Raw genomic sequence first — 123252 nt, 5'->3', positions numbered from 1 at the left:
GGAAAAGCATATTCAGTAATAAACTCCTCAACATAAAATGCTTCACTGAGAGCCTCAGGAAATAATTTCTTTCAACGGCCATTAGATTGTACAACCAATCACTCCGGGCACGTATGCAGTATTGCCTCTTTCCATAAATTTATTTCCAAATAATTTTATTACCATATTCATGAATTTACTTATTTGTTTTTATATAAACATTGCCATATTTGGTTTACTATGGAGTCGGTGACTACAAACAGTTCCCTCTTGGTTAATGAAAGTATTCTGATCATGTTTTTGATTCTCGTTATGTACAGGCTACTGCATCTCAAACCGAGTCTTTCTTTTTAGAAAATGTGTTTATTCTTAAAAGTAATTAAATTTGATCTGTAAGCTGAGTAGTGATTTTAAACATTTGTATCTGTTGTCAGAATATACACTTTTATTTAGAAATTTGTTCGTTGAATATAAAACAAATATAGAAAATGTGTATTACAGTAATGTTTAACAAGCCGAGCAAACAATCCTTTGCCCTGAATGATCAAGGTTCACCTCAAAGAAAGGAGAATAGTGCCACATGGTGGTCATTCAAATTATTGCATGTGCTGTGCTTAAAGAGATGGAACGAACAATCTGGTGTCAATGCTGTATTTTAAGAGTCACTTGTAAACTTGTTAAATTGTAAAAAAATGTAACACATATCTATTTCAAACAATGCATCATTTTTCAACTAATCATCCGGACTGCATGTTAGTTAGTGTATTTCTATTGGAATAGAAAATGTACCTTATTTCTCTATATTTTGAAAACTACACATTTCTCCATGCATCTATGAATATATCAGAAATTAGTTTCTTGGCTATTTGCAATTTACTTTGTTAGTGATACTCAACCAAGATTTAATGATTATAAGAATTACTGGTTTTCAAAAGCAAGAGTTGTACAAGCCCATCACATTCATTTTGAAGTCAAATTAGCACTTGTTGTTAATTCACAACACTGCATGAATTACTCTTAAGCAACAGCGTTAATGCAATATTCAAACAATATTTTCTTATCTGAGAGAATTAAATGAACATTTTCTTACATATTTAGGATCGATAATGCTATTATTACATATGGCGTTATTTTCCCCACTTTCAATAGTAGTGTCTGCTAAATGTAAATGTAGTAATTCCAGATATAAAAGAGCAAATTAATTTTTTAGAATTATTTTAATGTAGGTTGCATGTCTGTCCATGTTGTACCACAAGCTAAAAATGTTTAGGTTCCTAAGCCTACTTTGCTACTCATGAATCACACTATGAAATTCAGTGTGAGTAGCCCCACAATGTAAGTGCTAGACCAACAGTATGGGGATGGAATTCAGTGTGTTTGCTGTACAGACACTCCTCTACTTACGAACTTTCAACTTATGAACTTTCAGACATACGAACAAAGAGGACTTTAAGTCCAAATTGTGTTCATTGGGCTCCTGTTTCCTGTCCGCCACATCTTTTTTATTCTGGGCACCAATTCCGCCTAGTATAACTTCTAGCCGCTACTCCCGCCGCACAGCAGCGTAGTATGCATACTCCCAACAGCCTAGTTCTTTGTACTTGCGTTTACCCTTAAAATGATGTTCAATAACGACTTATGAATATTTCAAGTTAGGAATGGCCGTTCGGAACGTATCTTGTTTGTAAGTAGAGGAGCGTGTATTACCAATTAAAACGGTATAGCAGAGATACTGTATTTAGGAGCTAAGATGTACCCATTAATATTTTATGGCACCTGCTAATCAACTTTTGCTGTTACTGTACAATGCAGTCAAGCAACCAACTGCCATTCATAATACACCCAGGTGAAGGCCCCACAGCAATTAAAAATAGTTCATTTAAATTGGAAAAAAAATCTACAAAAGTCTAAGTCACATATTGAAGAGCTCATTTTTAAATTTAATGCTAGCATTTCATTATATTATGTTATGTTCTATACTTTATCCTTACATTTTAATCTTGCGGAAAGGTACTTGATGCAACTAGAAATAGTTTGTCCATTAATTGTCAGAGATAATGAGCAGGAATTGTTTGCAGATATCTCTGGATTAGGAAATGCAAGAGCTTTTTCCTTTATCTGCAATATGCTACGAGCTGAACACTTGGAAATTCAACATAAAAAAAATGCATGACCAAAATCCTGCAAGTTTCTTTTGGTGAGAAAGCATTTGTTTTGTTACTTGAAAAAAGGTGCATTGATTAATAGTCGTGTATTTGTTGTGTTCTGCATATCATCTCTGCATACCCTCCTTAAAAATGCAGAAAAAACGTTTTATGAGTTAACCGAGAACTGAGACAACTGACCATTAATTTAGGAAAAGAAATGACAGTGTATGCTATGAATGAATGATTTGTACAGTGCGATTTGTCAGTTCAATAATTATTTGTATTATATAAAATATATCAAAATAAAACTTTCTGTTCTTCAAAATTTATACTTTATTTATATGGGAAAAGGTACATGCTTTTTGAAATATAATGCACAAATCTCTTTCATCTTACAAAAAAATAATACTCTCTCAAAATAAATGAAACGCATATTAAAATACTTTACATTGGACATTAATTCTTATCTAACAAGGGAAAAGACGGATTGACAGGATAACCTGACCTGGTTATGGCCATGATAACCGATAACAGATAACTCTGTATAAATTATTTGCCCGTTTTGTTTGTTTAAAGCTTTTTTTAAGTCATACACTGCAAGTTCATTATCCAAGCAAAAGTCATTGTGACATCGAAATGTGATCTGGTACATTTAATCAAATACATGATTTATAATGGGTGTGGCAACAAAAAATCCCTTTAAAAGGGTCTCTTGCATGCCCTACCAGTCACACCACAGCAGCCATGAGAGGACTCATTTTAGCCCTCGCAGTAGCCCTTGTGGGTGAGTACTTTACTCGTTGTCATTATGGGGACATTTGCAACCAAAAGATTCTATATTGAATTATTTCTTTCAGCGACTATATATATATATATATATTTATATGCATTTCAATATTTTACATAACATTCCTAATGTTTGTGTCCTCTTAAAGTTTTTTTTATCCAAATTTCATCAAAAAGCACATTTTTATACAAAGATATTGCATTTTTTTCTGTCAGTATTTATCAATTCAGACTTTGTAATCTTTTTTTACCTTTCAGCAAGTCAACAGATAAGTGAGTATGACCTGACAATCTCTTAGTATTTCATTGAATAATTATGATTTTTAACATTGACTATTTGAAATATCTAAACGATTGCATGTCTGCCATGAAAATTGAATTGTTCTTTTACCAGCACCAGATTTTAGTACAAGTAAGACCTACGTGTACAAGTATGAAGCACTGCTCCTCGGCGGACTCCCTAATGAGGGCTTGGCCAGAGCCGGAATGAAGATTGTCAGCAAGGTTCTCATCAGCGGAATTGCCCAGAACACCTACCTGCTTCAAGTAAGCCGTCATCAGAGCGTCGGAAGTGTCCTTAGCACCTTCTGCGGAATAACATCTAGGACTAAAATACATAATGTTGAATAAACTCCTTCATTGACTTTCTGTTCATTTTCTAATATTCCAGATCGGTTTATCCATTAAACCTGTTTCTGTGCACTTCTAGCTCTCGAACCCTGAGATCTTGGAATACAGCGGCAACTGGCCGAAAGATCAGTTCACCCCGGCCCAGAAGCTCACCGAGGCCCTGTCTGCCCAGCTGCGCACCCCCATTAAGTTCGAGTATACCAATGGTGTGGTGGGTAAGGTGTTTGCCCCTGCGGGAGTGTCTGCTACTGTTCTCAACATCCACAGAGGAATCCTCAACATCATCCAGCTCAACATCAAGAAAACACAGAAAGTCTATGAATTACAGGAGGTGAGGCATTCCACTCATTCCACTCATTTAACTACTTGACATTACCCAGTGTTCTATCTTGCCACAGATAATAATAATAATAATAATAATAATAATAATAATAATGATAATCTTCATTTATATAGCACTTTTCATACTTGAATTGCAGCTCAAACTGCTTCACATAAGGGATTAATATAGGGGACAAAGACAAAGAAAATGTATAAAATATACAAGGTATAACTCAAAGAAAGTGTAGGAAGAAGGAATGGGAATTTTAAACAGACTGAATTAAGTAAATAAGAATACAATGCTTTAAGTAAGAATAAAGCAGAATAAAATTGCCATGTCTTCTCTTCCCCAGGCTGGAACTCAGGGAGTATGTAAGACTGACTATGTGATAGATGAGGATACAAAGGGTGAGCACATTTACGTGATTAAGTCCAAGGATCTGGATAACTGCCACGAGCGGATCGTTACCGATGTGGGAATGGAATACATAGAATCATGTGACCGATGCCAGCAGGTAAAGAGGACTTCAACTTTTTCTCCTGGTCAGTTCTCCTTGGTCATGGTAAAGGTCTCAAGAAGCTGTTTCTCCTGATCAGAGAGTAAAGAACCTGAGAGGAGCTGCATCATACAACTATGTGATGAAACCAAGTGGTGCTGGGAGTCTGATCACTGAGGCGACTGTTCAGGAGGTACACCAGTTCACACCATTCCACGAAATGACTGGAGCTGGCCAGATGGAAGCAAGGTAGTGCGCGTCTGTATATCAAAACTAAAAGGTTGTACCCAAATAGAATTCACATTTCCTATACCAATTAATCCTTTTTGTTTCCTAGACAAGTCCTGCGGTTTTCTGAGATGCAGAATGTCCCAGTACAGCCCATACAAGCAGACTATATCGCCCGTGGATCCCTGCAATATGAATTTGATACTGAACTTGACCAGACCCCTATTCAACTCATTAAAGTCAATAATGCACAGACCCAGGTACTACTTCTTACTATCTATCTTTTATGCTCACTTATCCAGTAGAGGGTACCAGTCATGGGACACCCTGGGTAGGCTGCCAGTTTATCACAGTATATGCATACATTCACAAACTATAAGTAATTTAGAGATGCTCGCCTTGTTTGTGGGAGTGCAGAAGTCAGAGATTACAGTTTCCCTATACTCTTGTTTCACTACCATTGATGTTATAATTTTGGTTGTTTTATACAAAAAGAGCTTGGTAGATGCCATCTTCCCATAGTCATACTCTTCTTCTCTATGTTCACAGATTGTGGAAACCTTGACTCATCTGGCCACAAACAATGTGGCCCAGGTTCATGAAGATGCTCCATTAAAGTTTATTCAGCTGGTCCAGCTAATGCGTGATGCAGAAATGGAGACTGTTGAGACCATCTGGACTCAGTTCAAGGCTAAACCAACTTACAGGTACATATCTATATTTAAAATTTTATTTTTAATGTTATAGTGAAGCTGACATGTTGCAGAAAGGCATGGTTACAATTCTGCACACTGAGGCTGTGGCTTCACAAGGAAAAATTGTTCTGCTTTAGACGTTGGATCGTGGATGCTGTTCCTGCAATTGGAGATGCAAGCGCTATGAAGTTCATCAAGGAAAAGTTCCTGGCTGGTGATCTAACAACACCTGAATTCATCCAGGCTCTGTTGAGTACTGTGCACCTGGTGGACGCTGATCAGGAGACCATGAACATAGCAAAGGTATGTAGCACGTAGTATTCCTCATTGCATTCAACAATATAATTTCATTCTCGTTGGGTAAATAGTAAAGTGTTACATCTCTCCCATCTCCAGGCTCTGGCATTTCATCCCAGAGTTCAGCAGCACAACATTGTCAGAGACACAGCCATGCTTGTGTACGGTTCCATGGCATTTAAGTTTTGTGCTGAAACCCCGAACTGTCCTGCAGATATTATAAAGGTAAATGCAAAGAGTTTTTTTTCATTTGTTTCATATTTTTGATTTTAACTATAAATTTCCTATATCGTTCATTTGATAATTTTTTTTTACCATACTATACCTTTTTTCCCCTCTACAGCCAGTCCATGACTTTGCTGCAGATGCCATTGCTAAGGGAGATGTTGCAGATATTGCCCTAGCCGTTAAAGTCATCGGCAATGCTGGTCACCCTGCCAGCATGAAGCCAATCCTGAAGGTGCTGCCTGGGTTTGGTTCTGCAGCCGCTTCGCTCACAGTCAAAGCCCAGGTTGATGCTGTCATGGCCCTGAGGAACATTGCCAAAAGGGAACGCAGAGCGGTGTGTTTACCATTAAGCCCAAATTTATTAAGAGTAGCAGTGATTATCCAGTGATTTACTATATGACCTTCCACTGACATCTGTGCCTGTTGCTTTGGTTCAGGTTCAGGAAATTGCCCTTCAGTTGTTTATGGACAGAGACAATCACCCAGAAGTACGGATGGTTGCCTGTGTTGTGCTCTTTGAGACCAAACCCACCATGGGTGTGGTAGCTATAGTTACTCAAACTCTGCAGAAGGAGACCAGCTTGCAAGTGGCTAGCTTCACCTACTCTCATATGAAGGCCCTGACCAGGAGTACAGCCCCCGATCTTGCTCCAGTGTAAGACAGTAATCTCCTTGTAGCACATTATTCTCTCTTGGTTGCTGATTTTCCATTTTGAGTCAAATTATCTTCTTTCTATTTAGTGCTGCTGCATGCAATGTTGCTGTGAAGATCCTCAGCCCCAAACTGGACAGACTAAGCTATCGTTTCAGTAAAGCCATCCGTGTGGACTACTTCAAAAGTAAGAGCATTTTTGTATTTCTGTTGTTTTGTCCTCGTGTTAGATGTCTGGACCAACTATAGTCAGACAACCCCCACCTAACTTACTGTATATTTTGTTTACTTTAATAATTTTGCTCATTTGTTTTGATAGATGACCTGATGGCTGGTGCTGCTGCTAGCGCTTTCATCATCAATGATGCTGCCACCATTTTGCCCAGAGCACTTGTGACCAAAGTCCGTGCCTACATGGTTGGGGCGGCTGCTGATGTTGTGGAGGTGCGAAGTGGTCTTCATAAGATAAGAGTATAATTCTTATGATAAGTGAGGATTCCTATCAGGTTGATTAAGCCACTCTTTCTCGCAGCTTGGGGTAAGAACAGAAGGACTTCAGGAGGCCCTTTTGAAAGCACCAGCTGCTCCTGCCAATGCTGACAGAATCACAAGGATAAAGCGTATTCTCAATACTGTGAGTCACCGCATTTGGGTGCATAATTTTATTGTGAGCAAACTAATAGAAATATATCTGGATATTTTGGCTCTTGTGTTTATATGATATAAGCCCTTCATTTTCATTCTGTTTCCCATAAAGCTATCAAACTGGAAGGCATTACCCACAGACCAACCGTTGGCTTCCATGTACCTGAAACTCTTCGGTCAAGAGATTGCCTTTGCCAACATTGATAGGGACCTCATTGAACAAGCAGTACAGGTACTCCTAAATGTGTAATTTTGTTGTTTATTTGAAATGGATTTTTAAAGAAAATCAGTCGATGTCGTTAGCATTGTATTGATGTTCAGTCTTACTCATTCTCTTGTTCTTTTGAAGCTGGCCACAGGACCTGCAGCACAGCACGCAATTGTGAGGAATGTGCTCAGTGCACTGCAGTCTAACCTTGCGATCCAGTGGGCAAAATCCCTGCTGGCCACTGAGGTGCGTCGCATCTTACCCACTTGTGTGGGTGTCCCCATGGAGCTGAGTCTGTACACTGCTGCAGTGGCTGTTGCCAAAATTAATGGTCAGTACTCCGCACTCAGAAACAGAGAATTCATATAGTACCTGTCTTCGCCAATAAAGTATTATGTATTGTGCAGTTTTATTTTTTAATTCACACATGCCTGTACCCACAGCTCAGGCCACCCTGACTCCTCCACCTGCTGAGAACTTCCATATTGCTCAACTCAGGAACACTGACATTCAACTGCAAGCCCATATTGAACCAAGGTAAATCTACAGATGAGCTTTTAAAAATGTCATATGTTGAAACATAGAGCTACTAAATCCAGTATTTACTTTTTTTTTTTGCAGTGTTGCAATGCACACATTTGCAGTGATGGGAGTAAACACAGCTTTCATTCAGGCTGCAGTTGTGCTGAAAGCCAAGGTGCACCACAATCTTCCGATGAAAGTCAACGCAAGAATTAATGTTGCTGAAGGACACTTCAAGATTGAGACTCAACCTATTCAAGATCTGGATAATGTTTTGGATTTGGAGTGAGCAGATTTTTTTTAGTTACACAACACTCAGTTTTACACAGTATTTGCAATATTCTCAAGTTTGAAAAAGTAGGAAAAGTATAAAAGCAGGAAACTATTGTTTTGATACACTGAAAGCATACTAACGGTTCGCAGTAAGAGTGACTCCTTCAATGAATCATTTTCATCAACAGTGCTGAAGCCTTTGCTGTGGCAAGAAACGTGGAAAATCTTTCAGCTGCTAGGAAAACTCCAATCGTACCTGAAGCTTTAGCAGCCCGGATATCCAAGGAGAAATTTACATCTGCAGAATCTTCTGACAGTGACTTGGTAAACCACCAATCTGCTTTGTTTTTGCTAATTTTGTACAGTGCATTTATGATATGGTATAATGCATTTCTGACTCCTCATGCCTGTCTCAATCTTTCTTTTATTTGTAGTCAAGCTCATCGGAAATTATGTCTTCTGGTGCGATCGATACAAACCAGCCAATGGAAACTCGCGTTTCAGCCAGAATTGACCGGAAACTGTGTATCACGATGCAAAGACTTGGTGTAAAGGCTTGTGTTAAGATAGCTTCCCAGAATGCTGGCTTCATGAGAAATTCCCCTCTTTATAAGCTTATTGGAGATCATAACATAACCATTGCTATGAAACCTGGTACGTTATCTGAACGAGAAACAAGCAAACATGATCTGTTAAGTCAAACTCATAATTCTCTAGTGCTCCTTAGCCAAACATAAACCAATCTGAGAATTTTTTTTAATTTCTTATAGTTTCGGATGAAGGCATCGAGAAAATACAGGTTGAGATACAGGTTGGACCAAAGGCTGCATCGAAGCTCATAAAAACAGTCACCCTGCCGGAAGAAAAGGAAAGGCCTGTGGTATCAAAACTGAAGAAAATCCTGCAGACTGACATGGTGCATCATTTTATTTACGATGGTTCCCCAACCTTCACATAAAATAATATTTCAAACAATATCAATGAACTGGGAAGCATAAGTCTATGAACTGACCTGTACCTACACCCTCCTCTTCCTGTAGAGACAGCGACTGAAGAATTCCACCAGTTCCAGCTCGAGCAGTTCCTCCAGTTCCTCTTCCAGCTCTTCTTCAAGTTCTTCATCCAGCTCTTCTTCCAGCTCCTCTTCCAGCTCTTCTTCCAGCTCCTCTTCCAGCTCATCTTCCAGCTCCTCTTCCAGCTCCTCTTCCAGCTCCTCTTCTTCTCCCTCAAATCGGCGAAGAAAGGACGAGGACAAAGGCGCTAAAAACAAGGATAACAAGAGGCGCAGTAGCAGCAGCAGCAGTAGCAGCAGAAGCAGTAAATCCTCCAGCAACTCTGACAGCAGCAGCTCTTCCAGTTCAAGTAGCTCTGAGGTGAGGCCCTCTCACTCTCCCACCAGCTCTTTTGGGAGGTTTTCATCACATTATAGTTTAAGCCATAAAATTTCAATCTAGACATATTTGTGAATGTACGTTTTTATTTTCCTGTACAGGAAGAAGTTTATAAGTACAAATTCATCAAATACAACCAAAAGGAGGTAATAGGATTTGGCTATATTTATGTTAAGGTATATAAGTTTCAAAACTATGCAGGCTTTAAACAAAATTTCTTACACTTCCTTACAGCAAACCAAATCCAAAGCTGATGACCGAAGACGGTCCTCCTCAAGTTCTGAAAGCAGCAGCAGTAGCAGCAGCAGCAGCAGCAGCAGCAGCAGCAGCAGCGACTCCAGCTTCGAAAATATTTACCGGAAGGTAAAAACAATGATGCGCGTGACTGTAAGCCACGTTATACTGTCATAACCGAATTAAGCATTTTCTGAGCTTTCTACCTCTGTCTCTTTGTGGTACAGTCAAGATTGCTTGGAGATTCCATCCCTCCAGAATTCGCCATCATCATCCGTGCGGTGAGGCCTGACGGTAAAATGCAGGGATACCAGGCTGCCGCTTACCTGGACAGGGACACAAGCAGGCTGCAGGTCATCATGGCCGCTCTAGCCGAGAATGACAACTGGAAGATGTGTGCTGATGGTATCCTGCTAAGCATGCACAAAGTCCAGGTGAGATTCAGCACTTCAATTTGCGAGTGTGTCACAAAACGCTCTACCGGAGCAACAGAGTAACTCTACCATTTAGAAGCAGCAATTTAAGGGGCTAAAGAATAAGGGGTAAATACCAAAAAGATCGCTGAATATAAATAAAGGTTTTGTGTTGTCTTTTGCTTCTCTTCTTTTCAAAAGCCAATTTCAAGCTCAGTGTGAATTAACATTACATCCTTTCTTTCAAAATAGGCAAAGGTTGGCTGGGGAGAACATTGCCAGCAATATGGAGTAGATATCGCAGCAGAAACTGGTCTTATGGGTACAAACCCTGCTGCCCGCTTGAAGCTGAAATGGGACAAGATTCCTCGTGCATTGAAGAAGTCTGCAGATATGTAAGTCTCCCCTCCCATCATTAACAATGACCCTTTTAAAATTCCATTATCTGAAATACCGGTTGGAATCTGTCTTTTTGTTGTCTTTTTTCCACAAAGGATCGCTGAGTACATCCCAGGTGCTGCTTTCATGTCTGGACTAAGAGGTGGAAGGGACGAAAACACAAAGAGGCAGATTAAACTGATTGTAACTGTTGCTGCACCCCGGCTACTGAATGTTATCATTAAAACCCCAAGGGTGAATAAATAACACGTCGCCTTCTCTGAATGAATGAATGAAGTGCCCCATAATGAGATAACTCCATTGATAATTATATTCACTGTTTCTGCATACAATGTTTTATATGACTCCCTATAAGTTGGCTGCAGACATTCCCATTGACTTGCTCCATGTGTTTTCTTAGATGACTTTCTACAAGCTGGCTGTATATAATCCCTTTGCCCTGCCTATTGGAGATGCAGCTTCTCAAATACGGCAGGACCAGAGCTTGTCTGACAGAATCCTCTACATGTTTAATGAAGCCAATGCAGGTAAGAAGAACAAGAAAGTTTCTACAGCATTCACCATGTAACAAGCATGATAAATCTTGGGAGTTGGCTACCTAAAACCTAGTACCATTATCTTCCTTCCTGTCAGTGTAGTCTGTACTACTAATTTAAATAAAACAAACCACAGGAATGAAATATTTACTGAATTCTTGTCATTTAAAATAGGTTCCTTGTATCCCACATTGTAATGGTATAAGTGAGTTGCAAATAAATACAATATAAGGTGAAATGTGGACGACACCGTGCTCTAAATTCCAAACATCATTTAAAAATGTTCTTCCTTCATCCATCCAGCCCGCTGCAGTATGGAAAACGACATGCTGACAACTTTCAACAGAAGAAAAATCAGAAGCGTAATGCCTGAATCATGCTACCAAGTTCTGGCTCAGGACTGCACCCCTGAGCTCAAGTTTATGGTTTTGTTAAAAAACAGCAGCTCATCTGATGCACATGCCATTGTCAAGATTTCTAATGTGTGAGTACACGCTACACTAACTTCTCTTTAATTTTTCAGGTTTCCTAAAATTTTGCTCACTGCTACTTTTTACTCTTGCTTTCCCTTCAGAGATATTGACCTGATCATTGAAGAGGACAAAATTCGGGTGAATGTCAATGGAATGCGTATCCCCAGTAGCAGCCTCCCATATGAACATCCTTCAGGTGCCTCCTCAGCTCCAAGTCGGGTTAAAAACAATATCCCAAATATGCCTGCCACACATTTAGCACACATTTCTTTATATTTATACATCTGTGAGGTCAAGTGCACCTATTTCTTCTCACCTTGTTTCATCATATTTTAAGGGTCAGTCCGAATCGTACGCAAAGCCGATGGTGTGTCACTATCTGCTCCTGGCCATGGTCTCCATGAAGTCTACTTTGACGAGAACACATGGGAGGTGAGAAGCTGCTTTTAAATGAATGTGTTTTTAAGATTTATTTCCCCCATTGCACACGATTAACTCTTTGCTGAATTTTGTTCAGATTGTGGTAGATGATTGGATGAAGGGCAAGACCTGTGGAATCTGTGGAAAGGCCGACGGGGAAATAAGAGAGGAATTCCGCACCCCCAATGGACGCCTGGCCAGTAGCGCCATCAGCTTTTCCCACTCCTGGGTTCTTCCTGGAAAAAGCTGCCGGGATGCTGACCGTAAGTGTTTTTGTTTGAACTGTTTTACAAAAGCTATACCCAAAGGGCTTTTTCTAATCCTGAGAAATTCTTCTCCGATGCAGAGTGCTTCATGAAGACAGAGTCCGTTCAGCTGGAGAAGCAAATTAATCTGGGCGGCCAGAATTCTAAATGCTACTCCGTTGAGCCTGTGCTGCGGTGTTTCCCTGGCTGCAACCCACTGAAAACAACCCCTGTGACTGTTGGCTTCCACTGCCTCCCCATCGGTATGTTGTTCACCAATTCCATAGGCAACAGAAAGGCCCATTTTCTGAGCAGCAATAGAATACCGTTGTGCACTTTCATAGTTACTGGAAGACATTTAAGCTTTTGCATTTGCAATGTCTGACATACTGTTTTATTTTCCCTTTTGCAGATTCTAATGTGAACCATCTTAGCAGTTTTTGGGAGAAGAGTGTGGACCTCAAAGAGATCACTGATGCTCACGTTGCCTGCCACTGTACCCACCAATGTGCTTAATGACTGTGAATGTCTGCAGTTCTTTAAGTGAAGCTGCATATCTAAATAATGTATAATCTGTATTTAATTTTGCAGTTAATTAGTTTTAAATAGGATTTGAAGGAATCTTTGTTGCAGAATTTTATCATTGCCAAATTGCTAATCATTTATTGATTATGTAAGTTTTACAATGTGACCCAGAGGACATGCTCTTTTGTAATTCAGCCCCAAACTAAAATGTGTACTTTTATTTCAAATCACATTTAGAATCCATAATTTCCAAAAATTTCCATTATTTGACCATGTAACAATCTACATTAAGAATTGTTGACAATTCAAGAGATAGGGCTGAAGAACTTTCGTAAGATCTTAATATCTGAATATCACAAATGGCTGTCATAGGTATAAATGAATAAGCAAATAGGCAATAGAATGAATTTATGAATAAACAGATGAATGCATATATGTGTCTGTGTGATTGTATATACTATACACACATAATATACAAACCAATGGGGAGGTTGTTTGATACATTTGCTTGCTAATACAAACAGTCTACAAAGAAAGAATACATACAGCATGGAAAATCAGTCAAGAGGTTCACTTCTTGTTCAACTAAGCATTACAACAGCTAATATACTTGATGCACACTATTTTCAAAGTGCTGTGATCTTTTTTGTCATACTTGGTGAATCTTTCTCAGAAACAGCCACTTTCTTGGTATTTTCACATAATGCAGTGCCTGTTGTTCACAGAGAATTTTATCATGAACAAAAACATCCATTCTGTGACTAAAACACCCTGTTCATGAAACACCAGAGTAGGATAGCCAGTCTGATTAAACGGATGGCGAGGAAATTCAAAATTACATCTTGGTGCAACAGTGGTGTACAACAAGTAAATCAGCTTCTTTCAGCGCACACCTCATCTTCATGGAGCAGGAATTTGGACTTACAAACTCTTCCACATAAAGTGGCTACTCAATAACATATACACACACATGGGTTCTTTGGTTCTGCTATCAGTCAGGGTTAAACATAAAGTACTATAAAAATCACATAAACACAGAGGCTAATTGCTGACGGGTACAGGCATATCACAGGGCTGATTGTTACTCTCCTTCAAATGAGACTGTCCTTTCTTGGCTTCCAACCACCAAGTTTTCATTTCACCTTTACCCTGTAAAACAGAGGAAGCTGCTTGTGTCAGTCGTCCATCCTACAAACAGGTTTGATTTAAATGTAAGACCATGCTATGTGTCTCACAGGAAATACAGAAATCAAACATAAAAGGAATTGGGGAGGTTAAATCTCTTGCTCGTACTAATTCCTGGTCTATATTTATTCAAAGGTTCAGTTGCAGATCAAGTAAATGAAACTTAATTTACTGAAAGCAAAATTAGTTGCGTGTATCTATACAAAGTTTATTGGTCTCAGAGGATAAGATGGGGCTATGATGTAGATAGGATTTAATATTGAATGTTCCAAAAGAAACTTAGACTTTTGCAAATATGTTTAGCATTGGGCTGCTGGCAATAAATATTATTTATTATTTATTATTTATAATGATCAATAGTTGTGCTCTGTAAAATAAGTTAGCGTATGTATTACAGGAGCAGCATGGTGGTGCAGTTGCAGCATTGCCTCACACCTCTGGGACTCGGGTTCGAGCCTCCGCCTGGGTCACATGTGTGCGGAGTTTGCATGTTCTCCCCATGTCGTCGTGGGGTTTCCTCCAGGTACTCCGGTTTCCCCCCACAGTCCAAAAACATGCTGAGGCTAATTGGAGTTACTAAATTGCCCGTACAGTAGGTGTGCGTGTAAGAGTGAATGGTGTGCGAGTGTGCCCTGCGATGGGCTGGCCCCCCATCCTGGGTTGTTCCCTGCCTCGTGCCCATTGGTTCCGGGATACGCTCTGGACCCAGTAGGATAAGCGGTTTGGAAAATGGATGGATGGATGTATTACAGGATGCACATCGGCAATAAATATCTACCATTTGTCATCTCATAATTGCTTTATATGTATGACATAACTGCAAGTTGGCTGTTACCTTGACAATGAGTGAGCCCCGGCAGGTGAGAATGAACCCCCCCAATCTGTGGAGCATATCAGCAGTGCTGCCACTGCACTGGATCTTCAAAGCTGTTGATGCATATGAATGTATAGTAGATTATGAACCAGAAAAATCATTTTCATTTGGAAATAACAGAAATTAGAAGCTAGTTTTACAGCCATCAAAAGTAAAACAAGAAGCATTTTGAATGTGTAACATGGTATATATTCAATCTCACTATAGACTAAATCTATTTAAATTTACTTTTAAAAAGGCAAGATGAAGACTTCAATGTATGCCCATTAAATTCTTTACTAATTTTTTGTCTTAATCAGCTTTTCATTCCTTGAATGACAAATTAATGCATTATCGCCAAGTTGAATAAAAGTATTCAAGGTTTCAGAAGTAGCTCCCAGCAGAATTTTAAAATAATCAACATACCTAATATTCACCGAGCAACACTTTTTTCTACCTTCTGTACAATGAAATCAGGTCATTCAGAATGTATTTTGGCAGGTACCAGGATTTTTAAAGAATACCCACCCTGCATCCCTCCTCAATGATAACATGGATACATGCTAATGTTAGATGCCCTTCGCGCATCAGAGACTATCAACATAATCCTTAAGTCCTTGGCTCTCCCTACCTTCACTCGTTGATTCCATTCGCGAGGCCGTATTCACCGTATCGCCAAACAGACAATACCGCGGCATCTTCGTACCCACGACACCAGCAACCACAGGTCCTGTGCGAATAGGCAGAAATTAAAGTGAAAGTTTACTTTCCCTGAAATATAGTATTCTTTTATAAAAAACAATAAAGTATGGTTAGGTAGTGGAAAAATTATATTTTGAAATCTTGGCGATAAATTTGATCATGGATCCCACTCCCCTAATTTCCAAGATTTCAAAATATCAGCGTACTACTGCTTTGACAAGAACAGTTAATATACCGAATACCATGGTGCAATGTCTAGAAACTATGATGGTCTAAAAAAAATACATTCCATGAAGTCCATTATACTCAATGATTATATTGCTGACAGAAAATTATACCTGAGTGGATCCCAGCCCGTATCTTCAACTGCGTTGTGGGTTTGTGAGGTATTTGAAAAGTCTGGCACACACTGACCAGGTCAAGAGCCATGCTGGCAATCTCCCCAGCATGATTGATGCCATTTTCACTCGGAACACCTGAAACAACCATATCTGACAAAGAAAAGAAAATGTTTCTGGACAAATTTAAACATCTTCTGTCTTAAGAGCTGAATTATCCATATAACACCTAAATCAGTACAATACACAGCCTGCCCAGACCTATAACCTCCTCATGTCATCGAAATTGCAATAAGATGTTTAAAAAGGTCTTTTTTGGTATTTGTCTTCCAAAGTAAATACATAAAACATACTTCAATTCAGAATAAAGTTTATGGGGAACTGTAAATTATATGTTGGTGAGTGTGGAGTGTGCGGTAAGCCTTAATGTACTCCCAGTTGAAACTCAAAGGTTTACTTACATGCATCTCCTATAGTCTCTACTTTGTACACATCGTGATTGTCGATGATCTCATCAAAGATAGTGTAGAGCTTGTTCAGGAAGTCCACCACTTGGTGAGGTGTACTTGATCCGGAGAGCTGGGTAAAGCCTACAATATCACTGCCACATCAGAAACAAACGGTGGTCACTAACCTCTGTTTTTTTGTTGTTGTCGTTGTTTTTAACAGTAAAGAAAGCCAAGTAAACACTTGACTAAAAACAAAGTGGGACTTTTCTGAATTCCACAACACAGCACAAGGAATTAGTTGACACATCGCACATTTATACAATCGTTAAAACCTGCCTGAAATACACTGTAGCATTGCAGTAGCTTTGAGCTTCTGCTGTTCGGCCTTGGCGGAGATCATCAGCTACTGGCTTTGGTAGCATACCTAATAAAATGGATATTTCTTCTCATGTAAAAGCAAGTCTTATTTTTGTAGACGTATTGTGCAGAATTTGACAGTCATACTCACAACTCACATCTGAGTCATTTTATTTGTACACATTACAATGTATTTATATGGTCCTGCAGTTAAATGAAAAGTATGAATAGTATTCTAATTATAAAAATGAAATATATATATTTGCAGAACATAATGTCTTATGAAGTTCATAGTGACGCAGACTATTATGATTAGACTGCAAATAATAAATACTTGGTTACTCATATTGTTCATATTTCATCATATCCAGGTTGTACCCAAGCATTGTGGCCTATGATCCATGTTACCACCCCACCCCCCCACCCCCCCCCCCCCCAAAACCACTACCAACATAAGTGTTTGGAAGATGGCAGACAGCATGATACATTGCTGAAATTTAATCAATTCGCATTTATTATTAAATTAGTAACTAACCTAAGAAGAGTAAAAATGCAGCCAGCAGTAGATGAGTATCTTACTGTAAAGCAAACGATCTGTCTTCTGCTTCTCTTGAAGAAGATCCTGGGTTCTCTCTGCCACAACAGCTTCCAAATGTTTACTGTATTTTTCCATCTGGAATTGATGTGAAAAATATTTATATACGGCAGTTGGCAAAAATAATACTGGATTTTAAACTTCAAAGGTTGGTGATGTCACGAGTTATTCCAGCCCCCATATTTGGGTTTTGAATGTTTACTTAAAGGCTTTACTTGAGAACATCTCATTGAAGAATTTTCTAGTGTAAAACTACAACATTTAGTCTACATTCAGAAAATCTTTAATAGTTCCATGAAACTACAGGCATACCATAGACACGTTCTTACCCAATATTAAAACAGTAGTTTTTGTCCCGCCCAATATTTTCCAGGATTTTGCTTTTAAAAATATCAATACATTTATCAGGAGAATTTGGCTCTCCTCTAATCTACTGACTGAGAGGAAAAAACGTGTAGCTTGTATACACATGAATGAATGTATATTGTCAAAGCTGAAATGTACAGCCAGCCTATACATAGGTACCATATACAAGGTCATACAGGATAATGTGAGAGGACTGATTTGGCTCAGTCACTTAATGGATCTGTCCCTGCCCCCCCTCAATACTGAAAACACAGTGATGCCCTGGTGTGAGTTGTATGTGTGCTCATGCTGGTTGTTGAGAGTACTGTACCAGGTTCATCATCATGTCCACTGGGCTGACTTTGTGTGGATTCATCTTCTCCAACATCTTCTTCACCTGCCCGAATGTTGGCCTCATTGTCGCATTATGGGACCAGCATTTCTTTATCAGCTGGATAAAGTTTAACCGTAGTTTAGAGAGTATCACTTACCCCATGTGGTTTAAGATCACAGTGTAACAAAATTGATACTCCATTTTGTATAAACAGAAATAATTTCTTGTGAATTGATATGTATTTAGAGTATCAGCATATATTACAGTAAGATTCATTTTTAGCAGCAATTCAAAAGTTGTTTGTATCTTTAAACAGAAAAAAAATAGTTTTTGAACAAAATATAAATGTGCTAGAAAGATAATAAAAAACAGAATCAATGGATGGGGATTTCCATCTCAAATGAGATTAATGAAATTTGTATTTAATCTATTTATAGACCATATTAATTAATGAATTACGAGAAACGAAAGTAATCACAGTTGACAGACCTCACAGTAATCTGCCTCATTTGGACAGTCATTGTCTGATTTCCCAGCCTTCAGTTCAGGAAGAGGAGGACGCCACACGACATCCAGCTTAACAACCTCCATTTGACACTGCTGAAGAAAAATCATGAACAGCCCTGAGTGGCGACACCCAATCTGTGCATATAAAGGGGGCATCATCGAAGGAGTAAAGCAGAATACTCACAGAAATAAGGTCACAGCGAGTAGCAATCTCAACCAAGATAATAGAGTAACTAAAAGAGAAATAAAAAAGCAATCCAAAGAAATCCAAGCATAAATAAAAGGCATCATCCCACAAACAGGATTCTATTTGTAAATGAGATGTACAGTATAGTACTCATTTAAAAAGCTTAACAAAATCACACATTTGCTAAGCAGGCATTAAAACTACTAGAACCCAACATGACAGCAGGGTTATATTTAAAACTATGACACAAGGCCCAAAGAATCCAGTGCTCCAATCACCACTGTCCTAAGAACCAGTGTGTTGCCATTATCTTTACCTGTAGACGTCAGCAGCTGCAGTGAAAAAACCAGAGGTTCCAAGGAGGACCTCTGGAGCACAGTAGATACGGTAGAAATTACGAGACCGGTAACTATTACTCACTACCTCAGCGTCTGCTTTTCTATAAGCTGCGAGTCCATAGTCTAGAATGCAAAACAAAATATCTTCAGAAAATTTGTCGGCAGATCATTTATAACGTTTACAAAATCGAACTCTACAACACAAGTGTCTGAATACTTTTTGTAAGGTACTATATCTGTGTTATCTTACAGAATAAAAATATAAAATTTCACAATAAACACTATATATATATATATATATATATAAAAATCTCTTATTATATAAATTATATAATATTATATAAAACTCTTTAAAACTCATTGTTGCAGGTGCATGATGTCTCATTACTTAAACCAACATCTGTTCATTTTGTTTTTACGGTGATTTTATCACAATTATACCTGAAATCTTACAGACCCAACGATCATCAATTATGCAATTCCGAGAATGAAGCCGTCCATGAAACATCTTGTGCTGGTGGAGGTAAGACATCCCACGAGCTAAATCACTGGCAAACGACAGCCTGGGTGACAGAATCAGGGGTTTAGCCAGTCGTCTACTTCAATTTTCGCAAAGAATACAACAAAAATTATTTCACAGTGAGCCGTGGAACATAATAATATAAAACTATAAATATACTTACCGAAATCCCCAGTTAATCGGTATATCGTCATTTAAAAGAACATCAGCTAAGCTTCCTTTTGGGCAATACTCTGTAATAATGCTTATGTAAGGAACTTCAATAGATCCACCAATAAATTTGCACAGGTTAGGGTGGTCCAGTGTCCTGTCGGGTAATAATATTGTCCAATTAAAAACTTTGATTATTCACTTATGATTGGATGATATTGAAGTAGTCAGTCTATAATTCTTACCTTACTTCTTTCACCTCCTTTCTGATTGTTTTTGAAAGCGTGAAATGTTTCTTCTGTATAAGTTTTACTGCCACTGTTCGTCCATCACTGTAAAAAAAAAAAAACATGAATCCAGAGACATACTTACGAAATCCAGTCACTGTCTACATCATGTGCTGGAATCAATGATCCAGCCAAGCATAACCACTAATGTAGTCAGTGTTGCAGCCTTCTGTGAGATTTTCAGTGTTTTAGCAAGACCAACAAAGGAATCCATCCAAACATGGAAAAAATCTGAACATTCTTCATACCTCTGCATGTAATGACTACATGATTATATTAAGCTTTAAACTAAAAAAATCTTTAATTTAAATCAAAGCCACTAAACATAATGCCCGTAGAGATGATGACAACATGGCAGGTAATAAAAATCATACCAGGAATTACAAATAAATACTAGCACCCCACCAGGGTGTAGTCCTGCCTTGTGTTCTCGTGGCCTCCCTGTGACCCGGCTCCGCATAAACAGCTGGAAGATGGGTGGGTGGATGGACAGCAGATCTTTAAATCGGTTTTGAATGGAAATGAACATTCAAACATCGGATGTAAGGGTAGTGACCGAAACAGTGAGACTGCAGATACAAGTTTAGCGGTCTTTATAGGAAACTGTATGCGGGGAGTGATACAGGATGCAGGATGGGGTGGCAAACAAAACGGCAAATGGCAATTTTTTTGTTTTAAAGTGGGTGTCAATGATGGTGGTACCATATGCGCGCATGCATGGGTGTGTGTGAGTTCCCGTAACAGGTGTGTCCAATGCTATTGATGAGCTGTGGGATATGGTCCCCACAATGTAATGCAAACTTAACCCGCACACACAGACATTTCAGAATACCTTCCTCCAAATAATTTCTGATTATTTGCATCACAGTTAGAGGAACGGTGATAAATATTACAGTATGTGTAGTTTATTTTACATTTCAGGTGAATGAGGTCCACTTACTAAATTCCTGGCTGAATGGAGCCCTCCCTGTAGACAGTGTTGACCACAGTGCACAACGTCACATCAGTTATGGTGCTGACACTAGAGTTTCTTTTCCCCGGCTGTAGGCTGGCAGTACTGGAGAAACCCGCACAGTATGTTTTAACTGCAAAACAATTTCAATCATTACTGTCTGGAACTCGAGTCATTACTGCACTTATAGAATTTAAGTAACTACCTCTCACCGAACATGATATCTTTATAACTGATGATCCAGCTTTCATCCCAAAACATCTTCTGCTTCTGATACTGAAGCCACTAAAATGAGATAATATTTTGGCCAATGGCATATTACCACTAACGGACAGACTGTAAGATTTCTGTGGCTCTGTAAATTGAATTATACTTTGTTTTTGTCTTACCGCTACAATTAAGATGAAGCCAGTGCAGAACAGGGCCACTGGGAGGCCAGTGGACACCTTGATGGTCATGGACATGGGACAGACCCCACAGTCCGCTGGGCAAGTGAGGCAGCTCTCCCCGTGTTCACAGATGTCATCCCCGCACACTGAGAAATTGGGTAACAGAGGCAAGAAAATAATCTGAATTACAAACTACTTCCAGACAGAGACACTACACTCCCCTCCCCCCACCCCACCTCCAGTTCTGTCACTGTTACTCATCAAATTTAGTTTTCCTAAAAGCTTCAGTTTGACCTACTTCCTTTACTGCTTTCACCATGCCCTCAGTAATGTCACAATGTTTTTATGTTTTGGGATCGCCGTTCATAATGGCAGCTTTGTCTCCATGTTTCTGTAATGTTCACATATGAAACAGATAAGACAAGTTAAGAGCGGTTCCTTATCTTTCATTATGAATCTGTGCGTTACTGAAGCCAATTCACTGCACATGAACAGTGCGAGTATTACTCAAGGGTCTCAGTGCGGTTGTTTTGGTCCGCACCAGAGTGAGATCACTGTGTCCACACTGGCCAAGTGAATCGCACCATGCAAGAAATCAAACCAGAGTTAATTTTAATCAGAATAAAATGTATTGGTGTGAAAACGCAATAAGAAACGTATATCTAATGAAGACTGTAATCCTATATCGGTCAAAAACATTTTATCATGTGAATCCAGTGGCGTCACGCGCATTGAAACTGAGGTAGTACATGCACGTTCTGGCTAGTTAGCTGGTCATGACTTGTAACAGCATCTTGACAGTTACCACTTTTTGTCACCACTATCACAAGTTATACTTAGCAAAACGCTGAATTCCATTTATCTCCAGGTTAAGATGAAGGGGAAAAAAATTCAGCATCGTTTCAAAAAAAGACGGACAGTCCCAGTCCTGTCAAGTTTCAGAAAAAGGGGGGAAGACACCCCTACTCTAATTGTGCCCGCTCAGAATTTTGGCTTGCATGATGCCCCTGTATGGATTAGTATTTTATTCATGAAACTGCACCCTAAACAGTGTTACTCTTATTTTAAATGATGAAACCTTTGATATCTTAGATTTTCATAATATCATACTGTTGGGGAAAGCGCCCGGCGTTTCCACCCCAACTCCACATTTACGAGACACACACTTTATAGTTTTACTTGCAAGGGTACCCACACTCTCTGCAATGCAAACTACAGCAGAATGTGTTACAAAGGGTGGTTCCCCTTGACTCCTTTATTTATAGTCAGTGGGAGGCGCAAGAGTCATGCAGAATAGGGAGGTGAGAGAAAGTTCTGGTTTTGCTAAGGTGGGAATGCTATTATTAATATAATCTAAAGTATGAGGCTAGGGGAAAACAAAATAATGTATATACATATTTACATTCATTGCTGATCATACAGGAGTGATAACAAAATGATTAATAACAGTTTCTTCAACCTAACACATACTAAATATGTATCATGATATCTTTCTTGCTTTCATAATGTGACTGTTCCATTCGTGGCCATTGAAATTTCATGATACACATCAAACCCCCCCCCCCCCCCCCCCACTAAGAAGGCAAATACAGTCCTGCCCAATGTCAAATTGCAGCTGATGCCTTTGCCTTAAAGTAAAAGATGTAATACATATATTTGGATTAAGATACTGTTTATCAATCTGTCATAACCATACTACTCAAAACTGTACATGAGTGATTATAACAGATTGCATCATTTGCATTTATCATGGAGACATATGCCACTTCTGTTATTTATGCTCAAAAGGTACAACAAGAACACAAAATGCATGGAGTATTTTGACAAGGACTTGCTGACCTTGAGCACTGACGACCAGGACCTTGGTCTCTAAGGCTGCATGCATCTGTCCGACTTTAACGTGAGCAATGACTGAGGTCACACCTACATGGATCAGCACCACCTAGAAAGCGACAATCATAAGACAGTTCTCCAGGTGAAAAGGTGAAAAGTGTCATTTACGCAGCACATGGGCCCAACAGACTTTTTTAGTCATTCAGGCTAAAATTCACCTTTGATGTCCAGTTCTGCTGGCTCATCCGTCCAGCTTTGGACGCCGTATGTGTCACAATCTTGCCATCATCAGGGATCCAAGGTCCACAAATTCCACCTTGCCTCTATAAGAACCATTGACTTTTAAAAGACCAACTGAGTGCAATTGTTTATAGTAATCAATTTGATTTTTGTATGACAGATCTTAGAGTCAAGGTCAAATTTTGTGTTCATGACATGCAGATAATTCAAGAGGAAATGGGCCTTAATAGCTGCCTATTAAAGTAGGCAGTTCTGCCATTTATTGGTCATATTTGAGTATGTCCTCATACCCTAATCAACTTTGATTGTGTTGGTCAGATAATTGCAGTTCCGCTTTTCTCTTTGTCCTTGTAATTACTCTGATGAAAGATGCAATTAGCTGATGTAACTGCCCAATTATATTCTACATTATACCTACAGACAAAGAATGTAGCTCTGAAATATTGTTTTCTGTATGCCTTTGATGAAGCTCAGCAGTGACTAACCAAGCGAGAGAATCCAGGACACCCACCATCAGAGCAAGGGGACAGGAGTGGATGTTGGCGTGGTACACACAGCAGTTGTGCTCACTGGCACTGTTCCAGTTTGATGGACATTCATGCTCATGACAGAACTTCTTGGCCTCTGATCCGTCCCTGTTAAAATGAAACACGACTCTTGTAATAAGATACCATGTATTCCTAGAATGTATCACAACCCACATGTTATGGGACATTCGGAAGTACAGTACAAATACTCTGTTAACGATTCAGCTCAGGGTTTCTTGAAAATGTCAAAGAAGAAATTCTTATAGTCTTTTGGAATTACCTAAAACTGAATATCTTGTTCTTGACTGCATACTCATAGAACGAATCCGACGCTGTCACCGAGTAAGTCACATTAAACTCTTCGCCATTGGTGACTTTTTCCGGAGGTCGCTGCACCCACGCCATCTCAAGCCCTGCTCAGCCACAGCAATGACCACATATTATATATATATCTATATATATATATATATATATATATATATATATATATATATATATAGCACTGAATTTCACAGAATCGTTCTTTAATATAGTATCTACCTACAGTATATTGTTATAGGTTTTAAGCAGAGGTAGAGATTTCAGGTCCAGAGAGTACAAATCCTGACCACAAATCCTGAGACTTTGTTTCAACCAACCAGTTGAGTGACTGTGACTCTTTATATGCAACGTGTTGGTTGAAACAAAATCTTGGTCTGGATTTGTACTCTCTGGACCTAAACTCTCCACCTCTGGTTTTACGTGGGGAGCAGACACCTGCATTCAATGCACATCATCATTTATGAGGTCAAAGGTTGGAAGAGACAGGATCAACAAAATTGACCTCAATGTCCATACTAACCCATAGAGAGGAGAATAAAGCTTAAGAGCAACAGCTATAATTCTTGTCTTAAAAGAAATCTTTTCTTTACCTCCACAGTCGATCATATTGTAATCATTAGGTTGTGATATAGGCCAGCAGTCAAACTCTGTATTGTCCAGGTCATGCCAACAATTTACAACCTATGGAATAACATAGTATAATGTCAGAGTATAATTAAAGTCAAGAATTTACAAAACCGAAAACCTGTAGCATATGTTAGTCTTCAGTCCGTTTGCGTTATTTTTCATGTTTACTACCGATAAAGAAAATATTTGGTTTCACCCTCAATTAGCATCACTGTTACACGTCTGCAAATATATCATAAATGTGATAGTCTGAAATTCTATATTATTATATATACACTTTACAATCCATAATATGGGCTATGCATAACACAATACGTGTCAATCTAAACCCACAAACAAGAACACAAGAACTTAGAATCTTAAGGAGTGCAACAAAAGAAAAGCCACAGTTATTCCAGCATTCCTAAAACACAAAGTGCACTAATGCCAAATGTAGATGCTGCATGTCAGATGTCCCAAGTGCAAGAAAGACACTGCAAGAAAGTGTGAACTTGTTCATGGAATTTTCCTTAAACTCACTCTGCGATCTTAAAATTAATAAAAAATAATCCCAGAATAAATTTTTTTAAATGTCATCTTAAGTGAAAATTAGGATTCCTGACCCAGTTTGGAGTTAAGCAATACACCAATATACACCAATTTGCATTTTACGCTTACCAGAATGAGGGCCAAGCTAACAGCAATCCCCAGTGCCATGCGATCAGCGGTGAGCTTCTCTTCTCCAGCTGCCTGAACGCTTCTGTCGCCCCAGCTATAGAGGCCCTTACTAATAGAATCGATGAAGAGTCATCTAACCAGAAACCTGTTTTTCACTCACAGCTGTGCTCCAGCGGAAATTGTCTGACCTTGACCCAAAAGCCCATCAAGTGTAACAACAGCACTCGGTTACAGAAATCATCTGATTGTTTATTAATTTATTTTGTAGAATAGAGGGAGAGACGCAGGAGAGACGACCGAAAAAAAATGTACGAGCAAAATTGTCTGGCTATATATAATCTAAGTTTAACTGATATAAATATTGAGTGATATTTACTGTTTTTGCCAAACTTTTGGAATCCAGTTTGAAAGCAAGATAGTACACTATATGAGGGTTAGTTAATCCTGATCCTGGAGTGTCGGTATCCAGCAGGTTTTCTATCGTACCTGGTCTCTGATGACCCACACCTGATCTCAGGCAGATAGTAAGTCATCAGGTAGGATAGAAAACCTGCTGGATACCGGCCCTCCAGGATCAGGGTCACCTTCCTCTGTACTATATGAATAATATGAGAGACTGGGAGATAACCACAGACCATTCTGACCTATGTGCCTCCATTGCAGCATTATAATGCAAAAACAATGGCAAAATACATATAGCAAATAGTAGTCTAGTGAATTAATTGTGCACCATACTAGGCTTGAATGCCAGTGTTACATCTCTCTTGTGAGAGATGGGAAAGCAGAAAGGAGTGTTCAAATTAATAATACATTAATAATTTGTTTCAACCAACCAGTTGAGTGATGACAAAATACAAGGATTAAAAATAATTAGTGGCAATGAGAAAAGTCATGTTAAGGTATTATATGGCTTTATGGTTTTGTAACCAGAAGAGACAGCCTGCACTAATTGAACCATGCAGAGTTGTTGCAGGTTAGTCCCAAGAACACCTGTGATTTCCTCCACAGATAGTTTTCCAAGAATAATTGTTACTGCTGGTTCTTTTGTAACTCACTTCTGCTTTTGTCAGGTGATTCTAAATGCTTTCCTTGTGTAGATGATCTGAGATTGACAGGTGTAAATCATACGGAAAATGGGAGTTTCTGCTTTTAACACAGGATTGATTGTTCATCAGAATGCACTGTTTTCTGTCAGCTAATTGTGTTTGGTCAAGGTTTATGCATGGAAAAGCTGCAAAGTGCTAACATTAGCAACGTTGCTGCGATGTGGCAGTCTATTAAAAGGAAATAATATGTTCTGAAATAAGTAACCGTGGACATGAGAGAAGGTATGGTGACAGGCAAGACACTCATACAGTGTGAAGAATATTTAAATGTGGCATTAAAAAAGCCTGTAACCGTGACGTTGTTTTGATATTACTGAAGTGCAACTGGTTGATATGAAATCTTGGACAAAAATCTGGCAAGTTCCCTGTTTGCTTTCTTTCTACAAGTATTTCATGTTGCAGTGAACTGTGTAGCGTGCCGGCAGGCTAACAGGAACACGCCTAAATAAGCCACATTTCCCAGAACATACTGTATATCCAGTAAATGTGACTACTCTTTGCTTTTTGTTACACGCTGCTGCCTTTTTAGTTTTAATTGAAGAAATATATATGTTGTGCGAAAGAATATGAAAAACAATAAAAATCAGGCAATGATAAAAGTTTGCAGTGCAAAGGTATGTATCACAGTTGTTCTTGTGGATCAGCAACGTTATTATTATTATTATTATTATTATTATTATTATTACCATAATGCCAGCTTTTATCATCCCCTAATTACTGGGTAGCTTTATTTGTCACATGCACAGGTCAGGTATACTGGTAAAACTCACAGTATAGTTGATCTAGTTAATAACTAAGAAAATAATTTGTATAAGAATCAACAAAGTTGTATTGGCTCAGCCCCATGTGATCATTAGGTTGCTTTATGTCTGTGGACCCTTGAGCACGGTCCTAATGCCCCAGCTCCAGGGGAGCTGCACACTGCCCGACCCTGCACTGCAACCCCCATGTCAGTACTGCAACCTCCATGTCAGTTCTGCAACCTCCATGCCTGCACTGCGACCCCCATGTCAGTACTGCAACCTCCATGCCTGCACTGCGACCCCCATGTCAGTACTGCAACCTCCATGCCTGCATTGCGACCCCCATGTCAGCACTGCAACCCCCATGCCTGCACTGCGACCCCCATGCCTGCATTGCGACCCCCATGCCTGCACTGAGACCCCCATGTCAGCACAGCAACCCCCATGCCTGCATTGCGACCCCCCATGTCAGCACAGCAACCCCCATGTCAGCACAGCAACCCCCATGCCTGCATTGCGACCCCCATGCCTGCACTGCGACCCCCATGTCAGCACAGCAACCCCCATGCCTGCACTGCGACCCCCATGCTTGCTCTTACCTGTATGTGTGTCTCACGGGGAACAAGATGCAGTAGGTGAAAAGAAAATTTCCTCTCAGGCATTAATAAAGTATCATTATTCTATTCTGTTCTATTCTATTCTATTGTAACATGGTATCAAAAAGCACCAGTACCAAATGTTTATCCATCCATCCACCCATCCATCCATCCTTCCATCCATCCATTTCCCATAGCCATATATCCAATGCAGGGTTAGAGTGAACCATAGGGAGAATCCAGTTGCATAGTAAATCAGAGAAACACAAATCTGCCAAAACCAAACGTCATGGGACTGTGGGAGAAAACCAGTCTATCCAGGGAAAACCCAAACGAACAGGCAAGAACCTGCGCATTTCATACGCAAAGAAATAAATTCACCAGTGCTAGAGGTGAAGGGCACTAATGCTATTGACTGAGCCTTCATGTCCCCTCAAACAAAGCTTCTTGATTGGCTTATAATTATGTTTAACTGAGATGGAATTGTCAAAAAAAATAAAGATGGAATCTCTGTTGCGATTGGAAAATCATAATGACTATACACATGAAAACAGACCACATGAAAATATTATTATTATGACAATATTATCCACTGAGACATTATTCACTGGCATTGAAATTTCATAATTACATAGTTTTAGCCAAGGGAAATACAGCCATTAAATTTCTGTCATTAACAGTAATATTTCCAGCAGAACCACTGTTATTCTGGAGGGCAGAATCATACATTTCACAGCCTTAGTTGTAGAAAAAGCTCAGTAAGAATCAGAAACTGCAAAGTCTTGCAAAGATAAATATCACAATTACACATAAGATCCAACCTCATATATTTGTAACATCTTGTCAAGCACATGCGCTTACAGTGACAAACGCACATGCCTTCGCTAAACCATGACAACAGGTCCACTTTATTATGTATATATTTACCTTTACGTGTTTCAAATTTATATAACCAAACAATTATATTAGGAATATTCACAAATATATATACCTATCAACTTTGGCTTCCCATCCTTGCAGTGTAGTAGGTAATTGATGTCTACAGTATCTGCATGATGTCATAACATACAATTACGGAATGCTGATAAATTAAGAAAAATACAATAATATAGTGAAAAGTAATATGGAATTTAGACTGAAGAAATAAAAGCCCCCCGACTTCTATTTTTCTTCTCTGAGACTCTGCAGCTCGCTATCCTCTGCCATCCACTTCTTTTCACAGCAGGTAATGCCGGATTCAATACAAGACGTAGAATTCGCTCAGCATCGCAGTGCTATAGCCAGCAGAGAGAAGTGTGATAAAATCCCACCCCCCCCCCCTCACCAAAAGGGATCCAGAAGCACTTAGGAACACGCCCTGGACCTGCTCACCAGCTGCGAAATCGGCGCTAATCGGATCACCCGTTGTCTCTGCACCTTTATCAAAATGACCAGATTAATCTTAGGTGGTACTTCTTATTGCTATCCTTCCATTAGTTATTAGTTATTAGTTATTAGTTAGCCTTAAAGGCTACAATGAAGAAGACACTGAAAAACTGCTGCAGGAAGAGGAGGGTAAAATAAGAAAATTCTCCGTATGTATTTAAGTTGCAGTCAGGGCATAGTCTTCCCATGTTCTCCTTACCCATGAATCATACATGAGGGACCTCTTGTGACACTTTAGTGAGAATCTAATGCAGCACTGGGTGGCTCCACTCTTGACTGTTGACAGTATTGTTAAAGTTATTGTTTGTGTATTCAATAACCTAGCCTTCTGAAACATGTCAGTCCATACAAATGACCATGGCAGTCATTTGGATAACAGTGTCATCTAGCAATTATTTATCTATTTACAGTAAAAAGTGCATTCTGATATCAAAAGATTAAAAAAGCATTAATGTAATAATATAACTGAATGAAATGTTCAATTTTTGATACAGAGTATTCCATGGTGCTAAATGAACTCGGATTTTGCTTCTGCACTAAAAGTTATCAAATTTAGTGATACAGATTCATTGGCACCTAACAGTAGTTTACGTTTCTTCTAAAGAATACATTAACAAAAATACATTAAAACAATTGAAATAAAAAATGAATTAATCAATCTAAGAACAAAATCTACTGTTGCAAAAAAATGCAATAAGAAAGGTAAAATTCAGTACAAAATTTTGATATCAAAATAGAATTTATATAACTGGTTTATTCATTTAAACTGAAAACCGAGAACAACACATATTGAATTAGACACTTACATCTGATTTGTAAGGTTTAAATATTACAGTGAACACCTGCAGAACTGTGAACCTCTTTGTCCGCACTAACAATCTGCATGTCACATTCTCTTCTTATTCCCAGTAAACCAGTTGCGGGGTGAACTCACGCCTGGAGAATTTCCTTACTGGAAACCTTGTCATCAGAGGTGCAGGGAGTGCTGCCCGGATCCTCCTTGGAGCTCAGGGCCCGGGAGTTAACCCGAGAGGACCTTTGCCTCCGGGTCCCATTGCATACGCAACGCAAGAAATTCTTGAAAGTCATCCACATTTCCTCATCCTTGTAGGAGTAGATGATGGGATTCATGACGGAATTGAGCACAGCCAAGAGGAGTAACCACCTTTTGAAGACCAGCACCATACACTTTTCGCAGTTCAGACCGTCCATCAGAAGTAACACCAGCCCTGGGGTCCAGCACACCACAAACGCTCCTAGAAGACAGAACCACATGTTGACATGCTGATAGAGAAATACTCAGAGATAGGATGATAGAAACAATTTTCAGTGCAGGGTTTAAGGATTATATTATATGGTATTATATTATACGGTAATTATTACGGTACTGGCACTAATGATTCGAAACTTCAGATTGTAAAAAGTAGTAAATATTGCATGTCCCTACGCATCCACCAGTCAGAAAACTCAGTGGAAGTAAAAAAAAAAGTATCAATAAGGAAGAAAATAATGTTTACAATATACAATGACCTGCATTAACTTGCATTCAGTTTCATTTGTCACAATGTACTGTATTAGTTCCATTCATTTTTCAAACATGCTGCTTATGGCCCCAGCCAAACCAGCAACGACAGAAACCCGCCTACAGATGATAAATGCTTTGACTCAAGCAACACATGTAGGAGCTTGTCTGCTTGGCTGTCTGCTGTGCACAATTTGCACAGAGAGAAAACAAGACTGATCTCTGAAAGTCAAAAACACACCCTCCCTTACAGCACCGACACCTACGTTTATATCGACACCGAAAAGATTTTTTTTTTATGCTGAAATTCAAGTACACTTGGAGACAACTTTGCCAGTGACGAGGTCTCTCTCTATTCATTAGCTCCCCTGTGGCACATAGTATGTCCCCAAAATGTGGACACACTGATTCATTTAATCCTTGTTAAAATGGGTCTTGGTCAAAGGCACAAAGAGTTTCATTCAAGATGTACAGTATTACAGCATCAAATGGTATGCAATAAAAATAACATCATACGGTGACAAATCATCCATGTCATATTCATTTAAGCTTTAATTAAACGTCTCCCATGAACACATCCCACATTTTAACCTCCTATGATGCAACTGAAAGAACACCATATGGGTGCCTAGCTGAAATCATATTATGCGTGCAATGGTTTCTTTCATTAAAATTTATCATTTACTTAATTCAGAATAATTCCTCTACTATCATTATAAACTATGTAATACTGACTTAAAAGCAAACTTGTCTCTAAAATGTCAAAAGGATTGTGGTATTACACACCTGACTGAAACTGTATCACGTGCACAAATGTGAATTAAAGCACAACACATCTAAATAATAAAGTGTGGATAAGCGGTAAACAATCTGATCCTCAATTCTGCCATTGAGCTTCACCCACAATTTTAAAAGATGAAAAAAAAGACAAAATTTTTCATACATCACAAAAATTGTGCCAGGACTGGTTTAGTAAATGAAGGCTATTCAGTTACAAAAATTGCACTGAAAAAGGTATCCCATCTTGTGACATATCAAATGTAGTTTTCGGAAAGCTCAAATGACAACCTATACCGTCTATTCCCAAGACAAGAAATCACACAAATATACACCTACTATTTTCTGTTTGCCAGCTTGTCTTTGTAAATACCGCCCTTGTGTTAGAAAATTACACTGCAGGTTCAGATGAATAATGCAGCAGAGGAGATGTGGCAGCTCCTTAACGTTTCTCTTATCTTGTGGGTGACAGAGCAGAGAGATGCCACAACCACAGAATGCAAGACATCTGAGCTGACCCTTAAACACTAAACTAAAAAAACACAATGAATGGCGCTCTTAAAGGTACATTCTAAACTCTTTACAGTAATACTTATAAGAACTTAAGAAGGACAGCGAATATCATCAAATCAGACTCGTCAAACCTGTACAGATTAGCTATGATGAGGGCGTGACTAATACTCATATTGTTGTTCCACTCATGTTGGGCTAATCTACCCTGTGCACCCAACTAAAACTTAACTATGAGGAAAAAAATTACTACTTGAAAGACATGTGGAAAAAAACTCTTATTCACAAAAGTCACTCAGCCTGTTTTTCACGCATTTTCAGGTTTGTTTCTCACTGCATTTTACATCTTATGCAACAAGGGATTAAACAGAACTCATCCCATAATTCGCAATTAACAGGTGTTTCGGGTTAATAGGATCCTTATATGGTACATGTTTACTTTTCATCCTTAGGACGTGATCCCATGAACTATTATTAAAAATCCAGGACTCCACAAAAAAACTCCCTAAAAATAATATGTAAGAGTTCTCACAGTACATTTCAGGACACTGTATACCATGGGCACATGTGTTCATGTATTTTTTTCATGTTTTTCTTCTTTTATGGAAAAATTTGTACTATACAATGACTGCACTTCCAGGTTTCACAGAAGGTTCTAATGATGCAAACAAGACCCTCTATAGGGATGTGAAGCCTTTTCTCTGCAAATCACACAGCTACCCCAGTAGCCTGTACTACGAAGCAGAGTTACTGGTTTATCGGGGTAATGTGTCGGACATAAGGCAGTCTGGGCAAAATGTAAGTGAAAGAATATGTAGTCCATTTAAACTGTGGTACCTTAAATCCGACAAGTTACCCTGATAAGCCAGTAACCTCGCTTCGTAGTACCGGCCCCAGGACATCTTTAACTGAGAGTACAACTGAATCTATACTGACCACCTATAACACTGGTCGATTAACTTTAAATCATAACTTATATGACTTATCTCATATCTTCTTGAGCAATGGATTTGTTCAGTGCCAAAGAAAGAAAATGGAGATGGTAGTTTCATTTCATGGATAAGAAAACTGTTAAAAAAACTGTAAACACATCTGTCCTAATATTCATTCAGACCCTGATCTCCCCTCAATAACATCGACACAGTGCTTTCAAATTCATCCTGTCCTCAAATCCAGAAGAACAAATCAGTGAAGTACACTGTCTGAGATCAGAATTTATTTTGCTTCCTTGCACCATAGAATTATTTCTGTTTAGTTGACACATGTGGTGTTGCTAAATGCAAGGAGCTCTCTTCTCATTGTCATGTGTGCAATACTATAATAGCTACTTGCAAACCAGCTAGCTGCCAGCACCAAACTCAAAAACAATTGGGTCTAACTGACCCCAACCCAGCTTCTCCATACTTGATTTTTGTTAATCAGCCACGTATGCTGAGAGCAGTGGATTACAAATATTCTTTTAAAACTTACAGCTACATCTGGGTACATTTCGAACAGGAGAAGTAACACTACGACTCACCTAGCACCAGCATTACAGTCTTTATGAGCTTGATAGGCGTCCTCTTGCGGTTTAGAGACCCCTTTGTGTGTTTGGACAGAACCGCCGTTTTTCTCTTGACATAAATGTATATCCTCAGGTAGATTGCTACCATAATTAGAAACAGCAACAGATTAGACAGAGACCAGAATACCAGGTAACTCCTGCTGTATATCGGGGCGAGTGTGGAGCATGTGTCCAGATTACAGATACAATTCCAGCCAAGGCTGGGCACGGCACCCATAAATATAGAGAGCGCCCAGACCAGCACGATAAGTAGAGTGACTCGCCGCTTCGTAAGGTTACTGTGCACCTTCCAATTCAGGACAGATATGTAGCGCTCCAGTGCAATAACCAGTAGGTTAGCTAGGGAAGCTGAGAGGCTCGTATCCAGCAAGGCTTGGCGAACGAAATACATGGGAATAGTGAGCTTTCTAGAGACTCCACCTGTGTTGAACATGAGGTAGACATAAGCTATACCAGCAAGAAAGTCTGAGGCAGCAAGGCTGGCAAGCAGGTAGTAAAATGGATAATGAAACCTCTTGTTAGTAATCACAGCAGCAATGACCATGGCGTTAGACAGAAGGATAAAACAGCAAAAGACTGATCCAACGATCTGGACAAAGACAATTTGTGAAGAATCCCAGTCTCCTGTCTGGTTTCTGTTTTCGTAGAAAAAGTCCATATGCTGGTCAAAGTGGCATTCATTCTGGTTGCTCATCTTGCATCAGCTTCTACAGAAGATGACTGAGAAATACAGAAAATATTATATGAAGAAAGCGTAATTATCTATATTGTAATATTTAATTGCAAATGAATTCTTACTGTGATATGCATACTGCAAAACTGAATGCGCCGATTTCACACATTGCCATACGAGGTTGAATGGCATATACGAATACATAAAATAAGATGAATTATATTACTTTAATATATTTAAGGTGATTTGATACAGATCGTAAATGGCTATTGATAATATAATTTAGTTGCATGTTGTTTGCCTTGAAAACGTCTATCTGACTGTGGGAAATAAAACGTCAGACTGGGTGCCAAGTACAAAGTTCACAGGGATGTAAAAATGATCTCTGTAAACTGTGTAATGTGGACCGCCGCTACTTCGCTGTATGTTTCACACTTTACATCGAAAAGGTAAAAGAAAGAAACAAGCGCAAACAAAGCATTGCTTCTTCGGCAATCTGATTACACCACCAGGGTTACGCATGTAAAATTCGTATACAGTCGAATATAATCACGAATAGATATATATCGCTTTCGAAAACACGACTAAATAGGCTATATGACAGTAAATCAGAGAACCTACCTGATTAATTATATTTAGTTGGCATATAAATATTTTTTTCCGGTATTGAGAGTTCCAGTCTTTCAGGTTCTGTTTGGGACTGGCTACGTCTCCATTGCCTTAGACGGAACTCCGGAGTGCGTGACTGACAGAGAGAAGCGCACCCAGCGGAGTGTGCCGTTCCTGCTGCTCTGCGCATGTTTTACTCTCATTTATGACCAATACCATGTTCTCGCTGTTATTTACATTTAAAGTCGATGCCCAGTTTTGGTCCCAGGATAAAAAAACACAGTTTCCATCACAGGATGCCTGTTTCTGTAAAACAGTAGGTTTACAAATAGGAACTACCACAGAGAGCTTGGGGAAATACGGAAATAGACAATGAATGTTAATGATTCTTGCTTAATGTTAACTTCATATACAAACAAATATGGGAACTCACCTGAATGGGGGACATAAAGTTGTTTCCACCTGTTTGTTTGCTTTTGAAAAACTCTTATATAATGTCAATCCATCCGTGTCCTGTAACTTAAGGTGGGGTGCCAACCTATACCCCCCCCCCCCCCCCCCCCGATATAACATTTCAATTAAGAAGAAAAAGCACATAGTTTGAGCTGTTCTTAATGAAGTTTTATCGATTTGCATTAAATTGGTTGTAGTTCATCATTGCATTCATACAGTAATGGTTCTCCAAAAGTTATGCTGGCACAAGCCTGTGTAATATTGATCTTATGTTAATTCAACATTAATGAATCATGATTAAACAGATTTTATCTCAATCAGTTACTATATACTGTATCTGTTAATTATTTAAATCTTTTATGACCTACTGAAGGAACAAGTCATGAATAACACAAGTGAAATACTGATCTCAGATTTGTTCATCATTAATGAATTGACACATCTTTTATCGCAAGAAGCAACTGTATGCCCAGTTGCCCATGATTGCTTAAGTTTTTTGTACTTCAGTAGTAACTGACTTATTACTAAGAATTTGTGTTCTGTCAAGTAAAGTGTTAGCAATTATTTTGATTAAGTAATCTGCTGATTATTGCAGGACACGTGATAGTTTTTTTTACCAAATGCACAAGACAAACACTTTTGGGAAATCTTCGCCTTCCTGTGTGTCTTAGATTCCTGTAAGGATATGCAGTGTAATGTCACCGTAACTTAATAAATACAAATAGAAGCAAGACACCTCAAATGATATCTGTTTCAAGGGCTTTTGTTTAAGTTTCATTGAAAAGACTGATCCAACGATCTGGACAAAGACAATTTGTGAAGAATCCCAGTCTCCTGTCTGGTTTCTGTTTATGTGTTATACTTAAGAAAATACAAAAATTCAGGTCGGATGCCAATGGTGTTTGAAATAATGAAATGCTTGGTGCCAAAATATTAACATGATTTGTGTTTATCTTATCTACTTGAACGATGGGGTTTATTTCATAATAAAGTTTACATGTAACATTTTTGTGTGATTAATTAGATGGTGGTTCTTTGCCACTAGAAATCAAGGTGTTTTAGAATTCTCAGCTTAATGAGAATTGTTACAGTCATGATCTTCTCACTGGTTAATGCAAGGGAACTGCTTAATGCATGGGACAGTTACCTGGGTTTCAGGTTAGCTATCGGCAAATTTGCACAAAGACAGTTTTAGTTTGGCCCTCGCCATGGCAGTTGCACTGGTCATACAGGATGATTCCTTAGCCAATTCTTGTGTCTCAGGGATCATATTTCTAAGCATGAATTGATAGAATTTCCCTCTTCATTTATTTCAGTCTGATTTATGTGTAATAGGAATGAAGCTATTTAATTTTCATATATACTACTGTAATATTAGTGGTCACACAGAAGATTTAAAAACATTAAGTTTATTACTCTATTTTTGGCATAAAGTGGACAGCTCTGTTATAGTATCTTTTGTGGAATATAGAATTGTGAGAGTACTTTAGCAAACGCTGCCTTAGCATTTGGATTTCTCTGTTTCAAAATTTGTCAGTCACACAAAATGTTGGTATTCACACTGTCTCTTTAAGTAAATAGTAAATGATTTTCTCAGGCTGCTGATCATATATGAATACAAAATATGAACAATAGTCAGTAGGGAGAAATAAAACAATGTATCATCTAACTATTTTCAGTACCTGCTTGTCCTATTGAGAGTTGCAGGGGTTTGGATGCAATGGCTGCAAAGGAAGAAATAACCCAGGATGGGACACCATTTTATGGCAGGGCACACAAACACACACACACGCACATACATATACAAGGCACACACACAAACACACACACGCACATACATATACCATGCACACACACACACACACACACACACATACATATACCATGCACACACACACACACACACACACACACGCGCATACATATACCATGCACACACACACACGCACATACATATACCATGCACACACACACACACACACACACACACACACATACATATACCATGCACACACACACACACACACACACACACATGCACATACATATACCATGCACACACACACACACACGCACATACATATACCATGCAGACACACACACATTAGTCACATCTATGGACAATTTGGTAACTCCAATTCATCTTAGCATGTCTTTGGACTGTGTAAATGTGTGTGTGTGAATGTGTGTGTGTGGGGGGGGGTTCTGGGACTACCCAGAAAACACCACACGGAGAGAACATGCAAACTCCATGCACAGAACACTGGTCCCAGAGACACCAGGCGACAGTGCTAACTACTGCACCTCGACAATGAATCATAAACATGAATGAGATTTATTAAAGGAAAATTGATATTTTCCTGGAAGTGAAATTATGTGTTGCTTCACAAAACAATGCACAAACAAGCATTTTATTCGAGGATTACTTGTTATTAAACAGCATAAATCAAAAGCAGAAATCTTCTGGAGTATTTTGTAATGTACTAAAAACATACCTGCTACGGAGTAATTCCACAAAAATGTCTTTTAAAATGCATTTTATCTTGATCAAAGATCTTGGGAAAAGCAACACATGCATTTTATTTGTACAAGTGACTTTGAAACCCGTTCAGCACTAAAGAGTTGACTACATTCCATGTAGTGTGAACGGCTCACTGCATGTGTGTACATTCCAATAACCCTCAACCGGATTTGTGACGTTACATTCCAAGTTTTTATTTGCACCATCAACAAAGATCACTTTTTTAGATGTGCAGTTGTAAGTCTACAAAAAATAGGAGAAAGATAAGCACGGGAGGTTCTAGCTATTGGAAAGACCGGGGGCTAAGTCACGTTTACCTGGGGCTTTACTTTGTTTAGTTTTTTTTTTTGAAGGAAGATTGACTTTGGGGCTACAGCCCCAAGTGATCAGACTAAACGGCGCCCATGAGCACATGCATATCTAGTAGTAAAGAATCAAAAGTATTAAACTGATAGCATCTAATCGGCTCTAATTCATGAGGAAAATATGGCAACTTGTTGAGTTGGGAATGTTATTGAGATTGATATTTTTTTAAGTGTTGGGTGTTTCATTAGGTCTTACTTTCAGTTACCTTAAAGGGGAGCAACATAGTACCATCAAAGAGTATACCCTGTCCTTTATGATTAACTACAATTTGTTAAATCTTTATGAAAAATGCAACAAGGTTAATGTTAATAATATTGCACATATAAAGATTCCAAAAGTTGTCATTGGGTCTGCGTGATAAACATTTTAAAGAAATTTACCAATCGTGCCATTGTACTATTGTCACTGGAAAGGGGTGTGTGGCATTCTCAATATGGCGCTCCCATTATCTTTGAAAGAGGACAGCAGTCCAATAAGACTCCCTGTCTTGCTGTATGGCTGCAAAACATGGATGCTATCCAGTGATCTGAGACAAAGACTGAACTCCTTCAATACTGTGTCTCTTCAGAGAATCCTTGGCTACTGCTGGTTTGACTTGTGTAGAATGAGTGGTTGCTAGCGAAGTCTCAAATGAGGGACATTGCCTGCATTGTGAGGGAGCGTCAGTTACGGCACTACGGCCATGTGGCGCGTTTCCCTGAGGGTGATCCGGCTCACAGGATCCTCATTGCTGAGGACACAAGTGGCTGGACCAGGCCACGTAACACCTGGCTGCGGCAGATAGATGGAAATTTCCGGAAGGTGGGGCAGGACTGCACGTCAACCTGAGGGATCACCAGCTGGGATCCTGAGGTTTTTCATCGTGTATTGGGTATAGCAACACACTGTACTCCCCAACCTGCTCCCTAACCTTCCCATTGTATCTAAATTTATAATTATTATTCATTTTAGTTTATTTAACTGTCAGTGATAACAGTTTCATCTGAAAAGTCCTATAGTTTATCTATGAAATACAGTTTGTCATGAAGCAGAACTTGTGTTAGTATGGAATATCAAGAGTTCTAAGTTAAATGTAACTCTGTTTGTCACAGTATAGTAATAGTCTTATCTCACTGAAAGCTGTTTTTCTATGAGGAATATAAAATCAAAACAACAAATGAAAAACATACTTGCATGGTTCACACAAATGTTGCTGCAGTATTTCAGCCTTTATGGGTACCTACTCATTCATGTGAGGCCATGACATACAAGGAGAAACATTTTCCCATAGCGACCCTGCCTTTCCCTGTAATCAGCACATCACATGGTGTGTCATTTCCATGACCACTAATTTCATTGCTTCTGCCACAGTGGGTTAGCCTCAGTGAGAAGGAAACAATCACATGAAGACAGATGAATTGTGTACCTTCTCCAGGACAACACAAAAAGACTCCCTCTGGTATTGTTTTCTTTAAAACTGGGGAACAGTCACTGTTATCTTTCACGGACATCTACAACTATGAAAACATAAATAAGATCAAAATATTTAGCAGTGGAATAAAAATGTATAATATCAATACGAAAGCAATCTTGATATCATATTGAAAATCTACAGCAGTAATAGTACAAAGTAGATACCTTCATACATTTGGGAGAGTAGGGTCTGTCAGGGGCGAAATCACTTTTCCAGACATGGGATTTGAATTTGTGACCTGTGTTTCATGAGCAGAGAGGTCTAACTCATAGAGTCACTCACCACCCCCACAATAACTGTTATCTTTGCAAAATTCCACAACCTAGCATCACAAAAATTTCAAGGACAGTTTCTAAGTCATAATAAGTTTGTATGGAGTTTGTAGTAGCTTTCAGAAGCTGACATCTGTGATTCATTTTGAAGAGCACTCTTGGGCAGATGAAGAATACCTAAATTATATCCCTGTATTCTCGGCTCTTATGTGCCGCGTCCCTTGTTTTCAGCTGCATGTTTTGTGTACGGTAAAGATTTGGCTCGCAGTGATGTAACTCCACCAATTACACTGTACAGCTAGCCAAATTGCCCCGACTTGGCTGAACCTGCTCCTTCACTGACCATTTACTTGGTGAACAAAAGCATGCAATTTTCTGTGATCCGCGTTTTCAAGAGGAATAAAGGCAGGGAGTAATTCCTCAGCCAAATTTTTAATAAAAATCATCCTATAACTTTCTGTCCCCTTCAGATTTTGATCAATGGCTGTTGTAATTGTGTGGTCCAAAGAAAAATTAGATTTCAATAAATAACAATAAATCATCAGTGATGAGCCAATGGCAAACAAGCTTCCAGTACAAAAAAAATGTGCTTTACTTAGGTTTTATTATTGTTCTTTTACATAGTAGGATTTGACATCAAAATATGGTTAATATTTGAAAGTATTTTACCACATCAAGACCTGCAAGATAACCAAATAAGCGGTTTATTCCTTGTTTGAACAGAAAAAAAGATTCTTGTAAAGTTCAATTTATAATTCATATTTACAAGATTTGATGTAAATAGCAAGATCAAATGCCTCTTGCACAACTGGATCAAACAATGCAGCTTCTTACGTAAAACTTTCAAGTTGGAAACTTTTAGGCAATTTTCATAGGACATTAATTCCCTATATCATAGTTGAAATACTTGGGTGCCTCGAAAAAAAATTGAATTACAAGAGGATATGAAAACCTTTGTACAATATTGCAACTCACAATACAGAACATTTATCTGAATAACTTTTCCCCCACAAAAATTTTACATATTACAATAAACTTTGGTTTATTGAAAATGGACTGCAGACTGGCATTAAATGTACACACCATTTAAAATGGCTTGAGTTTCACTAACATGCTGATGTCTTAACTGAGAGCGAAGATACAGTATATACTGTGATGAACAAAAGAGTCATAAAAGTTGTTTGTAAATTTAGGGTTATTAGGGTTATGGATTTATGCAATTAAAATCCAGATTTACACAGCTTACCGAGGACAACAGGAAAGGCATGGAGATGGTACATTCTCTTGCTTGAACATTCCTGAATCAGGCAGGTCTTTACAATCTGCCAAGAAGGCATGCAATTCTGATTCAGGGACACCACTTTGCTGGCGTTTCTATAGGGGGGAAAGTTTGGAATGTAGATATTATACTTACATTTATTTACTTGCTAAATGCTTTTGTACAAAGTGATGCACACGTGAGGCAGAATACAAAGGTCAAGGAGCTTATTTAATCTCCTGTGCTGCTAAGCTCAGCCTCCAATGGGCATTGGAGGAAAAGGTATATAAAACATAGTTAGAACATAAAAGCAAGGCAAAATACCATGAAACTTTGGATCCTACTGGACCAGATAAGTTCAAATTCCAAGAAAGAACATCAATTATTGTCAACTGAGATCATAACAATGGAACAGACAAGTGAAGACAGCAGCAGTTAGTCAAAGTATTCATGGACTAAAGGTTTTGAAACATTTTTTGACCATATTGAGGAACTCTGATGACCAAGTTTGGATGGATAGCTAGTAGATATCACATGACTCTGAACAACATCAGCAACAGATGAAAACTTATGAAAAGTTACCTTGATAGTCTCATATGTGTCAGTGATGACAGTGATGAACAGGCTGAGCACTGTGTAGATGAAGATGGACACAAAGGAGTAGAGGTATAGCCGGCTGAATAGCCACACAAGGGAGCTCCTCTGTTGCATGTTCTTGAACGTCGTGAACATGTCGTCTCCATTGATGAGGGAGAACAGGCACTCTGACACGGTGTTGATGGTCCGGAACTGGAAAAGCAGTGTTTTGTCATGATTTGGTGTGGAGGCACATTTCTGCTTTTGCAGTGTATAGAAGGCTTACTTTCTCATGATAAGGTCCCAACACGATCCAACCACAGAAGCAGTAACCAAGGTAGATCATGGAGGCACAGCAGCAGAAACGGACCACGTTTGGAAAAGCCGCTCTCAGCGTTAGGATAAGAATCTGGAGAACAGTTCCAAAATTAAGTAAAAAAGAAAACATATTAAATTAGCCTTTATTGTAATGGATTTATTGACTGCATAATGCAAAGTAATGTTTCAAACTTGAGTCTATAATATGTAAGATCCAAGTGGCTGCATCCCAAATGCTAATCCATAGAATTAAGAAATCCATCAAGGTTACAATGACTGAATGCAGTATAAAAACCTGTAATGATGTTTCATTTTTAATGTCAGTCATCTTGCATTTCATGGTGAAGATATTTTCCTGAGCACCAAGCAGTACAGTACTCATCTAGGATTAGGGATTTCAAAGACTGGTCACTTTACAAAATGTGGGACACTTACGTTATATTTCCTAAAGTAGCCTAAGTAACGAATGACTCCAACCCAGGTAAACAGTGTAGCAGTCCCCAGCAGAAAACTACAGACATCATAGCTTGTTAAATTCTAAAATGAAAGACAGAAATAAGTTCCCAATTTGTGGAGTACACTGATTTTATAATTTTATTTATAATAAAATATTATTTTATGTCAAATTAAAGACTAATGAATCTCATTATACAACCATATGAAGCTGAAAAATAGTTCAATTTAAGATCAGCAAGTACTGAAATACAACATTTCAGCAAATGGAAAACAAGATTATATAGCAGTATAATGATCAATCCCTGTAGAAAAATGACCATGCACCAAGGCTCTATAATAACAAATAAAATAATAAAAAACACCATATATGATTAAATGATTAAAAATTAAATCAAACTGAATTCTAAATAAAACCAGTTTTCAATATTTTTCTAAAAACTAGAACGACAGATCCTTCTGAAATAGAAATATTGTAAGATGCGGTAATACTGTACTTCATCTTTGGCCGCACCTTGGTCTGAATTGCTATTTTCAGAATAGTCCCAACAATGGTTAGAGTATCACTGACAGTGATCAGTATATACCATCCATTTACAAACTCCATCCGATCGGACCAGGGCACATTCTTTCCAAGAAAATTCCAGAAAAAATGCATGCACTCCTGGCATAAAATGAAAATAAACGTCATTCACTCTCAATATAATGTGATGATATATGATTTCCAAAAAATCTTTAATTAGCTATGATTTAGTGGGACATGTTTATGCAAATGTATCGTGTCGTTATTAAGCTTGTCCCATGCATACATATGACATTCTGTATACTTACAAACTGCAGCTGAATGCCACTGATAATTGAACGGCTACACAGAATCAGGGAGGCCAAACAGACTACAGTTGTTATGCAGTCAAAGAATAATGTGTATTGGATGTTTCTCCCTGCTAAATAAAACATATACATATATATGAATACACTGTGCCAAACCCTAATGTTTAAGCACATTTTTTACATTTAAAGCAGAGCGAAGTGGGAACTCCTGATTAATAATATAATATATACAATTTCTTGCCAAAAAACATGTACAGTAGAATAACTTAATGCAATGTAATGAAGTGGGCAGTGAGGCCAAAGTCCGCTACCCACACCATACGCTAATCAGTGGCTGACTGAATGACTGAGTCACCAGATCCTTGGACATGTGACAGCAAAAAAAATTGCTTAACTTTCAAAAGGGGAAGGAAACAGTTCTGTGAGGGATGTGGCAGGTTGTACAGATAACCAGAATATTCTGGCTTGGGTGTTTGGCATAGTACTTGGTGTAGCTAACAGTAGCAGTCAGAAGTTTAGAGACACCTACCCACAGAAAGGTCGATTTGTACTATTATCTATACTTTATAATATTTATAAAGACATCAAAACTATAAAATAACATATATGGAATTATGTACTGGCCAAAAAAGTAGAACAAAATTATAATTTGTTTGGGGGAGCCAGCTCTGTGGGTTGGGACTCAGAAGGTGGGAGGTTCAAATCCTATGGTCGACAGAGTGATCCCACCCTCAGGCCTTTGAGAAAGGCCCTTAACCCCAACTGCTCCAGGGATTGGCTGACCCCACAGTCTCCTCTACACCTGGGATGCTCTTCCAGCTGTCCTGAAGCGGGTCCCACATATATGCTTAGCACTCATTATCCGCTTTTCCTTCACTCTCTGGTCAAACTCCTCCCAAGCCATTTCTACTATGTTTAGGTCAGGTTGCCAGGTCATGTGATGCAACACTATATCACTCTGCTTGGTAGGCCGCTTGCTGTGTCCAAACTTTTGAATGGTACTGCATGTCTGAACTTTATTATTGTTGGATGCATCTGTTATTTATGACATGGGCTGGATTCTCCCACTTGAAATTCTTTACGCTCTTTAAATCCCTGAATTCAATGTTAGAACAAAAACCCAACCTTGAATAATAAGCCAGATACAAAAAAATTCACTGTAAGTCATGTATAAAATCAAGGGTGGAGCAGTTAGTATTGCAGCAATACAAATTGACTCACAAAAAGGATAAGGTATTAGTGGAAGTATTCTAGACAAAGATATATCAGTAGCTTATGATTTTCATCATGTTTTAATATCCACCCATCCATCCATCTATCCAGTGCAGGGTTACAATGAGTCAGGAACTTAATCCCAGAAGAATCTGGCACAAGGTGGGGGACACCCTGGCTTGGGTGCCTGTCCACAGTGCAGACACTAACACACAATCACACACTATGGGAAATTACACATCTTCATATAAACATATGTTCATATAGCTTGGTGTAGTTTAAAATGAAGAAGAAAAATACTCACACATTCCTATTACATTCCAGTCTCTGCACTGATACATATCAACATCATTCTTAAGATTAAGTTTTATTTGTCCGCTGTGAGCTCTGTTGTCGAAAGTAATCTGTTAGAATTAACCAAGAGACAAGAGTTTTCTATAGAGGGGATTTATGTACAATTTCCAGTGCAGGATAATACAGTTTTCAGGCCAAAGGAAAAGTAATCATCACTGTATTTGAAGCTAAATGAAGCCTCACTTTTTTCCTTCTTTAATGATGTTTACATTACATCACTACTTGTAAATCACAAGGTGTATTCAGGTAACATGACCTACCATGACAATAAAGTTATAGCAGTCAGGAAGCTCGTGATGCTCGACGGTCCGAAGATTTATGGCCTTAAGAGTAAAGTTAATATTGACAGACAGAAGCCTGGAATTCAAGAGCGTTACTGTCAAAATAATGCAGGTCTGATGGATGAATCTATTTTTTTTATAGTTTAACTGCTAAGTTTTGACAACTTGTCAAATATTTATGCATTCATTTATGCAACAGTTACATGAAGCAAACGATTACATATAAGCCTGCTTACAATATATTTGATCTGAACTGAAATGGCATTCCCAGAGCTTTCAGTTCAATATTAAAAAAATGCACCTTTTAAAATTCAAAGTTAGATTCTTCAGGAATTCTTCCAGTCTGTCTTCTGCTGGAGGCTGTCCTGGATAAACTTTAGCACATTCTGTTGAAAACAAAGCATACAAACACTTTCAAACTGTGCATTTACTTCAAAACTGAAACAGCAACCTGTCTGTGAAGGTCGCATGACAAAGCGCTTATTTACAGTCGACTCTTTTGCATTGTGAATTCCTCATGGCGGTTATGATATATCGGGTCGGCATAAGAAATTAATTGGGATTTTTTTTTTTTTTTGGTAATTTTGTGCAGGCCAGCAGATGACACACATAACATTAAGTGACTCATACATGCACACAATATACGTGCGATGCTGGGTTGCAGGACACCAAGCGTGTTTATAACAGCACCTCTCATGTGATATCTTGCAGTGATCTTTGTTCCTCGCGTTTCTCATATGTTTCTCATATCTCGTGCTCTGAAAATCCTACGTAGTTTTTCTAGTGCCAGGGGCTGCGCCCCCAACCCCCGTGATGTGGAAGGTTCGATTTTAAAAGTTGCTGATGCGTCAGCGTTCACATGCAAAAAAAACAGCACATATATTTGTCTAACCTGATTCATAAGCACCTTTTTTCTTACCTGGTCCTTTTTATTGCATATAATTTATATTTTTTTACCTGTTTCAATTTTCGTATCGATGTCAAACGTTTCATTTTCAGAAGAAATGTTAGCATTTCTATAAAAATCCTGACAAACGGAGAGTGGTGCATAGATTCCTTCATTTTTATCATAAGCGTGGTTTCCAACTGTGATGTTAGGCAAGTTCATGTACTGTAAAGAGGATACAATGACATGTGTTTATTGTATCAATGAATAATATCAATATCAATAATATTTTAAATAATTACATTAGAATAAGAGTCAACCAGTAATGTTCTATGTTCCTGGCAGTTATCTGTATTTGAGAAGCATTGTTAGTAGCTGGCTGGAGGGTGAGGCAAACCTTCCACCCGCGACCCACTAAAACTCATTTTAAAAAGAGTATAATATGCACTTATATGCATAGAATCTACATGCCTATGTAATTATGCGAATATTTCATTATGTTAGCCAGACATTCCCATATTCAGCTTTATTGATTGTAAGTTTATAACATAGATTTCAATGGAAAAGTCATGGAGCAGAGAAAAAACTTCCCGTTATAAATGACTAATTTATTCTGCTCGGTTTTAATACGATCATTACGTTTAATTTCCTCAGTGCACATTCTGCACAATACAGAGCTGAGAAAGTAATACAAGTCTTTCATATTGGCATATGACTGAATAATACTTAATATCAAAGTAAGTGTATTACCCAAAATAACACATGACAACGAATTGTGTGAGTGTGTGTGTGTGTGTGTGTGTGTGTGTGTGTGTGTGTGTGTGTGTGTGTGTGTGTGTGTGTGAGAGAGAGAGAGAGAGAGAGAGAGAGAGAATATTTTACTTGGTTATTTATGGTTATGGTTAGGGCTGGCTAGGGGTTAAGGTTTTCACAGTTAGCGTTAGCATTTTTCCCATAGAAGTGAATGAGCGGTCACCATAAGGATATGTTTACCTGACACACACACACACACACACACACAGTCATGTAACCATATCTTTTGAGGGACCACTCATCCATTTCTATGGAAAAAATGCTAACTATTACAACCTTAACCCCCACCCAGCCCTAACCATAACCATAAGTAACCAAACAAAATACAAGAGTTTTTGCATTTTTAGGAAACTGGTCCCCATAAGGAAAAAAAAATTAAATGGGTATTCATCATGTTGTGGGGACATTTGGTCCCCACAAGGCAAAGGAATTCCTGTCTGTGTGTGTGCTAGTGTGCCCTTTGTTTGCATGTGTTCTCTACATACCTGATCTGCTATGAATAAGATGTGGTCGTAGACATCGTCCTTTGAATACACTGTGTGAGTGTCAGTGATTCGGTCAGAATATCCTTTAAGGAAAATATGCTTGAACGACACCAAATTCTCCTCTTTGAAGGTGACCACCATCTCATTACTGAGTCCAAATGAGACCAACTGGATAAAAAATATATATATATGTATATTTATACATAAATCTTCTAACCACTTATCCAGACAGGGTTGTGGGGAGGCTTGGAGCCTATCCCAGACATTAAAACGCACTAGGCAGGGGTACATACACTCTGGAAAACATCCAACCCATCGCAGGGCGTACACTCATACACTCACACTTAACATTAAGCCATCATATTCTATATAAGCAACAACCAACTGTGCCTTCTATACCAGCTTAAACAATACATAACACCCAAGTCTAATACATAGAGTTCCCACCTGAATTGTAGTGATGGCGATTTTAAGAATCTGCAGTGCGAGTTTCCAAGGTTTTCGTCCTCGGACTCTGTATTTCTCACAAGGGTTCATGAAAAAGTATTTCAGTTTCCACCTAAAACCTTCAACTGCAGCTTGGTCCCAGTTCAGACAGTGGCCGTCCATGGTGTTTACTGACGCATAGGCTACAGTGCGTCCTGCCTCGTCCATCTCTTACAGCGAAAATGACACCTATTTCCAAGCTACCCACAGACTCTTTAGTTGCTCAAAGTCCATCTTATTTATAGGGTTGGCCTGCTGTAGTTTATGAAACCCTCAAAAATATTAAAGTTTAACTTTAAAGACCTTGAATGTACAGTAAAAAAGAGTTGTTAGTATGACTATCGTTAAGGCTCATATTCTTACACAAAGTAATGCTTTAGAGTCTCATCATCACCCACCCACCTTCTAACTAATTTTGGAATTACAGGGGCCCCAGAGCAGACCGTAGGCAGAATAGGGCACAAAGCTGGGATGCACCCTGTAAGGGCTACCAGCGCATCACAAAACACACGCGCAAATTAGACAGATATCCTGCGACCTGTCTGCTTTGTAGCTTTGTTCGAAAGCAGCAGCGGACCAATCGTTGCGATTCCTAGCCGTAATCTTCGTGCTGATAGGCTATCTTAACTGTCCATCCACCCAAATCTTTGTAACTACTAGCAACATTGTTGACGCCAGGAAGTAGTAAAAAAGAAACGAAGTTCGAGGATCTGACCACGTTTGAAGAGGTTAGTTCTTGGCATCCTGGGTATAACTATGGTATACATGCCTTAATATAACTTTGTTTCAGCTTATTATAAAGTGATAGCTTACTTACAATGATTACAGTGATAGTTACCTAGCTTACAATGGTAGTTTGAAAAAAAAGTCACTGCAACCCATATGCATAGTTATATGTAGTTTAATTAATAATGTATTTGTAAAAAGTATATAGTACGTCATTTATCAGATCGCAGTTAAACAACAAGTGGGAATCTGTATTGTTACTCTAAATGATAGTAACATTACGATACACAAGGTGTCGCTGTATGTCAAAGTATCTCGCGAAATTAGAAAAGTACCGTACGCCTACAGTATGTACGCCTATACATATTGGGTTAATCTATCTGTGTATTTGTGTATCAAACTTATGGTGCCGTTGGTCTAAAGTTTAATTCTTTAAATGGTCTTAAATGGTTTCAGCCGCTGAAATATTCCTTTGATTCACTGATGGCTTCTAAAGAACCCAAGAGTACTGGAGGTAAAGTCAGCGGTAGAGTGACGGATCCAGGCGGCATGAACTGCTTTTTTTATTATTTCCCACAAGATACATAAATAATGTATGTCATATATTCACGTATAAACCTACTTGAAAAACTATTATTACATTTTGTTACAGTGTTCATGCAATATTTGTTTTAAAGTACCTTTTTTTCTGAATATGTTTTAGATAAAAAGAACAATTCTGCCGATTCAATTGGGAGCTCAGCGGAGCTTGGTAAGATTAAAAATATAGTGTATTTTTAAGTCGTCAGTAAGACTTATGCATAGAAAACCCAACAAAGAACCAACATATCTAATTTATGCAATGGGTGGGATTTTAGGTTTCTATACAATATGCAATATACATCATGTAATTTGGTTCGCTGTTTCTTTAAATTCTGATATCGGATGTGGTAAGCACGCTGTAAAACGATTTGAATCTGGTTTAAAATGGTTTAACATGCAGCAGCGCTGTGAGAAGGATTACACACCAACAAATAAATTGCTAAATATTAATGAAATATATATATATATATAAAAAAACATATAGCAGGCGTATTGGCTCACTATTTTGCCTTTATTGTTATATTGAAAGCAATGACATGCTCGGTTTTTCAAAAAGCACTCAAATTTGCCAAGCAATGTTCATTGTTTTGTTACGTAAAAAGCTTTATCCTGAGTTGTTGGCATTAGTGCCAAATAATAATCTTTGTTCATTCATTGTCTGACTGGCGGTATTCCACCAGGTCTGCCTGATGACATCTTCCCTTTGGTTCTGACCTCGGGGACGCAGGAGCTGTTTGAGTGTCGTATTGATAAGGATGTCACACGGGAAAGCCCTTACAAAATCCTCAGGAAAGAGGAGATTCTCAAAGATATAAAGACGAGAGCTGCCGTGTCTGACTTCCATCCCATAAAGCAGACTGTGCTTGTGAGGAGTTTCATCAAAATTTCAATGTGCTTCTAGCAAACTATGTTTTTAGGATCTATGTTTGTTCCTTTTTTGATATGGAGAAAAGACGTAGCACCACAGCACTCTTCTTTAGTCTTGTGTTTCCCCTTAAATTTGTCAAATGATGGTATGTTCAGTCTTGTTCGGTGTGTTTGGTAGATGCAAATTGTGGGTCTGTGTTGCACTGAAATGTTATTTGAAATTTTTCATCCATTTTCCAACTGCTTATTGAGCAAAGGACATGAGGCTGGGGACACACCCAGTCTGCTACATGAGTCTGATTTTGTTTAACGTGTCATATTCTCTGTGAATGTAATTATTTCCTTTGAGTTTTCTTCTTGTAAAAATGTCTCCAGAGCTATCCTGGGGAAGATCTTCTTCTAGTCTTTGACAGCGATTTCACATATGGACAGAACTTCTATCTTGTTTTGAGTGAAGAATCTAAAACAAGAATGACTGAGGTAAGTCAATAAGACATTATTTCAACACTGTTCACCCTCCACTGTTTTTTATGTTAATGGTAAAACGTTAACGGTATTCTAAGGGTCAAATGTTCATCTTCGAAGATGGTGCAGAATGGCTTCCTGTGTGTCTGGTGTTTGTTTTGAAGGCCAACCCAGATTTATTGTTCAGCATATTTGGAATAATTTTTAATAAAATATCAAAATAAATGCAAGCTATTCTACTTAATAAGTAAAACGATTTAGAACCATAAACAGCTGTACATTTATTTACCGTGGGAGACATTATTATGCTGTATTATTTTATTTAGAGTTGCATGTCTCCATGTATCCTGCAGCCCCCTGTGTCTGCAAGAGAAGACACAGCAGAGGGGACATCATTGGATTCGTCTCCATGCAAAACACCTGAGACTCAGCCATGGGTGTCCTTAGGAAGTGAGCGGGAGATTGAGGAAGAGTCTGTGAGGGACTCAAGACCAAGAGTAAGATTCCAGACTCCCTGTTCCTCTGTGAATGGCTGGCTAGATGAAAGGTTACATTTAAGGGTCATAATAGCTATATTGTTCTTTTGATATACAATACGTCAGGATTCCGGCTTCTTTTTACGTGCCATGTCCAAAGCACAAGTTTTTGTGAAAAACTTTTGTCTTTTTTATCACCTGTCCTATGGTTGCCTGCAGTTTTTCATAACTACAGAAAATGTGATATAATTTATTATGAATAACAATGAAAATTTAGAAAATTATATTTTGTGAACAAAATGGAGTGGCTTGTTGGAGACATTTTTACACTAGATAGACAAATAAAATATGAAAGATGTGAACACTGAAAATTCATATATTTTATAGGATTAAAATGGTACCAGGTCTTAACGTATGCACAGTCTATGAATGGAATTATATTATGTTTGATTGCTGAAATTGCTTAGAAAATGCCAGAAGCTATTAAGGATTAAAGATAAGTAAACATTTTGATACAGTACAGTAGTAATAAAATCTAAGTACTTTCATTTTTGAGCAAATGCACTGATACTTTGCAGCAGGTTAAATAAAATAATATAATAAATCCCAAAAAAATCTAGAGAAAATTATGTACATAGAAGGCTTGAAAAATCCAGATGCATCTCTCTTTGAATTAAGAAGCCCTGTCTGAGAGAGATTTCCACCTGAAAGATCTACAGTATATTCCTTCCTTCTCAGCTGAAGTACAGGATCTCACGGGTGCGACGGAAATTTGGAGCTGCAGTGACATTCACTCACTGTAATGCCCTGGAATCAAAGGATAAGTGCACAGAATGTACCTCCTACCATGACAAAAAGTTTAGCACGGAACGGATGGAAATAACGACGGGGGTACAAGCTGTTCCCACCTTGAGGAGTATTAGTACACAAACACGATGGTATGTGCTCATGTCTCATGAAGAGTTATCCTCAAACGTGTTAATAAATCTTATAAAAATGTAGTGTTCTTAAAATGTATATTTAAGTGACTTTATGGAAAAAAAATTAAAACAACAATATATTCAGACATAATAAGCATTGCATTCTTGATGACGTTTTTTGAGATTTTGAAAATCTAGTCATGTTGGACTGATATACGAAATGCGTTCTTCTAGGTCATACCCAAGAAATATGTGTTCACAGTACGAGTTCAGAGAATTTACAGAAGAAGAAAAAGAAAACATTTCGAACTCTGAGAACGTTAGGAATTTTATTAATTCTGTTGTTTCGAGGTAATCATTTTATTACTCATTGCTGATTGGTTTGGCTTTACATCTACCTATACTCTTCTTGTTTCATGGGGAATATCTAAATTGTTAAAAACATATCATTGTCATTGTATGGGGCTCCTTGTTTGAATGTCTCCATACCTGACCCTCTTTGATAGCTATTTGTCAGTGTTTTTGTCTTCTTCCTCACAGATTTGAGGTTGCTGCTCAGCAAAACATGATTTTGGATGTGTTTTTCAATGACTGGCAAGCACTTAACGAGGAGGATGGCGTCTTTGGTGGGAAAGCTGAAACGCACCTGAAGGAATACCAATCCTTCACAGACCTACACTTCACCAAAGAGAAGACAATCAGTGATATCAACTGGCACCCTACTATTAATGGTGAGACCACACCCCATTTCACTCATAGTTGTCATTCAGCAGTGGGAGGTTGTGCATCTCGCGAATCCATAACTGAAAGAAAGAGTGAATAGCAGTGAAACACTCGACATGACAAAGATGTTTCTCTAGTTACCAAGGCACCTGAGGGAAAACATCTTTAAAAAAAAACCATCCGGTGAATTGCAATTCGCCATGAGTAAGATATTAAATATAATAAAAGTAGAATTAAGCTAGCAATGATGTGTGAATGTGTTCAAGATTTATTTATAATGTTAAGAAGATGACTTTGTAACATGAAAACCACAAAAAGCTATATGCCCTCGTCTCTGTCTTGCTTTCTGTGATGTGACTCTGATAGGGCTGATTGCAGTCTCTGTAATGGAGAAGCTATCCTCTGAAGGAAAGATCAATGGGTCCGCTAAGCTGCTTCAAAACCCTCCACTCATTTTCTTCTGGAGCTTCTCTGATCCCATTAACCCCCAGGTGTGTTTTAATCCTCTTTCATTGCATCCCAATATATAAACCCACTTTGAGAGGTTTAACCTTTGGGAGCATTCAAGTACTGTTTTCATCTTTATTGATTATTATAAAATCAATTGACATGCTTCTGAGCTATATGCTACAGTGCTTTTACATGCAATGTTTTCTCGTGGGTGATGTTAGACCAAGGATACCACTTAGGGTTTATAATTAAATTAAATTTCAAATAATAGGTGAATTGTATAAAATATACATTTTAAGTATTTGTTTTACTTGACATTTTACAAACGGATATCTCAGTAAGAGTGCATTGTTAATATTTGATTCATTGTTGGTGTTGAAAATGTATATTCTGCTGTTGTTTAAGAGTACAGACAACTATATAGCATAGTTCTGTGATGGCAATGAAAAATGAATAGAAGTTGGTAGACCAAGCAAACGAGCTTTGTAAAGTTAGCTGTAAGAAAGTCTGTCCACTTATTTTCCTAATCCGAATGTTTTGGTTATATAATAAGATATGAGTTGGTCTTTGGAGTCGACACTCAAAATGTTATCATTTATGCAGGAAGACATCATTGGATGTGCGTCATCATTGGAAACAGATGACTGTTCATCAGGGATATACAGTCCTGCACAAATGTCTTAGGCAGGGAATGTTTAAAACTATATATCTGGGTAATTAATGTGTATTTGCTCCAGATCAAAAATCACAATTTAACCTTAAATCATATGTAAATTCACAGTAACAATAAAAGACTAACCAGAGTCTCTTCTGTTCTTCAAAAAGTTACTGATATCTTGTTGGATGGCTAGATGAACACCGCTTCAGTTCCCAAACCTCTCCTCAGGGGCACCCCAGCTATTCCATGTCTTTGTTCAGTTTCGCCACCAGCTCAGTTATTTAATTAATTGAATTAGTTTGAAAAAGTCAATGGTGTATTGATTAACCATAGGAGGTTTAATCGTGGCCAAGACAAAAAAACATATGGGAGTATTGGATGGGTGCTGCAAACACTGGGATGATTTTAGGAGAGGTTTTGAAGTGGCTAAGTTGACACACTTCAACAGATGTTATGTCATAGTTCTACATCAACAAGAAGGTCATTTAAATACTTTAAATGTCTTTTTTTTTTTGACTGCCTAAGACTTTTGCACAGTACCAAGCACAGTTCCTCGGTATTCATCAGACTGACTGGTGGTGATGAAACATTGAATTGACGGTTTCTTTCAGAATGAGGCCTACAGTCTGTGCAAGGCCTGGAATGGAACATTTGTGTGTCGTGGACATAGGGCTGATACTTAATGCTGCACGCAGTGATGATTGACAGGAAAACAGCAGTCATCCGTAAACCTAGCTCCGGGGAGTTCTTGTCGGGAGGCCCAGATTGTGGCGTCTTTAGCAGAGGTCACGGAAAAATGCTACTAAGGATTATTCAGTTTTTCGCATTACCATTTATTTGAAGTGACTACTGTTTTTAACCTTTATTCTATGTCAATGGCCGATGGCCATTTCTGTTGCAGCTGTTGTTGGAGTGCCCAGATGACGTACTCTCCTTTCAGTTTTGTCCTTCGAATCCCAACATAATTGTTGGCGGTTGCATGAATGGCCAGGTAATAGCTTGATTTATGTTTTAAACTCATACCCGAGTTTTACGTAGTTTTTTTTTTTTTTAAGTGTTTATTTTTATTGGATTTCCTACAAAAATTAAGAGGAGTTATTCACTGTCCCAGGTTGTGTTATGGGATGTCTCTGCTTATGCAGACAGACTGCAAGGCACTCGATCTGCAGTGGGGAAGGCTACCTCAGCAAATGAATGTGCTTTGGTGAGTATCCTGTGTCAAAGGCCACGCTTCTCTGCTATTTGTGGGAGACGTATGTGGCTCATTTAAAATAAACTGGGTATCACAACCTTGTGATATTTCATCATGGTATAAAACTTCACTGTCACAAACCATTTTCTAATTGTTATTGCTGTTCAAAATTCTCTGATGGCAAATACAGGAGGGTCAGGAATCCCCCTAAACTTGCTACTTTATACAAAATGTATTATATTTTGGTTGGCTGCATGAAAACTATCATGCATGCAAATGTACATATGCTTGTTAGGATATATTCAATATCCTGGTATATACAATGTATTACAAAATATATCATGAAAATGTAATGATGTACATAATTGTTGATTTTCAAAGTGTATTGATTTCCATCAGTCTTATATCTGCTTATCCTTGTCAGGGTCACAGCGGTTATTGATTTAATATATTATAAATGAAAAATTGCTGCTGTATTTGAACATGCCCTGTTTGTAACACACGGTAGTATGAATGTAATTCTATCCAGTAATTCTGTCCTTTCTCACACATCCTTGTGAATGAAATGCGGAGGACTGTCCTTTCGTGATATTCCCTCTTTGTTTGGCCTCGCAGCCGCCCTTCCAGGATAAGAGAGAGCTCAACACTCCTGTTGTGCGCTACTGCGCTGTCTCAGGCATGGAGAATGGGCACAAGGCACGAATCACCGACGTACAGTGGTTACCGGAGAACTTTGAGGTGTGAGGCTCCCAAAACGGACGTGTTACACATAAATGCACCAGTCTGGTATACGATTCATTTCACATAATGCACACATAATTCAAAAAAATTTCCTACCCAGTTTTTCTTAACGGACTTTTTCTATAAAAGCACACGATATGGATTGAATAGCTGATCAAAATAGCTAGTCCTGATTTTCATACTAAGAACATGAACATGTTACTCCTTTACATATCTCTTGTTCTACACATAGATCTCCAAAACAGGGGTTCCTGTGGAAAACAAGGCTCGTATCTGTGTCCAGGTCGTCACCTGTGCCCCTGATTGGTACTACATTCCCCACCCACTCCCGTTTTAGCATTATTTAACTTCTTAAGTTTTTCGCTTTAGTTTGATTACAAACATATGTGACTTTACACCCGTCATCCTTTTGTTTGTCTACATGTTGACATGCTTGACCAGTTGTGTGATGTTCTGGGACATTCGCGTGCCACGGGCTGCAACGCATTCTCTGACGGAGAGAAAGTCCAAAGTGACTGAGCCCCCTCGCGTGAACCAAAGTGACGTTCCCAATACGTTTAAACACCTAGACCTATCTTGGAAGCCTTTCATCAAGGTACATTATCTAGTCTTCGCCGTATGCATGAAATAATTACTTTATGAATCATTTGGGAACATATCATTAACATGGTTGAAAGTTCATTATTTCCCTCCAATTTCTCTTAGGTGGCACTTCCAAAAAAAGGCACCGCTGGTGAATATAGTCCTTTGAAATTCAGCCTGAGGGACAATATGAATGACAAGCAGACAGGCGGCAGCACTGGTGAGCGATATGCCTCTCTTCATTTCACTGCGTCGTTGGATAAATGCCTGGTGGGACTACAGAGTGTTGGAAGAAGGATAACTTCTGAGAATCCAGTCTGTGACTTAGTCTTTCTGGTCTTTGGTGTTTCTGCTAATCAGAAAGGTTACGCTTAACATTTGACTTTTAAGTCCATTTACTCCATGTCATTAGACAGGGCTGGAATGGCGATTTGGCCTACTGCGTATTGTATGTTGACCGTATAGCTTAGGCAAAAGTTATTATGGGGCTCCCATTCACACAAACACAGACACACACACACTTTGCTAAATTTATTGTGGGGCTATCCAAGTCCCCACAGTCCAGGGGAGCTGATTGCTCAATCAGAGTGTGTCTCTGAGCTATAGAAATAACACAAAATATCCACCCGAAGTAATTATGCTGTATAATTTCATGGTTAAATTTGATATAGTTAGTAAATGTCAAATTTAACCTCTAATGAATGTTTTGCAGAGTAATTTGATCATTCATACATGTGTGTGGAGTTTGCATGTTCTCCCCATGTCGTCGTGGGGTTTCCTCCGGGTACTCCAGTTTCCCCCCACAGTCCAAAGACATGCTGAGGCTAATTGGAGTTACTAAATTGCCCATAGGTGTGCATGTGTGAGTGCATGGTGTGTGAATGTGCCCTGCGATGGGCTGGCCCCCCATCCTGGGTTGTTCCCTGCCTCGTGCCCATTGCTTCTAGGATAGGCTCCGGACTCCCCACGACCCAGTAGGATAAGCGGTTTGGAAAATGGATGGATGGATTTGATCATTCAGTTGATCAGTGTTTGTTTTTGTTTTTTTTTTTTGTCTTTTGAATTGCCCTTGATTAGAAACCTCTCAGCAGAACCTGGAGAAATCTGAAGGAGGAACTGAATATGCTCTCCTCAGAGCTTCTTCAGCCAAACAACTTAAACCACTAGAGGACATCAGCACCAGGTTCTACGTTGGAACAGAGGTAGGCTTTGCCATTTGATATGAAATTAATCTAGAGTTAAGTTCCAGTCTAACCCAGACGCTTAGGAAATCTTTTATCCATCCATCCATTTTCCAAACCGCCTATCCTTCTGGGTCGTGGGGAGTCCGGAGCCTAAGCAGGGTGGGGGGCCAGAACATGCAAACTCCACACACATGTAACCCAGGCGGAGACTCGAACCCGGGTCCCAGAGGTGTGAGGCAACAGTGCTAACCACTGCACCACCATGCTAACCACTGCACCACCATGCTAACCACTGCACCACCATGCCGCCCGGAAATCTTTTAATAATGAACTAAAAATTTTTCGGCTGAAATTTAGGACGGTGAAGTTGTGTACACAGATTGGAAGATGGAAAAGGATAATGACTCTGGGAGACTGCTTAGTAAGTAATGCTTAAAGTTTCTACAAGGATGTTTTCTTTCCCTTCAGTCTGTTTTAGTTGTAATAATGTTTGAGTTCCCACTATTGCTGCGAAGTGGTCATTTTTTAACTTAACGAAGTATAAGGAAAGAATAAAAAAGTTCTATTTGCATTTATTTCCACAATAAACAAAGGAACCCACAAAAAGTTGCCAAATTTGCAAATAACGGTTGGCCTTTAAGCTGTTGCCACAGAAATATCAGATAATAGTTTCTAGTTTTTTTTATGAACACCATAACAATAGTTATTCTCTTTCACAAACCTAACATCAGCTTTTCTCACATTACTCAGGATTGAGGTTAACCGCAATTGCAACGATCTCTGTAAACAAAGCTTAAATAAAGGAATAATTTAGTTCAAATGTTTAATCATAATAACAATCAGCTATTTAAGGAAATGAATGTTTGTAATTATATGAGAGATCTTGGGCACCATTAATTATAGTAAAGAATTTGATTACTGTGCTGAAAATTGTGAAACTTCTTGGTTGCATACAAAATATTTATTGACAAAATATCTCAGCAGCTTTTCATGCAGGGTGCTAAATTAATTTAATCCCTATTATTTTTCCCTCTGCATTACGACTGTTCTCAGGTACCAAGCCCTCTCATCGTTTTCTCATACACGATGGGTTCGTCAACAGTGTGAGGAGGTCCCCCTTTTTCAAAGACATCATCCTGACCGTGGGAGGCTGGACCTTTGCCATCTGGAAGGAGGGTGTCATGGTAAATTAGCCTGTAAATTACTGCAACAAGATGTGTCAGACTCACAATCAGGCACTTTTTTTCCCTGACAGGTCCGCTTCCTCAGACAATGGCTAAAAAAGGATTTAAAACAGGAAGGCTTTGGTGTTTAAAAGGGCTTAACATAATTATGATGCAGCATATCCTGCTACCATCAGTATCAGTTCAATCATGCAAATTTATAAGCAGCACATACAAAATGTTCTCGATATCAATCTTAGCTCAAAAATCTTATATTTGTATTAGCAGAAGGAAACAGTTTATAATTATCATCTGTATATAAAAAGTAATTGTTATTACAAGAAAAAAATAGGAACTGCCTATATATGTCTGTATATGTCTGCACTTCAGAAATGACCACTGCAATTTCGCTGTACAGGTAGCATCTGTGCTCCAGTACGACAATAAAAGGCTTTCTGTTTCTATGATTTTAAGTAACATTTGCTTGTTGATATAATTATCTCGTGTTCCTGCTCCCTATAGCAGCTACCCCGAACACTATCACATACAGGGTTTTTTTTTTGTTTTAAGTACAATAGTTAATATTACTCCTTTCTGTAAATGCAGGACTTGTCTTAATATTTAAATGGAATAGTTTAATATGTTTTTTGTCTCTCTTCAAACTGTCTTGGATCACAGTTTAGAGACACTCTGTATGCAGAGTTCGCGAGAGAGAGCCATTGTTACATGCTCCCTGAGCTTTGCGATTGTGTTTCAGAATGGGCCTATCATCCATTCGTCCTGCTCTCCAAAGAAATGCACGGTAGGTTACTGGTCTCCGTCAAGACCAGGAGTGTTCTTCATTGGAAAAGAGGACGGGAACGTCGAGGTGTGGGACTTGCTGGAAAAGACCCATGAAGCATCCCAAACCCAAAATCTCAGCACTACGCAGATTACCTGCATAAAGCCCTGGATCGTACCCCGTGAGTCACATTTCCTGAAACACATACAAATGGAACAGACTGTGATATATGGACATTCTCTGAAGATGATCTGTGTTTCGTTTTTTTTTAAGCAAAGCAGCACCTTTTAGCTGTGTCTGATCACTCTGGCACTCTCCACATTCTGGAGGTTCCCTGGTCTCTATGCAGTCCGTCATACAATGAGGTTTGTAGCCTTGCATACCAGCAATTACTTAGTCATACACTTATTCCATAAAAGTGTATTTTCTGAACATTTGACATTGTAAAACAGTTTATTCAGAATGTATAGTTATACCTGAAGGGGGTGAAATATTTTTTATTTTTCTTTAACGGTCTAAGGTAAAAGAATATTACCTAGCTAGCTAGAATGCTAATGTTTTTCTGCAATTCGTATCCCGTACATTGCTGGCATCCTATGTAAAAGCAGACACATGGCCTCCCAAAATTAATAGGGGGATCTCAGTAAAATCTGTTTTCTGTGGATACAGCTTCTTAAAGGCCACATTGTAAAATAGCATTTATTGAGTCTTTTTTAACATTATACTATTTAAACAGTGTAAGTATCGTGTTGTCCTCAGAAATCCAATATGGCCAAGTATTTTGAGAAAGAAGTGGACCGTTTAATCTTTTTGAATAAACGGATGGAGATGAGAGCGAAGGAGAAGAAAGACAAGGAAGCAGAGGAGCAACAGAAAAAAATGGTAAAACGTGGGTTAAGGCCTTAATCTGTTTGATTATGCATAACTATGTTTCCAGCATCCTTTACAATGACCCTTATACTGTATGTCATTTTCATTTAATGACTAAATAACATTAAAGCTTTTAACACCTAAATAATAGTAGCCTAGCGTCATGCGTCAATGGTAAGAAAATGTTAACTTGATTTAATACTTCTGTGTAGCTATATTTTTGTCTCTGTAAAGCAGTTACATTTAAATTGTCATTCTCCTTCCTGCCATCATTCTCCAGTAAACCCGCATCACATGGTGTAACAATACTAAGCCACTTCAAGAATGTGAAACCATTATGACTAATTACTGTTTACAAAGATGCGTCCCTCAGCTTTCTGTAATCGTAGGTCAAAAATCACCATGAGTGGACAGAACAGGCGTCCAGTTTTAAATATTGCGTAAGGTTTGATAAAGCAAGTCTTCTTGTGGGAGAACTGAATATATGGCTCTGTGATTTTTGTAACCCCAGTGGTATCTTTCCCCCCATGAACAGGAACCAAAAATGCCTGAGAAGCTGGAGGAGCAGATTGAAGAGGAGAACCTAGCGCACTATATGACGTACCTAGCTATGGAGAAGGTGATCCTGAAGAACATGGGTCTTCTGTCAGATGAGGAACCAGCCCTTAATTGATATATGACACATACTTAAATAATGCTCCTATTTTATGTTAAGTCAGAGGAACTAATACATTGTTTCTGTGTTGTTTTTTCAGTAACATTTTCTATGAATGATATGTCTGAAAAAATACGTTCAAAACACATTATAGCGCTTTCATAAAGCATTATAAACATGGTTATAAATATTTACAAAAAAGGCGTAACACATTATAGCTATGTTTATTATGCATTATGAAGCTCTTATCTATAATGCACTACAAATACCTGCATAATGCAGTACAAAATATCCTTAATTATTTTTCTGATCATTATAATGAATTACAAAGGTATCTATAGTGCATTATCGATGAGAGCTTCATTGGAGCTATGAAGTATTATAATCAGCACAGTGATGTCTTATGTAATGCTTTATTAATTCTTATACTGAGCATCTATAATGCAGTAAAATGCAACCATTTTTCCATTCAGTTGTAATAAATTACAGTATGTAATGTCCATTATTTTTTATGCTACATTGTTTTACAAAAGCAGTACAGTTTTCATGTACATATATAACTTAGCTGGCATCTCGTCCAGCATGCACCCAGCTTTGTGCCTTGTGCTGTCTGGAATAGGCTCCATGTAACTGTGACCTGGATAAGCAGTCACCATATAGATGGATGGCATGAGAAAGTTGTATAAATTGACATATTTGTTCTTTTTGGCAAGTATATGTTTTTGAGAAGCAGTGTTATGATGACTGTGGCCAAAACATGGGCAAAATTTTAAACAATTTGACATTTTAAATGTAACAAAAGAAATACATTTTTAGATTTCCCAATAGATTTCATTGTTTTATTCATTTTCGTTATTTTATTTAGATACCTGCATAAATCTTCAAATTTGTTTATTTAAATCCAGTACATATTACTTTGAGTACTTTTAATAATTGGAAGTATGGGGTATTGGTCTTGTTTTTGCGGTATATTCCATGTAAACAGGTAGTAAATAGTGCTTCATTAGCCACTGGTAGCAGGTGGTTGACATTATCAAAGGGAGGAAACCCTCATTACACAGCTGCCTGTTGCTAAGTATCCCTCCCTGATATACGTGTCATATAAGCCATTGAATGATCTGGAACGGAAATTAAGTGTAGGAAAATTAAACAAAATAAAGGTGACTTCACTCTTTCTGTGACTAAGACAAGAATACAGACGTCCATTTGGCACCAGCCATGACAGTGAGGTATGATCTGTAGAAAATAACTGCCCTGCATGGATCTGGTCAGTGTCCGATCTGACATGTTTGAGTGCTGAGATTTGTTTTAAGCTGCTGGTTGCACTTTTTACTATGACAAATCCATAAAAATAGACTCTTCAGTAATTGTCTTTGTGTGGGACAAAACGTGGACGTTGTTGATGTCTTCATATAAGTCCAAATGATTTTTACAAAAGAAAAAAGGATCTCTCTGTTCACTGAGAAAATCCTTGGGCAGCTGCTGTATAAATGGCAAGGGCCTAGTGTGTGCAGTTGGATCCCAGTTTATTCAGGACGGCATGTAGACCTGCACTATTTGATGATACTTTTGTAAAGCAGGACAAAGAAGTTCAAGCAAAAATTATACAGCAGATGAGGATATTTTTGTCACAAATTAGCATTTTTTTCTGCTAATTTTCCAGATGGATTTGTCATCGTAAGAAGCTGAGAAATTGTTTGCTCCTCCACCCTAAACATGACGTCTGGCAGACAACTTTCCTTCTCAGGCTCACCCAGATTATTTTTAGAATCCTCCCAGTGCCCTGACCTCCGCTTTTGGCTGCCGTTTGGAAGGTGCCGACATGATTCCCTAGTTTGGCACATAGGTGATCTTGCTTATGAGGAAGCACTTCCAGGAAGCAGAAGAGCCATACTCACTTCTGTGTTTCACACCTCGAGATCACTGAATGGAAATCATGATAAACTCAATGTTACTATCATATTAAAATGGTATAGCATACCTATAATAGTTGTATACTATTATTGTACACCTATAATAGTAAAAAGTGCTTAACAAGTATAAATATACAATTTTGTTCCTAAAATTAATTGATTTCATAACTAATAACTCACAAGTAATGAAGTTTCAGTGTCTTGCTTATATATATATATATATATATAAAACAACAGTAGTCGACATTAAAAAGTAGGCATTCATGTAAATTCAAATGTTTCTAAAATGTACAAAAATGGAGACTGCAGTAAAAGCTACTATACTCTATAATATAAAGCAAGCAGAGATTTTATCCTTGTAAAGAATTACAGTCCTGAGATATAGTGAAATACCATTGTAGGTTGTAGCTTGCAGGCCACTCAGAAATTACCATGGGTGGCACCATGTGCGCCTAAATATTATATCAGGAAGCACTGTTCTATTTTCATATTCTGTCAACGGGAATGTCTGTCAGCGTTTAGTAACAGATCAGCTTCGCGAGGTTTCAGAAGAGCTGCCAAGTACAGCCCAGGACCCAGCGACGCGAAGGGTGGGGAAAACATCAAAAGCCTTTGGGGTTGTTTCATGCATTATTAGCAGACCTGCTACTGAAGGATATCAGAGGCACTGGAATGTCTTCTGAGAAAGTCTTTCCGTTCCCAGATATTAAACAGAGCCTTTTTTCCATTAACAGTCATAAATTCATTCACTGCACCAACTTAAATTTAGGTGATAATTATGAAAAGATGATGGATGTTTCAGAATATATTCAAGTACATAAACAATATTTTCTTCTAGCTGCAAATGACAGGTAGTGTTTGCAGGTGCCAGGTGGCCATAGTTTTGGTTTATCAGTAGTAATCCAGAGAGCTGCATCCCTTTAGCCTTACGCTGCTAACTGCTGCTTAAAAAAAATCATCTTTCTGAGAAATAGGGAGCTCTGAAGGATATTTTATGGTACTAAACTGCAAGAACAAAAGTTCCTCTGGGTTCAGTGGAACGCAACAGATTGCCAGATATCAAATAAAAGCCATTTATTTTATGAGTCTAACTTCCAACATTAAACATTAACATTGCCTGAGTTGATTCCCACTGCCTGAAAACGTCAAATAATCTCAGTCAAATCATAATTTATTCCAAGTTCATGCATAGAGTTTTGATTATCTGTTACAGTTTTTCCCAATCCAGTCCTCTGGGAGCTGAGAGGGTGCAGAAATGTGGACTGCCTGGTGGTCCTTGAGGACCAGGTTGGGAAACACTGGTCTATCAAACCAGATCTTTAGGCATTGCTTCAGTGTTGTTGCAATGGTGTGTTAGGGCATTTGGTGTATTGTCTAGGGCACTGATCAAAGAAAAAGAAATTGCAATGTCTTTTTTTTTTTTAAGCCTTCCCCCTCCCCCACTCAGGCACCCCCTCGTCAGATTTTGCCGATAGAGGTTGATCTGATTGTCACAATCATACGTATTCCGTCCTCCTCCAGTTTATCGTGGCAAAAGAACTGATGAATTCAGTTGTTACAATCAGGGCTGCATAATATATCATTCTAGCGTTGTCATCATGATGCGCGCATGCACAATAATCGCATTGCCTTTGTCGGCACTGCTTTGCGTCTGTTCACAGAACATGCCGCAACACCACCAACTTATTTGACACACTCTTTTGGTAGATAAGTTCTATTTGGCTATTTATTTTTGGTCATTTAATTTTGTTTTATAAATAACACAATATCACTCGTGGATATTTCACATATCGCAAAGCGACATCGTACATTCCTAGAAGAAAGGAGTATCGAAGATGATAATACCATAGAGAATCAATGTATGTACAAAAAATAACTTTGCAGAACGCATATATGTCCCCATTTTAATTTACGTTTCTCTCCAAAGAAATGTCTCAATTTGTCCTAGTTGACTTCATAAATTTAGGTGTCTTTTGAAATCTTAAAAACATGAAACAATTTTGGAACAGTACATGCATGAATAGACGCATGCTATTTAAAAACATAAAAATGCAAAAGCTGTTAGGTTTTCACAATTAGTTGCTAAGGGTCTTGTGTAAGAAGTGGAACCGGCTCACGTTTTAGACAGTGTAGAGAGGGAAATGCACTCAGACGCTCGCTTCATTCGTTCATGACATTAACAGCTGTTAAACCGTCGTGTCTGAAATATGAATCCATACGCTGATGTAAATTTTTTTCCCACATTTGTGGGAAGCTGCTGAGGTAATTCAAATAACACATCTAAACACACACTGGGCAGCAGAGGATGAAAATGATCCATTTTGGATGAAAGGTTTTTGATCATGAAATATTATTATAATACACAAATTCCCACTTCGTATCAACAGTGATTAAAATATATAAACATATAAAACATGATAAAAATAGTAACATCTGTATGCATCCATATGTAATTATGTTTTGCAACTAGAAATGTTTCTTTAGTATCAATATATAACTTCAAAACATATTACATCTTTATACAAAGCAATATATTATAAGAAAGACTATTACTTATAGTGATACTACAAGGTAATTAATAAGCTTTAAATACACATACATTGAAATTGTCAAAGAAACAGCAACATACTGCAAAGACATACACATACATACACATTTTTATGGAATGTACTTTTAACTTCAATTACCAAAATTTTAGCCATTTGACACAGTTTGTATGCTTATCCAAAATGGGAGTACAGCAATCCATAGTCTATCACGGAGAAGCATAAATTGAAGGCAGGATACATGCCAGATGCACTCATGCACTGTCAAAATTCCATTTAAGAAATACATGTAAATTCTGAAAAGAAAAAAAAAACTCAACGTTACCAAAATTACCCGTCAATAGGATAACGAATTTGAAATGATATAATGTCTTTTTAAAAATCCATACATGAATAAGGTTTAACGTCTAATCTCACTGCTGACTCAATTAGAGTTTTTGAGTCTTGCAAGAGTAACATGATATGTGCGTGGTTGAATGCATGATGACCTTTACTCATACATTTATTCAAATGTCTGGTAATATAGATTTACTGGGAAACTTTCCATCTACACAATGCAGAGTCTGAGCTGGAACCCACAATAGAGTGACGGTGCTTCTCTTACTGAAGTTAAGTTACAGGTCAGTTGCTCTTAATCATGGGCTATGGCTAGGAGTAGCTTCATGACCCATGGCTTTGAATGTCTTGCGGCTTGCTTGCTACAGATGGGCACATTGCAGATGGAAGTGCTCCTTGTAAACTCCTCTGAACCAGAAGAACCAAACAGCACTTATACATCAGGACTATTTCCAGAGGACACAGCACAGGAATGCCAGTAGTCGTAGTATAAATATCCATGACTTTTATGACTTTTTGTCCAGTACAGGGTCAGAGCTTGGTTTCTGATGGGATGCAATCCATAAAAGGGCACACGCAGTACAGGCGATTTAGAGACACCGAGTCACCTAACGGCATGTCTTTGTACTGTGCGATAAAAAGCAGAATACCTGGAGTAAACCTGCAAAAGCCCAGCCGTACCGGTGTGAGCGCACCATACCCCACCGCAAATATGCAGAACGTATATTTAATCAGGGTGTATTGGAAATGTGCTCTTACACGTTCTATAAGATGAGCTGGAAGGTATTGTGAATATATAATAAAAAAAGCTGCCAATTATTTTACATGAATATACGTAATACACATCTATTTCAAAGTTATTCCAGAACACACATGTGACATGATGCGAAACTCTCTGATTTGCCTCAATTTATACAAACACGATGTCCCTTCACGATATATTTTTTTATACACATAAAATAACCCTCATTACTGTTCAGGATAATGTTAGACTGTACAAATTTCTATTTTTGATGTAGTAAAATAAAGGGGCGTATTTTTTATTAAGCAATATATATATAAACATTCCAATGATAGAAATTATATTATGGTAATAACGTTAAATAATGTACATCCCAGATGTATGCATGTCTCTTTATGAACAATACTGATAACTCTTTATCCCTGGATAACTTTCATTCATTAGGTACCAAGCTTACTATTATAATTCTTATAAATGAGGTCTTTATCAAAATAATTTTTTCTACGAAATGTGAACTTATTTTTTAGAAACAGTAATTTGGTCTGATATTTTATGATATATCAAAAATATACAGTTAGAAAATAGTACAAAACTATATTTTGTACAGTAATATAAAGAAAAATTTAGTTGTAGAATATGTATCGTTAGCTTTTAAAACAGAATAGTATGTATGAGCACCTAGTGGACACTTACTAATTTATGAGTACCCTGGTATTTGTCATTTGCCGAGCTCCAAAACCTAGTACTGAAGGTTCATTATCCTGTACAATATTTCAAGATCACTACATCTAAACATGCTCTCCCAAAGACTGCTTTTTAAGTGCATCAGTTTACGTTAAACTGTACATCTTTCGAAAAAAAAAATGTCTCAGCCTGTACAACCTTTAACAATGAAGGCACCTTTAATATCCCTTAGGGTTAATGAATTCTTCTAATAAGAAGAAGATGAAGAGGAGTGATCGCAATGTTAAAAAGAAAGCACTGCAGGGTGCCGGTAACAGAAGACGAAAACCACAAAGGATGAATGTTCTACAAAAGAAGGGAACTTCCAGATACACCCTTGCTCTGAAGTTTAGAACACTGTCATGGCCAGCCCTGAGCCATTAACTTGCAATTTCAATGCATTTGTTTGCTGGTTAGCAACGTTGCTAGCCGACACTTATTCTGTTTTTGTTCAGTTCCCTCTCCAAGTTGCCGATAAGGGTGTCAATGCTCTCCTGCAGGTCCTTGAGGTTGACCCTGTTACTTAGAACTGGGGTAAAGTTCTGGATCTTCACAAACGCCTGGTACCTGTGTTCTTTGACTAGGTGCTGCTGGGTTGTAAAAACGGGACCGGTAGGAACATCTGCTTGGACATCCACTGAGCTGCTATCCTTGCCCTGTTCTTCAGCCTGACGTCTGCCTTTCTCCTCTTCTGCTGGAGGTGCCTGTTCTGGCTTCTCTTGCTGATCCCCTGTGTCCTCCACATCCTCCGACGGCACGTCGTCATAGTCGACCTCCTCGCTGACCGGTTCTTTCAGCGGCTGCAGGTAGCTCTCTCCACAGCGGCTCCAGTCGCCCGCATAGCGGTTGCTGGGACTGTCCAAGCGGCCAGGTTTCGGCCGGAGCACGCCCGCAATCTCTTCTTCGCTCACATTTAGCACCTGTGGACGCTCCCTGCGCCTGCGCAAGTACTGGGGGGCGACAGCCACCTCGACTGAGGGCTCCTTCACCGGAGAGGCCGCTGTGCTTTGGGAGTCCATGACTGAGGAACAGAACAAGGAAGGAACAGAATCAGTGTCTCTTCACACACTTTAGATGTGAGACACAGTTAAGAAAAAACATGTAATGCTATAGAATGTCAGGTATTAAAGCCATTGCCTGTATGGTTGATTTTGGATAATGTTTAATAAACTAACCGATTTGGTGCACAATCACTTTTTTGAGTTAATCCACTTTGGTAATTTATAGCAGTTTCTCAAACCAGTCCTTGGGGACCCTTGGTCCACGTTTTTGCTCTCTACCAGTTCCCTGGGAGTTGGGAGGGAGCAAAAACATGGACTGCCTGGGAGTCTCCGAGGACTGGTTTGAGAAACACTTATTTATAGGATATAATATGCCAATAATAACCTCTTTGTGGTACAAATATCTTCTAAGGACTTATCCAGGCCAAGGTCATGTCGTGGGGGGGGAGAGGGGGTTGTTGGAGCATATCCCAGATGTAATAAAGCATAAGGCTGGGGTACACCCCAGGGCAAGATGCCAGTCCTTTGCGGGGCTCTTTGAACTATGGGAGGGAAATTGAGTACCCAGAGCAAGGCCGTGCGACCCGGGCAGATCATACAAACACACACAGAAATGCGATTTGTGGGTCAGGCCACAGTGTGGCCCCCCCACGCCTCCCAGCTCGTACAGTTCATAAATAAAATGGAAAATTCAGCCTTACATTAACCCAAAAGCAGCAAAATCACACAAAGTAATCAAACAAAAGGTGAAAAACAAAAAATCCATGACTTCCACCTTACTGAGGTCAAAGGAGTAGCATAAAATTTACTTTATAGTAGAGCATAGTATAGTACAGCATAGTACAGTGCAGTATATCATACCATAGCATAGTGTAGTGTACCATAGCATAGCATAACAGTTTCTCAATACAAAAATGTGGACTGTCTGGGGGTCCCCAAGGCCTGGGTTGACATAAACAGTACAAAACAGTGTAGTATAGCACAGTATAGTACAACATAGAACAGCACTGCATAGTATACTATAGTACTGTATACTAGAGAAAACAGCAGGAATATTACCCTGCTAAAAAAACTAGCTTGACCAATTTTTAATAGCTGGCCAGCTTAAGGTATGTTTTTGCATGATCTGATGGTTTAGCTCACAACGCCAGCATGACCAGCTGGTGACCCACCCAGACAAACCACGAAAGAGCAGGAAGAACTGGGACATAACCATCAAAGACCATCTTAGTCCATCTTAGACCTGCTAAAACCAGTTGAAATACTACCAGCATAAGCTGCAGCAAGTATGGATTTATAGCCTAAACCCACCTCTTTTAAAATATTAAATGGTCAAGTAACTGATTTGGAGAGCATGGAGAAGTTTTTCATCCTAGATCCAAAGTCTCAAAATCCAGAAATATATTTCAAGAGGTTGTAAAAAATGGGAAACATTAAACATCCTTTGCAGGCTTCTGCAGCCCGAGATACATGAGCTTGCAGAGGATCTCTTCACTTTAGAAAAGAATGTTGGCAGTTTGCTTTTCTGGCTGGTGTTACTGCAGAATCCCTGACCAGCTAAATATAACAGCCGTTAACTACCACCTCCCTTCCTGGCCCTCTTTCTTCCTACTGCACCACTCTGTGACCTTTCCCTAAACACCTGCCTCTCTGTCTCATAATACACTCAAACAGCACCTCACTCAAGCAGGCCAAAGATCACACTAATTATGACCGGAATATCAGGACTTATAACATAATGACTCCAAGTATGTATGACTTTGACTCTATGCTAGGAGACTAGAGGCTGACATGAGGAATGGGTTTAATTAAGGACGGTGAAAATTAATTTAACTTGAAGAGGGGAGGGATGAAAAAGCTGGGTTAAGCTTTGATCCATATTAAAGTCTCAACATGATGGGTAAGGACCTGTAATCTAAAGGCTGCCTGTTAAAGTGCCTGAACATACTCTGCGTTGTACTCCAAAGAAAGCCTGAACTGCTCCACTAAGTTAAGATTTTAAGTTAAGACTGGTAAAATACTGTGGGTTATTTTAGATAAAAATGTTACATAGGCAACAAAACCACAGAGCAATATATTACTTACATATTAGTATTACCACACTACAGCCATATGAGTAAGTACTAAAACCGTCCAGAATATCATCCTTAACGTCAGTGTTTTAGTACTCAAATCTGGTCTTAGTCTTAACACCACTTTTTCACTTCCTCAGTCTTGTCTTGGAATTGAAAGTATTTCTACTTGTCTTGACTTGGTCTCGACCCCCCCTCCCCAAAGTCCTGGTCTTGACTAGTACTCAGGTTTGCCAGCTGTCACGCATCTGGCCTGACACTCGGGCTTTCAGACTCTCTCGCTCACGCAAGAAATCTTATGGCAAATCTATATTATTCCATTACAAACCTAAAATTAGCTACATCAAAAGCGTTGGGGTAGTTTCCAAACCCTACAGACTATTTACAAGGTAATAAAACTCTTACATCTACATACATTTAAATACATGTGGATGTGTGTGCAGAGTTGTCTCAAATTGAAAATCTCACTCCAGTTAGCTGATGAAAGTTGGCAATGTTATGCAGGTCTTGGTCTTGAATTGGACTCGATATAGGTAGTCTTGTCCCCATCAGTACTTAATAGTCTTCCAAAAATCCACAGAATGGTGATATGAAATGCCAATGAAAACAACCTTTGTTAAAGAACTTGGATGGAATCAAGCATATCTGTGTATTATTTAACAGATTTATCACTTACAGGTCATAGGAGAAGCGTTTTCTTATATGGAAATCTGCATAAACATGAACGCTTGAATTCCACAAATATTCGTTAGCTGGCTCCTTTCCATAAACATGCCTTTTGTTTGGCTTCTTACTCTTGAGGAAGCTTTTCATGGGTCATTTAATATCTGATATAATGTTCAGCAACAAACATATTCTTGCAATACTGGCCAACAATCCTCAGAAATCAAAGCCATGTAAGATTTACTCTGATAAAATAACATCTCTGCACATTGCGAGACAAACAAATGCATTGAAATTGCAAGTTAATGGCTCAGGGCTGGACACGACAGTGTTCTAAACTTCAGAGTATAAGCTTGAGTATAAAGCAAAAGACAATGACTGCCAAATAAACAAAACAGCCATATTTAACAACCTGAACACACTGAACAAGTTATTCTCATAACATCTGTGTAATAAACTAGGGTTACTTAAGCTCTTCTTAATGTAGCTGAGAATAATGTCTCACAAATAAAGGCATAAGAAAACAATGAATGGCAAACACATGTGAGCCATATGGAGTACCTGGCCATAGCTGAAGGAGGTAATGCAGCACCTCGATGTGCTTCTTGAAGTGCAGGGCACTGGCCAGCTCCTCTGAGTCAATGAAAACCCGCTTGCTATGGCTGGATGCCTCTTGCCTCTGGCTGAGAAGCACCGGACCGAAGCACACGGCCAGATTCTGGCAGGTCATTTTGTTCACCTCGTGGTAAGAGGCCACCAGCTTCAAATGGTCAAGCAGCCTCCGTAAGGTAGCCTGCCATTGACAAGAGACACAATCGAATGAAAATGATTCAAAATCATTTGAAAGTGCTCCACTACCAAAGCAATCACATGTTTACATTTGTATTAGAATTCCTCAAACAATATAATCCAGGAAAATGCCCTAGGCAGACATCTCAACATACACATAAATGATAACACAAATTCACGTATAAATTATACCACTCACGCCAACCACTACTGCCTGCTCTGTCATGTCACTTACCTTCTCGACTTCAGGCAGGATTTCCAGGAGACCGACAGTGTGCTCAGAGTCTGTGTGGTCATTCTCGTTCCCATTGGCACCGATTCGCAGGGGCCTCTTAGCCACAGAGTCAAGAACAGCTTCATACAAATTCTTGGATATCAAGGGGTATGGTAACTCCCGCAGGTAATCCTTTAGAACACCTGGAAGATTCAGGATGACAGATCACACTGACTGGTAGGAAATGTAAAAAAAATCACACCTGCTCCAATACAGTCATTACACTTTCTGGCAGGGCTTACTGCACGCTAACATGTCAAAACTATATTTCTCATTCGGAAAACGGGAGGGCGGATATTTAGAAAACACTAAAAATGATGCCTAGTATTGCAAATAGTGCAGTAAAAACGCAACCTAAATTTTACATCTCACAGACTTTTGTATACTAAGATGCCAGTAATAAATACATTCAGACACTGATCGCTATTTCCAGAATACCAATAAAGCTCCTAAGGAGGTACTGGAATGCCGAAATGAAATCCATTATCACAAAAACTGTTTAGCTATTCCAGGAAAAAGATTAGTGAGAATTTACCTCAAATTCAAATTGTTAAAGATAAACCAAAACCAAATCAACTAAGAGGAGGGTATTTAATGCTTAAACATTTCAACGTGGTTAAGTGATCGAATTCCAAGATCTTCTATCATATTTTCATCTGTTAAATTACCACCTGAGTTTTTATTCCAACCCCTTTTTGCCTTGGTACCCAAATATGTCATTTTAAGGTATGTCTTTCAAAGAGTAAGTATAAAATAAAATGCATCAGATTCCATGTTAAAGGCAGATGAGTCATTAAATGATATAGTATCTTAATCTTCTTGGCATCTTCTACATTCACCCAAAGTGGAAAATAACACCCTTCAATTAATGCCTATAAAACACTTCACATGATACATTTACTGCATTGCAGTACAAAATTATTATTCTTGTTACTTTATTCTCAACTGGGGCTTTATTCCAGTTCTGTATTTCCCCAACGTGCTGCAATTTCCTCATTCACGATACATCATATTCTTTTGACACCCCTTTCCATTGTGAAAATCACAACAGGCTTAAGAACTGGTTTTAGTTTGTATTTAAGTGGGAATATTAACTGTTTTTTATATTGAAAATTCACCAACAAAAGATCTCCCAGTCTGCTATTTTGGTTTTGGAAAAACATTTTTTTTCCAGTGAATGTTGGTTGCTTAGTATAAGAATCTTTAATTCAGTAAATAAAAAAAACAATCTTTCAAATACCAAATGCTAAAACACACAAATGTCATCGTTGGTTGCTGATGCATGTGGTATTGAGAATATGAGAGGTACGTTTCATTCCTACCAATTTTGGTGTCTGAACCTCAATTAGTCATGTCTCAAAAACCATAATCTGATGCTGGCGAAGTTAATATCTAAGTTTTGGCATATATCAGCAGATTTTGAGGTAATTACAAAGGTTTCATTTCAAAACAGGCTTAACACACCTAGGCAAACCTGCGTGAAGGAATACAACAGTGAAGACACTAAATGAAGATTTTACAGTGCATTACTCCAAATACAGTATGTTACTGCTTTACTAAATCTAATGGTGCAGGCAATATTCTTATAAGTAAGAATTCAGGCACCATGTGGACACTTTGGCTGAAATCACAGATCTTTAGTCACACCATTATTTGTTTGAATACAGTCTTGATTTGCATATGAGGTTTAAAAAGGAAATCTGTTATTTAAATAAAAAATAAAATAAAAATAAAATAAAAATATTTATTATAAAATCCAATAAATAATATAAGTAACATGATTATAGATTAAAAAATAAATAATTATAAATAATAATGAATGCGATTAATCGTAATTTTAAAAAATCATTTGATGACCCTATTAACAATCTTTGGTCATACTATTTTTATGGAGTCCCTAATAGCTTTTGCTTCTTCATTTTGAAATGGTGATGTTTTCATCATGTTCATGTTTTAACTATATATTCATATGTATAGACACGTCATACTAATCTAATGCCATCCTTGACACCTTTCCCCTCTCCCACATCACTTAGCTGCTTTGTGCCGGCACCATGGACTGCATAATTACTTCTAGGGGTGCCGACTTATCCAGCCAATTTACAACTGCACTGCACTCATTCACTAAAAGTGAAATCAGCTGCCCTTCCGAAGTCACCTAACGGGTTAACCAGCCCGGAATCACCCCTGCTACTTTTTAGAGCACCTTAGCCCTGACTGTCATCACAAAAGGATGGACAACATCAAGCAGTAAAGGAGGTGTCCCGGCTGGAGGGAGAAGGTAAGCTTTTTGTAAGTGCTCTCAAAGTTCTCTTCCATGACAAGGCAACAGAGAAGCACTGACATCCACAATATAGAATGCAAAAAGAAAGCTACTTCACCCTAACATGCGACAAAAGCTTGACAGGAATCTGTCCGATGGTCTAGTGGGTAGAAACGTAGTCATTTTTATGTACGTTAAGACCCAAGCCATGTTTCCTTGGTCAACCTCATACTTAAAAGTAGTTGCTTTCACCCCCAATGGTTTTCGAAAACAAACGTGGGCTTGTTCTGTCCCCCAGAAGTGACCGGGACATGGGCACACACCCCCCCCCCCCCCACCTGTGCCCTCCGCCACCGCCTCGCGTGCGATTATGACACCCACGCGATTTGTACCTCTTTGTATCCAGGGGCACCTCCTGGCCAGCCTGGAGTTCAGCTAATCCCCAGTGCATGAGACAAATACCATCTGTGTTTGTTCGGAAACAAAGCGGGCACTTGTTAATGACTTTCCATGTCTTAGCAGGGTGGCGTGTAGCGTGTGGTGATTGCTGAGGCTGGGGGCCCATACCAGCCCCCACTCCTAACTCCAGCCAAAACATTCACCCACCACATAAAAAAGACGCTCTGGAGCTATTTCCGATCAGCACTATTTCTGTCCCATGTCAAACGTCATGCCAATTTTATTATTTTTTTCTTCAGTTTTACTCTGGTCTCTTTTCAGCTTGGCTTTCTGACAGACCTTGATGACTCCTTTCATTCTGAGCCTGTAGTTTGCCTATGGCTTCTTTTTGGGAAAGTAACATCTGCTCTTGAAACCAAAAATTCATGCTTAGAAGAACATTTTTCTCTTCAAATAATAACATGCACACAAATGAGAAATTTCTCATTTTAAAAGCTGATGCCACATGATAGCCTTTACAAGGTAATAGGGGGTCTGTGACACTGATCACTGACTGCCAACTCTTCACCTCCATCGATCCTCTCCATCTGTCTCCCAGATGACTTACACTGAAGCAGAATTTGCTGAAGGCAGATAAGCCTGCAACACTACTACTGAAAGTTACCTCAACCGAGGTGATCAACAACCCTCAATTAAAATGTAGCATATAACCTGACACTTTCAAACCATTTGTGTAATTTTCTAACCACGAATCAGCAGTTTTAATTTGGAAATCGTAATAACACTTCACTAGAAGCAGTCATTTATAATGTAATGATACCTTCATAATACATTATAAGTATATGCTCAGTATAAGAATTAATAAAGCATTATAGCATTTTTATGTATTATAGTGCTGATTATAACACTTCATAAGCTCCAATGAAATTCTTATCTATAATGCATTATAGATGCCTTCAAAATGCATTATAATGGTTCGTATAAGAATTAAGGATGCATTGAACTGTATTATGAAGGTATCTATAGTGTATTATATAGATAAGCGCATTAATAATGCATAATAAACATGGTTATAATGTGTTATGCCTTTTTATAAATATTTATAGCCATGTTTATAAAGCTTTATGAATGCTTTATAATGTGTTGTGAATGTGTTCATAGATTAAGACATGGCATTCATAGAAGGTGCTACCAAAATCATTTTAGAAAGAATGCGCTTTAAGAGTAAGTTGTACCCATACAATGTAACTCTATTTATTTAATATTATACCTATTTAGGCATGCTGTTATTTTGAAGGACCAAATCCATTGACAGTCTGACACAATCTAATCTTTTTACTCAAGCAGATGTTCACTGAAGAAATTAGGGTTATAACCTTTAAAAAAACCATCCTGTGTTCCTAAACCATAAATCCTGTTCCTGAATTGCTAGACCACATATTGCTCCATGAGACAACTTAAAACAGATGAACACACATTTAACATGTTTTACAAGCTCTGGGCTAGACTCTCTTTCCAGATAACTGCCTTCACCATTTGCTGTTTTCGATTAGCCGTATTACGCTGCTTTATTTCTAGGGATTATTAGCTCAGGCAACCTCACCCCCCCCCCCCCCCCCCCCCCCCCCGCCACCCCCTTCCTTGTTTCCCATTCATCTCCAACAGCCCCTCACATCACAGGGTACATTTAGAGAGCTCACAAAAATCGGCTATATATCTATGTTGGTGCCGGATCTTTTTTTCCCAGACTGTTCGACTGTTAATTCTGTTCTTTACTCTGACATGCAGTTTTTTATGGACTGAAGCAGAAATGATACAATTTCAGGTGAAGTCATCCTATTCCCGGATACACTCTCCTGTATCTTTAGTAGACTGCCTGAAACGCCTCAACATCTGAGGATTGTAAACAATTCTGAGTTTGTATTTTGTTTTTGTTAAAACTTCACAGATAAATATCGTCATGTCAGAAAAGGAAAAAAATTGCCCAAAAATTTGCACAGACAAGCACAAGTGCTTTTAAAGGTAATGTCTGTATTCTACAAAACATGTGGTTCATTATTGCTTGGGCCAGTTTGGTTTGGTTATCAGATAAAAAAAGAGCTTTGGGCTGTTGAATAGTTTCAGGTGACCTTGGATGGTCAGAAGAAAGATTGCGTGTCTGAACCTGGAGATAAAAAAGATTTGATAAAGGCAGTACAAGCAGGGTTCATATCGGGACACTTGTAACAAGCCCCGGCAAGGCCTAACATGTAACACGCACACTGGAATGTTTTGTACATAGATAAGACATGTGTTAAGACTGGTACACAACTGTAACTGATAAAGACATTCAACACTGCTAGTCATTCTATTCTCAATTTGAAAAACTAATCACTTTGCTAAAACAAACTACAACAACCACAGGAAACAATTAAAACTGACAATTAAAGTTGTAAGGTAGGGTGCAAACGCAAATATTTGTATTTCTCCAACTACTTGGAAAATTTCACATGTTAACTCTAATTTTGAATGAATTCCCAGAGGTGTCTCACACCCAAGAAAGATAGGGAAATTGTGGATCAGTGGGCAAATTAACGGATCTTTCCAGCCTAATTCCTTCTATTATAATCGTAGATTTTATTTTTAAAAAATGTATAAAGGATTTTAAGACTGAAGTGTGTAACAATGTACAATTTGTCGAAACCTGTGTACACTGCTGAAATGTATGATGTAAATCATTTATTAATTTCAGTTCTGTAGATGAAAACACAAATAGCAATACAACATATTGTATTTTTATATATGAGGATAAATAAATAAATAAATAATATACGTTGTCTTTTTTATTTAATTTCTGTAAAAAGAATTAAGAATAATCCAGTACATTTTGCATGCCAAAAAATCAATCTGCCTTCAAAACGACAGGAGGGGAAGCAGTCCTACCTGTGATGACATTGACGTCAGGGTACAGGTTCTCGGAAAGTTCCACAAGCCGGCTGTCCCTCTCAAAGGCCTCACGCAGCTCCTTCTTCACCGCTGCCGAACCACAGAGGCGATAGAGACCCACCACCTGTCAAAACACACAGCCGGGGTTCAGGCCCAGGTGGAGCAGACAATGCCGAACACCACGCGATATCGAGCAAAGCTACTCATTGAGAAACGCAGCGCTGGCTCGCCAGCATAAATAATCGTAGATGTCGCTTTAAGGCACGTTCCTTTGTCTGTGGGCCTGTACAGTATTTCAGTGATGAACTCGCTGCGATGCTCACACATGTCTATGGCAAAGATAAATGGATTCTCTTTATTTCTCTTCTCTTTATTTTCTTAGGACACAATCTGAACAACTTCCACAATTTGACACGTCGTTAACAGAAAACAATATCCCTACTTTTAACCAATTTTTCCCCATTCGTTTCTGGCTAAGATATAATAAAAACAACATTTCCTTCTGTCGTTTACGACTTTCTGATCTACAGGTGATAAATATTTCAGCATTAGGAAACAATTGCTTATCAGCACTTAAATTGAAGAAAAGGAAGTTCTGCAGTGTTGACAGGTACTTCCTGAGGACGGTTTAGCTGCTTCATAGCAGTGTTTCTCAAACCAGTCCTCTGGGACTCCCAGACAGTCCACGTTTTTACTCCCTCCAAATTCCCTGGGAGTCGGGAGGGAGCAAAAACATGGATTGTCTGGGAGTCTCCAAGGACTGGTTTGAGAAACAACGCTTTATAGCATAATTAGAGGAGCTAAGACCCAAGTAGAAGAGGACTGAGCAACAAGACCTCCATACCCCACACCATCTGAGTGTTTAACTACCAAGGTTTTGGAAGTAACACTGAGGTGAAAGTTATTAATTGTCATCGTTGACACACCACAGCACACAACAATGAAAGGTATCCTCTGTATTTGACCCAAATGTGACATAGCAGAGGATAGCTACTATTTAAAGGTCAGGGGTGGTATCTTGCAGGTTGGGGATTCAAACCAGCAACCTTCCACCCCCGACCACATTTCTCTAACCAAACCGCTTATCCTACTGGGTCGCGGGGGGTCCGGAGCCTATCCCGGAAGCAATGGGCACGAGACAGGGAACAACCCAGGATGGGGGGCCAGCCCATCGCAGGGCACACTCACACACCAGTCACTCACAAATGCACACCTACAGGCAATTTAGCAACTCCAATTAGCCTCAGCATGTTTTTGGACTGTGGGGGGAAACCGGAGTACCCGGAGGAAACCCCACGACGACATGGGGAGAACATGTAAACTCCACACACATGAGACCCAGGCGGAGACTTGAACCCGGGTCCCAGAGGTGTGAGGCAACAGTGCTAACCACTGCACCACCATGCCGCCCCTAGGAGTGATTCACAGGACTCAACATATGCCATGAATCAGAGGCATCTTAAAACATCCGCTACGACCCTAAAGGTTTTGATAAGAAGATCAGGTGCTGTGCATTTAGGCTCATTTTTGTGCTGCCCCACAATCCCGCACGACTGGGGCAGCATGAGTTCAGTTTCCTTTTCTTGCCCAGCTTAAGCATCTAAGCTGGTGTTCAGGGCACACACTATGTTTAAACGCATACCACACATAGGTCCCGAGAAGCTCGCAGACAGAGGCCCAGTCTCTTGACTGAGCGAACATCAAAAGCCGTAACAGCTGCAGGCCTTCCCCGTGTTTTCACAGCAGTCAGGCACACTTCAGACTTTTCACCACTGTGGGACGCGCACCTCGTTTTTAAGAGACTGAAATTAACTCCTGACCCTGATTATATTTTACAAGACATCTTGTTATTTTGCTTTTTTTTTCCCTGAGAAGTTTGTCTGTGCCGGTTGCCTTTGTGACAAGCTCTGTAAATTCCTTCTAATCTTCCGCAGATCTCTTTCTAGCACAGACGCAGCAAAAGGCTCCTTCCCCCTCTATACCCTACCAGTAAAAAGTTTCTGCACACCACAGCTTTTAACCACTTTTCCATTTCTTTCATAAACTGCACATTATTTTATTCATGTTAAGCATTGGAAAGTTGAGTGAACAACTATGAATGAAAATATAAGTGAAATAAAAGAAGTTTCCTTTATAACATGGAAAAAGTATGTACCAGGGCATGTCTGACATCTTACTAACTGGTTGTGTGGTGATGGCATAGTCAAATTCTAGGCTGTCCTTTAACTTTAAATGCACTATGTAACTGTTTCATCCTATGAAACAGACCAATATTTAATGTCTCTTGTAGGAAGAATGCCTTGAATTTTCTCTGCTGTTATAACGGCTAGAGGAGGTTACTTTGATGAATCGATCATATCCTGCATGGTTCCTTGCTAAACCCAACGGTCTCGAATGCCAGGATGGGCTGCCCCGCTAATTAAGGCCAAGCATCAGTGTGAGGGACTCCCCACTTTGCCGGTGCTGAAAGCTTAACGCAGACCCGGAAGAATCAGGGAAAGCCCAAAACAGAGCGGAATAGTGAGGAATAGCATGTGAACTGTGGCCAGACACATTTACTGCTGCAGCCTTGACTTTAATTAGTGAGAAACAAAAGCACAGTCTTACTCTGACTGCAGTAACTTCCAAAAAGAGAAGGGAATGTTAACTGGTGTCAGTGTGCCCATTCTTTGCACGCCTGCCCTGAAAACGGGGCCAAAATACTTTACCACTCCGCACAAAGCAGCAGAATCTAAAGCAGAGATTACTTAGTGCACAATGACTGTGACAGGGCAGAAATACCAGAAGACTGCATCACACATCTTACTGAAAGATCAGAAGACAGTATCACACATCTTACTGAAATTCTCATTTTATATGATTTATACGATCGGGGGCAGTATGTGGCTCAGCCTTTTAGGTTGCTGTGTCTGTTATCGGAAAGTTTGTGTCCTACCATCATCAGAGCAGTTTCAGCATTGGGTCCTTGAGCAAGGATTGTCTAACTCTGCTTTCCGAAAAACGTACGTCACTTTGGAAGAAAAAGGTCTGCTAAATTTAGAAAAAAAAAATTGTACATTTCAAAACAATTAATTACACTTCAAAACTGGTCTATTATGAATCTCAGTCGTGAATTTGTCAGTTTGTCACCTAAAATAAAGATGCTCCCGAGGTTACAATGGAGTTCCGAAAAACCTACCGTAAGGTGAAAATATCGTAAGTCGAAAACCTAACCTCATCAACAAACATCGTAGCCTAGCCTAGCCTACCATAAATATGCTTAGAACACTGACATGAGCCTACAGCTGGGCACAATCATTAACACAAAGCCTATTTTACAATAAATTGTTGAATATTTAGTGAATCATCATACCCATCGCAAAGTCAAAATATCATAACGTATAGTATTTAGTCTAAGTTTCACTACATGCATACATACATGCGACACTCAAAAGCAGAACAAGCATCAGTGTGCACAATCCGACACACCACGGCTGCAAAATTCTTAAAGCTAAAAATATGTCTGGATTTACCTGACACCCCCTCTTCTCGATCTCTGTGATGCACTTGTCAATTAGCACGGGTACCATGCGTCCGACATTCTCCCGCTCCACCACCTTCCACACCTCCACCCCGAACACCTGAGACTCGTGGTCACCGTCGTCAGGCCCATCCAGTGAGTTCTGCCACTGCTCCATTAGGTTGAGCTTCACATAGATGATGCCCCGCGGCTCCAGCTTGACGGCTAGCTGGTGGGCCTTGCTGACCCTGAAGAGTGTGGGCAGCACCACGGTGCCGTGGCAACAGGCTCGGTTCCTGCGTGGAGTGGGCTCCCAGCTGAACACCACCAGCTTGAGGTGCTGAGCATTCTCCAGCTCAATGTTGAAGGTGTGGTCCATGTCCAGGAAGGTGGTTCTGCAGGTAAGCAGGGCTGTGCGGGCCTTGTTGACACAATCCACTTGGATGGCACAGAAGACTTCTCGAGAATCCATGCGGGGTGGTTTCAGGTCCTCGGCCCCGTAGAAGTGCAGGTTCATAAGGCCTGAGATGTACTGCGAGCACTTTGGCTGATCCACAAAGCTATAGTGACGGAAAGCGTCAATGTCCAGTTCGGAGCCGTGCGGCTTCGAGGTGCCGCTCGCTGGGGGCTCCTTGCTCTTCCCTCCTTTACCTTCCCAACCGTGTTTCCCCGACTTGGCTACCAGCTCCGGGGAGTCACCATCACTGAGGTACCCTCCTTTACTGGCAGACTTTGAGCCTTGACTGCTCTTCTTTTTGTAGTTGTTCTGCGTGGAAACACTGCTGTCTAAGTGGTAGCGGGAAATGACGTTTCTGCTAGCTGCTGTCTGGCCGCCCCTGGATGGGCGGCATGGGGGACACTGGCTAGGGTCTACGCCATGGCTCAGTTTGGGACCCGGGTGTCGTGACTCTGCCTGGTTTACCGTGGAGGCTCCCTTCACACTCAGCTTCCTGCTCAGTTCTGGAAGCTTCCGCATCCTTATGGAGAGCTTCCTCACTGTGCGTGGAGACCTGATCTTTTCTGGGAAAGACCAGTTGATGGAACCTCCCTTCTTTGTGGGGTTGGGGCTTGACGGAGGTGAAAAACCAGACCCGGACCCTTCAGTGGTATCTAGATGGAACAAAAAGACATGAAATACAAATGTTTGTGTAAACACACGTTAAGGTTACTTGCACAATAGTACATATTAGCCTGCATTTTAAAATGATCGATTTGTATTTAATTATTAAATGCTAGCTAAAAATCCATATGATAAAAATAGAAAAGTATGATATATGATCTGACATGGCTCAGCCAAGGACACCTCAGGTAAGTCATTAGCTATAAATATATACATATAATATATAAAAAGATTTTCTACTCTAAGACTCAGACACTGCCCTCAAAATAACCTCAGTTGAATCCATATTCTGTTAGAACAAGTGAACAAGTAAATTATTCACTTCCCACAAACCTCCAGGCCAGACAGCTTTTGTTCTAAGTACGTCAGGCTGAAACCACCTACACTGACTTGCTTTAACACTCCAACATGGCATGCGACCAGTTTGATGACTGTTGTGTATTTTTTTCAATGAGAATGAGAAATTCCTCCTACTATCTCAGGAGACGGTCTGTTAAAACAAACACAATGCAGACAGTCTTTTACAGCGTTAACGGGATTTCCGCCAGCATTCATTTGTTACTTATCTTACAGACAGAATACGATAAGTTGATTCAGGCCCAAACCCAGAAAAAATTGTTCTATAGACTCTCCCATTTTGTTACGTACATATGGTCACTGTCTGGTGAAAACAACAACTACTTTAAGACGATTGTGACTTTTTAGAATAGATGGAATATGCCCATTCTTCTCTGGAAAATGTAATCTACTGATAGCATATAACATCTAATTGGCCAATGGAAAGCTGTTTTATTAAGGCATCTATTTAACTAGTATTTATGTTTGTATTACTTAACATTTGTATTCATGATGGTCATTCATATTGATTACTCTATATTGCTACTTTTAACAACTTAGCGTTGACAGCTAAATAGCTACCCAACTAACATCATTGTTAATTGTGAATATAAAGTGAGATTAGTTTGTATCTTGTTGATACTGGCATATTTGCCTTGCTGACAACAATCCACGTAAGTCCACATAAATCATTCCCTGACAGCTGCGCAAAGATTTTTGGTGCTAAGGGTGTGTCACTATATCATTTACGGTTTATTTTGTAAAGTAGTGTCTGAGAAAATGCTTTTTTTCACTCTGCAGAACTGATGGATTTTGTAGAAATGTGTTTTTCATCTGTCAGCGACAAGTGTGGAATATTTTAATTATGACAGGGTCTTGCGTGAAGGTTAGGCCGATTCAAGTGGCCTTCAAACTGTCTGACCATGGTGTATCTTGTCACTAAATGCCAAATAGTTTCCAAACGTTCATTCAAATAGCAACTTGAGTATAATTCCACTTCAGTTTTTGTTTGGAGATGCAGTTTCTCTGTACTTCTAAAACAAAGAGTGATTCTGTTGCTTCTTTGCTGCTCTGTGCAGAGCCACGGACTGGCAGAGGGGCCAGCTCTATTTTCAGAGTGCCTGCTGAGCTATTCTGGCAGGAGGGCCGGCACAGACCAGGGACAAAGGCACCCCTTGTCCTGCAAAGCACAGCCCCGTCCAAGGAAGGGGGTGTCCTGCAGAATTCCCTAATAACCACGGCCGTGTTTAGTCCCCTTCTTTCATGAATATTTCCTTTTCACTATTCCTGCCAGCAATTTGCACAGATTATAAAAGAGGAAGCTGGTGGAGATATGCTCCCCAGATCCCAGCAGTGGGCTATTTAAGCGAGTAACAGTGAGCAAGCACAGCGGAAAATTCCAGATAACATCTGTGGGTAGGGACTTCGGGAACCCATGATTTTAAGGTACTGGCTGTCCAGCGTAGTGGTTCTGGTACTGGTAGACTAAAGTTTAGTCTTTTTCATTTCTCTTCAGGTTGACTATAACTTTAGTTCTAAGATAGTTTAGACAGATTAAAACGGTTCCAGTAACATCATAATTTCTTTAAGTGTGTGCTTAATAGCTTGGCTAATTTGAAAACTTATACAGAGCAGTCCAGGACCAAAGTTAAAGTCCAGCTAACAGGGAACGCTGCCAAAATTTTAGCTATCGTTATGTCAAGGTCTTCTCAAAGTTGGCAGAGAATGTCCTTACTGTTACGTTAATAGAACGTTATTTCCACGGCTTACATTTTAACAAAGGTTCTGCCAAGGTAAGCGTGATAAAATTATTACTTTAACATGCTCTCAATGGAATTTAAAAATATATAATATTACTTAATAAATAGCGTTCTATGTGTAAACTACAAATGCACCATACAGCCACAAACCCATAAACTTTGTAGTATAAAGCAATAACGTTATCCTTCATTTGCATTTATTTTATTAGTCTAAGCAGTAGTAGTGGCACTGGGATAAGGTTCTGGGAACTTCAGGAAAACTGAGCCCAGTTTCTCAAAGCTTTCTTAACGCTTAACACTTTTTGACGTGTTAAGAAGGCTTCGATAAACCAGGCCCTAGGCACTCTGAACATTTCCACATTTCCATACCTTAACTGAAATCTTCGGTAAACGTTCCAAGAACAAAAAGTTGTTAGCGGGGGGTTACTAATAGATTACAGTATGCCCAGTGTACCGATGTTTTGGTTACTGCTGAGTTTTCACAGCCTTCATCTGATTGACTTTCCATATATTTTGAGTTCCGAATCTCTGTTTAGTTTTCCAAACAACAGTTCAGGAAACTATGACTGTACAGCTCATGTACTCAGTAGCGAAAATGGAAACAGGAAATCGGATTGAAACACAACTCCCTCACCCGACGATCCTTTGCAAAAGCTTGAAACACAACCCAAGGTATGTCAGAACTGCTAGGCTGTGTTTTCCTCAATGAAACCCTAACCCCCCCCAATCCCCCCCCCAGGCACCCTGCTTCTGATAACCCACACAAAACATTAGCCATTAAGCCCCTGATAGTATTTACAAGGACCAGAATGAACAAGGTTTGTGACAGGCATGCCAGTCAAAGTATGGCCTTGTCCTCCAACTGGAAATGCAGTTTTGGGGTAAATAAAAGGACATGGTGTAGCCTCAAATAGAAAACATAATAAGAATAATATAATAGCATTTAAAAATAATCAGAAGCCACATTAATACCAGTTTTTCAGCTCTCTTTCCTGCAAAGGAAAAGATGTTTGGCAAGTATGCTTAGGAATGCTAATTAAAGGTCTTTAAATGTAGTAAAAAATTAAAAAATTGCAATGTCCTGTACATTGCTCAGGTATAAGTCCTACAGGTTTACAAAACCTCATAACATTATAAACAATGTGAACAGCAGTCACTCTGTCTGTGCATTCGTCACCTTCATTTAGCCTGACGGCTCAGATCGCATCCCAAAGGATTATGGATGTTTTAATGGTTTCAGGGAGTCGGTAACATGTCAGTCAAAGCCCATCAACGTGACAGCAAAGCAAATTACATAAAATGCGGATTACTCTAAGAACTTTTACCTGGCCCATACTCCTACATGTACACAGTAAAAGGGCTTTCCTAAAATATTATTACTGATTGCACTATTCAGCCTTTAAGAATCACCACAATGCTGTCACTGCCAAGGATTTACAAAATGAATTTGGAAATCAAAGCAACAAATCAGCATCACAGTAGTTTAAGATTCATAAAGGATATGCATCTAATTACATATTATCCACAATAGAATGTTTAAATAGGAAAGTTTAAAATAAATAAAAATAATAATAAAAAAAAAACACTTATGTTTAGGGTTAATGCTAATTATCTAACAAACTGCTTGGCCTTATTGCCTTAAGCAACAGAGCGATGAAATCTTCTTGTGCTTATATTAAACATATCTGACAAATAATATTAATAATAATAATAATAGTAATAATAGATGTTATTTGTAACACACTTTACATTTAAAATAAATCTCAAAGTGCCACAAACTAAATCATCCTAAAAAAAAAAAAGCTAAATATAAATATTTCCCTGAAAACAAATCACCACCAACTGGTATATCAACATGTTTTCTTTAGATCTCTATCAGTACAAGCCAAGGGCACATTTGGTATGTCTGATTACATCAGCAATAACATCTGCATATTTATTTGCAACTCTTATGTGGAGAAAAAAGTGAATTATTCTTCAAATGTAGTTATCAAATATAGTATTTACTTGTAATATTTTTGAGCACAAAATGTGATACACAAAATATCTTAAGCATACCTGAAGGAATCCATAAATAATTAAACATAAAAGATGTAGTAGCCTGAACTAGAATACTGTAATCTCCACATTATGAAAACAGATTTACTGTTTCGAGTCAATGGAAAGCATGCATCGGATCACATGAGGACTGAGTTTTGCTTCTCAATGCTGTAATGTTTGATGAGGAAGCTTGAATTTAGGTCAGTGACAGTCTTGGGGATTGAGTGATTTTTGGAAATTTGCTCTTAAATAAAAAAAGAAAAATGAGTTTCCTTATAACAAACATACAGTCTGTCCTCTTCTCTTAATGCAACAAAATGTGACAAACATTCTGCATATTTCCAAAAACATAGTCAAACTTATAAATATAGTAATTGTTTCGGTTCTTAACATAACTGCATTTATGACAAGCTATCGAGAAGTGACATATTATCTAAATGATTTATGAGACATATTCCAAGCTAATTTAAAATTGTCATACCAATACAAATTTATATTATTTATAATGTATGGTTTATTTGGATAAGCTCCGGACCCCCCGCAACCCAGTAGGATAAGCGGTTTGGAAAATGGATGGATGGATGGTTTATTTGGTGTTTGGTATAAAATGGCATGAATGCCTATTGCAAATTGACTCCTCTTATTATTGGCAATAGTAAGAATGCAGAGTCACACCGTACCTAGAGCTGTGATCCGGGCCGTGGGCCTCTCTTCTGATGCCTTGCACACAAACATCTGCCTGTGCAGCTGTGCAGGCTCACTGGAATGTACGGCATTCATGTGACCCGCCGCACTTCCCAGGCCACCCTGCCACTCCTCTGTGCCTTCCGGACTGGTCGGAGATGGCCCCCGAATCCTGCCCGCATCCCCGCCACTCGGTGTGCCTCGAGGGACCTGCGGTTCTGACCCGGGGAGTGCCTGTGGCCGTACCGCCGGGTCACAGGACAGGTCCAGCTCCTCATCCTCGGGAATGGGGTTATACCAGATCTCTCCTTCATCATCTGCATCGTTCTCCTCAGCTGGGTCTACAGACCTGGGCTGGGGGGTGCTCGCATCCTGGCTCACCGTGGTGTGAGCTGGCTGCAGACAAGGCTGTTTGCAGAGGCCCAGTGATGGTGCTGTGAGGCTTGTCCTGTGGGCCTCGGATAAAGTGCTAGCAGATTTAGCCGCCCGGGCTACATCCTCCTCTCCCAGCATGCTATCCTCAGTGGCAGCACTCTTCACTGAACTCTGCTGCAGCCAGTTACGTTTCTTGGACACAGTGATGGTGTTTAGCGGAGGCTCATTCGGTCTCACCTCCACGGTGGCTGTGATGGAGCTGTGGACATTTTCAATGAGAGCTGAAAGAGAAACCATTCAAGTCTTCAAACAAGAAAAGGACTATTCTCAATGATCAATTTCATGGCCCCCACTTTGAGCATTAATCATAAGGCAAGAAGCATTAAGAAACACCCAGGCAAAAGCATATTACCCAATAAAAAAACAAAGCCGATAAAAATATCATTAAGTATTATTCAATTAAATTTTTGTATAAAGCATTTCCATAACAACATTGTCTGAAAGTGCTTTACAATACACCTGCCCAAAGCCCCCAGAGACTAAAACCAGAGGCAATAGTGGCAGGAAAAACTCCCTCGTAGGAAGAAACCTTGGGAGGAACCAGATTCAAAGAGAGAGCCCATTCTCCCTGGGTCTGTGATGCATCTTATTTAACGTGAGCTTATATTTACAAATTTTTATACTTTTGCCTGGAAATGTACTTTATGCTTTTTACCTCGTGCACTGCATTTGTATCATGAAACACATAATTCATTAATTAATAAAGAGAGCTAACATAATTTACCGATAAAACAAACATAATAGCCTTCAGACCCTCTTGAGCTAACTAACTCGTAACTACAGAATGAATAATTTTGTGAATAAATATTGTTCGTGTATTATATTTGCATGTATAATACGTAGAGATTTTTCCATATTCTCTGAGGTTACACATTTTGAGCATAGCTTCTTTTACAGCTACTAACCGGCTTTTGTTTAAAAGCATTTTTAAACCATAATAAGAAGCTTAATTTTGACAGGCAAATAATTACAGTGAACTGATAGGACAGAACTATATGTTTTGCATGATGGCCTGAAAAAAATATCGTACAGGGACCTGTTTTTGTTTTGTTGCTTTTCATCTTAACCAAACAAAAACTTCCAATTACAGGTTGCAGGGCTGCGGCGCATCTTGCCAGCGCAATTTTGCGGGGATGGCTTCCTGGCTGAGGAAATGTGTGAACTCCAAAACAACCGGGGTCAAGCACAGGAAGCTGTGTCAACTCCGAAGTCCACATTCGTAATAAAAGCTAAAAGGAAGGTAGCAGAAGGACAGGATTAAAGACAACGAATGCAGAAAGGCCAGATTACACTGTTTCGCACATGCTACATGTAGGCCTAATCGTATGCCTAAATATCCCCCTTTACATCGAGCTAATGTCTTTGCAAGACGGGAAAGCAGTCTGCTACAGACGCCAATATGCCTAAATCGTTTTTTAAACTATAGTTGTGAAACCATCTAATCCTTAAAATGGATGATTTGTTTATGGACATGAAACTGAAATGCTAACTGTCAACCTATAACACATTTAAGTCAAAAGATATTTAGTGTAACCAGGTTCCGAAAGTATAAGGTATTAAAATCATCATGCCTACAAACATCATAATTACTAAAGCCATAAGATTCCCTAACTAGACGATGTCACAATATAGGATGTATGATGGGGAAAGAGTAGAGCCTTAATATTTTTCTTCGCACTGGGGTGTCAACGAGGCAAGACGTTCAAAATGTGAAGGAGCTTCAGACAGCATAAATAATGTGTTTTAGAAAAAAAATTATATAAGCAAGAAAAGGCAAGAGCCCGACAGGCTCAGACGGGTAAGAGCAGAGCCTCTCTGGGTATATGCCCGCTTTCAGACCACTTCCTCCTTGAGTTAATGATTAGTTCCTTTTCCTAACGGAAACAAATTTTACAGATCATGCATGACTACAACAGATATTTGCATAAGTGTTACCTGTCTGTGCCATAAAAGCCTAACATTCTGTTCAAAATAAAATATTTTGCCCCCAATACAGTAAAGAAACAAGATGTGACTCCGAGTAAAAGCACTCAGATTCAAAGTTCATTTAATGCACAACTGAGGAAAAAACATATGCTTATCGCATGACCTACTATCAGGGTGTTTTTTTCTTTAGTTTAAAGTGGTTTTAGACATGTGTAAATATTACGACGAGTGTGTGTGTGTACAGATGTAGGACAAGTCTCTTATTGTTTTAAATTTCACCATTTGGAGACAGGTTTCAAAATGTCTGGCTGATATAGTTATTTCACAGGAAAAATATTTACTCCATGAACAGCATAGTGTTCCCTGATTAAACAATACTACAACTACGGAACACAAGTCATTCTCTAGCACAGCCAGGGGCCATGTCACCTGCTCTGTCCAAACACCTCACACCTACCCACAATTAGGGCTCATAGGGTGTCATTTCCAAAATTCAAAACATGACAGATTTTCATCGTCATGTGATTAAAACGGCTCATTTGGCTTCGGCTGCGCTGATCTGCCATCAGAATCACGTAGGAGGAAGTGAAGACCTCTAAACTAAGGTTTTCACAGCATACCAGGAGCGTGTTCTCACCTGCAAAACATTCCAGTAAAGATTTACTACCATCCACTCCTCCTTTTCACATTCAGAAGAAGATAAACAAATGCGCGACTACGCGTAAGTCACCACGTTTAAATATCATGCGGTGCCAAAACTTTTGCTTTATTTCAGTTCACCATTACAGTTAAACATATCCACTAATATAAAGGCAAACTTAAAGAAACTGGCTACTTTGCATGCTGAAAGTAAAAATGGAAATATATTACCGATATATGCCATTAAAACCAATTATGGTGGTTTTTTAAAACACGAGTCTTGGGGCAAAATAAAAAACTAAAGCAGTGAAAGGAGAACTTCCAGAAACTGAATAAAAACATGTCTAAGCAGAAATATTCCTTGACCCACCCATCCATCTTATATCCTCTCATCCTGAGCAGGGTGTCAGGAACACAAAAATTCATTCTTTACAATAAGTCATTAAACTGATAGAAGCTAATTAAAATGGCTTATACAGTCATTGCTTATTCTCAGTGATAATCTGTTAAAATTGCAGTCATGGCTATAAATAGTTTTTCTGTGGTTAGATGCTTGGCAAAGGGAAATATCTTTCTCCAAGGATTGCTTAATCAGAACACGGCTCAAAGTTAACAATGCTTGATATGAATATAAGGTTTTGATTGTTTTGGCTGTTGTCTGAATTCATACACATTAAAACACCATGTATATGATGAAATATTTTCCTAAGGAAAAAAGGGTCTTTCGCTTTCTTGAAACCCTGAAGCTGCCAAGAAGTCATTTTGAAGCTGTTATTTCAGATGAAATGCTTCGGAATTTAGGCTTCTATAGAATCTAGCTCTAATAAACCGGAAAATACAGGACATACAGAAATCAGACAATTTCTCAAGATGGTATAATGGCATGCTATTACATGCTAATATTACTGTTGCTGTGTTTTTTTTAATGACTTGCAATGGTGAAACGTAGGTGTTCAAGCTAAATATTAACATGTGTAACATTTATAAGGATATAGTTGTGTTTTTTGCATAAACAGTTAGACAGTAACCACCCTTAACTTTAAAAATACCAGTCCACCTACTCCGCAAAAAACAAAAAAAAGGATTGGCTTCATTTTGTAGCTTTGCAATGCATAGTTAGACATTGAGTGCAGTCCCTCTCGAGTCTTTACTGTAGATATCCTGTACTTTTCCTGTACTTTCCCGCACTTACCCAGCATAGCATTCTGTGGGTGTTAATAAAGGGCCTACTTATGAAGATGAGACGACTGCCTGTCATCATACTGAACTTTGGAAAAAAAAATGGCTTTTATACCCACGCCTGAGATTATAATGCAACAGATGTCCCAGGTAATGCATAATTCGAAAGAATGTTCAGTCTTACTGATGCAGCATGTCCCTGCAATAACTCAACACATTAACGCTTCCTGAAGCAGAAAGTGAAGAAAAAGGCAACAGATGCCATTACATTTCTGACATCTGTTGCAAACTTGCTTATAATATTTGGATTCTTAAAACAGTTTTATCATAAGTAAGGCTGGTAAAATCTAACTATATCTCGCGTATGTGTCAGACCGTCTGCAAAGGTACGTGTTTGGTATCCTGGGGGTCTCGTGTCGCTCTGCGAGTTACTATGCCGTGCTCATGACCAGAAGGTCGCTGCTAAAAATCTCAGTGGCAGCAGTCCGATTTTACGGCTGAGCGCCTGAGCGCCTGAGCAGGGCCCTCAACCCCCCCCCCCCCCCCCCCCCCAAAAAAAAAATATTCCAGGAACCATATGACTGCGTTCTCAAAACAATTGTCACTTTGGATAAAAGTGACTGCTAAATAAATAAATATCCTCCTGGACATTAAAAAAAATCACCCACTCTTAACAAGGAGTAGCATTCAATGTTGTTTTCATTTTAATCAAAAAGAATAGTATCTATGCTGTTTAAGTATTACTGCAGTCGTCTTCTACAATATGGAGAAAAAAATAAATATTTCCATCAAAGCAAGTTCACACATAGACTGATGTTACTTAAAGTTGTGTGAGACCCCTGGAAATGAGGGGTCCTTTCACTCTGCCTTTTGCACTGATGCTGAATGGTTGTATTTTTATTAATACATTTTACGTCCATTTTTTTATGAAACTTCAACAGCTGCTGGAAAACAAAACTCTTGAGTTTAGATTTGCATGTTTCTTGTGCTGCTTTTCTGTTTCCCACATAGAAACCAGGCAATGTCACTCATCATCTTAGTATATTAACTCAGCGTTAGACGCGACTTAATGATTATCTGAGCAGTGGCAGAGCCAGGGGGAGTGCAGGGTGGCACTGGTCCCCACTGAAATCTGATCACCATAGCCCCCCACCCACCCCAAGTGCCCCCTCCCAACCCCCAAAATTTTCATTGGTTCTGAGTGCTGTCAGTCATCAAACAACCTTATTTGACTCAAACGGGGAAACTACGGGTTAAATCACATTTTCACAGAAATAAATCCACCCAGCGCATACTTCTGATTTCATAGTACAGGGACCGAAAAAGGAAGAATTACAAATAATTTCATAAGTATATTTTTCCAATAAAACAGCACACAACCACAGAAATGTACTTATTTCAAATGTAATTATGTCAATTATGTCAAATTTCCACTTTCTTCCTTCCAACAGCATTTTTTGTCCTACCCAAGCTTAATATGTAAATCACAAGAAGTTGATAACCAACAAGACGGTTAAGTCATTTACTAGCAAGTCAGAAAGTCTTGTTGACAAGAATGCCTTCACCTTTTTAGAGTAAAGTTCAACCACAAGAGATTTTAGCTACATTTCTAGATCTTTTGTTTCATCCAGTGGATAATGAATAGAAAATAGCTGGGGTAAAGCACTGAGGTAACAAATCAGCCTAAAATCTACCCAGACAATTTTAACGCTTCAAAGAAGTAGCTTTACGTGACTTGTTGCCAGTATTCAATTCCAATTACAAATGTTTTTATATGCCTCAAAAATCCATTCACAATCCTAAGTCGACATGCTCATCAAATTAAAGTATTTCATTCAAAACTATATGAATCGAATGATAAAGTGAACAAAAAACAAAGCAGGACAAATTAAATATCAAACTAACAATCTGATTCATAAAGAAATTTTATTCAGTCCTAAAGCTGATAACTCAAGCTGGAAACTGATCTTGGCTCAGACACCGTTCATATCAATGGATATTAGACACCGAGCAAGACATAAAGACATACAGCAAAACAGTAATGCAAGACAAACACAAAACAACAACAAAAAACAATACACAGCAAATCTCGTGCATCTTCAGCAGTCAGCTGAAGCTTGAACGGCATAAGCAGACACTCAGAACCTGAAAACGTGGTGCACTGTGAGAAAGCACCTCAGTTTGAACAGCAAAGCAGAACATTACTGATCATATTAACCAATTTTCTGTTGTACACATCATACTGTAATGTAAAATACCAAAAACAAAACTGGCGTAGAATGACGCATTTTTATGTTTTATTTTCCTTTTAAATCAATTCTGGCTCTATCTATGCATATGCTGAGATTATTATGAGATTTTCAATATTCAAGTATTTTCTTAGATTATTCTAACTGTTAGGTTTAGCACGCTCAGTAGCTTTTACATTCTTAAATTATATGTTTCATGATACAAATACAATTGAGTCCAACATCTGGAATCTGCACAAATAAATAATAATGATAAAAACCCATAACACACCAGACTTTTGGCAAATGAGTGTGTTAGTATCTATCTAGCTAGAGGGCAACTGTCACCAGACACCCAAAGAATGTTAAATGGCTCTACATTAGTGAGAAGAAGAAAGGTCCCACCACCGCTTATGGGGACAGCAAAGATCTGAGATCAATCCACCCCTTTGCTTTCAATCCATGAGAGGGACACCAGATGGAACATTAATGAGGGATGCCAAGATTCATGGGTCTAAGAGAAGGTGGATCCTTGACCACGCTGGGCAGCATGCCTACCTGACTGCTGTGGTACTCTTTTTCTGCCTTGCATTCTGGTCGTCTGGGTGCTGGATTTTGTCCTGTTTGAAAACCCCTGGCCAGACTGTGAACTAGAGGCACCATGGACACAGGGGGACGAACCCGTGAGGCGCTGCCTCATCTCTGAGGACAGCATGCGTCCTTTGTGCATCCATTCCTGCATCTTGTTGACTGTCACCCCGTGGGGCTTAGCGGAGACCCCCTGGGCCCTGCTTAAATCACGTCTGCTGCTATGACATATTGACTTTTCCTTATGTCCATCCATTGTAGACGCCATGCCCAATTCCTCACAGTCGCGGATAACACAAATTTGGGAAGCAAGGCTTTTGGTGCACGACAGACTTACGGGGTACTCGATTGCGCTATCACTTACAGACCTCTGAAGAAGTGGCCTCGTTTCTGTAGCTGAGAAGCTCTCATAGCTCTTGCTGATTAGGGAAATCTTGAAACACGGCTCGTGAGTTTTAACTGAATTCAGTATTAAAGAATCTGTGTCTGACAGCTGCTGAGGACTGTTTTTTCCGGAAGACCATGCGTCACTATCTATGACCTTTGCAGAGGACTGTGAACAAACACTGTCCTGAGAGTGACTAGAGGCGCTCGTCTGGCCAGCGAATCCATTGACCACTACTGGACAATCAAAACGAATATCCTGCATTGCATTTATTAGTAAATTGTAGGCTTCTTTCAACTGGATCGTAAGTCTATCAGTTTCTAGTGCACTGCCGCAGTTTCTGACTTCAGACTGACAAGAACTTCTTCCATCGTTAATTTCAATGTTTTGAGAGTCAGATTCATAAAAAGGCAGATTTTCATTATCATAGTAATCGTCGTCTTCGCTGTCTAACGAATGGCGTTGGGCTCCATCTCTAACGCACTGGGGACGATCGTTCCCATCGCATATCTCCAGTTCGGTGGGGAAAAACGCAGTATTTTGAAAACTTATTTTATTCTCCCTGGTGGGTTCAGGTGAACTCCCGTAACTTTCTATATTTCTTATCAAAATGTGTTCCTCTACTTTATCACGATCAAACTGATACACCCCAGGAGCCTGAAACCGACAGGTCTGCGTCTCATTATTAACATCGTCTGTCCGCATACCGGCATTGTTTCTCACCACAAAGGCATCGATAAAGCCCCTTCCCTGGCAGGGGATCAGTAAATCATCTTCACAGCTTTTATTCCTCGAAAAAGCTTCGTCTCTGCCTGTCACTTTAACATCTGCACGCACAGTTTTACTGTTTTCAGTGAATTTTTCACACGTCCCAAATCCTATAGAGTCCCCAAGTGAATACTTTCGGACGGGGACAGCGTGCTGATTCTGTCCCCGACTCCCAAAGCAATCGGGTCGCACTTGTCCGGCGAAATTAAGCTCCTGCCTATTAAACCCCGCCGCATTTTTGACGCTCTCCCTTGCCGAAGTTTGCCTTTGATCTCGGACCCCCAGGAGCTCCTCATTAACTCTTAGGTTTTCACCGGCCCGATCATTCCCCAGTCTGAAGCTAATGTCCATGAAAGCCCCGTACTGGGACACTTCATTGGTAATCATTGTATTCTCACGCACTAAACCCATGTCGCTATTATTAAATCCCCCGTAAAAAACGCTCGCCTCACCCCACATAGTGTCGGGCATATCACTTAACTCAGGTATAATTATTGTTCGCTGCTTCTGCTCCTTTCGTTTTGGCGAAAGTTCGTCTTTACCTTCTCTGCCCCCGTTAGCCGAAAGGCTGAATCCGCCAACTGCGCTCCCCTTCTTGGATTTCTTCCCCCGGAGTTTTGCTAGTATGGTCCTCCGCAGAGGATCGGCCATTCCTCTCTTTTTCTCCTGCCCCCCCTCCCCGTCCGCCTGTCCGCTTTCAGCAGATGCGCTCGAGGGGGCCGAAGCGATTCGTAACTCCTCCGACTGAAAGCCCGCAGCGGTCCGCGAACAGTCCCATTCTGGGCGGCCAGCGCTCCGCTTAGATCGCTTACCAGCGCTCACCCCCGTCTCCTTTCTGCCTCGCACACATGGCTCGCTTTGCTCTGCCCCCGCTCACTTGCCTTTGCTCTGCTCCTGTCTCTCCCCCTCCTTCTCCCCCTCCTTCGCTCTCCTTCCTTCTCTCCCTCTTCGCTTGCTGTTCAAATACTTGGAATATTTTCTGGCGGAGGTGAAAGGCTAAGCGGGTTGCCCAAGCACCATCACGGCGCACCTATTCGGACTTTAATCGCGCTGCTGCCGCACGCATTCGGCTGTTCAAGCTGTCAGTTTTATGGAATTTATTTAATGCATGGAAAATAATGGAGTTAATGGATTTTAAAACATTATTAGCGGGCTTTAGACATCTACTATCTACATCTACTTGTTGTCAACCTAAGATATTTCTGCAAATTCTTTTCCAAATGTCCTATTGCTAACAAGACTATTACAAAATAACGCTACATTGTGCGCATAGCTTTCTAAAGTTCTGATATTGCCGACAGGAAATTTTGTGTTACTATGCAAACGTAACTATGTCGGCGTGCAGAACAGCCATTCATAGAAACGGGCTCAGTTACACGCAGTTACGCTACTATCGGTCAGCGCTTTGCCACTTGAAGATAAATTAAAATTCGCTTTATCGAGTTATAAAGGTGTAGGTGGAAATATAAAACGTTGTTCTATACTGTCAGAAAAGGGTACAGCCCTGTTAAAGTTTAGTACCCCCAATTGTACAAAAATATTCCTCAAAGTCAATTTCTGTACTTTAAAAGGTATATTTATCTACAGGTAGGATACAACTGGCAGACCCTTGAGGGTACAGCCCACAGTGACAAGTAACGGTACCCTCAAAGGTACGAATTGGTACCTTTTTCTATCAGTGTAGCCTATAAAGCCAGAAAGACATTAAATATAATGTTATTTCATATATAGGCCTACTTTTATTATTAATGTTTGTTTAAAAAAATCAAAAGAAATAACGTTGGGCCTCATAAACATTATATGCAATTCGGTAACAATTTCAATTTTAGGATATATAGTTGAATATAAGCTTGCTTTACTGGAATTGTAATTGGAAATAATTGTTCATAAATTCTGGATTAATATATTTGGGCTGAGAACTTTCTCTGTTAATTCAGATAATTACAAGCTTTGGTTTGGAGTAATCTCTATAGTCAGTGGACAAAACGGCATGAGTTATTCAGCACACGGCTGCCTGAATGGGCAGGCAGGTCAGAATTGCTGGTATCATGCGGCATATTGTCAGCGTGCGTCTGGCACTGACACTCTATGAATGCGTGAAAAATCTGCGATTTGTAAACAAGAGGTTTCCGCAGCACAAACCCGTGGCACTGCAAGCTGTTTACAGCGTCTACCACTTTGTACGAGGAAATCAAAGCAGTTTTTCCAGCATGTAATTAACTCTGCCTCACTTTGACCGTGCAGGAGTCTATTTAACAAAGTGAGATGTTTATTCAGCTTCAGGTCCTCGTGGGAAATACTGAGTACAGCAGTCAAAACTAGGAATAATGCTGCATATTTAGCCAAAGCTAATTCTGTAATAAGTAAAATGAATAATTAAGTATTTAATTTTAATATTACTATAGAGATAACTTGCTATAAGGGTATTATACATCTTCTGTATCACCAATTACAAAAACCTAGAGAAAACGTGTCTCACAGCTTTTGCTAACATCTGAAAAGAGTGATGCGGTATTTACACCCTGCAGTGAGGACTCCACTAGGAACACTTGGCAGTGCTTTGACTAAAAGAATCTTTTACTCTACAGTATGACTGCAAAACATGTACAAGTGAGGAGGGTAAATCATTTCCTGGAGAGCAAACTGTGAATGGAAGATTTCTTTGTCTAAAGATTCTTCTTAGAGTCAGCATAGAGAGTCAGATTTTGGAAGTAGTGTACTAGCAATCCACAGAAGAGTCACGTCTTCCTCGTGGATCGTAAAAACGGGGGTGACATTCACATCCCACAGGCTGAAGGAAGTATGTGAGGAATCTGCACAAAGCCTGTAGTAAATTTACCCATGTGGAGCATCACTGTGAAGAAAGCTGGAAAGGGCAGTACCACATGCCCGCATGCACGAAATGCTGCAGCCATGCATCGTCTTGGGCATTTCTGTGTCAGCTGCTGTCTGAAAATCACACCAGTTTACTGAGATGCCTATAGAGGGCCATATCGAATTCCCATACAACACGCTAACGTCAGCTAGGCACGGAGAGTTGACAGGCCAGACAGTTACAGTGAATGTGCATACACAAATGACCAATATTATCAAAGGGCATAGACTGACATAGCTTCACTGGATGTAAGTACCATTACTGGCTGATAATTTAGGCAGCACAGTTAATATTAACTTAGTGTAACCGATGTTTCTTGTGATATTGCACACATTGTTAAAGGAGGGTTCCCTGCCTCGTGCCCATAGCTTCCGGGATAGGCTCCGGACCCCCCGCGACCCAGTAGGATAAGCGGTTTGGAAAATGGATGGATGTTAAAGGAGGCAAAATGACACTGAAATAGTAGTAGTTTTACATTAAAAATGACTGGAAAAGGATTGAGTTACTGGCGAGATTATCACATTTTGGACAACTCTTCTATGAGCGATAATTAAGTCTAAGGTGTGATTATGCATGTGTTAGAAAGTTAGGAGCCGGTGGAATCCAATAGAGACAAAGAGAGACTGACCAAGTGTGTCTGTCTTTACATTAATATGTGCTTTACATTAATACTGTGATTTTATGTGAATTGACAGCCGAGTCAGAAAGAAGCTCACCGAGAAATATGACAAAAAGAGGACAGATGTGATATTAAACACCTGCACTTCAAATGAGGGATATTCGCTGACAGCTTGGGAACCCACTTTAATTGTTTCCTTGAAGACAGCTGCTAGTGTCCTATCTCACCCTGTTTAAATACATATAGCCAAAAGGCCAGACTTTAACTGGAGGTTGGGAATCTGTGGTTTTTGGCATATTTGTACCAGCAGGAAGAGGACAGAAGCAGAATCTATCGTATCATATTATTTACTAGAATGGCTTTATTACGCATTTAATAGTAAACATTGCCCACTTGGTTCACTGGAAGACTTTGAGTTTGACTTCAGTGATTTAATGGGAATTAAATCATTTACACAAGAGCCCTAGTTGAACACTTGTCATATAATCTAGGTCTAACTGTGGCTTCTATTTTCTGGTGGCACTCAGCAATATTAGGGTCAGAATGGCTCTGCAATTTATAGGATGTCCCATTGTAGAGGCCTTGGGTCATTGCCAGAGGTGAACTAGAGATGGGGAGATATCCAGCCTGCGATTTAAGATCACATGGCCGAGGTCTGCGTGGTGCCACAAGTAGACAGGCAGGGAGTTAAGAGCAGTGCATGCCTGTTAATGAAGCCAATGAGCGAACATTCTGAGATCCCTGAGGGAGAAAAGACTCCCTATTTTCCGGCAGCCAAAACATATTACTAAAAAATAGATTTTTTAATGAGCTTGTAAAACATATATATTTTTTAATCTTAATATTTTGTTTTGACTTGGCCCAAGGTATTTTTAATACAATTGTGTATCCTCAGTGGCCGGGCCCCGGGGGTGGATGAGATTCGCCCGGAGTTCCTCAAGGCTCTGGATGCTGTGGGGCTGTCCTGACTGACACGCATCTGCGGCATCGCGTGGACATCGGGGGCAGTGCCTCTGGACTGGCAGACCGGGGTGGTGGTCCCCCTCTTTAAGAAAGGGGACCGGAGGGTGTGCTCCAACTACAGGGGGATCACACTCCTCAGCCTCCCTGGCAAGGTCTATTCGGGGGTCCTGGAGAGGAGGGTCCGCCGGATTGTCGAACCTCGGATTCAGGAGGAGCAGTGTGGTTTTCGCCCTGGCCGTGGAACAGTGGACCAGCTCTATACTCTCAGCAGGGTTCTGGAGGGTTCATGGGAGTTTGGCCGACCAGTCTACATGTGTTTTGTGGACTTGGAGAAGGCATTGGACCGTGTCCCTCGGAGAGTCCTGTGGGGAGTGCTCTGGGAGTATGGGGTACCGGGCTTCCTTTTAAGGGCGGTTTGGTCCCTGTATGACCGGTGCAAGAGCCTGGTCCGCATGGGCGGCAATAAGTCGGACTTGTTTCCGGTGAGGGTTGGACTCCGTCAGGGCTGCCCTTTGTCACCGATTCAGTTCATAGTTTTAATGGACAGAATTTCTAGGCGCAGCCAGGGCCTCAGGATTAGGTCTCTGCTTTTTGCAGATGATGTGGTTCTGTTGGCCTCATCGGACCGTGACCTTCAGCTCTCACTGGAGCAGTTCGCAGCCGAGTGTGAAGCGGCTGGGATGAGAATCAGCACCTCCAAATCCGAGACCATGGTTCTCAGCCGGAAAAGGGTAGAGTGCTCTCTCCGGGTTGGGGATGGGGTCCTCCCCCAAGTGGAGGAGTTTAAGAATCCCGGGATCTTGTTCACGAGTGGGGGAACGATGGAACGGGAGGTCGACAGGCGGATCGGTGCGGCGTCAGCAGTCATGCGGGCGCTGCATCGGCCTGTCATGGTGAAGAGAGAGCTGAGCCAAAAGGCGAAGCTCTCGATTTACCAGTCGATCTACGTTCCTACCCTCACCTATGGTCATGAGCTATGGGTAGTGACCGAAAGAACGAGATCGCGAGTGCAAGCGGCCGAAATGAGTTTCCTCCGCAGGGTGGCTGGGCTCTCCCTTAGAGATAGGGTGAGGAGCTCAGTCATTCGGGAGGGACTCAGAGTAGAGCTGCTGCTCCTCCGCATCGAGAGGAGCCAGATGAGGTGGCTCGGGCATCTGATTCGGATGCCTCCGGGACGCCTCCCTGCGGAGGTGTTCCGGGCATGTCCCACTGGGAGGAGACCCCGGGGAAGACCCAGGACACGCTGGAGAGACTATGTCTCCCGGCTGGCCTGGGAACGCCTCGGGATCCCCCTAGAGGAGCTAGATGAAGTGGCCGGGGAGAGGGAAGTCTGGGCTTCCCTGCTGAGACTGCTGCCCCCGTGACCCGACACCGGATTAATAATAGATACTTTATTGATCCACCTTGGGGAAATTGTCTTCTCGCCTCCCTCAGCTTGCTCCATGTAGAGTAAGCTGTCCGCGAAGGGCTGGCACCCGCAATGGCGCCCAGGGAGCTGGGGGTTACGGGCCTTGCTCAAGGACCCACAGATATGCTGCGGCTGGGTTTGAACCTGTGACCTGCTGATTACAGGCACACAAGTTTAGCCCACTGCACCACACGCTGTTGGTGTTACATTAAACATTAAATATTAAGCTGAAGATGATGGATGGATGGACAATTACCACACAAAGCTGCTATTACACCGTGGGAAAATATTTTTTTTATTTTCTTGCTGCCATCTCGTGGCCAAAAGTCGGTATTGCAATTTCGTTTTTTTCACTCAGTATACTGCCGCCTTGTGGTAAAATGTGAATACTGCAGTTTGAAAACAATTAAAAGGATTTATTCCCGAAATTGCAATACCTACTTTTGGCCACGAGATGGCAGCAAGAAAATGTAAAAATTATTTTCCCACGGTCTACTAGCAGCTTTTTGATGTTAATTCTTCATTAATATAATTTGACTTGGTCCAATGTATTTTTAATACAAACAATTACCACACAAAGCTGCTAGTAGACCGTGGGAAAATAATTTTTCTATTTTCTTGCTGCCATCTCGTGGCCAAAAGTAGGTATTGCAGTTTCGGCAAGAAATCATTTGTTTTCAAACTGCAGTACCTACTTTTGGCCACGAGATGGAGGCAAGAAAATGTAAAAATTATTTTCCCACGGTCTACTAGCAGCTTTTTGATGTTAATTCTTCATTAAAATAATTTGACTTGGTCCAATGTATTTTTAATACAAACAATTAAAACACAAAGCTGCTAGTAGACCGTGGGAAAATAATTTTTCTATTTTCTTGCTGCCATCTCGTGGCCAAAAGTAGGTATTGCAGTTTCGGCAAGAAATCATTTGTTTTCAAACTGCAGTACCTACTTTTGGCCACGAGATGGAGGCAAGAAAATGTAAAAATTATTTTCCCACGGTCTAGTAGCAGCTTTTTGATGTTAATTCTTCATTAATATAATTTGACTTGGTCCAATGTATTTTTAATACAAACAATTACCACACAAAGCTGCTAGTAGACCGTGGGAAAATTATTTTTCTATTTTCTTGCTGCCATCTCGTGGCCAAAAGTAGGTATTGCAATTTCTGCAAGAAATCATTTGTTTTCAAACTGCAGTACCTACTTTTGGCCACGAGATGGAGGCAAGAAAATGTAAAAATTATTTTCCCACGGTCTAGTAGCAGCTTTTTTATGTTAATTCTTCATTAATATAATTTGACTTGGTCCAATGTATTTTTAATACAAACAAATACCACAAAAAGCTGCTAGTAGACCGTGGGAAAATTATTTTTCTATTTTCTTGCTGCCATCTCGTGGCCAAAAGTAGGTATTGCAATTTCTGCAAGAAATCATTTGTTTTCAAACTGCAGTACCTACTTTTGGCCACGAGATGGAGGCAAGAAAATGTAAAAATTATTTTCCCACGGTCTAGTAGCAGCTTTTTGATGTTAATTCTTCATTAATATAATTTGACTTGGTCCAATGTATTTTTAATACAAACAATTACCACACAAAGCTGCTAGTAGACCGTGGGAAAATTATTTTTCTATTTTCTTGCTGCCATCTCGTGGCCAAAAGTAGGTATTGCAGTTTCGGCAAGAAATCATTTGTTTTCAAACTGCAGTACCTACTTTTGGCCACGAGATGGAGGCAAGAAAATGTAAAAATTATTTTCCCACGGTCTACTAGCAGCTTTTTGATGTTAATTCTTCATTAATATAATTTGACTTGGTCCAATGTATTTTTAATACAAACAATTACCACAAAAAGCTGCTAGTAGACCGTGGGAAAATAATTTTTCTATTTTCTTGCTGCCATCTCGTGGCCAAAAGTAGGTATTGCAATTTCTGCAAGAAATCATTTGTTTTCAAACTGCAGTACCTACTTTTGGCCACGAGATGGAGGCAAGAAAATGTAAAAATTATTTTCCCACGGTCTAGTAGCAGCTTTTTGATGTTAATTCTTCATTAATATAATTTGACTTGGTCCAATGTATTTTTAATACAAACAATTACCACACAAAGCTGCTAGTAGACCGTGGGAAAATTATTTTTCTATTTTCTTGCTGCCATCTCGTGGCCAAAAGTAGGTATTGCAATTTCTGCAAGAAATCATTTGTTTTCAAACTGCAGTACCTACTTTTGGCCACGAGATGGAGGCAAGAAAATGTAAAAATTATTTTCCCACGGTCTAGTAGCAGCTTTTTGATGTTAATTCTTCATTAATATAATTTGACTTGGTCCAATGTATTTTTAATACAAACAATTACCACACAAAGCTGCTAGTAGACCGTGGGAAAATTATTTTTCTATTTTCTTGCTGCCATCTCGTGGCCAAAAGTAGGTATTGCAATTTCTGCAAGAAATCATTTGTTTTCAAACTGCAGTACCTACTTTTGGCCACGAGATGGAGGCAAGAAAATGGAAAAATTATTTTCCCACGGTCTAGTAGCAGCTTTTTGATGTTAATTCTTCATTAATATAATTTGACTTGGTCCAATGTATTTTTAATACAAACAATTACCACACAAAGCTGCTAGTAGACCGTGGGAAAATTATTTTTCTATTTTCTTGCTGCCATCTCGTGGCCAAAAGTAGGTATTGCAATTTCTGCAAGAAATCATTTGTTTTCAAACTGCAGTACCTACTTTTGGCCACGAGATGGAGGCAAGAAAATAGAAAAATTATTTTCCCACGGTCTACTAGCAGCTTTTAGATGTTAATTCCTCATTACAATAATTTGACTTGGTCCAATGTATTTTTAATACAAACAATTACCACACAAAGCTGCTAGTAGACCGTGGGAAAATAATATTTCTATTTTCATGCTGCCATCTCGTGGTCAAAAGTAGGTATTGCAATTTCGTTCTTTTCATCCATCCATCCATCCATTTTCCAAACCGCTTATCCTATTGGGTCGCGGGGGGTCCGGAGCCTATCCTGGAATCAATGGGCACGAGGCAGGGAACAACCCAGGATGGGGGGCCAGCCCATCGCAGGGCACACTCACACACCATTCACTCACACATGCACACCTACGGGCAATTCAGCAACTCCAATTAGCCTCAGCATGTTTTTGGACTGTGGGGGGAAACCGGAGTACCCAGAAGAAACCCCACGACGACACGGGGAGAACATGCAAACTCCGCACACATGTGACCCAGGCGGAGACTCGAACCCAGGTCCCAGAGGTGTGAGGCGACAGTGCTAACCACTGCACCACCATGCCACCCCCTCGTTCTTTTCACTCTTTATTAATTAAAATTTGCTTTATGGAGTTATAAAGGTGTAGGGGGAAATATAAAACGTTGTTCTATACAGCCCTGTTAAAGTTTAGTACCCCCAATTGTACAAAAATATTCCATCAAAGTCCATTTCTGTACTTTAAAAGGCATATTTATCTACAGGTAGGATACAACTGGCAGACCCTTGAGGGTACAGCCCCCAGTGACAAGTAACGGTACCCTCAATGGTACGAACTGGTACCTTTTTCTATCAGTGTAGCCTATAAAGCCAGAAAGACATTACATATAATGTTATTTCATATATAGGCCTACTTTTATTATTAATGTTTGTTCAAAAAAATCTAAAGAAATAACGTTGGGCCTCATAAACATTATATGCAATTCGGAAACAATATCAATTTTAGGATGTATAGTTGAATATAAGCTTGCTTTACTGACAAACAAAGTTCATGAAGACTACATGATAATATTAAGTACTGACATAACAAACAACATTTTTACATGCAAAATATATAGGAAATACACACTGCAACAGGCTAGGATAGACAAATAACCAAATACACTTGCAAGCCTGACCACTTTAGAACCCAGATTAGAAAATTGGTGAATGAGCATATATTTTTCCAAGTTTTGTTTACTTTGCTTTCAAGTTCTCACAAATATATATATATATATATATATATATATATAAAAAAAAGATTTTCCCACTATAGCCAGATCCAGTTTTTGTGGGGGGTGGGGGTGGGGGGGTGACAATTTGTAGTAATAACTATTTCCTGCTGAAAAACACTGGTAAACTATCCACATGTCTCTGAATATCTGTGGGTCCCGAGACCTCCATGACACATAGATATAAGTTGCCAGTGTTGATCGGCAGGAAATCTTCTCCAAAGCCCCACCACCACCTCACACCAATCCACCCAGGGCTGTAGATGAACAAACTTCAAATAAATTTGCTGTTAATACAAACCGGATCAACTTGTGGTTTGTGTCCACGTGTACCAGAGACAAAGGCCCTGGTACAGAGTACATTCTGCATACAACACAGCCAAGACTTGACAACCTTGATATGATGCGCATGGAATCAACCCTATGCATGGAGGCTGCAACTCTTCTCCACCAAACCCTGTAGCCCATTGACTGCAGCCTCCCTCTGACCATCCTGTAGCCTGCATTTGGTAGATCATTCTTGACAGAAGAAACCAAATCGTCCTCATCACTGACGGAATTATATGTGTCCCTAACACAGAGGTCATATTCTTTCATTCTTCTTAAGATTGTTCTTCTTGAAACACCCATCAGTGTGGCTATGCAAGGGACAGGAAGTTGAGTATGGAGCATTTCTTTCAAACGTTGTTCTTCAATCAAAATCTTGGGTCGTCCATTGGTGGCAGTGACTTCCTGTGTGACACATGGGGCTGGACGTTCCAGATGTGCCCTCACAAGGTCAAAGACCTCTTGCAAAGCCAGGGTGATAGCAGGAGGTACTTCAATGTGATTAGACAGGGCCTGCAGAAGATACAGCTCCTGATGACAAAGGAACTCCAGGTAATCCAAATTTAGTGGAGTCGTGCTGAATCCCATTTCTATTTTATGCAGAAGACTTTCGAGAAGGTGGTATCTGAGCTGTTCACAGAACAAATTATAGTTAATGAGATGTCAAGATCTTGTCTCTGATCCACACACTAGGCCTACCATTCAAAAGTTTTAATCATGAAAATGAAATGTTTTTGTTTTGTGAGGTGCTTGTTCATGTATGATGATGTAGTGGCTGCTCTGTTTGACCGTGGTAAACCTTTTCACAAACAATATAAGTGAAGAAGTATGACATTAGATCTAAGGACCAGAGTCAAATAAAGTTAAATAAAATCCATCAAAAACACTTACTCAGTGGAGATTCCAATGTAGCAGGCAGACAACTTTATGGCTTTAATAATGAGTGTATTTAGCAGCTACAAGGACAAAAGATATTAAAAACCTCTCCATTCTAATGCTAATTTAATAAACATTAACAGATAGCACTTAAGGTGGTTTCGCCTATAGTCTGCTAACACTAACCCGAGAACAAATATCTGAGGAGCGCTCTTCCCAGGATTTGAATTTATTAAATTGGCTTTGTGATGTTGTATTAAGAAATGTTATTCACAATGCAATTTACCGTACATTGGCCCATTGTTTTATATACGGTAAGACGAAGCGGGAAATTCCCAAATTATGATAGCAGACTGTGAATAAATAATATTGCACGAGATACCAGCTATACCGTATTGAATTTCAAGCTCTGCTTTAATTAAGGCACACACGATTCCAATCCTTAATGTGGAATATGAAAACAGCAGTGTAAGACTCAGGGGTGCTGTAAAGGGGGGGTAAACGATGACGATTCTCGGGGCCCATGACTGATAGGGGGCCCAGAGAAGCCCCCAATAAATGTGTTGGGGGCCTTGTCTAGATTCTTTTCATGGGGCCCAAAATCCTTAGCAGCGCCCCTGGTAAGACTTACTTGCTCCGACATCAGGACAGTGTGAATCCCACATCCATTGGTCAATTATCTTCATCTTCTACCAAAGCAAAAAGCCAATCGTAGTCAATATAAAAAAAAAAACAATCAAAGAAGCGGAGCCATTAGCCACTGTTCCCGCCTCCAAAGTGTCAAAATTCTTCCTGTCGAGCGAGTGAATGCTGTGCAATCACGAGCGCGTAGAGAGCATGGATTTTCTGCTCGCAAGCGCATGCACGCGTGGTTTTTATGCGTACGACTTTTGGCACTAATTTAACGCCATATGAAATTTCCTGCTAAAATCTCAGCGAGACCAAGGAATCTAGTCATCTGGAATCTGCAGGTGCCTGTCGTTTTGGCTGAGTATGTCATTATTTATATATATATATATATATAAATCTCACCAGTTTGCCACTAATATCTCTGATACCTTACCTGACTCTTCCATCTTGGCTGATGAGGTAGTTTGAAAGGGTAATGTGCATATTTTGCACAGAAAGGTTATATATTTATATATATTCATTACCGTGTGTACAAACTCCATAAAATAGGTTGTTGACCAGTGCAGGCTTTGTAATGCAAATATATGCAACTACATGCGATAAAACATGAAAAACTTGCCAATAAACTTTAGCCAGTCATTATTTGTTGTTTCATCAAATATAAACACACCTTTAATTTGTAAATTCCAGAAGGATCAAGTAGCTATCCTAGGACTTACGGGTTAGAAGTTAAGTAGTAAAATGCCTTTGGAAAAAAAAGTTAAAAAGTGATACATTTTTAGAACAGCAGTTCTACGAAACGAAAATTCCACCTGGGGGCGGACTAACACTGTAATACCTAGTGACAAAGTTGAAGTTTAGCACAATGCAGGAATCGTGTGTCGTATCTTCATGACTGAACGTTTTTTTACATATTTTATACAATCCTCAGCATCGTATCTTGCGCTTGCTTTACTCTCAGTTGTTCCTCTTTGCTACAGTTTCCCCCTGAACTTTATTTCTAGGGTATGGACTGTCAGTCAATTTTGGTAAAGAGACATTTTTTCTTCTGGAAAAAGTTTACTTCAATTCAAGGTTGTATTTCAGTCATTTTTTTTGTGTGTGTGAGATGAAGCTAATTGACCATAAACGGATAATTTTTGCAGCCTTCTTTACTAATTTCTCTAAGTATGAATTCTGCTAAATGTAAATCCATCCATCCATCCATCCATCCATTTTGCAAACCGCTTATCCTACTGGGTCGCGGGGGGTCCGGAGCCTATCCCAGAGGCAATGGGCACGAGGCAGGGAACAACCAAGGATGGGGGGCCAGCCCATCGCAGGGCACACTCACACACCATTCACTCACACATGCACACCTACGGGCAATTTAGTAGCTCCAATTAGCCTCAGCATGTTTTTGGACTGTGGGGGGAAACCGGAGTACCCGGAGGAAACCCCACGACGACATGGGGAGAACATGCAAACTCCACACACATGTGACCCAGGCGGAGACTCGAACCCGGGTCCCAGAGGTGTGAGGCAACAGTGCTAACCACTGCACCACCATGCCGGCCCTAAATGTAAATCATTTTCACCTAAGAAAATTATGCTAAGAAAATGTCAGTTTGATGTTACTGTGCTTTTTAATTACAGCCTCTGTCCACTGTTACTGATCTTTGACTTCTCTGTTTTTCTATTCCATTTACATGTAATTATTTAGAGGTAACTTTGTCCCTCATGACATAAATATTAGAGTAGGGTCACACAGTGTTGCTGGAGTGATTAGGCTTAAGGGTCTCGATCAAGTGCCCAGCAGTGAAGTTTCTCTCCTAGACATGGGACTTGAACTGACAACCTTCCAGTCAGAGGCTTTGAGGCAAAACCTGCAGAGCCACATGCTGCCCCGATTTTGCTGAGCCTCTGCCCCTGAATATGGCATGAATAATATGCACAAGCTGACTACTGCACTATATTAATCAAGCTACTTCCACAGAAAACCAATACCAGTGTTTGCGGTGTTTTCATGTTCTTCCCATGTTGTGCCTGATTGCTCCCACTACTCCTGTTTCCACAGGCAGATGTGTGTGTGTGTGTGTGTGTGTGTGTGTGTGTGTGTGGTCCAGGTATACCCACAATGTGATGAATATCCATTTTTTTTACCTTATGGGGACCAGTTTCCTGGAAACTCTATTTTATAAAAATCCATGACTGCAATGAAAAACTCTTGTATTTTGTTTGGTTACTTATGGTTATAGTTAGGGCTGGGTGGGGGTTAAGATTGTCGCAGTTAGCATTAGCATTTTTCCCATAGAAATGAATGGGAGCGGTCCCCAAAAAGATGTGATTACACGACTGTGTGCATGTGTGTGTGTGTGTGTGTGTGTGTGTGTGTGTGTGTGTGCATCCTGAAATGGACCGCCATCCCACCCAGGGGGTACACCAACCTCATATTGCCTGGAATAGGGTCTAAGCCCACCCCGGACAAAATGTTAGAAGATGGCAGAATAATAATCCTTCATTAATCTCCTGGGTAAATTCTCTTTTCAGCTACCCCATCATGTGCTTCATGAGACACATACGCAGATAAAAGCAAGCTTTGGGGCGGGGGGGTCACAGCACCAGGTCAGCCAGCATGCAGCACCCCTGAAGCTGGGGGTTAAGGGCCTTGTTCAGGAGACCCACGGACATGTGACTATTTTGGGGGACTGAACAGCCCTAGACGCGTCCACATTTAGGCTCCGTATCTGCTGGGGGAGGGAGCTCTTCCTCAGCCTTTCAGTGCTGCTCTTCCAGCCGCGAGAGCATTTCCGCAATCTCCGCAGAGAAAACAGGGGGTGGCTGGGGTCCTTGATGATTTTGTTGCCCCTGGATCTGCACCGTTTGGAAGTGCCTGTCCGATTACACATTCTGCTGACCACACGACCCTCTGCGGAGATCTGCGGTCTTGCTGTGCCCATGAACACATATACTGTACAGTCAGATAATCAGGGCTAAAGCTGTTCATATAAGAATGCCAGTTTTACTCTGTGCTCCTGTAAAAACTGAAGAATTCAATAAGATTGGGAATTCTTGAAAAATCGTGTAGTAGTGAATAAAAGGGACTAATTTAATTTATATTTTATTTAAAGTTTATTAATAAAATATTAACATAACTATATAATAAAAATGTAAAGCTTTATAAAAAATACACAGTTCATTTTCACAGCATTTGAAAAGCCAGTTCTAGTACATATACTGAAAACTAGAACAACTAGCCCCGTGATTTGCATTCCTAAAGCTGTCACAACAGATCGATCAATCTGTTCAAATAAGTAAAGCCACAGTCCAGGTTTTGCTGCGAAAATGCAAAAATAAAGGCTCACAGGCAGTCGCCGTGAATATTTTTTGCAAATGATCCAGGTGCCTGTCTACTTTCCTTGGATTATAACTCATGGCAATTCAAAGCAGCAACAGGCTTAAAATGCAAAGTAACTTGTATTATTGTAACTGTAGTTAGTTGATAGTACATGGAAATCAGTGTTAATTTTGACAGCAAAATTTTATATAGTTTTAGTCATAGTATTTTGACTAAAATGTAATTTAGTTTCCTGTCATAATTTAGTCATCTAAATCATTTTAGATGAAACGGCTTGTCATTCCGTTTGCGTTGTTACTCGACAAATATAAAGCTAATATGAGAAAAACATGTGACATGGTCACATTTTATATGTTTTGGAATATATATACAGTCAGGTCCATAAATATTGGGACATCGACACAATTCTAATCTTTTTGGCTCTATACACCACCACAATGAATTTGAAATGGAATGAACAAGATGTGCTTTAACTGCAGACTTTCAGCTTTAATTTGAGGGTATTTACATACAAATCAGGTGAACGGTGTAGGAATTACAGCAGTTTGTATATCTGCCACCCACTTTTTAAGGGACCAAAAGTAATGGGACAAATTAACAATCATAAATCAAACTTTCACTTTTTAATACTTGGTTGCAAATCCTTTGCAGTCAATTACAGCCTGAAGTCCGGAATGCACAGGCATCATCAAACGCTGGGTTACATCCCTAGTGATGCTCTGCCAGGCCTCTACTGCAACTGTCTTCTGTTCCTGCTTGTTCTTGGGGCTTTTCCCCTTCAGTTTTGTCTTTAGCAAGTGAAATACACACTCAATCGGATTCAGGTCAGGTGATTGACTTGGCCATTGCATAATATTCCACTTCTTTGCCTTAAAAAACTCTTTGGTTGCTTTCGCAGTATGCTTCAGGTCATTGTCCATCTGCACTATGAAGCACCGTCCAATGAGTTCTGAAGCATTTGGCTGAATATGAGCAGATAATATTGCCCGAAACACTTCAGAATTCATCCTGCTGCTTTTGTCAGCAGGCACATCATCAATAAATACAAGGGAACCAGTTCCAGTGGCAGCCATACATGCCCACGCCATGACACTACCACCACCATACTTCACTGATGATGTGGTATGTTTTGGATCGTGAGCAGTTCCTTTCCTTCTCCATACTCTTCTCTTCCCATCACTCTGGTACAAGTTGATCTTTGTCTCATCTGTCCATAGGATGTTGTTCCAGAACTGTAAAGGCTTTTTTAGATGTTGTTTGGCAAACTCTAATCTGGTCTTCCTGTTTTTGAGGCTCACCAATGGTTTACATGTTTAGTTGAACCCTCTGTATTCACTCTGGTGAAGTCTTCTCTTGATTGTTGACCTTGACACACATACACCTACTTCCTGGAGAGTGTTCTTGATCTGGCCAACTGTTCTGAAGGGGTTTTTCTTCACCAGGGAAAGATTTCTTCGGTCATCCACCACAGTTGTTTTCCGTGGTCTTGCAACTCTTTTGGTGTTGCTGAGCTCACCGGTGCGATCTTTCTTTTTAAGAATGTTCCAAACAGTTGATTTGGCTACACCTAATGTATTTGCTATCTCTCTGATGGGTTTGTTTTTATTTTTCAGCCTAATGATGGCTTGCTTCACTGATAGTGATAGGTCTTTGCATCTCATATTGAGAGTTGACAGCAACGGATTCCAAATGCAAATAGCACACTTGAAATGAACTCTAGACCTTTTATCTGCTCCTTGTAAATTAGATAATGAGGGAATGACACACACTTGGCCATGGAACAGCTGAGCAGCCAATTGTCCCATTACTTTTGGTCCCTTAAAAAGTGGGTGGCAGATATACAAACTGCTGTAATTCCTACACCGTTCACCTGATTTGTATGTAAGTACCCTCAAATTAAAGCTGAAAGTCTGCAGTTAAAGCACATCTTGTTCGTTTCATTTCAAATGCATTGTGGTGGTGTATAGAGCCAAAAAGATTAGAATTGTGTCGATGTCCCAATATTTATGGACCTGACTGTATATATATATATATATATATATATATATATATATATATATATATATATACATACCCCTATAACCGAACTACATTAGTTCTGATTGTATCTCGTCTCTGACAAACATTTTCTTCTCATTTTTATTTGTTGACGAAATTGTCAATACACTTCGTCATAGTCTTAGGCCTCGCGAAATCATTTTTATTTAGTTATCGTCTCGTTTTAGTCTGAAAATAACGGTCGTTGATGAAATTAACACTGATGGAAACATATCATATTGGAGGATAATTTCGGTAGTATTTCTGCATCTGTTTGCTACAGAATTTCAAGACTTCTGCTCAGACGGCTACCAGGAAGATTTTGTCAGCTACATCATTTCATATAGATACACAATAGAGTTACTAACAGGCCAGAATATTCTTGCCTATCCTGACCAAAACCCAATGACATTTTTCTTGAATTACATCCTTATGCACCTGTCCACCAATGGCACATCTACACAATCACACATACTAATTTGAATAGGCATGTTTTCTTACATCTGAGATACTCTATCTAGGACGAGCTTCTTATTCAAAACATCTGGTTCTACAGCAACTGATCACAGCAGACATGCTACAAAGATTTCACGTTCTCCATGAGCAAACACAGTCGTTCATCGAGCCTATATATACCAAAGACTGACTTTACAAAAATAAGGCTAGCTCTTTAATTTAATTTACCTGCCCATCGCCTGGAAAAGCTCCATGAATGCTAGGACGTGATCACATGATGTAGGTTATAGTTACTAACTGAGATAATAGTCACAGGTGGCTTCAGATGGATAAAGGCCAGTGCAAAGCACAGGTACAGTACATTTTATGTTATATAATTCCATTGAGCTGGAATTTGTTGTATATGTTGGACAGAAATGGAAGTTAAAGTAAAAGTTACAGACAAACTAGTATCTTTTTAAAATGTAAACCTATGTAAAGTTTTGCTGTAGAGCCGTATAGTCTAGTGATGTAACAATGATGAGGTGTGGCTTAGCTATTATAATGGGTATGAATATAGAGCAACTGAATAACTTTTATGCAGTTTTGATGTATATAGCTATAATGTGTATGAAGTAAACTTCAATCCATAAAACATGCAATGCAGAAGGTGTCTCATTAAACTCTTAAAAGTGTAAATAATTCATACAAATCATGCAATTTTTAATGAATCATATAATTGTTTGCCTTGTTTGTTTGTATTCAAACTCTTTTTGTTTAAGCAAGTTAAACATTGCTGTCCTAAGCCATAACCACAGACCTGAATGGCCTTTAAAAACATCATTGTTCGTCTGTGGTATAGATGCCACCTCTTCTTGTGAGACCTGCTTTGTCAGTATGTTGTGTTCTTTCCATCAACAGAACAGGCACCTTCAGTGATGATGTATTCACACAGTAACCTCAGCACCTTCAAAGTTACTGCAACCAAATCCTGCTATTAAAGTGTATAAAACTGCTATTCCAAAAAAAAATTACGAAGATGTATAATATAAAGCTATTTTGTCTCTCATATTAGATTTCTAGTTGGATCGTTTAGGGGCGTAGTAGTAATAAATGTTTAAGAAGATTCTTCTTCTTGCCATGACAACAGCAAATGTCACAGGTTCAGACAGCAGCTGGGCAGCAGAAGGGTCTGAACTGGCTGAATAGCAGGGAAAAGCTTGTAGCTCTTCTCGTTGCCAGTCTCCTTCTTCAAGGTGAGAGTCCTGATTCATCACACTTTTTTGCTGAAATGACTTCTTGTCATGATTTTTGTCATAAAACAGAGAAGAATTTATGGGTAAAATGTAGGGCTGTGCAATATGCCTTAAAAATGGTATCACAATATTTTTTATAGATTTTCACAATATTGATATTCATCACGATATTATAAAATTCATATGTAGAAAACAGTAAAATATGACAAGTGGTCTTGAGCTTTTCTGATTGTGTTGGCCGAATTGTTTTACTAATAATTATGGAGTATGTGACAAGAATAATGATAAATTACGTCAAAAATAGACTAATTGCTTGATGGAATTCGTGTAAAAAAAGTTTTGCAAGAAAGCAAATGTTCAGGCTATGTCGTCATTTTCATGATATTCAAGTTAACGATGGTCATAATCATGATGCAAACTTTTGTCGATATATTGCCTAGCCGTAGTAGAGCATATGGTATAACTAGTGAATGAACAAAGGAGCGATGTGTTTCATCCGTGTCTTGAATGTAAACAGCTGGTCTGTCTCTTTAGCTCCTGCCGTGACGTGTGCTGTAACAGTGAACTGCTCCTACCCAGATGCCAAGTCCCTCTATAAGGAAATAGAAAAGACCTTTTATTTAAACCCCATCCGTCCCGTGTACAGCCTGCAGACACCCACCAATATCACAATCTATTTTACACTGTATGGCATCCTCGGGGTGGTGAGTGACATTTACAAGCACTTCTTTGTTCTATTATTATTTACTGGTCATTATTCTTCTATATACATATAAAACAATCTGTGTACTCCTATGTGTAAGCATATTTAAGAAGAGTCTTCTTTTGTTTTCCTTATTGTTTGTTTTTTGTCTTTTAGGATGAAAAGACCCAGATATTAACAACGTATATTTGGCTCACGCTGGTGAGTATTAGCGTCCTCCATAAAAATTTATTTACAATAAAATTTGAAAATTAACACAAAATGCTATAGATATGCCATGAATTGAATGCACTGAAGTGATAAAAAAAATGCATAAACAGCATTATAAAAACAATTAGTATCAATAATTCAAGTAAAAAATGTATTTCAGTATATGAACCGGCATATTAGTAGAATTTAAATGCACTTGCAATCTATAAAAGATCTCAAGTATGATTTTTTAAAATGTATTTTCAGTTAACTAATTGATGATAAATGTATTAATTTTGTTAAGAGTTGGGAGATTGAGTATCTGAGCTGGGACCCTGTACAGTGTGGGATTGCAAAGATCACACTTCCCAGGCAAAAGCTATGGATGCCCGATGTTGTTATTAATGAGTGGTGAGTGTCTGTATGCCTACAGCTGCCAGTGTGATATAACTATTCGTCTATCTGATTATCCAGCCTACTCTCCATCTTGCAATGCGCATATTTAGTACACAAAGGTGGCTAGAATACTTAGATCCTGATAAGGATAAGGGATTGCTCCTAAGATCTGTTCACAGATTAGTGTCGCCTCACCATCCCTACATCTAAAGACCTCTTACGCAATATACAATTGTGGGAAAGAGGCTGGTTACATCTGCTGTCAAGACGCTGCCGACGTTGTCTTTTAGTGACGTTCACATTCTCTCTCTTTTAGTATGGACAGGGACACATCTCCTCAGATACCTTACGTGCATTTGGATTCCTCTGGTTATGTGACAGACGGTCGGCCAGTGAGGTCTGTCAGCTCCTGCAACCTGGACATCTACACCTTCCCGTTTGACGTACAGAATTGTTCCTTGACATTCAATTCCTACATCCACACCGGTGAGAGAACCACTGCACATATATGCGACAGTGCACCGCTTTAGGAAACAGAATATGCTTTGGTATGAAAAGATTCTCTTCTGACCCAACAGCTTCTGACATTACAATAAATATGGGAGAATCAGGAGAAGAGTCACTGATGCTGTCCAATATGGTGATGGACAGAATTGAAGAATGGGAACTAGTGGACATCACTGCTTCTAAAACACGATGCGCTTATTATAATGATAATTTCTTTGACACAGTTGTCTACAATGTAAGTATTATAGCACCGGAATTCAGTACAGATGATCCTCGCTTTACGATGCTTCAGCTCACGATGCACGTTCAGTTAGCGATAAGCCATATGATACTATCAGCCAATGCCGGAGCAGCATCCACCCAGCCATCCTTCCAGTCTTTGTAGCAACTGCAAGCATAAACAGTGTTTAATGACATATCATACAGCATTTTTTCATTAATGTGCATTACTGTATCTTTCCTTTATCTCTCCATTCAGATCGTCATGAGACGCAGGCCCACCACGTATGTCGTGAACCTCCTGATCCCCAGCTGCTTCCTCATGATCGTGGACCTCATAAGCTTTCTTCTGCCACCAGAGGCTGTAGACCGTGCCACCTTCAAGATGACTATCATCTTGGGCTACACCGTATTCCTGCTCATCATGAATAATTTGCTACCTATTACCGGAAATAGACTTCCACTACTTAGTAAATTTTTAAGTTTATTTGAATAACAAGCATTGTTTTTTAACATCCATAACACATATTTAGCTACTAGACCTTTTCTCTTCTTCTGTCTTTAGATGTCGTCTTCTCCGTCTCCCTGGCTTTGATGGTAGCAAGCCTTCTGGAGACTATCATCATTACCAAAATCCTGTGCAGATCCAACCACTCCGCAGTGCCTCACTGGGTCAAGATCCTTGTTTTGAAATGCCTGGCCTGGCTTGTTCGTTTTCCTCAGAAACTGGGTGACCAGGACACAGATACTTACACCCCTAGCACTCAAGGTATGGAAATGTCAAGTAGGCCCCAGCCAAGTCATGGACGTGTCAGTGATTATAGCCTCCACAAGAATTAATATGAATAATTTATGAATGTTTGTTTAGATGGCTAAATGTTTTGAACTTTAACCTTAAAGGTATCGTTTCACTCATTCCCTCATGTGTCAGCGGTGAAGAATCCAGTTTCCATGAGTGTTTCAGACCCAACCTCCAATAAATCAAGGCTCCAGATTGACGATCCAGTTGTAGAGGTGCTGAAGAAGCTAGGTCAGGATCTTCTAGCCATTCGCATTGAAGTGGAGAAGCACCTCACATGCAGGCATGCTGCTGATGAGTGGCACCGGGTTGGAGACATTATTGATCGTTGTTTTTTCATCCTCTATGTCCTCTTCATTTTCTTTAGTCTTATTGCTTTTGTTATCATTTGGGTACAATGGCTTGGTAAATAGTCCGACTGTCATACATGTGAGCTGTCACTGACTGAGCATTTACATGAAGACATTGGCAACGACATGGAAGTGCAATTCATCATTTATAAAATTAGTGCTTCTCAGAAATTGTAGCACTCTGAAATTATACCAATGTCTTTTCATTTGCACTACTAGACTGTGTTTTGGCAGATATCCACTATCGTCTACCCAGTGAATATGGATTTATCTCCATTTGATTTCTGTAAGCTGTAAGCTTTTCACAGATGTGACAATGACATGAAGATAAAAAATAACAATTAAAATATAAAATACATACATGAACGCATATGCACACACACACATATACGTATATATATTTATATATATACACACACACACATACACATAGTGCTCACAGAAAGTTTTGGGATACTTTTGCACAAAAGTGCATTGACAAGCAATGTTTAACGTATCTTCCACATAGATATTTTCTTTTCATTAAGGATAATTTTTTTTTGACTGACTCATTCATTTCTGTTGTTGCTATTTTGCTGTTAATCGCAAGTGTAGTCATTGGGTCCCAAAGGGATAATGAACACAAATGTTTTGTGTTATTTCAAAGATGTTACTAACAAACTTTTTATCTCAGAATGGCTCTGTAGGAACTATAATTTGGGTATCAGTTATTAGTAATTTATATTTTACTTTAAAACTTCCAGTTGTTTCTAATGTGATATAAACTTTTTGTAAATGAATGAAGATTTTTATTATAAACTAATAAATTTGCAATATTTTCCTGAATCAAGCAAGCTTCCCAAGACTTTCTATGAACACTTTATATGACATATATCTCTGTGTGTGTGTGTGTGTGTGTGTGTGTAAGGTGATTTATATATTTCTGTTACACTGTTCTGATATTCTACATTGGTGAAATATCCTGTACTGTTTGAGACCAATGAACTTACACATACAAGTAGCAAAGTTAACAACCACCTGTCACATTATCAATATTTATAAAATCCACAAGGGGTTAACATTAGATGTGACACAGTCCACACTTCTGAATTTTAACTGGCAATTGACACCATTGGGACATATGGCACTGCATGTTAACTCCTCAAACTTACATATGACTGTAACCTACAAATAAAATCGTCATTTATTTCTAACCATTTTGTTAATATATTTCTAATATATTCATCTATATTTCTTCTTCTTTATTTGTTGCCGCCTTACCTGTTCATTATTACTGAAAACCAATTTTAAAAAAGATACACTATAAAACAAAACACAGTTAATTTTCACAGTGTAATTCTTGTAGTTTCAGTTGAGAATCTAATTATGGAGCCAAGTCCAAAAATTTTGCCACCTAATTAGGGGATTTATTGCTTATTATGCTTTTGAATAAAAATGTCAGAATTAATTATTTGGATTCAGAGACCAGGGAATTCCAAAAAGTGGATTATATAAAGTAATGATATTACTGGATTGAAAAATTATATTAATCTTTTCCATTATGTTCCATAATTTAATAGACCTTTCAAAAGCAGGAAAGACACTTTCAGAGAACTCCATTGTGGCTGCGATCTTGATTACTGACTCAGATTTTGAATGCATGGATCTTGCGTGTTCTCATGTTGCTAAGGGTTTCATTTCACGTTCTTTGGATTGTTTTGTTGTGATTTTGGTTAGACTGGTGTTTGATATATATGTCTGAATTTAGCAAGTAATTAACCAATGAATGCTTCAGGTTTTTTCTTAAAATTAGATTCATGTTTAATAAAATTAATACTATTAAAAGGATGCTGATATCACACAAGAAAACATGAAAGTTGAAGACTCCACATATTTTAAAGTAATACTGTACAAATGACAGGAAATTTCTAGACGATGTCAATAAAAGTAATGTTTCTTTCATGAGAAATAGCAATATATTGGACATTCAATAGACATTGTCTAAACAGTAAAATCTGAGAATCAAACATTTTCAAACATGGAGATAAAGAGGTTGGTGAATTAGAAAGGGAGGCTGAACGATTGGATAGGACGAAACGAGGGAAGAGCTTCTAGGCTTAAGGAAAAGTGCAGTGGTGGTGTCAGGGAGTGAACAGGGAGAGCCCTTAATCAGCGGGTCATTTAAACAGTCAAGTGCACCTCACACAAGAAAAGCAGTCAAAAGTCACTTTGAAAAGTCAAACAGGAGCAGAAACATAAAGACCGTTTGGACTGTATAACTGGGAAGGAAGATTTATTTCAAACAATTTGTATTTTGTGTTTTTGATTCTCTTTGCCATTGGTAAAATAATAATAATAAAAATATTAAACTAAATAAATAAAAAGACCACAAAGGGACAGTCTGTGGGGTAAGTTTCAAAATTAAAATTTATTTTAAGAAATGTAAAAAGCAGAAATAAAAAAAAAGAACTTAAATATTGGTTAGATATTACATATGATAATGACATGTATGTATGGTGGGCATTTGTTAAAATCTGTGATATTTCCCTTACGTGTGTTAAAACATTTTCTATTAAACAAACAAACAAAATAATAGTTGCAATCAGCATAACGATTGTGAGGGATTCTATGTGGCCTGTTTTAATTTGTGTTTTAATTTAATTAGCATGCACAGAAAAAGACAGTATTTCAAAACTTTAAGATATTAACTGACATTAACAGTATTAATTGCATATTTATTTCATTGTATCCTTATGGAAGTAAATGACAGGAACACAGAACACAGAATCATTTTCGATGAGCATTTGAGTTTCTGTGTTTTTGGGAGCATGGATGGAGTGCGATTTCTGTAAATAAGTAATTTTTCAAAATATTTCTGTAAATCAAAAACACATGCATTTTTTATTTAAATGTATGTTTACAAATGTAAACACAATATATAATGTGTATCTTATTCTGTTAGTCTGAACATGCACTGATGCGAACATGAATTTAGCTCATTCAAATGCCTGAAAAGACAGATTTTTGCAGGTTTGCATTTGTGAGTGTATTGTTGCAACTAAAACATCAAGCACTTGTGTAAAAACACATATTTGAGAGCATCAAGACTCCTTATTGAAATGACCTTTCTGATTCTAATTCTAACCTGTCCTAACTAAATATGTGAGAGGTGGCCTGGTTTGTGTCCTTTTAATAGTTTAAAGTTACTATGGTGACTGTTTTTCTGCTCAGTTTCAGACTCAGATGACTATGACTATTAAACACTGTACATGACTCCTATCTAAACTGTCATTGCTGTATTTAGGAAATGCAACAGATGTACTGAATTGCATGCCCTCAAATAAGAGGCACTGCATCACAACAATATTCTATAAACTGGAATGGTCCTTGCAGATGCTTATAGTTGTTACGATGATAATGCCATGCTTACCTCTCTCACCTTCATTTTGATTTTGAATTAATGGCTCAAATTGTGTTGTATTTTATTATTTCTAAAACAATATTTACCATCAAAAACTAATGATAAAAATAGCAGTACTGGGAGTTGGGAGGAAGCAGAAATGTGGACTGTCTGGCAGGGAGCTGGGAGGGAGCAAAAATGTGGACTGTCTGGGGGTCACCAAGGACTGGCTTGAGAAACACTGGTTTAGTAGAAATGTATAAAAAAGCTTTCAGACCTAAACCTGCTCATTGTCTCTCTTTTTCTCCCCAAGCATTCAACTCAATTCCACTGTAATGGAGAGCAAAAACTGCTCATTACCGGAAATGCAAACCTCACAGACTGAGGCATCTAAATGTACCTACAACGTGAGATGCAACAGCAGTTCCCACCTGATGACAAACTTCTCTGCAGCGAATGAGGACTTTTGCCTCACTCAGGAAGAATACCTGGAAAAGTACCTCGGCCCACGTCGCTCCTCTGTCTTTATGCCCATGTGCGTTGTTTACCTGCTTATATTTCTCATAGGGGCCGTGGGCAATGTCTTGACCTGCACGGTGATAGCCCGCAACAAGGTCATGCGGACGCCCACTAATTACTACCTGTTCAGCCTTGCGGTGTCTGACCTGCTGGTGCTGGTGCTGGGAATGCCGCTTGAGTTGTATGAGATGTGGAGTAACTACCCCTTTGTGTTTGGTAAGGGTGGCTGCTACTTCAGGACCTTCCTCTTCGAAACAGTGTGCTTCGCCTCTATTCTTATCGTGACGTCCCTCAGTGTAGAACGCTACATAGCCGTGATCTACCCTCTCAAGGCCAAGTTTGTGGTGACCAGAACCCATGCCAAGAGGGTTATCCTGGCTGTGTGGATCATCTCAGTGCTGTGCGCTATACCCAACACCAGCCTGCATGGCATAGTCTCTCTGCCATCTGCCACGGGTCAGGAAATCCCAGAGTCTGCTATCTGCATGCTGGTAAAGCCACGCTGGATGTACAACGTCATCATCCAGGTCACCACGCTGCTCTTCTTTCTGCTGCCTATGTTCACCATCAGCTGGCTCTACCTGCTCATTGGGCTACAGCTGAAGCGGGAGAAGATCCAGCAGGTGCTGAAAGGCCAGTCCGCCCACGACCAAGATGGCTGCTGCAACTCGCATGGCCAGCAGCAGAAAGTGCGCCATCGACAGGTCACTAAAATGCTTTGTGAGTGTCTAACTCTCCTTTCTATTCGCGTTGCAGCTTGCCAACACTATATACTGTAGTAACATACCCCATTACTTTCATCTTATTGGTGCAGTGTTTAGCACTGTTGCCTCACACATCTGGGACCAGTGTTTGAGTCTCCTCCATGGTTCCATGTGTGTGGAGTTTGCATGTTCTCCCCATGTCGTCGTGGGGTTTCCTCCGGGTTCTCCGGTTTTCCCCCCACAGTCCAAAAACATGCTGAGGCTAATTGGAGATGCTAAATTGTCTGCAGGTTGTATGTGTGAGTGACTGGTGTGAGTGTGTGTGCCCTGCGATGGGCTGGTGCCCCATCCTTGGTTGTTCCCTGCCTTGCATCTGTAGCTTCTGGAATAGACTCCAGAATACCTGCAACCGTGAATAGGACAAATAGTTACAGAAAATGGATGGGTCCTTGTCTCTGGGTTCTTTTACCACATTTTTCCTTTTGGAAAATATAATTAGGAATGCAGTGAGCATCATAAATAATTACATTGGAAAAGAGCCTATAGACTGAGTATATAATTCTATTCAGCCTCTAAGGAAGGACAGAAAGGCAAGTGACAGGATTTCATTACTTTACTATACACACACTTCAAATTCCGTAATGCCTACAAATCTAACCAAATAACTGTTTAAACTGAAATGTGGACAACAGTCCTCAGGGTCAACTGCATTTATTTAACGGTCCCTTGCAATCGCTCCTCTTTCTGATTTCTAATAAATCCTGCATACAGACTAAGAGCGAAATATGACGCTTTTAAACGAGCTGCCTTCTTTGTGCATGTTTGTTGCAGTTGTGTTAGTCATAGTGTTTGGAATCTGCTGGGCGCCCTTCCACACCGACCGTCTGATGTGGAGTTTTATCAGCCACTGGACCAGCGAACACCTGGTGATGTTCCAGTACGTCCACATCATCTCCGGCGTCTTTTTCTACCTCAGTTCTGCCGCCAACCCCATCCTGTACAACCTCATGTCCACCCGCTTCCGGGATATGTTCAGGGAGGTGATGTGCCATCGCACTCGGCACCTGGTGGCCAGAAAGCACTCCTTAAGTGTGACCAGAGTGACCCTGCGCAGCACCATATGTGAACTCCCATCCACCAATGGCGTACTTGTTACAGAGGGAGAGGAGTGCAACATTTTCTCAGATGGAATCCTGAATAATGAGGCCACTGCTTTAACATAGAGCTACCATGCAGTCCACAAAGACCACAAAACAACCACAATGACTACCTAATGCTTAATGGTTTATGGCAGACTTGCTCTACCTTTTACAGTCTCTGATAGTGATCACTTTGTTACCTGGATTTCTCTTTTCAGCTGATTCAGTTGCAATAAATTAGAAACGACTTCCAGAACAAACAAGTACACATTTTAATAATATATTACAGCAGAAAGGTTTAAGCACTTGAAGATGCAGTAATTGTCATTAAAACTTCACTCATA

The 123252-nt window shown here is 39.4% G+C and overlaps 8 protein-coding genes across 23 annotated transcripts; 4 read left to right on the top strand and 4 right to left on the bottom strand.

Moving 5' to 3' along the window:
* Positions 1-2870: 2870 nt before the first annotated feature.
* On the top strand, positions 2871-13009 carry LOC125727596 (vitellogenin-like). Its single transcript, XM_049004433.1, has 35 exons — positions 2871-2910; positions 3171-3185; positions 3307-3458; positions 3622-3873; positions 4217-4378; positions 4461-4609; positions 4698-4848; positions 5138-5295; positions 5421-5586; positions 5680-5805; positions 5924-6142; positions 6246-6463; positions 6550-6647; positions 6780-6904; positions 6993-7094; positions 7218-7337; positions 7455-7644; positions 7757-7850; positions 7935-8120; positions 8297-8432; positions 8543-8762; positions 8879-9024; positions 9149-9481; positions 9601-9645; positions 9734-9862; positions 9961-10167; positions 10399-10541; positions 10641-10779; positions 10946-11072; positions 11385-11565; positions 11656-11750; positions 11892-11986; positions 12072-12237; positions 12321-12482; positions 12632-13009. The coding sequence occupies exons 1-35, from the start codon at positions 2871-2873 to the stop codon at positions 12733-12735; spliced, it is 5151 nt and encodes a 1716-aa protein (XP_048860390.1). The 3' UTR covers positions 12736-13009.
* Positions 13010-13137: 128 nt separating this feature from the next.
* Positions 13138-28304, bottom strand: LOC125727594 (atrial natriuretic peptide receptor 2-like). 9 transcript variants are annotated; one of them, XM_049004427.1, is made up of 24 exons: positions 27886-28304; positions 25438-25546; positions 24744-24834; positions 24113-24245; positions 23817-23940; positions 23284-23388; positions 23072-23174; positions 21233-21378; positions 21056-21128; positions 20832-20976; positions 19850-19936; positions 19618-19761; positions 19376-19497; positions 18913-19057; positions 18594-18642; positions 18392-18502; positions 17900-18019; positions 17208-17301; positions 16608-16695; positions 16284-16423; positions 15823-15975; positions 15414-15512; positions 14765-14856; positions 13138-13893 (listed from the first exon to the last, which is right to left on the bottom strand). In XM_049004427.1, exons 2-24 carry the CDS (start codon positions 25474-25476, stop codon positions 13786-13788), a joined length of 2511 nt encoding a protein of 836 aa, XP_048860384.1. In that variant the 5' UTR covers positions 25477-25546; positions 27886-28304; the 3' UTR covers positions 13138-13785. The 9 variants fall into 9 exon arrangements, 6 of the variants coding, with proteins under 6 accessions (XP_048860384.1, XP_048860382.1, XP_048860386.1 ...); XM_049004425.1 differs by lacking the exon at positions 27886-28304 and adding an exon at positions 27567-27666 and having other exon boundaries at positions 25438-27506; XM_049004429.1 differs by lacking the exon at positions 27886-28304 and having other exon boundaries at positions 20832-20948; positions 21049-21128; positions 25438-27685.
* A 134-nt stretch (positions 28305-28438) lies between these two features.
* LOC125727595 (lysophosphatidic acid receptor 3-like) lies at positions 28439-35149 on the bottom strand. The gene is made up of 3 exons (XM_049004432.1): positions 34975-35149; positions 33636-34400; positions 28439-30563 (listed from the first exon to the last, which is right to left on the bottom strand). The coding sequence occupies exons 2-3, from the start codon at positions 34372-34374 to the stop codon at positions 30238-30240; spliced, it is 1065 nt and encodes a 354-aa protein (XP_048860389.1). The 5' UTR covers positions 34375-34400; positions 34975-35149; the 3' UTR covers positions 28439-30237.
* A 5706-nt stretch (positions 35150-40855) lies between these two features.
* LOC125727602 (mucolipin-3-like) lies at positions 40856-48457 on the bottom strand. 2 transcript variants are annotated; one of them, XM_049004442.1, is made up of 12 exons: positions 47942-48457; positions 47495-47662; positions 46268-46421; positions 45612-45696; positions 45290-45386; positions 44980-45079; positions 43464-43576; positions 43147-43296; positions 42615-42716; positions 42148-42270; positions 41868-42074; positions 40856-41401 (listed from the first exon to the last, which is right to left on the bottom strand). In XM_049004442.1, exons 1-12 carry the CDS (start codon positions 48146-48148, stop codon positions 41270-41272), a joined length of 1638 nt encoding a protein of 545 aa, XP_048860399.1. In that variant the 5' UTR covers positions 48149-48457; the 3' UTR covers positions 40856-41269. The 2 variants fall into 2 exon arrangements, with proteins under 2 accessions (XP_048860399.1, XP_048860400.1); XM_049004443.1 differs by lacking the exon at positions 47495-47662.
* Positions 48458-48650: 193 nt separating this feature from the next.
* On the top strand, positions 48651-61840 carry LOC125727606 (dynein axonemal intermediate chain 3-like). Of its 3 annotated transcripts, none has more exons than XM_049004450.1 (23): positions 48651-48708; positions 49163-49220; positions 49410-49457; positions 49969-50153; positions 50531-50635; positions 50974-51117; positions 51835-52034; positions 52251-52367; positions 52557-52747; positions 53106-53230; positions 54749-54838; positions 54959-55051; positions 55655-55777; positions 56013-56086; positions 56222-56375; positions 56486-56582; positions 57440-57564; positions 57904-57967; positions 58600-58730; positions 59467-59671; positions 59764-59855; positions 60250-60372; positions 60896-61840. In XM_049004450.1, the coding sequence occupies exons 2-23, from the start codon at positions 49190-49192 to the stop codon at positions 61031-61033; spliced, it is 2655 nt and encodes an 884-aa protein (XP_048860407.1). In that variant the 5' UTR covers positions 48651-48708; positions 49163-49189; the 3' UTR covers positions 61034-61840. The 3 variants fall into 3 exon arrangements, with proteins under 3 accessions (XP_048860407.1, XP_048860409.1, XP_048860410.1); XM_049004452.1 differs by having other exon boundaries at positions 48654-48708; positions 60250-60379; XM_049004453.1 differs by having other exon boundaries at positions 48658-48708; positions 49163-49299; positions 49969-50301.
* Positions 61841-64636: 2796 nt separating this feature from the next.
* Positions 64637-96170, bottom strand: LOC125727604 (rho GTPase-activating protein SYDE2-like). Of its 5 annotated transcripts, none has more exons than XM_049004446.1 (8): positions 95791-95891; positions 88572-88764; positions 87097-87756; positions 81174-82270; positions 77659-77785; positions 72036-72217; positions 71573-71804; positions 64637-68296 (listed from the first exon to the last, which is right to left on the bottom strand). In XM_049004446.1, the coding sequence occupies exons 2-8, from the start codon at positions 88750-88752 to the stop codon at positions 67701-67703; spliced, it is 3075 nt and encodes a 1024-aa protein (XP_048860403.1). In that variant the 5' UTR covers positions 88753-88764; positions 95791-95891; the 3' UTR covers positions 64637-67700. The 5 variants fall into 5 exon arrangements, with proteins under 5 accessions (XP_048860403.1, XP_048860405.1, XP_048860404.1 ...); XM_049004448.1 differs by having other exon boundaries at positions 88624-88764; XM_049004447.1 differs by lacking the exon at positions 88572-88764 and having other exon boundaries at positions 95791-96170.
* An 11070-nt stretch (positions 96171-107240) lies between these two features.
* On the top strand, positions 107241-117705 carry LOC125727600 (5-hydroxytryptamine receptor 3A-like). Its single transcript, XM_049004440.1, has 10 exons — positions 107241-107300; positions 113899-114004; positions 114539-114708; positions 114864-114908; positions 115201-115307; positions 115609-115778; positions 115871-116151; positions 116278-116488; positions 116584-116787; positions 116950-117705. Exons 2-10 carry the CDS (start codon positions 113902-113904, stop codon positions 117228-117230), a joined length of 1572 nt encoding a protein of 523 aa, XP_048860397.1. The 5' UTR covers positions 107241-107300; positions 113899-113901; the 3' UTR covers positions 117231-117705.
* A 3176-nt stretch (positions 117706-120881) lies between these two features.
* On the top strand, positions 120882-122992 carry LOC125727607 (neuromedin-U receptor 1-like). The gene is made up of 2 exons (XM_049004454.1): positions 120882-121785; positions 122601-122992. The coding sequence occupies exons 1-2, from the start codon at positions 120882-120884 to the stop codon at positions 122990-122992; spliced, it is 1296 nt and encodes a 431-aa protein (XP_048860411.1).
* Positions 122993-123252: the final 260 nt, after the last annotated feature.

Source organism: Brienomyrus brachyistius, unplaced genomic scaffold (assembly GCF_023856365.1).
Source record: "Brienomyrus brachyistius isolate T26 unplaced genomic scaffold, BBRACH_0.4 scaffold104, whole genome shotgun sequence".
NCBI lineage: Eukaryota > Metazoa > Chordata > Actinopteri > Osteoglossiformes > Mormyridae > Brienomyrus > Brienomyrus brachyistius.
The sequence above is the reverse complement of the archived record's forward strand: the minus strand, read 5'-3'. Positions and strand labels throughout refer to the sequence as shown.

Excerpts from the sequence above, each read along its gene's own strand:
- LOC125727596 (XM_049004433.1), top strand. The coding sequence starts at position 2,871 with ATGAGAGGACTCATTTTAGCCCTCGCAGTAGCCCTTGTGG. Across the intron at positions 6,143-6,245 it reads CCAAAAGGGAACGCAGAGCG|GTTCAGGAAATTGCCCTTCA; the intron begins GTGTGTTTACCA and ends GCTTTGGTTCAG. Across the intron at positions 8,433-8,542 it reads AATCTTCTGACAGTGACTTG|TCAAGCTCATCGGAAATTAT; the intron begins GTAAACCACCAA and ends TTTTATTTGTAG.
- LOC125727594 (XM_049004427.1), bottom strand. The coding sequence starts at position 25,476 with ATGGCACTGGGGATTGCTGTTAGCTTGGCCCTCATTCTG. Across the intron at positions 23,175-23,283 it reads AGCAGAACTGGACATCAAAG|GTGGTGCTGATCCATGTAGG; the intron begins GTGAATTTTAGC and ends GTCGCTTTCTAG. Across the intron at positions 18,503-18,593 it reads CTCGCTGTGACCTTATTTCT|CAGTGTCAAATGGAGGTTGT; the intron begins GTGAGTATTCTG and ends ATTTTTCTTCAG.
- LOC125727595 (XM_049004432.1), bottom strand. The coding sequence starts at position 34,374 with ATGAGCAACCAGAATGAATGCCACTTTGACCAGCATATGGACTTTTTC. Across the intron at positions 30,564-33,635 it reads GACTGTAATGCTGGTGCTAG|GAGCGTTTGTGGTGTGCTGG; the intron begins GTGAGTCGTAGT and ends TCTGTCTTCTAG.
- LOC125727602 (XM_049004442.1), bottom strand. The coding sequence starts at position 48,148 with ATGGACGAGGCAGGACGCACTGTAGCCTATGCGTCAGTAAACACCATG. Across the intron at positions 45,697-46,267 it reads CGATACGAAAATTGAAACAG|AATGTGCTAAAGTTTATCCA; the intron begins GTAAAAAAATAT and ends TGTTTTCAACAG. Across the intron at positions 45,387-45,611 it reads CTAACTTTGAATTTTAAAAG|GCTTCTGTCTGTCAATATTA; the intron begins GTGCATTTTTTT and ends CTTGAATTCCAG.
- LOC125727606 (XM_049004450.1), top strand. The coding sequence starts at position 49,190 with ATGGCTTCTAAAGAACCCAAGAGTACTGGAG. Across the intron at positions 49,458-49,968 it reads TGGGAGCTCAGCGGAGCTTG|GTCTGCCTGATGACATCTTC; the intron begins GTAAGATTAAAA and ends GTATTCCACCAG. Across the intron at positions 56,583-57,439 it reads GCAGACAGGCGGCAGCACTG|AAACCTCTCAGCAGAACCTG; the intron begins GTGAGCGATATG and ends GCCCTTGATTAG.
- LOC125727604 (XM_049004445.1), bottom strand. The coding sequence starts at position 95,899 with ATGGCCGATCCTCTGCGGAGGACCATACTAGCAAAACTCCGGGGGAAG. Across the intron at positions 72,218-77,658 it reads TGACGTCAATGTCATCACAG|GTGTTCTAAAGGATTACCTG; the intron begins GTAGGACTGCTT and ends TGAATCTTCCAG. Across the intron at positions 68,297-71,572 it reads CCTCCTTCAGCTATGGCCAG|TCATGGACTCCCAAAGCACA; the intron begins GTACTCCATATG and ends TCTGTTCCTCAG.
- LOC125727600 (XM_049004440.1), top strand. The coding sequence starts at position 113,902 with ATGTCACAGGTTCAGACAGCAGCTGGGCAGCAGAAGGGTCTGAACTGG. Across the intron at positions 114,909-115,200 it reads CGTATATTTGGCTCACGCTG|AGTTGGGAGATTGAGTATCT; the intron begins GTGAGTATTAGC and ends AATTTTGTTAAG. Across the intron at positions 115,308-115,608 it reads GATGTTGTTATTAATGAGTG|TATGGACAGGGACACATCTC; the intron begins GTGAGTGTCTGT and ends TCTCTCTTTTAG.
- LOC125727607 (XM_049004454.1), top strand. The coding sequence starts at position 120,882 with ATGGAGAGCAAAAACTGCTCATTACCGGAAATGCAAACCTCACAGACT. Across the intron at positions 121,786-122,600 it reads ACAGGTCACTAAAATGCTTT|TTGTGTTAGTCATAGTGTTT; the intron begins GTGAGTGTCTAA and ends TGTTTGTTGCAG.